Source organism: Antechinus flavipes, chromosome 3 (assembly GCF_016432865.1).
Source record: "Antechinus flavipes isolate AdamAnt ecotype Samford, QLD, Australia chromosome 3, AdamAnt_v2, whole genome shotgun sequence".
In the NCBI taxonomy this organism is placed as follows: domain Eukaryota; kingdom Metazoa; phylum Chordata; class Mammalia; order Dasyuromorphia; family Dasyuridae; genus Antechinus; species Antechinus flavipes.
Genome location: NC_067400.1, coordinates 568,744,344 through 568,888,522, shown reverse-complemented (window position 1 = coordinate 568,888,522; position 144,179 = coordinate 568,744,344). Strand labels below are relative to the sequence as shown.

Below are 144,179 nucleotides of genomic sequence, written 5' to 3'. Positions count from 1 at the left end.
TAAATGATGGCTGTTTGGTGTTTAAAGTCCTTCATGATTCATGCTTCAACCTGTCTCCAAATTTGTTTCCCATCACTTCCCCTCACACTGAACTTTCAAAGAAAATGAGCTTATTTGTTGGTCTTCATACATGTCACTGCTTCTCCATACCTTCAGTGGCTTTGCACAGCTATTCCTCATGCCTGGAATACTTATTTCCACTCTTCCTTCAGATTAGAAGTCCTAATTCCATCAAAGATTCAACTCAAGCACTATCAACTCCATTTTTTATATTTTTATATTCTACTCTGTGGTAGAATACAAATTTCTTGAGGGGAGAGTCATTTTCCTTCCATTCTTCCCTTCTTCCCTTCCTCTCTTTCTTCCTCTCTCCCTCTCTCCCTCCCTTCCTTCCATTTTTTTTTTACCATTTCTTTTTCCTCTTCCTCTCTTTCTTTGCATGCCATATGGTAGACATTTAATAAGTTCTTATTTGATTGAATCTAGATGAACTCTCCCTTTAGACCAGAAAAGGGACATGACACTAAGTTTCAAACCCAGATCCTTTAATTCTAAAACTAGTGCTCTTTCCCATTGTGCCACTGCTCCAAGCCTCCCTTATCCATTTAATGATAATAATAACTCATATTTATATGGTGCTTTAAGGTTTGTGATATTATTGTTGTTCAGTCATTTCACTCATGTCTGATCTTTTATGACTTCATTTGGAGTTTTCTTAGCAAAGATACTGGTGTAGTTTGACATTTCTTTCTCAGCTCATTTTACAAATGAGGAAACTAAGGCACATGAGATCACACAGCTAGGAAGTATTTGAGGCTGGATTTGAAGTTAGGAAATGAATCTGTCCTGACTTTAGGCTCAGCACTCTTGCCGAGCCATTTAACTGTCCCTAAGGTCTGTGATGCGCTTTACAAATATTATCTCATTTAATCCCCATAGGATAAGTGATATTATTAGCCCCATTTTGCAGAGAACACTCAGATCAGTCACTCTCTAATAGCAGCTCTTTATTCACTGCATCATCTAGCTAGCTGTCTTCATAGCTTAACTTATGTTACAATTTTCTGATTCAGTTTCTTATTCTTCTTTTTAGATTGTCATCTCCTTGAAGACAGGAAATCATTATTCAGCAAGCCCAGAGTTGTGTCCATGGTAGGTACTCTGTAAATGTCTGCTGCATGATCTATAGGATGATGTACTGGAAGTCCAGGATTCCAAGTCAGAGGACTTGGATGTGAACCCAAGTTTAGTTATGTAGTTTCTGTGGAATCTTGGGAAATTCCCTTAAGGTCCTTCAGTTTTCTCATATGCATAATAGCATGGCTGGAAGTCACTAGAGCTGAGGTTTCTAACCAGTTTTGGGTCATGAAAACCTTTGGCGTGAAGCCCTTAATACCATCAGGTACTTCATTATTCTTCTCTACCTTTCAGCTCTCTTTTTCATGTTGTATTTCCCCATTGGAAAGAAAGCTCTTTGAGGGCTGAGACTGGCTTCCTTTTTGCTTATTTTGATTCCAAGGGATTGGTACACAATAAGCATTTAATAAATGCTTGCTTCCTTTTTTCTTTCTTCCTCAAGATAAATATAAGCAAATTAAATTTAAAAATAAAATGGAATTAAAATGAAATACAAGAGATTATGAAAGAAACCAATTATTTTGAAATGGTTATTTTTAAAAGTTTTTTTTTTTTAACCCAGGTTCACAGATCCCAGATTAAGAACCTCTAGGGTAAGTATTCTCAAAGGACCCTTCTGGCTCCAAATCCCATGATTCCCTAGAAATGACGTGATTGATTCTTCCCTTACACTATTCTATCTGAGTAGGTTCAAGGTCAGGGATTCTGACTTTTTTTTTCAAAGGACAGTTTTTTAAAAAATAAATATTTGTATTTTTTATTTTCACATTGCCTAAAATTTCTCCTCCATCTCTTTCTCTCCTTTCTTCCCTCAAAGAGAGCCTTTTAAATGATATTCTGAAAAAGCTCAAACAGGTTAAAGAAATCTTTGGGTTCCCCACATTTCTCCCTTTATTCTTTCTTAGGCTGCAGGTTGCCACTTTTCCTAGTTATATACACCTCCTCCCCCCCTCCATTCAGCCCTTCCTAGAAGCATAGGGTCTGAATGTCATTGGCTTCAAACACCTAATTTTTCCATTTGGTGAAACTGAGATTCATAGAAGCAAAGAGACAGCTCAAAGGTCCTATGGAAATAAGTGGCAGAATTAGGGAAAAACCCTAGGTTTCCTGGCTCCAAGACTACTCTTTGTGTTAAACTAAAGAATAAATTAGTAAATGCTTTGATATGGGTCATTGATTTACTAGTCCTGAAGATCAAGATTTTATCCAGAGTCCTTTCAGCCAGCATGATTCTATGGTAGAGTCAAAAATCTTAGGGATTCTTGAGACATGAAATAGTGAGACCTGGGTTTTTGACTTTACAAATCATATAGCGTTGGAAGTTAATACACTTTATGACAGAATCAGAATTCAAAAGGATCTCAACAGGATATAACTTGGGATTAAACCTAAAAGATGAAATTCAATAGAAATAAAAGTCAGGATATAAATGTAAAGTCCTGTACTTGGATTCAAAGATTCAATTGCACATGTATAGCATGGGGGAGGAAGCAATGTAGTAGAAAAAACATTTGACTTGGCTTCTGAGGTCTGAGACAGAAATCTGTCTCTGAGATCACTTTCCCCAGTGGGTCTTAGTTTTTTCTTCAGTAAAATGAAGATCAGGATATCTGAATTCCAATCCACAGTGCCTTATAAATATTTTATAAACCATAAAGCCTTGTAGACGTATCAGCTGTTTATCACTGACATCTTCTTGGTAATGGTATATAACAGTGTTCTTAGGTTAGCAATTTAAGGTTTGCCAACCACTTTAAATATAGTATCACTTTTTATCCTTACAACAACACTACAAGATAAGTGCTATTATCCTTATTTTCTGGGCTGAGGGAAGTTAATACCACCTAGGATGATACACTTATTAAGTATCCAAGGCAAGATTTGAATTCTAATTTTCTTGACTGGCCAAGTTCAATACCCTATCTACTAAACCACCTAGAAATCTATGGCAAACAATCATGGAAAACCACAATCTCCCAAGAATCATGATTGCTGATGATCTGAAGGGCAGTTGGAAGAGTCCTCATGCAAGTCAGTAGGTGGTAGTCCATTTTCAGAGGGGATCTATGCATGAGAAGTGATATAAAAAGACACTGTCAAAGACCTTTATGGGTGGAAAAAGAGGTGAGCTGATTATATAGAAAGAATGGGAATAACATAAGGACAGTTGGGCTGTTGCACAGAATATTTCAGGAACCAGAAGTCCTCCATGCATTGGGTAAGCCCATTAATGGATAAGAACTGTACATTCAGCTTGAAATGGCATGGAGGAGCTGGGATGGGCAGTAAAGAAGGAAGGACCCCATTGATGACACCTCCAATACACTAACATAGCAAGGGACAAATTTGGATGTCATGAAAACCCAACTAAAGCATTGCCTACATGATGTCATCACTACTGCCTTCTCAGTCTTGTCAATTTATAGCAAAAAAGTTTACAGAATCCTAGAATGGGAAGGAACTCAGAAGTCATCTATTTCTTTTTTTGCTGAGGCAATTGGGGTTAAGTGACATGCCCAGGGTCACACAGCTAGGGAGTCTAAGTGTCTGAGATCAGATTTGAACTCAGGTCCTCCTGACTTCAGTGCTGGTGCTCTATCCACTGTGACACTTAGCTGCCCAGAAGTCATCTATTTCTATGATATCTGACTGAGAATTCCCTTTTTAATCTACTTGACAAAGAGTTTCCAACCTCTGTGTGAAAGCAAGGAGCAATCCTCTGCCTCCACAACCAACTCATGCCAATTTTGCATGCTAACTAGGAAAATATTTTTCACTCATTGAACCTAAGCTCTGCAACTTCTACTCACCAAAAGTTCAGCCATAGTTCTATCTTCTGCAGACAAGGAGAATAAATCTGGTCTAAAACGCCATGGTGAGAGAGATTTGCACAGTCACTTAGGGAATTAGTGAATGCCTTGGGAAGACTAAAGAGATACAGTCAATGGGACTGAGCAGAATGATTGGTGGGCTGTTGTAGTCCCACATAATTTTCTGCCTTAATGAGACCACAAATAGCATATAATATATAGTCCTGGGCACCATATTTGTAGCCTATAAACAAGTTGAAGCATGCCCCAAAGAAGGAGAGTCAGATGGTGAGAAGCCCTGAAGATCCTATCACAAGAGGACAAACTAAAGGAACGAAGTTTCTTAGCATGGAGAAGAGAAGGTTTAAGAGAGAATGTTTAAAGAACTATCATGTAGAATAAAGATTAGACTCATGTCCCCTGACCCTAGAGGACAGAACAGAATATTTGGTGGATGCTGCAGAGAGGCAGATGTTATCTAGATGTAAGGAGAAACTATTTGACAATTGAAGGTGGCTAAAAGAGGGATGGGCTTCCTCTAGGTTCCATGTCCACATTGAAGACTAACTTATTACTTGTTGGGGACATCACAAAGAATATTCTCATTCAGGCATATATTGAACTGGAGGATTGCCATATTTTGAGTTTCAGTGATTTTGGAATTCTATGATCATCTGATCTCTGAGATCCTAAAGGGAGAAGGCACATTTATGGAGAGAATACAGGCCAATGACTGTTATGTATTATAATACACCTAATTTTTTGTTAATCCTGAATAATGGGATTATTGGAATAGAAGTTAATGAGAGGTTTGGGACTCCAGCATATTCATCTCTTCAGTTACCTCCTTCTACTCCCAGAAGCATAGATTGTCTGAGCTGGAAAGGTCCTTAATTCTCTTGAGGTTATAGACTTCAGAGCTGGAAGGACTCAAAGGGTATCCAGTTTGAGCCTTCCACTTTGCAGAAGAGGAAATAGAAGTCTAAAGAAGGAAAATTTCCTGGGAGTCATTTGAATGTATCTTGACTCCTGGTACAATACATTTCCACTGTATCATACTCCATGGAAGGAGGGGACTGAATTGATCACTTTGCCCTTTCAAAAGAGGGTCATCTTGAAATCCATTCCCCATGGTGCAATGGAAGACAGGAGCTGAGAGAGGACAAGGGACCTTTCACAGGAGGAGCCCTATCTGATCAACTCCAACATCATTGCTTTCTTCTTCAATATAGAGCCCTTGGAGCAGTCAGTCTGGCCTTGCATGGATATATCCTACCCTCAGAATTTCAGTGAAACATTTGCCCCATGCAGAAAGCCTTAACCAATCCCTCCTCTTGGACTAACTCTTACCTTTACATCAAGCTGGACACTTCTTAGAAACCTCTGTTATGTCCAAGATATACCAATCTCTTTCTTTTTCAGGTTCTATAGTTGTCTAGATTCGATGATTCTAATGATGCTTTTCTCACAGTCTTATTGCAAGAATCATGTTTTTCCAATAAAAATGCCCTGAAGACTGGAAGTCAAGACACTTGGATTCTAGTCTTGGTTCACAGTGGAACCTCTGCTGGCCTCAGTTTCTCCTTTTGACAAATAAAGGGGTTAGACTAGAAATGGAGAAGGAATTGGCAAATCACGCCAGCATTTTTGCTGCAAAAACTGCAAATGAGTTGGAAGAGTTGAACAGAACTGATAAAAAGGAACAACATAGGTCCCTCCTGGTTCCTAACCCAAGAAAAATAATGTGAAGAATCCTTCACCTGTAAGGGGCAACATCTACACTTGTTAAGGTGTTCTGTCCACTGACACTATTAAGAGCTTACTGTGAGCCGGGCCTTGTACTTAGCATTTAAGGAGATGCAGATCCTAAATAAAGACACCATTTCTGACTTCAGGTCCAAACTCAGATAACTACGGCCCATGGTATTACAGGAAAAATGCATCAGAAAGACACAAACAGAATGAGGTTCAAGGAAGGAAGGGTTGTCACTTTTGGTGAGAATTAGAGAAGGCTTCCTATGAGTAATAGAAAATCAATGAAAATCTTTGAGCAAATGAGGGACATGAGTAGATCTGTGCTTGAGGAAGAAGAAAATGGCAGCATGTGAAGAATGATTTGGAGAGAGGAGAGAATGGAGATAGACAGAGCTATTAGAGGATTCTGGCAATTCCCAAAGGGGGAGCAATGAGGGCTTCCAGCAGAGTGATATCAGTAGTAGTCAAAGACAATCATAAAGTCTAAACCTACACTAGAAAAGGTCTCAGAGACCATCAAGTCCAATCTCTCATTCTCAGATGAGTACACTGAGGACCAGAGAGGTAAAGTCTCAGGAAGCTCCATAGGAGACTAATCTCTTCTGCTTAGACAGCCACTGAAATACTTGAAGATGGTTATCATGTCTTCCTCTCCGCCCTATCTAAAGTCTTCACTTCTCCTGGACCAACTTCTCAGCTTCCTTGATTGGTCCTCATATGGCAGGAGCTCAAGGCTTTGCACCTCTGAGTTGTCCTCATCTGGATGTTCTCTGGCTATGTTCTTTCAAAAGGAGGAGCCAGATGGGAGGAATGTGACACAGAGAGCTCATAACTCTTTTTTTTTTTCCTGAGGCAATTGGGGTTAAGGGACTTGCCCAAGGTCACACAGCCAGGAAGTGTTGTGTCTGAGACCAGATTTGAACTCAGGTCCTCCTGACTTCAGAGCTGGTGCTCTATCCACTAAATTCTGATAACTCTGTTAAGAGAGGGAAGAGTCAAGGAAATTTCCAAATATGTGAGATGATCATAAAGGTGGTTCCATAGATAGAGATGCTGAAATGAGGCCGAGTAAGTGGGTTTGGGGGGAGATAACATGAAAACAAATGCCTCTTTACAATGTGAAACTGAAAATATAAGTGGTTGGAGAAAGGAAAAAAGGTAGCGTTTAGGTTCAGAAACAAAGCCTTCGTCCCAATCTTTGCTGGGCCCCATTGATCTGAGTAATTCTTTCATTATTTCCTGACTCTGAATTGTCTCTCTAATCAGACTGAGTCAAGAAGTCACTGTAGGGCCTGGCTCCCTGACCCCAGATTGTTTGGTGCTCAGCCTGAGGAAAGAGTGAAGTGGGAGGGGGAGGGAATAGGGTCATAAGGAGAAAGAGGCCTGGAATATCTCAGAGGCTGGAGATAGGTGCACTTTTGTTCTACCTACATTTAGGATCTGTTAGGAGGAGACACAGTGGGGCCTGGGAAGGGGAAAGGGCAGGAAGGGCCAAAGGTCACTTCACCCAGCCCAACTCTTGCTCCATCCCCTCCTCTCCCTTGCTGAAAGAGAAAGTAGGTTTAAGAGGAAGGAGAAAGAGGAAGGATAGCAGACCTTGCCAAACCCCAGGAAGGCTGCAAGGCTCAACACCGTCCTGGGACCATTAGAGTCTCTAGGATTGTGGGTAGAAGTTCCAGCCCACCTCTCAATCCCTTCCCCTCTTTCCCTCCTTCCTTCCTTCCTTTCCTCCCTCCCCTATGTTTTGACAGATTTGATGTGTGTGGCTTGCAAGTTTTGGGCATCTTTCGGGGTGAGGGGAGGAGACAGGCCCACCCTTGACCTTAAGGATGGGGAGCTAAGGGCTGACTGTGTGTATGATATCAGCCCAGAAGCCACTGTGTCTTCCATATATTTGTTGCCTTCCCCAGTCACTGCGGAGTCTGCTCTGCCTCTAAGTTTAATTTATTTAATTCATTCTGCAGGGTTCTCTGTGGGTTGCTTATGTTGGTACTTGTGTGGGTACTTGCTGTTGCGCTCCTTCCCTAACCACCGGAAGGGTCAGGAGGACCTGACCCTAACTCTGTCCCATTAGCTCATTATCCAATTGTCCATTGCCACCCTGGAGAGCACAGAGAGCCAGGGGAAAAGAGAAATGAGACAGTTCTAATCTTCTATTCTTTAGGGGCAAAACATAGTTAAGTTCAGGTCTAGAACAGGTCAGTAATCATCCCAGCAGCTAGACCTACTGGGGTTTGAGTATTGGACATGGGTAAGTGTGAAGCTGGCTACCAGCCATTGAATGAACGATGGTACATTTTTATAGCTGGATAACCCCAACCTTAAGAATCCCCATCCTGTAGATCACTGGATTTTTTTTTCCAGAAATGAAACCTTATCACAAAATTTCAACAGAAACCACAAAACACTGAGCAAAGAGCAAATTTGCTCAAAAACAGCAAAACACTGAGCAAATTTTTTCAGCTACATAATACATTGCTTTCAATCTCTAATGGGTTGACAAACTGGAGCTCCTTGAAAGGAAACAGACTAGAATGTTCAAAGAACTGGAGACCAGATAGCCTGAAAGAACCTCTTGAAGGACCTTGGAGATGTTTAGCATGGTCAAGAAAAGAGACAAGGGATAGATGATGGCTTTCATATGGTAGATTGATCAGACATATTCTCCTTGACTCCAAAGGGCAGAACCAGGACTGGTGGGTGAAGTTACCAAGGGGCAAGTTTAGAAAAACTTCCTAATAGCTACAGCTGTCCAAAGTAATGTTAATAATAAGTGGCATTTTTATACATATTAGGCCCATAAAGTGTTTTATAGATATGATCTTATTTGATCCTCACAATAATCCTGGGAGGTAGGTGCTATGAATTGCTTTTTACAGGTGAGATAACTGAGGTAAATAGAGGCTAAGTTACTTGCTCATGATGACTAGATGGCAAAGAAGAAATAGGCATGTTTGGAAAAGAGAAGACTTAGATGGGACACAAAGACTATCTCCAAATACTTGAAAAACTGTCCTGTGGAAAAAGTATCAGAAGTTTTTTGAGGATAGGACTAAGTGACAGATATCATAGAAATACATTATCCTAAATGTGTGTATAAATCCTAAATAAATTCTATGAAAAAAACTTTTTAAACAATTAGAGTTATTCCTCAGTGAAATAGTCTGTTTGGGGAAATAGTGGCTTCCCCTTTATTGTAGGTGCTCATTTTTCCAAATAGTATTTTTTCCAACTACAGGTAAAGACAATTTTAAAAAACATATTTCCAAATTTGTCATGTTGTACAAGAAAATCAGATCAAAAGGGGAAAAACCATGATTCTTTACTATCTTTTTTTTCCTTAAAAAAAAAAAAAGTAAATAAATAACAAAAAAATCTCCATAGTTCTCTCTTTGGATGTGGATGGCATTTTTCATCCCAAGGAAAGACAATTTTTTAAGCATTTATTTTATATAAAATTTTAAGTTCCAAATTTTCCCTCCCATTTTCCCTGACAGTAAGCATTTTGTTATATGCTTCAATCTGCATTTAGACTCCATAGTTCTGTTTTTGGACTGCATTTTGCATCCTTTGTCTTTTGGAATTGTCTTGGATTATTGTGTTATTAAGAACTAAGTCATTCTTAGATGATCATTACACAATGTTGCTGTTACTGTGTACAGTGTTCTCCTGACTACTCATTTCACTTTGCATCAGTTCATGTAAGCCTTTCCATATTTCTCTGAAATATGTCTGCTCATCATTTCTTATTGAACAATAGTATTCCATACATTCATATAGCATAACTTCCTCAACCATTCTCCAATTAATGAGCATCCCCTCAATTTCTAATTCTCTGACACCACAAAAGAAGCTGCTATAAATATTTTTGTGTATGTACCTCTCTCCCCACCTTTTTAAAATGATCTCTTTGGGATTTCTGTATCAAATTGTATGAACCATTTGATTGCCCTTTGGGCATAGTTCCAAATGGTTCTCCAGAATTGTTGCATATGTTCACAACTCCAACAGTGCATTAATATCCCAATTTTTCCACATCCCCTGAAAAATTTATCATTTTCCTTTTCTCTCATTTCAGCTAATCTGATAGGTGTAGGTTGCTTTAATGTGCATTTCTCTAAGCAATAATAATTTAGAGCACTTTTATGTGGCTATAAATAGTTTTGATCTCTTTATCAGAAAACTTCCTGTTCATATCCTTTGTCCATTTGTGAATTGGGGAATGACTTGATTTATAAATTTGATTCAGTTCTCTTACATATTTGAGAAATGAAGTCTTTATCAGACACTTGGTGTGTTTCCCAGCTTTTTTTTTCCTTCTAATTTTAGTTGCATTGATTTTGTTTGTACAAATCTTTTTTAATTTAATATAACCAAAATTGTCATTTAATTTCTTGTAATGCTCTCATCTCATTTGATTATGAATTTCTTCTCTTCTCTACATATCTGACAGATAACCTATTCCTTGCTCTCCCAAGTGTGGACAATCCTCAAAACAACATCTCCTAATTTGTAGTGTTTGCTGATTTCTAAGGTGTAACCTCTCACACTGAAAATTTAACAATCAGCATTCACAAGCTAGTTTGAGTTGGTTCCAACACCCCAGTGTGTATGTGGGTAGAAGCCCATCTACATAAATAAACCTGTTACCTGTCGTAGATCCTCTATCTGGCTCTTTTCCTCATACTATGTGAGGGAGCAGGTGGCAAAAGCTTTCATTAGAGAAGCAGCAAGATGCCTCTGAATATAGTTTCCTGTGGATTCAAGATGATCCCTGTGGTTGAACCAGCCATTTTATTCCCAGATGTCCCTTCTGTTTCTAATTCCCAATTTAAAAAAAATCTCACTTGTCAACCAAAGCATAAACTGTCAATCCAGTCTTTAGCTTTAGCTGTTAACACATAAACACATTAATTTGTATGTTAACTATCAACTAAGACATTAATGGAAAAATCTTAAACATGGTCCTATGGTACTTAGATTTTAATTGGGACCCCCCCAAGAACAAAAAACCTCCAGGACAAAACTCTAATAAGTGAAATAACATGCAACAAGATGAGTATATGGGATCCTTGAACTCCATCCCATGCTCTTGCATTCTCTAGTCCTATCTTCATCTTCCTCTTTGTAATGAATGACTCAGACTTTCTAAGTGTCAGAGAAAACTCATTAGACTCTAATTCTTTTTTTTAAGTAACTGCTTAATCATTTGTGGTCAGCCTCCTTTTGCCTAGACTCCTGACGTATTTAGACCTTTAATGTGGTGACCCAGGTTTGGTTTTTGAAAATAACTCCAAATTTCACAGTTATTGTTCATCCTTCATTTTAGAAGAGGACAAATGATGTCATGAGTTTCAGATAGGATAGATGATCTTGCCTCCTGTCTTAGTGAGGAGGCTGAAACATCTGATGTGAATTCCTCCTTCTCCTTTTCATTTATTAGCCACATTTCCCCTACAAACTATCTCATATTTTTCTGTGTCCTTGTGGTATAATATGCCCAGTAGAATGTAAGCTCCTTGAAAGAACTGTTTGCTTTTGTGTCTGTAGCCCCAGTGGTTGATATAATGCCTGAACCTGCTAGCACTAAGTAAATGTAATTTTAAGTTAAACTCCTTCCTACCTTGTACCATCATCTTTGTATTTTTACTGCTCCTCCCCACGCTACTTGGATTTATCTGTCATACCTCAATCCTCTTCTCATTCCTTCCATGCTCAGAGAATGAGGTGGCTTTCCTCATGGCCTAGGCAAATACACTGAAGGCATTCCCACACCTTTATACCTCTTCCAGTACCTTTCTCTATCCCTCTTTCTCATGCATCTCCATTTTCTCTCTGCCAATTAATTTCTTTCAGTATATCAAACTATTGAAGCATCTCCTTTGATCCATTATCTCTACTGGGCCTGTATCCCAAAGAGATCATAAAAAAGGGGAAAGGACCCACATGTGCAAGAATGTTTGTGGCAGCCCTCTTTGTAGTGGCAAGGACCTGGAAACTGAGTGGAAGTCCATCAATTGGAGAATGGCTGAATAAAATGTGGTATATGAATGTTAGGGAATATTGTTGTTTTATAAGAAACGATCAGCAGAATGATTTCAGAGAGGCCTGGAGAGACTTACATGAACTGATGCTAAGTAAAGTGAATAGAACCAGGAGAACATTGTACACAGAAACAGCAAGATTATATGATGATCAGTTCTGATAGATGTGGCTCTTTTCAACAGTTAGGTGATTTAGACCAGTTCCAATAGTCTTGTGATGAAGAAAGCCATCTGTATCCAGAGAGAGGACTATGGGGACTGAGTGTAGATCACAACGTAGTATTTTTACTACGTTTGCATTATTTTCTTTCTCATATTTTTCCTTTTTGATCTGATTTTTCTTGTGCAGCATTATAAATGAGGAAATATGTATAAAAGAATTGCATATTTAGCATATTGGATTACTCTTTGTATAGGGAAGGGGGTGAGGAGAAGGGAAGGAAAAAATTGGAACACAAGTTTTGCAAAGGTGAATGTTGAAAATTATCTATGCATATGTTTTAAAAATGAAAAACTTTAATCAAAAACATTTCTTACAGCCTGCACACATGGTCAGGTCTCTCCAATTAAAAAAACAAGTCTCCCTTCAACAGTCCATCAACAAGGGACTTTCCAGTTTGACAGGACCCATTAGAGCTTGGCATATTTGGGTTGGGCTAGATGGACTGTGAAGTTCTATTTAATGGCAATTCTATGATCCCATAATTCTAAGAAGCTGAGGGAACTCTGAGGTATTAGAGCAAGACTTTATAATTGGAGACTGAGCCTAGGGATGATTTAGTGGAAACATAATGATTGTTTTCAACTATTTGAAGAGTTAACTTGTGGAAAAGGGATTCTATTTGGCTACAAGGAGGAGACTCAGCAACAATGGTTGGAGATCCATAGTAATGGAGATTTATAGCTGGAAGAGACCTAATTCAATTCCCTCCTTCAATTGACAGATGAGGAAACTAAAGTCCAGGGATGGAAAGTGACCTGACCAACTTAATAGGAGAACAATAAGTAATACAAGTAGGGTTTGAATTTAGTTCATGATTATTACTTCAAAGCCATTGATTTTTCCATTATAATATCCTATCTCTTCACTAATGTTCACTACACCCACAGTATTGGACCCAGAGGGTTTTGAGGAAGAACAATCTTCTCCTGCTTCCCACTACCACTTCTGGACTCTTTCTTTATTGTCATTTCTCAATGACATCTTCTCTTTCCACCCTCATATGCCATCCTCTCCCTCTCCCTATTATTGTTATCTATTGACATTCAGGTAATTGTCACAATATATATTTTTCCCCAGGGAGCTCAGGAAGAATCATTATCTTCCTGTAAACTCCTCCTTTTTAGGGGAACAAAATATTTATGCTGCTACCAGTGACCTGATCTCTGAATTCCTCAGCCTCTACTCTGATGACTCCTCATCTACTAGGTTTCAATTACATGCTAATGAATTTTAGACGGTATAATCTTTTAGGATGGCACCTTCCTTCCATCTGCTTTTGTGAAAGTCAATGTGGCCCCGAGACAGGGGGCTGGATAAATTGAAGGATGGCCACATCCAATATCTGAACCTTTAACTTTCTACTTCCCATCTATGCTTCTAATGCTTTTCTTTTTTACTAAATCTGCTTTTTAAAATAGTCATCAGTTCCATTGTTCATTCCTATTCTCCTAGTTTACTGCTTTCCACTCAATTATATTTAAGAAGCATTGATTAACCACCTACTCTGTGTCTAGTCACTGTGGATATTAAAAAAAACAGTTCTTGTTTCTTAAGAATTTATATTTTATGAAGGGAATGGTATACTCACATACATGAATCAATATAAAAGGTAAACAAAGAAATTTTGGGAGAAGGGAAGCAGGAGGGCACTATTAATACTGGGGATAAGGAAAGGCCTCTTTGTCTTGGTCTCTGTTTCTCTCTCTCTCCTCTTCTTTCTTTTCTTTCCTTCCTTCCTTCCTTTCTTCTTTCTTTCCTTCCTTCCTTCTTTTCTTCTTTCCTCCCTTTCTTCCTTCCTTCCTTCCTTCCTTCCTTGGTTTTATTTATTCATTCATGTATTCATTTATTTGCTTGCTTTATTCCTCTATCTCTCTCCTTGTCCTTTGATTTTATCCATGTAGAAAGCTCCTGTCTTGGGAAATCCCTCTACTAATGTTGATCTGAACTTTATCTACAATTTAGTATTACAGAGCCATCCAACATACTGAGTGATTAAGTGATTTGGGATCATAGATTAATAACTGGAAGAAACTTGAAAATTCATTTGATCCAACCTCATTTTTCAGATCAGGAAAGTGAGATTTAGATAAGTTAAGAGACTTGTCTGGGGTCACACAGCTAGGAAATATCTTATTGGAATCCAAGTATTCCCTATTCCAATGCCAATTCATGTTGTCCAATGCCATAATACATTACATATAATGTTATAGTATATGTTAGTATACATATATGTACACATATATAAGATCCCATCCAAGTGTCGGGCATTGTTCTGGCTAAAATAATTCTTGGCTTCACGTCACAGCCTCTAGAGAGCTTTTACATCCATTTGCAAATGATTCCCAAGTCTCCCTGTTCAATCCCACTCTCTCTCCTACACGTCAGTTCCACATTCCTATGCTATTTCAAGTTCTTCTTTCTTCCTCATATTCATCCAGCTGCTCACTCTTGCTCGTTCCCTTACACCATCTCTCTGGCATCTGTCTACCTGCTCTTTATTATTCTATCTAAGTTTTCATTACCATCAAGAAAATATTGGCAAATATTTAACAATCAGCTCTTGGGGCGGGTGGGGAAAGTAGTGCAGAATACTCTTTTAAGTTTAATCTACATTATTCAAATATTTTCCATCACTTTATTAAGTCCAGACAGTCATTTGCTTAATATTTTATTTTTCTCAGTTACATATAAAACAATTTTGAACATTTGTTTTTAAAACTTTTAAGTTCCAAATTTTTTCTCTCCCTACTCCCCACCACCACAGAAAAGGCACATGTGAAGTTATGTAAAACAGAATCTAAACAATCAAACCAATAAATCAAGCCCTGGTTTGTAGAATTTATCAATTTCCAAGGTGTAAATGTTCACAGAAAATTTAACAATCAGTTCTCCTAGATAAACTGGCTGCAGCACACCCCTGATATGCCCAGTTGGATTAAGGGAGTATTTTTCTTTCACTCTTTCTTCCACTTTTTATTATGTTACAAATAGATCCAATCATATCATTCTGCTGCTCAGCATGTCAGTGAGTCCCTTATTGACTCTTGTGTAAATTGTATGTGGCCTTTTGGAAGGAGTTCTGGACTTGTATTCAGGAGACTGCAAATCCTACATATGACAGTTTCGATTATGTAACTTTGGATAAGTCACTTAATCTCTGAACCTTAGTTTTTTCATCTGTAGATGATGCTAAAATACCTGCATTAATAACCATTCCTCTATTTTTCTCACCATTGCAACCTTCATCTCTGTTGTCCTGTGTCTACGCCTTGTTCAAGCTGTTCCTTAGGTCTAGAATGTCCTCTCTTCCCTTCTTGGCCTGGTGGATTCCCTTAAATGTCTTTTAAAACCTGACCCGGTGTGACCTCCTCCAGGGAGCCTCCCCTGATCTTCCCAATCAGAAAGTATCTCCCTTTGGCCCCCACATGAAGCTTTACTTGTAGTTCTCTAGTGGGCTTACATGATAGTATACATCCAATTATCTGTATTTGGATCTTATCACCTTCCTAGATTCTTCTCTGTAGCACCGAACATAGATCTCTGCATACAGTAGGCACTCATTATGATTCTGTTTAATCAATAAATCAGATTCTTGTCTGGATGGGTCAAAGGGCCCCAGTGGGTAAAACTGCATTCTGTAGCTTTGCTCATTGTTTCTTCTTGCATCTTCTAAGTCAAGGTGGAGAGTCCCAGCCTGCCTCCACCTTTGGAGGTGATGGTGAGACCTGAAGACATTTTAGGGAAACTATCACTTCCTCCTCAGCATCTTTGGGAACTTCCAAGGATACTGGAAGCTTGAGCTAGGGGGTGGAGGGGCCTAGTCATCCACCGGGTATTGTGTCTGCTTTTTCCTGAACTAGAAGGGAGGAGGTTGGGTCTGGCTGAAAGGTTTGGATTAGGGCCTGGGAGGCTTGGCTCAGGTGAGGGATTGACTGGAGCCCTGAGCCCAGCTGAGCTCTGGAGAAGTTACATAACTAGCAAGGGGCAGAGCAATGGGGTGCTCCAATGTGTACATGGCACAGGGAGGAGAGAAGAGTTTGAAATTGGGAAGTGAGGTCAGCACTTGGATTTCTCTGACCTGAAGCTGAGCTTCGGAACCCAGCCAACCACACCCTCCTGCTCTGGGAAACTGGAGGGTAGAGAACTCCACCCACCCCTATGTTTCCAGGATTCTTGCTTGAGTAACTTTGCCATGAAGGGCTAGGTGTCTGGGCAGTGCTGCAGGGGCTGAGTCACAGCAGGTATACAACCCTTGCTAAGGCCCTTGATAGGAAGGGAAGCCGAGTACAAAAAGTCCTTCCAAGACTAGAAGATGAACTACAAACAATTTAACAGGGATAAATGGAAAGCCCTGCTCTTGGGTTAAAATAAAAACAAAACTCAGCCCCTGAGTTTAATTCATAAGTTTAATTCAGTTCAATAAATATTTATGAAGCATCTACTTTGTGACAGGCACTGTGCTCTGAGCTGGGAGGTATAAATAAGAAAGGTTTTGAAAGATAGTCCCTACCCTCAAGAAATTTAAAATCTTTTTTTTTAAATAGGTTTTTTTTTCTGGTTTTATATATATACATATATATATACACACATTAATTTTAAATACACATTTTAACTTTAGTTTTTTAATAATAGCCTTCTATTTTCAAAATACATGCAAAGTTAGTTTTTAACATTTACTCATGCAAAACCTTGTGTTGTAAAATTTTCTCCCTCCCTTCTTCATATTCCCTTCTAGACAACAAGTAATCCAGTATATGTTAAATTTGTGCAATTCTTCTGCACATATTTCCACATTTATCATTCTGCACAAGAAAAATCAAATCAAAAAGGAAAAAAATTGTGAAAAAAAAGTTGATATAGTTGATTATGACACAATCTTGGTAGTACTGTATGCAATATATTCCTGGTTCTGCTTATTTCATTCAGCATCACCTCACGTAATTCTTCCCAGACCTTTCTAAAATCAGCTTGGTACTTAAAATATACAAAAAAGAAGTTGAAAAGGGGATGGGACTTAAAGTTTTCATGATGAGCATTGGCTCTCTATCTCAAGAATATTGAAATTGGTCTGAATCATCTCATTGCTGAAAAAAGTCAAGTTCATCAGAGCTGATCATCACATAATCTTGCTGTTGCTGAGTCATGTTGGGAGAGAAATATCAAAACAAAAGGGGAAAAGCAGAAGAGAAAAAAAACAGAAGAAAAAGGGGGAAAAAGTGAACATAACATGTTGATTTACATTCAGTCTCCTTAATCTCTCCAGATGCGGGTAGTATTTTCTACCTAAAGTTTATTTGGATGCTGAACTGTTGAGAAGAACCAAGTCTTTCATAAGTGATCATGGCACAATCTTGCTAGTTCTGTGTACGATATATTCCTGGTTCTGCTTATTTCATTCAGCATCAGCTCATGTAAGTCTTCCTAGGCCTTTCTAAAATCAGCTTGGGATTTACACAGAAAAGGAAGTTGGAAAGAGAATGGGTACTTAAAAGTTTTCATGATACAGTGGAAAGATCACTGGCTCTCCAGAGTTACAGCAGCACCTGGGTTCAAATCTCACCCTGCGATACATTCTGTGACTTTGAGAAGAAAAGGAATGAATATTTATTAAGCACCTACTGTATATGAACATTTTGCTAAACTAGTATTTTATAAATATCTCACTTAATCCTCAACAGTAATAAAGAAATTTAAAAGGGAGGGAAAGAAAGATGATGAATTCTGTTTTAATCATGCCGAAATTGAGAGCTTATGGGATATCCAGTTTGAAGATCCATGAAGCAATTTGAAAATTGTGCCTGGAGTTCAGCAGAGAGAATATAGTTGATTGGATAAATCTGGGAATCATCTGTGTAGAGATGATCATTGAACTTAGAAGAGCTGATGAGCACTCTTCTTCTTTGAGTGAAAAGAGAAGGAACACACTATGATTAGTGGACATGATGTGCATGAAAGAATCAGAAAAATAGGCTGAGAAGAATAGACAGTCAGGAGGAGAATCAAAAGGGAGATGTGTCATGCAAGCCTGGAGAGGAGAGAAAATCTAAGAAGGTGATCCAGTGAGAACTGCTGCAGAGAGGTCAAGGCGGCTTGAGATGGAGAAGATGCCATTAGCTTTAGCAAGCCAGAGATCATGGATAACTTTAGAGAGGGCAGTTTTACTTTAATATTGAGCTCAGAAATCAGTTTGTAAGAAATCAGATTAGAAAGAGTGAGAAAAGAAAGGAAATGGAGGTACTGAATATTAATGAATTTTTCAAGGAGAGGAGATACACAGGTCAGTTGCCAGGGAAATCATAGGATCTAGTGAAAGTTTTTAAGGACAGGGAAGACATGGACATGTCTGTAAGCAGAAGGGAAGTAGCGAGGAATAAGGGATACATTGACTATAGTAGAAAGGAGAAGGGATGCTAGAGGGACAATTTGCTAGAGAAGTAAGGAAGGGATGGGATCAAGAGCTTGTCAAGAGCCATCTCTTTCTTTCTCTGAGGCTAGAATGGAAGAGATAATGGAAAGATGTTGAACTGATGTGAGATAAGGAAGAGGGAAGAAAAGGGGCCTCTTGGCAAATGACCTCAATTTTTTGATCAAGCATAAGGTCCTTGGCTGAGAGGGGGAGGGGAATGACCTTTAGGAAGTAACCTCTGACCTTTTCTTAGTCTGTAGTAAATAAAGATTGTTTTTCAAGAACTTCTCCTATTCCAAGGTGCTGGGTGTCTATGAAACTACCAGCTCCAGCTTAAGTCCTCTGTATCTTCCTCTCTTTTTTCCTCTTTACACTTAGAGGTTTCTGGGGGCTTCACTTTATGAAAGGGATTCAGTAATCTGCCTCAGGAGTCTGCCTTGGAGGGAGGTCTGTCTCAGAGGAGAGTAGGGGTGGCACCTCAGAATAAGAAGAGCAAGTCTTGAAATGTATGGCAGACCCTGAAAGATGCCTCACTCAGCATTTCCCCTGTTCTTTTGCCCTGCCCTGTGCCCAGCGCCAGGCTTGGAAAACTAAAGCATGACACAACTCATTCCCATGTCCCAGATAACTGGTGAGTCAGTATTGCCATGAGACTCAGGGCAGTAGAAGTGAGTCTTCTAGATCTCCCAACCCTCACTTGGGGATTGGGGCCCAGGACGTCCCCTAGGAACCCTGACTTAGTCTGTGTGACCCTCTTAGAAAGTGGGTCTGGGGATGTTTCCAGTCCCCTAGGAGACTACCCCCCTTTCCTCAAAGAGGCAACAAGGTGCAATGCAAGGAACCCAAGATTTAAATCAAAAGACCTGAGTTCAAATGTCGGCAATGACAGAGCTAGGTGGCTCAGTGAGTAAAGCAGTGAGTCTAGAGTCAGGAATATCTTAGTTCAAATCCAGCCTCAGATAATTACAAACTGTGTGAGTAAAGTCAAATCATTTAAACTCCCTCTGCCTCAGTTTTTTCAATTTTAAAATAATAGCATCTATCTCTTAGATTGTTGTGAAAATCAAATGAGATAACAGTTATAAAATACTTTGAAAACTTTAAAACATTACATAAAAGCTCAATTATTGTGGTTCGGTCATTTTTCAGTCGTGTCCAATTCTTTGTGACCCCATTTAGGGTTTTCTTGGCAAAACTACTTTGAGTGATTTGCTATTTCTTTCTCCAGCTCATTTTACAAATGAGGAAACTGAGGCAAACAGGATTAAATGACTTGCCCAGGGCCATACATACTCATTATTGGCTTCTAACTAGGAGAGAGAGTAACAAGCAATTTCCTTATTTTATAGAGGATTTCCTCAAGATTCAGGTTAAAAAATGTGTCTTTCCTAAGATCACACAATAAGGCAGAGCCATAGCTCTAATGTAGGTCTCTTAATATTAAAGACTAGGGTTCTAGGGCAGCATTTGGGGTGGAATTGAGATGCTGCTGCATGACTTTGAGGTTCTAGCCCCTTGTTGTAAAGAACCCACTGAGGATGCCTCCAACTCCATAAATTGGCTTCCTGTTTGCCAGCCATTTGTCTTGCTGTTCTCCAGCACAGAGTAGGCTTAGACCATCTTTCTTTTCTTTTCTTTTTTTTTAGGAATACATTTTAGCATATCTTTTTTTTTATTTAAAATAAAATTAATTAATTGATTGATTTTTTAAAATTATAGCTTTTTATTTACAAGACATATACATGGGTAATTTTTCAGCATTGACAAGTGCAAAACCTTTTGTTCCAACTTTTCCCCTCCTTCCCCCCACCCCTTCCCCCAGATGGCAGGTTGACCAATACATGTTAAATATGTTAAAGTATAAATTAAATACAATATATGTATACATTTAGACCATCTTTCCATCCCAGCTCATTCTCATAATCATTGGTTCCCAGAAGTGGTGTGCTAGATCTAACGCAAGCAATCTCCTAAGGGCCTCTTTCCTAATCTCAAAGGGGTCATTCACCCTCTAAGGGACATTGGCAGTCAGAAGATGCTCCCTCTCTCCCAAAATAGTTTTCATTTTTTTTCTCCCTTTGTTTTTCAGAAAGAAAGAAAGAGGGAGGGAGGAAGAAAGGGAGGAAGGAAGGGAGGGAGGGAGGAAAAAAGGGAGGAAGGGAAAAAGAGGAGGAGAGAGGGAGAGGAGAAGGAGGAAGGAAGGAAAGAAAAGGATAGCTCCTATAACTAATATTTGCTTATTTGGGTACAATAATGTGCTCAAATTTATAGAATATCAGAGCAAGGAGGGAGACTTAACTACTTAATTACTTTAACTCTCAGTTTATATATGGAGACCCTGAAGCACCTGAGAGTGGAAGGAACTTTGCTCCAGATCACAGTCAGGACTAGACCCTAGAGTAAAACTCAAATGTCCCAGTTCCCAGAGCAGGGTTCTTCTTGTAGGAACCATGGGCTTTTCCCCTCTTCTTAGGGTTCCCCTAGGCCCTGACTTTTCAGGAAGGGGCCTAGAAACTCAGGTCTTTCTAAGAAATATGAAAACAGCAGGCAGGCTCATGTGCTTAGCCAGGACTAGAAGCTGCTGGCATCCCTCTCCTCAGTGTTCTGAACTCCTTTGGAGAGGACATCCTCAGGCCCTTGTCATTGGATGCCACATTTTCCTAGTTCTGTGTATTATTACATGGTGTTCAAGAGCCTAGGATCTGGAATAAGAAAATCTAGATTTGAATCCGGGCTTTAACATTGATTATCCATATAGCCATGATTTTTCTCTTAGTATTATCTCAGTCTCAGACATTGTAGAATGGGCCACAATAATAGTACACAAGCTATATCATGTTAAACTTTATTTTATCATAAATTGTAAAGTATTATAGAAGTATGAGCTCTCTCAAGGATTTGGAGTTTAATTAGTTTTGGATGCCTGATTCCAAATACCACAATATACTAAACAAAGATTTGAAAAATCAAAACAAATTTTAAAACACCAAAAGTGAGATTTAAAGTCTGAGGAGCTGATTTTTGAATTTCTTCCTTCCACTTATTACTTGCGTGACTTTGGCCTCTTTACATCTCTGGACTTCAATTTCCCCCTTGGTGAGAGAGGAGGAAGATTGGATTGGATAATTTCTGAGATTCCTTTAATCCCTAATTTTGTGCTTTCATAATACAGGATGACAGAGTGAGGAGAAATTGATGAGTTCGAGAATTCTGCCAACCAATTAGGGAAATGTGGATTATAGTACCAATACCTCATGAAACTCACGGTGAGAATTTGAGCAAGTCCCTTCCCTTCTCAGAGACTCAGTTTACTTGTCTGTAAAATGGAGACAGTGTAGATTGGAGGGCAACAGACTAGATGATATTGAACAGCTTTCTCAGCTGTGACATTCTATCTGGGATTTCCAATGACAGCTAAGGACTTGGAATTCCTGGGATCTCAGCCCCACCCCAGGATCGTGGGAATTTGCCCAAGTTATTTGGCCAGTTGTTTTCTGATCAGGAATTGAGGCTAAAGACCTTGAAGCCCAGCCTCACCCAGGTGTGGGACTTAATGAGTTAATGGGAGCCTGGTGCTTGGAGATCACCAGATGAAAGGCTCATCACTATAATTATTCTCTAGTCAGACTGCCTGCTCAGGTATGTGTGAATATATGAGAGTTAGTCCAGGTCAGGAGGGAGCCAATTATCAGCCTATCACACCCCTTCTTTGGTAGGAGTGCAGGAGGGTGACTGGTTTGGTCCTAACATGGCATTGGGCACTGCCCCCAGGCTGTGGGCACTTGGGTTCTCACGGTTGCTCACCAGACCATGGCATTCCCAGAACAGAACAACAAGCTCTTGCTATAGGGCTATAATTATGCTCATCACTGCTCATCTTAGGAATGGCCCAAGCAGCTTCCTTCCTTCCCAAGGAAATCTCCAGAATCCAGGAATCCTCTGATACTCCCCTTCACCAAGGCAACCAAATATTGTCCTCGGATAACTGGAACCTGAAGCTTGCAAGAAGTTCAGTAGGAGTGGATTTGTCCCAGGGATGATACAAAGATCCGAGATTCAACTGGTTTTGGAAAAAAGATATGTCTAGTGCCCCAGCTGTAAAATCTTTCTTAGCACTAATGCTAACTCTGACTCCAGCTTGAACCATGACTGTGTTCTAGCGGAAAGAGCACCAAAGTCTGAAAATCTATGTTCAAATACTAACCCTCTCACTTCCTTGGGAGAATTCTCCTACTTCTCTGGGCCTCAGTTTACTCTTCTGCAAAGTGGGTGAAGTAGATTACATGGAGTCTAAGATCCCTTCCAGCTCTGATGTTCTGTTATTCTCACTTTACAATTTTTACAGATAAGCTTGGAAAAAAATTATCTCCATCTAATACCTCTCTTTTCTCAGTTCTCAAGCTTTACAACTGAAAGTAAGAAAATATAGGAAGTAAGTCCAGTGGTCTTTTGCATGTCGTCATTCTTCTTGACTTTGTTGAAATATTTTACATAATAGCCCATTTTCCCAGGATATTTCTCTTAAGAAGCACTGTACTCAAGTGATTGTCCTTCTACCTCTCTAACTGCTCCTCCCTTTTCATTTATTCTTCATCCTTCTCCCAGCTCTTTGTGTTGATTTGCCCTCAGCACCTAACTCTCTCCACTTTTCTATCTTTGGCAAATCTCATTCATTCTCAGGAGTTCTTATCTCCCACTTCTTTGGAGATGCCTCCTGAATCTTTAATCCCTTTCTCTCTTCTGAGCATCAGATTTATATTTCCTTGTCTATAGGATGTCTATGTCAGTAAGAGAGACAATATGGCACAATGATTGGAGAGCTGGATTTTTAGACCTATATTCTCTGGGATAGAGATCTGACCCAAGAATCCAGAATACCAAGGAACAAGTCTGGTCCACTGATACACAGTGTTTGGGTGATTGGGAGCAAGACACAATCTCCCAGCTCTCTAGGCAATTCCTTAAGACTATCAGTTGGAGAGAAGGGACCAACCTGCATTGACAGAGGGATTTTCCTCAGCCTGGAATTTTCTAAACTAAATGAAATCACAGATCTATCCACAGTAGCCTATTGGTGAGACCGCAAACAGTGTGTTTCTAAATGAATTTAAATGATTTCCTATTCCCTTCTGTCAAGTTCAATCTCCTCTGGTTGGCTATCAAGGTCAAAAATTTGGTGCTATCCTGCTCTTCTATTCTTATCTCAGACTATTGCCTTCTACACACTCCATACTCAAACTATGCTCTCCCACTTCTGTGCTTTTGATTAAACTGCTTCCCCCACCTATTTTTTTTTTTCATTTGTGAAAGATCACAGGACCCCAGATTTAGAATCTGGAAATGCCCCGGTCCAACCTTCTTATTTTACAGCTAGATAACTGAAGAGACAGGAAGTAATATGTCCAAGATCACATAGTTAGCAAATGACAGGACCAAAATTTAAATCAGGCCATCTGACTCAGTATCTAGCATCATAATAACTCCTTGATTTGTCCAACTTCCATTCCCATGTCACCTTTTCTGGGAAACCTGCCCTTAAATGCCCCTGTCAGTAATGTGTCAGGCCTGGAGTCAGGAAGATCTGAATTCAAAGGTGACCTTAAACACTTACTAGCTGTATGATCCTGGGCAAGTCACCTTCCTGTCTTTTATTTGCCTGGGTTTCCTCAACTGTAAAATTAGGGATAATGACATTTATCTCCCAGGGAATCAAATATTTATAAATATTTTTATTTGTAGGGGAAGCGAGGTGGTGCAGTGACCCTGGGCGAGTCACTTAATCCCAATTCCCTCAGCAAACGATATATGTATATATTTGTATTTGTAATATTTACACTTGTAATATTTGTAAAGTGCTTAGCATAATACCTGGCACATAATAAACACTATATAAAGTGCTACTTTTATTACTACTGCTACAATTATTATTATTAATTCAACAAACATTTATTAAGTTTCCAATATGTGCAACAATTTTGTGATAGGTGTGGACCAGAAAGACAGAATTTAAAATAAAAACAGTCCCTGGCCTCATGAAGGAGGGTGGGGAAGAGAAAAGGAGAGAGGTGGGAGGGAAGGAGGGATGGAGGGACAGAAAGAGACAGAGACACAGAGATAGAGAGGAAAACAGAGACAAAGACACACAGATGAAGGGAGGGAGGAGAAGAAGAAGGCGTGAGAGAGAAAGGGACAAAGAAGAAAGGAGAGAGCATTCATATCTATTCAGAGAAAGAGAAGGAATCAGAAAAAGAATTCTTCGAAGAAGTGGCTTTTGAACTGGCCCTTGAAAGATGAATAGGATTTCGACAGGCAAAGATGGCAAAGAGGCCATTCTAGGAGGGCAGTAAAGCACAATGGAAGGTGCACTGACTCTGGATTCAAATTCTGCCTCTGATTCATAGTACTTATATGTTTTTGAGAACGTAATTTAATCTTCTTGGTCTTAGTTTCTTCATTTGTAAAATGAGAGTGCTGGGTTAGATGATCTCTGAGGATCCTCTCAGCTCTGTTTTCATGAGTCTATCCCTTGTGCCTCCTAGGTAGTGGTGACTTTATGATACAAGGTGTGGAGTCAGGAAGATTCAAAATAATTGGGGGACACTAAGTTGTCTGGAGGAAGAGGGGCAATATGGAGAACAATCAATCAACAATCAATAAACAAATATTAAGTGCCTCTTATGGACTCTATGCAGAGTAAAACAAAATTGCAGTACCTTTACGGAAACATGAGATGCACAAATTTAAAGACATCTCCACCCCACATGTTCACACAAACTATTTGTGTCTGATTTGTGGTAGACTCTTCTCTTCATATTGGTCTGATCAGCCATCATTGGACATTCTGTATTTGACCTCAACATTGTTATTTTGGTCTTCTTTGAGAGTGAAGGGCAACATCTATTAAGTGCCTACTATGTGCAGGTTTCTGTGTCAAGCCCTGAGGATGCAATTATAAAGAATGGAATAATCCTACTTTCAGGGAGTTGATTCTAATAAGAGTTGAGCCTGCAAAGGTTGGCTGGGGCCAAAGGAATGAAAGGCCTTGAAAACTATAATGAGGAAGATGGACTTCCTCATCTAGGCCAGTGTTTCCCAGATTGTCTTATGAAGCCCCTTGTGTCCCATTTAATGTGAGTAGATTTTTTGAAAATCTTAGTGCAAGTGATAATTTTCCTTAAAACTATCAAATATAAAAATTGACAATTTCTTTCCATATTGAAATAGGTTTAATTTTATTGTGGTCCTTAAAGTTCATCAATTTCAATTTTCTCGTTTGTTTCATGAGGAAACTGAGGCCCAGAGAGGTTTCCCATTAAGATAGCATATCTACTAAGTGTCTGAAGTAAGATTTATATCCAGATTTACTCTTTAATTTTAGAATGTCAAATTAACTGGATAGCCTATACCCATGGACCCCCCCATCCCCTGAGATTCAGCCTTCTGTGGTATCAGACACTGTACCAAAATTAGAGATACAAAGAGAAAATAAGATCTACTGTCCCTGAGCTTATAAACTCATGAAGAATAGAGAAAGGAGGGAGAAAAAGCACATGAGAAAATATGATATAAGGCAGAATTTCTTAAACTATGGGTTGCAACCCCATATGGGGTTGAGTAACTGAATGTCGGGGGTGACAAAAAATTGGGAACAGTAAAAGGCACAATTTAATTCTTTACGTAAAAATAAAGAAGCACATCCATCTCATTAGTATGTAAATTTGCTTTTATCTTTAGTAAATGGCAACATCATATGTATATCAAAAAGTTAATTTTTTATTGAAGCTTTTGTTTTTCAAAACATATACAAAGATAATTTTTCACCATTGACCCTTGCAAAACTTTGTCTTCCAATTTCCCCTCCTTTCCCCCAACCCTCCTAGATAGCAAAATAATCCAATATATGTAAAACATTGTAAAAATATATGTAAATCCAATATAGGCAATTTATACAATTATCTTGCTGCACTAGAAGAATCAGATCAAAAAGGAAGAAAAACTAAGAAAGAAAATAAAATTCAAGCAAACAACAACAAAAGAAGTGAAATGCTATGTTATGGTCCACACTTAGTTTCCAGTCCTCATTCTAGGTGTAAATGATTCTCTCCATCACAAGATCATTGCAATCAGCCTAAATCATCTCATTGTTGAGAAGAGCCACATTCATCAGAATTGATCATATAATCTTGCCATTTTTCCCGTATATCCTTCAATATTCTTCATTATCTTTTCCTGTCATCGTAGACCATCTGACAGGTGTGTAGTGGTTTCTCAGAGTTGTCTTAATTTGCATTTCTCTGATCAATAGTGATTTAGGGCACCTTTTCATATGACTAGAAATGGTTTCAATTTCTCCATCTGAAAATTGACTGTTCATATCTGTTAACCATTTATCAATTGGAGTATGGCTTAAATGCTTATAAATTTGAATCTATTCTCTATATATTTTAGAAATGAGGCCTTTATCATAACCTTTAAATGTAAATATGTTTTCCCAATTTATTGCTTCCCTTCTAATCTTGTCTGTATTAGTTTTGTTTGTGCCAAAACTTTTTAACTTAATATAATCAAAATGATCTATTTGGTGTTCAATAATGAGTTCTAGTTTTTCTTTCCAAAGGATTCTTTTAAAGTAAATTTCTTTATGATTTATTACCAGTAAATGTTTGATTTGTGTATCTATTTTTCATACTTATATATCCAGTACCATGTAAAAACTTCTCAGAAAAAATTCAAGCCTTGATATAAGGTTAAATAAAATAAACTCTGATAAAGTTCTACATATTCTGTGCCTCCATCTTCCATTTCTCCTCAACCTTGAAATGTCCTCTCTCCTTCTTTTCTAGCTGAATTTTTCTCCATCTTGTAAAAGTCCAGCTCAAATGCTACTTCCTCCAGGGTGCCTTCTTTGATCTTTATCAGCAACAACCTTATCTTCAGACCTCATTTAGCACTCTGTCAATCTGATTTGTATTTCACCAAATATCACAGCTGCAAGGGGCCTGAGAGATCTTGCAGTCCTGCACTCTCATTTTCATAAATCACGGAAATTGACACCCCAGAAGTCAAGTAACCTACCTGATATCAAAGTGGAGAAGCAGAGCAGGCCTGGATTTTGCCTATACATTCAATCCAACCTTGTTCCTTCCATTATTTCTGTCTTTTTCAACTTCCCACTTCTATCACCAAGATTTTTATGCATCTCTTACCATATCCCCTCCTGTTCCCCATCTCTTTTTGTAGCTAGTTTTTCCCCCCATTTCCTTTCTTCCATCTCTTCTCTCTGCCTATCTTCATCCTACCAGTAGGATTATAAATTATATTTACTACTCTTCTAAGTGACTTGACACTGATGGATGAAAAAGTTGCTAATCCCTGAAACAGTTAATCCAGTAGGATTGGGAGAAAGTTAACTTGTTTCTTGGAATAAAGAACTAGTTGATCCTAGAATGTCTCAATTTGTATCACTGTGGTCCTAGGATGTCTCAATTTGTATCACAATATTATTATTATCCTTCACTAGGTTTATGTCTTAACCCCTTACAAGACAAGTGAACTCCTTGGGCACACTTTGCTCATATGTATGGTCTATAAATCAGGAAAGTATGATTTTTTTGTTTTGTTGGGAAAACTACTCCCACCAAAGCAAGTACAGCTGTTTGTAATGTAGTAGCCAAGTCTTAGGACAGTTTCCTGAGAGTCAGAAGTTAACTGACTTGGAGGGATTTGGAGTCAAGAAGACTCCAAATCCAATAATACTATCCACTGTACCATACTGCCTCTCATTTTGTCCATAATGGATGCTTAATAAATATTTGTTGAGTTATTGGATTGAATCCTTATATTCCCTATGTAGCCCTAATAGCTAGTGCTTTAAGGTCTGCCAAAGAGTTATCTCATTTGATAAAGCAGGTGTTCAGTAAATGCCCATTAAATGAATGAATCATTTTAGAGCTTATGAAGCTGAGTGATGCTAAGTGCAGGGCAGAGCTGAGACTAGAACTCAGGGCTCCTAACTAATTCTGGGGCTGCTTTAAGGGATCAGGAGGACAAATACAGAAGTCCAGCTAACCCTAGTTACTGTTACTGAATGTATTGGGTCTCAAACTAGCTAGGAAGCCATTAGCTAGTGACTAGAGGGAAGGTCTTTTTGCTCCAGAGAAAGGAGAAGATTCATTGAAGAGGGATAAAGGAAAAGAATGAGAATAAACTCAATTACTTCCAGGGTTCAAGGGGAAAAAAAATCACTTATTGAATGCATGATCTTAGCTAAACTTCTCTGGAGTTCATTTTCCTCATTTGTAATAAAAGGGGAAGGGAACAGTCTAGAGCTGTAAATTGACAAAAGATATCAGAATTAAGACTGATGTCAGCTGGAAGGTATCAGAGTTAGAGAAAGGGAGTTCTAGAAGAGATTTTCAAGGTCATTTAGCCCAATCTCTCCATTTTACAGATGGGAAAACTGAGGTCCTGAGAGGAGGAAGGATTTGCTTGGGATCATACAACCAGCAGATGCTGCAGGTCGTGTCTGAACCTCAAGTTCAGTCTCTGGACTACCATATGGGTTTCTTTCTGTCAAAATCAGACCTAACCTTTTACTCAATTGTAGACATGAAGTTTGTGGGGCAGATCTTTATGTCACCACACACAGCTTCATCAGAGACACATGCAAATTTTTATAGAGAAGAGGTTCTTAATTTTTTATTTTTGAGTCATGGTCCTCTTTAGTAGTTTAGAAAAGTTTAAGGTCCCTTTCTTGCATTAATGTTTTAAAATGCTTACCACAAAATATGGACAGTTATGAAGAAAACTGTTTATATTGAAATGTGGTTATCAAAATATTTTTTAAAATAAAATCAAGTTCATAGACCCCAGCTCACAAATCCCTGATAAAAAATGAGTTGGGTAACTGTCCAACTAAGAGATTCCATGGTAGCACTGGACAAGAAATCGTGAAAACTTGGACTCTAGTCTAGTCTGTGTGATCCTGAACAAATCATTTAATTTCTCTGGTCCTCAGTTTCCTCATCTGCAAAAAGGAGACAATATCTACCTACCCACAAAGTTGTTACAGCTCAGGCTGTAAGACTACATAGCTTTGCAGCAAGGGACTTTTGCCCTCAAAGGGAGGCTATCTTGCAGCATACTAGAGGGGAATTTGAACATAGACTAAAAGAAGGTATTGAAAGTTTCCTCTCTGACTGTAGGAACTGAATGTGGATCACAACATAACATTCTCACTCTTTTTGCTGTTTGCTTATATTTTGTTTTCTTACTCATTTACTTTATTTTTTTGATGTGATTTCTCTTATGCAGCAAAAGATATTATAAATGTTTATAAATGTTGGATTTAACATATATTTTAATATGTTTAACATATATTGGATTTCTTGCCATCTAGGGAAGGGGGTGGAGGAAAGGAAGAGAAAATCTGAAACACAAGGGTCAATGTTGTCAAATAATCCGTGCATATGTTTTGAAAATAAAAAGCTTTTTAAAAAAAGAAAGTAATGTTTCCTCACTGAAAGTCTTTAGGTTTAAAACAGACCCATTCCCTTGCAGCCATTTTGATCTCACAGTTGCCCAAAGCGGGTAAGAGTAGCTTGGAATTAAAGAATTTAGTACTGGGTGGGACTTTAGAAACCAGCTAGAGCAATCCCCCATTTTATAAATACGGGAAATTGAGTCCTAGAAAAGGACTTGACTTGCACACCAAGGTCATGCACCCGATTTTCTGGGACACTTCCTCACGCCTGCGACTCCGTAAAGCTCGCGTAAAACCAACCTGCGTGGGAGAACTGAGAGAGGAATCGCAGACGGGGAGGCGGACCCTTTCTCCCCTAGGTCGGCCTAGTCCAGGCCCAAAGGTCCAATGAGCGTGTGAATGGGCGGGGCGACCCCGCCTCGCTATATAAAAGAACAGTCGCGGACTTCTTGAGGATGAGGGAGGGTGGTTTGTCTCAGCTCCGGTTGTCTCGGCCTCGGCTCTTTTACTGACCTGCACCGCGAGCAAAAGAGCTTTTCGGAACTGCAGCTACAGGAGACTGCTCCGGTTGCGTCCTGCGGGGTGACGGACGGGACGGCACGGGCTTCCTTTGTCCTGGCTGGGGCCCCGCGGAGAAGTTAGGTGAAGGCAGCAGTCCCGGGGTCCAGTTCACGGACTGGGACAAAGTCCTCGCCCAGAACAGAGAACGGGGCTCTCCCTGAAGCCGGGGCTGACTCTCCAGCTATCGTTGCAGGGTCCTCTATTTCCCTCTCCCCCGCCTCTCTCTCTCGTCCCTGCGCCCATGACGGATCCCCTGATGCTCCCCCTGAGCCACGGAGTTCCGGGGCTGCAGGCTCACCGCGTGGGGGTGGCAAATCTGCCCACCGGCCCCCATGTATTCCGGAGTCTACCCCCAGCTGCCGACGGCTTCCCGCACCCTTATTCTGGGGCCGGCCTTGAGAACGGGGACCTGCGCCTCCGGGCCAGCTCAGCTGTCCAATTGGGACCCCAGCCGTCAGGACCCGGGACCCTGATGTACCCGGGTCAGCCCGGACCCTTCTCGGGGCCCCCGCGGCAGCCGCAGCTCACAGCCAGCCTGCATAGGCAGAAACTCCACCCGTTCTACCAGGGCCACCCTGCCGGGTGTGCCCTGGGTCCGAGCACCCCGCGGTGCTGGCCAGGCCCTATGGGTCCAGACCTGGCTCCCCCCGCGCTGACCTTGAGCTGCGTGGACGCCGAGCTCATCGACGAGGAGACGCTGACTTCTCTGGAACAGGAGCTGGGGCTAGACCGCGTGCAAGAGTTGCCCGAGCTCTTCCTGGGACAGAATGAGTTCGATTGCCTCTGGGACTTTGGGGGCAAACAGCAGGCCGGAGCCGTGAGCTGCTGAGGGCCCCAGGACTTTGGTCTTTTTGAGGATTTCCCTTGCCTTTTCCCTTGGCCAATCTAGCAGGCAATCAGGTCTAGCCTAATTCCAGTCTCTTATCAGTTTATCAGCCCCTGGATCCCTTTTGGCTAATTTCTGGAGTAAAAATCCAAAGGCTTGGAGGGAGGGAGTCATGTTTGGAAAGGAGCCCCTGCCAGTATTAATTGTCTGTGTCCTTGGGGTTTAAAAAGGTCTGGGTTCATGATTTGGGAAGAGACTCCTTGGCATTTCCGAATGCCTGTGTGGCTCTCCAGCTTATTTTTATTAGATAGGTGGTAGGATTTGAATCCAGACCTTCTGCCTCTTAAACTCTTTCCCACTATACCAGACTTATTGACTGTGGGGCGGGAGGAGAATGACAGATGCCTGCCTTTGTATCCTCCCCTGCTGAGCCATTTTAGGCCAAGGGTCTCTCCCAGATCTTTCCTTTGCTGCTTTCCAAGACTCCCTCCCATCTGACTGAAAGGATATGGAGCCCTTGGCAAGGTGGATCCCTATACTTATTTTAGGGGCACTGGCAGGGTGTTCCTGGGTCACTGCCATAGTTGGATTTTTTCTGCAAGCCACTGGCCCTATGCTGGGACTATTTGGGGGAGGGGAGGTTCCCCAATTCATGGGTGACAGACTGGCTTAAAGTCACTGCCCTCTTTCTCTGCCTTGCAAGCCAAAATAAATGTTTCCTTTTGGATTTAGAGTCTGCTGACCTGATTTTGGGGGGACCTGCTGTGAGAGCATTTGCCAGTGTACCAGTTCGTTTGATTTTGAGGGGATGTGGGTGAATGGGGAAGAGAAGAAGCCTAAGCAGAAACCAGAGCTGAGGGTGGCTGTGGGAGGATAGGGTGTGGGGTGGGCAGAATTGGGGCATCAATAGACCACTGGGGACTGCAGATGTCACCTTCTTTTGAAACTGCCCTCCAGTCTTTCAGTTGAAATGGTGCAATCTCACCCAGCTTCCTTCTTGGAGAGAATGGCAGTTGTTCTGAGCTTGTTCTTGAAAGGTTGAGGCCCCTGAGCGTCCTGGGTTGGTCTGGCTTGGGGTGGAGTTCTGGAGAACTGCACGGACTGCTTGCTGGTGGCTGCTGCCCCCATCTGCCCACTGTTGGTGATGCTGTTGAAGAAGGAGCAGGGGAGGGAGCAGGCGGTCAGAGCTGTGCTATCCCACAACCCTGCCCTATAAGGTCTGTTATTTTCTTCCTTTTCCTTCTTCTGCATCTCCTTCCTCATACAAATCAACAGGCTAAATTTCTGTGCCCCCTTTTAATTTGAACTTCTTATTGCACTGGGGATAGGAACTATCTGGTGAGAAAACTCCCTCCACCATAGCTGATTCACATCTGCTCTGAAACATTTAGTCTAAGATCTCCTTGACTGGGCCAGGGCAATAATGAGTTCCTTAGAGGTGGGAAGAAAAGTTGTCCTGCCTTGAATTCATTATACAACTCTGCCATTGGGCAAAACCAAACCCAAATCCCAATGTAATGGGCTACAAATCTTTTTCTTCACAATGCCCTTGGAGGCAGATGGTCCAAGTCACGGTTTCATTTCACAAATGAGGAAACTGAGGCTCTGTGGAGCCAATCACTTAAACATTAAGGAATAGAGCTGGACCTCAGTGGGATCTCCTGATACCAAGGAGCTCACTCCCCCTATCTACTCTTTTCACCTGTGATCAGTCCTATTCTCCTTCAAGAAGGAAGGAGAGCTGGAATAAGAATGAGATGTCAGTTCTTTTTGGATAGGGTCTCACAGAGGGATAAATGAAGAGGACCTTGGGTTCCCTCCTGCTGGATACAGTAGATTCCTGGGTGGCCAGTCTTCAATGTGGTGGAATTGCAAAACAATATGCAATTGAGGCAAGATGGTTGTAAGAGAAGGAACAATGGATTTGAAGTAAAAAATTGTGACTTTAAAAATTAATTCTGACACTTATTACCTTTGGAATCCTATTCAAATCACTTTGTGTTTTTTAAGCCTTGGTCTTCCCATCCAAAAAATGGGGATAACAGTTGTATTCTCTTTAACAGTTTTTGAGTAAAAGAGAGACATGAACCCAGGCATTCATAAAATGTTGTCTGGAATCAAGCAATTGAGAAGCATTAATTAAGCATCTTATTATTTGTAAGATAGGGCAGCTAGGTCAATGAAGTGGACCATCAAGCCTGGAGGCATGAAAGACCTGAATTCTATTTACTAGTTATATGATTCTGGGTAAGTCACTTAATTTTGATTGCCTCAATTTCCTCATCTGTAAAGTGGACTGGAGAAGAAAAGGGCACAGCACTTCAGTATTTTTGCTAAATAGGGTCATAAAGAATCAGACATAACCAAAAATCTACTAAACTACAACATGCACCCAATACATTTGTGATCACTGTGCTCTAGATATGATCTGTCCAGGGCAAAAGACAATGCTTTCTCCCCATTTTGGATAGAACTCCTCTCAACACACCATAGGATTGCATTAACTTTTTGGCTGTCATATTATATTACAGACATCCATTGAGCTTCAGGTCCCCTAAGGCACCCAGATCTTTTTCCTTATGAATTATTGTCTAGTCATACCTCTTCCCAATGATTAGGAGGTCACTTAAGATTTTAGAGCGTAAGAGGAGGGGAAATGAAACTCAGGACTCCATGGGTTGAGGAATGAGTAGGGAGTAAGGCAGTAGGCTCATTGATTGTAGATGATTTTTTAAAAAAAAGTTTAGCAGTAAATATGAAATGGTGACACTAGTTTGAGGGATTTGATGTATGAGAGTATTATGTAAAGAAAAGGGCATTGGAGTTGGGCTCAGGCCCCAGCTTTGTCAAGATTTAGCTATGTGACTTTCAACAAATTCAATTGAATTTTCTGAGTATATTTTCCCTCTCTGTAAAATGGGGATAATTTGATGTGAAGAGCAAATGAGATAATTGCTACAAAGTGCTCTGTAACTATAAAACATAGCAAAAATGTAAGTTTATAGGAGTTTGGGAGGGTCTGTAGCCCTTTTCTACCCATCCCCCTTCATCTAATTTTACAGAGAGGTGGTTGGTGACTTTCCTCAAGGTCACACAGTAAGTCCCAAATCAATATTCTTTTCTTTACATCATGCTGGCATCCTCATTGGGAATATTATATTATGTCACCATGAGCAAGTCTTTTCTCTCTGGGTCTGTTGTCCCATCTGTAAAATGGGAGGATTAGGCTAGAAAACCTTTAAGTTCATTCACAGCTCTGATCTTGTGTGAGATATAATAGCAACTGTGATTGCATTATCTGTTGGCTCACAAGGTCTTGATGACCGTTGAAACAGGATGGAGAGGGATGGCTGCTGTCAACTGATGATGCAACTCTGAAGCAATAGGTCTGCTGGGGTTTCTGCTTGGGGAAACTAACACATCTACTTAGTACTGGCTCAGGAAACATTATCAATCCATAATGCTTGATGGTAGAGTGAAAATGAGCCCTCTCTCCTCCAGGATTGTGACTTGGCCAAGTGTGCCTGGAGGGGATATACTTTGTCCTTCACAGGCCCCTTCCTAAATGGCCCATCACCCAAGGACTTTCTTCCCTAAACTGCTTTACCCTAGGGGCCTCTACTTTTTCAAGATTATTCCACCTCTGGACCAAATCCCATTTTTTCCTAGGGTCTAAAGAATCATACCTAGTGTAGCAAGTGTCGCCCTCAAGGTGAGGGGAGTCATTATGAGAGAAATAATGATTTTCAGAGTTAGAAAGGACCTCAGAGGCCAAGAAACTCAACCCTTATCTGTGTAAATATCCCCTTATAACATTTCTTTTTTTTCTGAATAGTTTTTATTTTTCCAAATACATATATAGTTTTCAAAATTGATTTTTGTAAGATTTTGTGTCCTAAATTTTTCTCTCTTTTTCCCTTACCTCTTCCCTTCCCAAGACAGCAAGCAATCTGACATAGGTTAAACATATGCAATCCTTTTAAACATATTTCCATATTTTTCATAGTGTGCAAGAAAAATCTGACCAAAATAAAAAAAAAAACACAAGAAAACACAAACAGACAAAAGATGAAAATATTATGCCTCTATCCAAATTGTCTCCATAGTTCTCTCTCTGGATGCAGATGGCATTTTCATGCCAAATCTATTGGGATTGCCTTGAATTACCTTATTGTTGAGAAGAGCCAAATCCATCACAGTTGATGATCACATAATCTTGTTATTATTGTGTACAATATTCTCCTCTCTTCATTCAGCATCTTTCTTGTAAGTCTTTCCAGGCTTTTCTGAAATCAGCCTGGTTGTCATTTCTTATAGAACAATAGTATTCACATACTATTCATATTCATATATCATAATTTTTTCAGCCATTTCCCAACTAATAAGCATCTACTCAATTTCTAGTTCTTTGCTACTACCAAAATTCTGCACATGTAGATCCTTTTCTCTCTTTTATGATCTCTTTGGGATACAGACTTAGTAGAGGCACTGCTGGATCAAAGGGTGTCAGTTGTTTTTCCAATGAGATATTTCACATGGTCTATTTTTTTTGTTCTTTTGCTTTTGCTTTACTCTTTTTTGATTTCTCATAAAGTCATTAGTTTTCATTGCTTCTTGATTCCTCACTTTTAACCCCACATATCTAATCCATTACCAACAATAGAAATCCTGTAAATTGTATCTCCATACCACCTTTCACATTTGTTCCTTCCTCTTTACTCACATTATCTGGTCTATTCCAATAGCCTTCTAATTGTTCTCTCGGATTCATCTTTCCATTGTCCATTATCTTCTGTTCAACTGTGTAAAATTATTTTCCTACATTGTAGTTTTTAGCATTCCACCATTTCCTACTCAGTAAACTCCAGTGGCTCCTCATTATCTTCAAGATCAACTATAAAGTCTTCTGTTTGACATTTAAAATTCTTCATCATCTGTACCCTTCTTAACCTTCTAGTCTATTCATTTTTTCTTCATCTCCACAAACTATGATTCAATGGCAAAAAATGGCTTATTTGTTGTTACTCTCCTAGGTCACTCCATTCCCATCTCCATCCCCATTCTCCATCTCCACCTCCATCTCCTTACCCCTTCCCAACTTCATCTATATCTTCCTCTCCATCTCCATCTTCATCCTCATCCCTATCTCCATCCCCATTCCCATCCCTATCCCTATCTCCATCTCCATCCCCATCCTCATCTTCATCTTTATCTCCATCTCCATCCTCGCCCTCCGTTCACATTTCCATTCCAACCTACATCCTTATCCCCATCTCCATTTTCACCTGCATTCGTACCTTCATTTATATCTCCATCTCCATCCCTATTTCCATCCTGCCTTTGCACAAGTTTGCCCATGCAATCTCAGTTCATCTCTGCCTCTTAGAATTCTTTTTCTTCAAGAACATTTAACTCAACTGTCATTTTTTGCAAAAGATCTTTCCCAGTTCCTCAGACACTTGAGATTAAAATTATATTCTTCTCTTACATTTTGTATATGCTTACATATGATCATGTTCTTGTTTGCTCCATTATAGCATGAACTTCTTGGAGCAGTTAGGTGGCACAGTGTATAGCATATTGGATATGGAGTCAGCAAGAATTGAGTTCAGATCTGCCTTCAGACACTTAGTTTGGGTAAGTCATCTAACATCCACTTACCTCAGTTTCCTTCATGTAAAATGGGAATAATAATAATATCCACTTCCCAGAGTTGTTATAAGGATTAAATGAGATAATATTTGTAAAACATTTAGCACAGTTTCTGGCACACAGTAAAAACTTAATAAATACTTGTTTCCTTCCTTCCTTGAGGGCAGAATCTATTTTTGTCTTTCCTTGTATCCACAATGCTTAGCACAGTGCCTAGAATAAATGAAGTGTTTAACAATTGCTTGTGGAGAGATTACTTGATTGAGACAGCCTACTCCACCTTTGAAACACTTGGAAGTGTTCCATTTCCAAAGAGCCCAAATCCACAAAATCTTCTCTGTACCTTCTGTATATCCCTCTCAGTTCTTTCTTTGAGGTCAAACCCTTCTACATGGCAACCAACCCTTTCAAGTTTCTTGCTAAGTCTTCCATTTCCCAGAATAAATATTCCCCGCTCCTTCAACAAATCCTCAGTGCTTATTCCCTCCCCATTCAATGACATTCATCACTTCAGATGTGATTTGATCCAGACAGGAAACAGAAGGACAATTGCTTTTTTCACTTTAAGCAACACGCCTCTCTCAAGGCAGCCCAAGATTACTTTGCCCTTTCTGGCTCTGCTAACTTGTACCATGTTTTTGTTGCTGTTGTTTGTTGGTTGGTTGCCTAGCCATGCCTTCCATACCCCAGTAGAACAGAAGAATTTGTGACAGAATTTGGGGGCTTCCTTGACTTTTGCTTTATAATCCAGACTATTCAAGGGAGAAAAGGACTGACTTTAGGCAAGAGTTATTATTGATTACAGGATAACTGGCATTTTTCTTAGGGCTTCTGATGTCATGGTCTTCCTGCCTCCTCAACCTTCCTTCAACATCACCTCAGCCAATTGTAGCCCAGTATCACTATACTACTGCAACTGCCTTCGCTGATGTGGCAGGGACTCATGCCACATAGGAAGCCTGAGGTTAGATGGGATGATGGTACATGATGGCCTCAGAGCATCATGGGTTATCCCAAGTTTTTTTGCTCACTTTCCAAATTGAATTGGCTGCAAATGCCAAAATTTTGGTTGTGGTTCTGCTTAGAATATAGAACATCAGAGCTGGGAGGGGTTTTAGAAATCATCTAGTATTACCTCCTAAGCCCTCCCCACTTATGCCTTGGTAGCATCATCCTCCCAGTCCCTCAGACTCATTACCTAGGAGTCATCCTGGATTCCTCACTCCCTGTTCCCCCGGCCTCTCTCAAATATGCCCCCATCTCTCCTCTAGCACTGCTGTCACTTTGGTGCAGATTCTCATTCTCTGAACATCTGACCTATTGCAGTAGCTACTGAGGGATCAGCCTGTCCCAAGTCTCTTTCCACTCCCATCCAACCTCTATTCACCCACTAAGTGATTTTTCCCAAAATGCAAGGGTGATCTTGTTAACTTACCACCCTTCAGATTGCTGGAGCTTTTTATCACTTTTTACTATCTTTTTAAAAAAATCATCTTTATCACCTCCAGGAGTAATATAAAATATTGTGTTTGACATTCAAAGTCCTTCAGAATTTAATCCTCTCCTACTTTTCCAGTTTTCTTACTCCTTACTCCTCATCTCATACTCTTCAATTTCCTGACACTGGCCTCTTATATGTTTCACAAACAAGACACTCTATTTCTCAGTTCTGGGCATTTTCTCTGACTGTTCCCTATACCTGGAACACTGTCCATCTTCTGTTCTGACCTATTGGTCCCCCTGGTTTCCTTTAAGTCCCAACTAAAATCTCACCTTTTATAGGAAGCTTTTCCCAACCCTTTTTAATTCCAGCACCTTCCATCTGTTAATGATTTCCCATTTATCCTTTATATAACTTGCTTTTGTACATATTTGTTTGCTTTCTCCCCTTTTAGAATGTCAGCTCCTTGAGGCCAAGGAACTGTCTTTTCCCTCTTTTTTGTATCCCCAGTGCTTAGTACAGGGCTTGATACATGTTTATTGAATGGAATTGAATTACATGTGGGGAAAGTGAGACCCAAAGAGAGAAGATAATTTGCCCATAACAACCTAAAGGTGGGCTTTCATCTCCTAGTTTGTATAGACCTAAATAACAACACATAAAAAACCAGGTCACTCTTTTGGCTCTGCTGAATCCACAATTTGTTTGAGTTTCAGAAAGCGATCACAGGCTAGAAGGCCAGTCTCCTCAGCAAGCAGAGGCCACAGAATCAAATAAGAGGGGATGATGAACGTTTATTGAGCACTCACTGTACTCTGGGAGAAGGAAAGGCAGAAAAATCTCTATCTCTGGGATTCTCTGAACTGGAGGTAGAGTGAAAATCGACATAAAAATGATGGCATCAAGCAAAGGCAAGAGTATGAGCCCTGACCATAGTTTTAGAAGGCCTGGTCTCAATCTAGTCTGACATTGACTGACTGTGGTGATGAGGTCTAGGGCACCTAGGTGGGATTGGCAGAGAAAGCCTGAAGTACTGGTAAGATTACTCCCTGAAGCAATCAGTGATTCCACTCTGTGGAAGGATACACTTCTGTATCCAGTCAGAAATTCAGGTAATGTCAAATCCCTGAGGGTAAATTTCCTTTTTACAAATCTGGCTATGGCCTATATCATCTTTGTTGAATTCCTTTTGGGATTAGTCTATCATGGTGTTTTGACTCATGGTATCTTTCTCCTCACCCCTCCCCCAAGTCTCATGGTGTCTTTCCCCTTCTCATAGCTAATTAACTTTTAGGGTGCTAAGTCCCTCTGTGGATTTAGCCTGCCAGTCAAGGGAGTATTACCTCCTGGCATATGAATTCTTTTCAAACTCTTTTCCTTGGTAAGCCTATTGCTCTCCCAAATCTATTTCATAGTTACCATGCCTGGTGTCTATTAAATCTCTTTGTCTGTAAATTCTTCCCATTTTTCTTTTCCCTTTAATAAAGCTTTTCATCTTCAAAACACATGCATGGATAATCCTAAACACTCACCTCTGCAAAAACCCCGTACTCCAAAACTTCCTTTCTCCCTTCCTCCCATCCTCTCCCCTAGACTTCAAGCAATCCAGTACATGCCCAACATGTGCAAGTCTTCTCTACATATTTCTACAATCATCATGCTGCACAAAAAAAAAAAAATCAACTCAAAAAGAAAAAAATGAGAAAGAAAACAAAATGTAAGCAAACAGCAAAAGTGAAAATCCTATGTTGTGGTCCACATTCAGTTCCCTTTCTCTAGGCACAGAAGGCTCTCTCCAGCATAGGTCTATTGGAATTGGCCTAAATCACCTCATTGGTGATCAGAACCAATCACCATATAATCTTTTGTTGCTGTGTATAATGATCTCCTGGTTCCACTCACTACACTTACCATCAGTTCCTGTAAGTCTCTCCAAGCATCTCTGTATTCATCCTGCTGATCATTTCTTATAGGACAATAATATTCCATAACATCCATATACCATAATTTACTCAGCTATTCTCCATCTGATGGGCATCCACTCAGTTTCTAGTCCCTTGCACTATGAACAGGGCTGTCACAAATATTCTTGCTCATGTGGGTCCTTTTCCTTTTTTTATGATCTCTTTGTTAGTCAAACTCTGTAGAGACACTGCTGGCTCAAAGGGTAGGTTTGATAGCTCTTTGGGCATATTCCAAAGTGATTGATGGATCAATCAATTCACAACTCCACCAACAATGTATTAGTGTCCCAGTTTTACCACATCTGCTCCAACATTCATCATAATCTTTTCCTGTCATCTTAGCCATTCTGAGAGGTGTGCAGTGTGTGTAACCTCTTCTCACAAATAAACCCACCTTTTACCAAAGACAATGGCCATTGTGAATTCATGTGGCCAATCCCCAACATTTGTTTCCAAACACCAATATTTGGTGTGCCTTCATCAATCTCATCATTTAATGCTGAACCTCAAACACATCAATGAGACCTTAGGCAAATCATTTTATTTTTCTGAGATTCAGTTTTTTCATTTGCTTAGTACCTGCCCCATTTCTCCTTACTTGATTCAAGGCAATATGTGGATCAGCATTCTCAAAACTAGTTCATAGGTCCCCATTTCTGTGTTTACATTCAGCTGTCAGTCAGAAGACACATCAGTTCAAAGCAAATGACACTTACCAAATGTCAAAGCAAATAAAGTAATGAGAAAAAGATATCCCCTTTTACACTTATAGAAAATTCTCTCAATTTACCACATTTCAGGTAGGAAGAACATATATACAGATGTAACATTGCTTTGAGAGATTTTCTTGCAGGTATGTGGGCTCCTCGAAATGTCTGCAAGAGATTTTTCCTTTTTCTCCTCCCTGAAGTTGGTTCTAAAGAGAGCCTAGAACCATGAATGTCTCTACCCTATGATAGCACAAAGAATGTTTCTTCTTTCCAAAACTCTTGCATCAATTCTGCCTCTCCAAAAGATATTCCGTTGAGCCAGCATTTTCTCCAGCTGTTAAGAGAGTCACATGCAAAATGCTCCAGGCTTGACTGGAAGCCCTACATGAAGATTTAGAATCTAGGACAGAAGATACCACTCCAAAGGCAATATAACAGGATAAAGGACAGCGGGACTATCATCTGACCCTTTTAATATAGTCTAAGATCATATTAGCTTTGGGGGGAGTGGGGAGAGAGTTATCATCCATCACTCAATTATTAACCATTTATTAAAGCATCTACTATATAGCAGACATTCTACTAGGTACTAAGAATACAAATCCAAATAATAAAACAATCTCCAATTAAAAGAATTTACATTCTAATGGTGGAGACAATATGAATATTTGGGATTATTATTCCCATTTGGTGCTTAAGAAAAATTCAAGGCAGAGAGAACTGAATTTACAAATGAAATCTTTGTCTACATATATATGTATATATATATTCAGAATGATTATAAGGACAATAAATACAAAGAAATACAAAATTATAAAATACAAAGTACCTTGGGAGGAAAGTTATTAGCACTTGAGGCACAACCATAAGCTTCATATAAAAGGTAGAGCTTGAAGGAAGAGAGCGATTCTGGGATGTTGAGGTTAGGAGAGGTCTCTGGATCCCAGAGAGCAGGAAGGGAAGCAATGTTCAGTACAGTTGGAAGTTAACTGTGTTGATTCATAATAAATTTCAGTCTACTAAAATGACTATTTTTTCCTACATAAACTATTATCTGGTTTCACTTCTGCCATCCTGTTCTTTTAAAAGTTGGCTTTAAAAAATCTTAAGTGAAAATCCTTAGATTTATTCCTATTATATTACATTTTGGCCACAGTTCCAGTTTGTTTAATTTTTTTTGGATCTTGATTTTGTCATCCATTTGGTTACCTAGCCTTTCCAGGATTGTATCATCTTCAAATTGGACAGTCGTGTTTTCCAGGTTTTCATTCATATCTTTGATTTAATTTTTTAAAAAAGGTATTACCAAATCTAGATCCCTGGAGTCTTCCACTAGACACCTTCCTACTAGCTCTGGATATATAATCTATTGCTTGGGTACAGTGACTCAGTCAGTTCTCCATCTGTTTCACTATACCATCATTTAATCCACATCTCTCTATTTTGTCCAGAAGGATAGTAGAAAATACTGAATTTTAGAGATTCTTATAGATGTCAGGGCATCTGTGAACTTGGATGAGAAAAATTACCTTTATTTTTACTGACTTTTCACTGCAATTTGGAACAGCTACGTGGCACAGTGGATAGAGGGCCAGGTCTGATGACAGGAAGATTCATCTTTATGAATCCAAATCTGACCTCTGACACCGGTTGTGTGATTCTGGGCAAGCACTTAACCTTGTTTCAGTTCTTCATCTGTCAAATGGGCTGCAGAAGGAAATGGCAAACCACTCCAGTATCTCTGCCAAGAAAACCCAAATGGGGTCACAAAGAGTCAGACACAACTGAAATACAACAACAAAAACTTCAATTTAGTATTTCCTTTCATTATTTTTAAAGCATAATTTTGAGAAGGAACCCACAGCTTTCACTAGCCTGCCTAAAGAGTCTAGGACACAAAAGAGGTGAAGAATCTGTGATTTGAAACATTCCCTTCAACTACAAGCTTGTCAACCTGATTAGAAAGGAAGCCAGATTAATCTAATGTGAAAGTGACCTTGGGGTTTTATGCATCTTAGGTCAGAGAGAATTAGTTAAGACTCTCACTCCAAACCTGGGGTTTCTTTTCCCCTCACCAGTTAATATTATCTGTCTCTCTGTCTCTCTGTCTCTCTCTCTCTCTCTCTCTCTCTCTCTCTCTCTCTCTCTCTCTCTCTCTCTCTCTGTTTCTTTGCCTCTGTTTTTGTCTCTCTCCCCTTCCTCTATCTCTCCTTCTCCTTCCCTTCCTTCCTCCTTTTCACCTTCTCCTTCCCTCCCTTTTTCTCTTTCTATCTCTCCCTTCCCTCTCTGTCTCTTTATGTCTCTGTTTTCTTTCCCCCTCTCATCTCTCTCTCTGTTCTCTTTGTTTTTTTTTTTCAGTCTCTTTTTGTCTCCGTCTTTGTCTCTCTTGGTATTTCTGTCTGTCCCTTGTTCCTTTCTCTCTGTCTTTCTCTATCTCATCTCTCATCCATCTTTGGGTATCTGTCTCTATATTTTTATCAGTCTTAAGTGGTTTCTCTTTCTCCAACCTCAGTTTGACTTCCCTGGCCATCAATACAGACTGTGGAATTTTGACGTCCTCTTCTTACCTCAGTTTCCTCTTCTGTAAAAAATTAGATTTGCTAAGTGGTGTCTAATCTACTTCCCAACTCTGACTTTCTATGTTTTAAGGTTTCTCCCAGTTCTGATCTTATTCTGTGCCACACAATCTGAATTATGAAGCCCAACTCTGTGGCACAATGGATAGAACACTAGATTTGGAGTTGGGAAGCCTTGAATTTAAGTAGCATCTTCTTTATTGTGTGATATGGGAATATCGTGTAACCTCTCTGAACCTCAGTTTCCTCATCTATAAAATGAGGAGTTTGAACTCTGGGATCCCTTCCTATTCTAAATTTATAATCCTATAAATATTTCCAAAATTAAAAAATATATATTTTATGAACATTTAAAAATCTAAGATCTTTCCAACTCTGACATTCTATGTTAATAATAACACATTTGCATATTTGAAATAAGTGTTTTACTCTGAACAGTCCTTCAAGGTACAGAAAGGCTCAGAAAGCTAAATTTACAACCCCAAATGTCACATAAAACTAGTAAAATGTCAGAGCTTTGGATTCAGGCCTTTTCTTATTTGAAGTCCAACATGTTTTCTATTAGACTATCCTTCCTTCCACTTCACTATGGCCTATGTTTTAGGGCCCCTTCCAGCCCTAACATTCCACATTCTAAGGTTCCTTCCAGATCTAGCATTCTGTGTCTCATCTTACATTCTGTAGATATAGGATCCAAAGTCTAGAGCTCAAAAGCATCTCAGAGATTCTGTATATCTCTAGCCCAATGACTTCATTTTATAAATGAAGAAACTGAGAATGAGGATGTTAAGTGATTTTCAAGGCCCCCCAAGCAGTGTCAAAAGCAGCATCTGAACTTCAATATACAATACTTTCCCCACTGTATTTTTTCCCCTTTTGATCAGATTTTTCTTGTGCAGCATAGTGAATATGGAAATATGTTTAAAAGAATTTTATTTGTTTAACCCATACCAGATTGCTTACTGTCTTGGGAAGGGGGAGGGAGGAGAGAGAAAGAAAAATTTGAAACACAAGATATTTCAAAGGGGAATGTTAAAACTCTTTTTGCATGCATTTGAAAAAAATAAAATATTATTAATTTTAAAAAAGGAAAAGAAAAATCAATAAGCATTTTAAGCACCCATTATGTGTCATACTATGACAGGCACTAGAGATACAAATACAGAAATGGAACAGTCTCTGCCCAGAGGGAGCTAACTTTTTTTTTTTACTTTTTTAAATTATAGCTTTTTATATAGAAAACATATGCATGGGTAATGTTTCAACATTGACCCTTGCAAAAACTTCTGTTTCAACTTTTCCCCTCCTTCCCTCTATCCCCTCCCCTAGATGGAAGGTAGTCCTATTTATGTTAAAGTATATGTTAAATACAACATATATATATATATATACATATTTATACAGTTATCTTGCTGCACAAGAAACATCAGATTTAGAAAGAAGGTAAAAATAACCTGAGAAGAAAAAAAATGCAAGCAATCAATAACAGAAAGAGTAGAAATGTTATGTTGTGGTCCATACTCATTTCCCAGTGTTCCTTCTCTTGGTGTAGCTGATTCTATCCATCATTGATCAATTGAAACTCAGTTAGATCTCTTTGTCAAAGAGATCCCCTTCCATCAGAATACATCCTCATATAGTATTATTGTTGAAGTATATAATGATCTCCTGGTTCTGCTCATTTCACTTAGCATCAGTTCATGTAAGTCTCACCAGGTCTTGCTGAAATCATCCTGCTGTTCATTTCTTACAGAACAATAATATTCCATAACATTCATATACCACAATTTATTCAACCATTCTCCAATTGATGGACATCCTTTCATTTTCCAGTCTCTGGCCACTACAAAGAGGGCTGCCACAAATATTTTGGCACAAACAGGTCCCTTTCCCTTCTTTAGTATCTCTTTGGGGTATAAGCCCAGTAGAAACACTGCTGGATCAAAGGGTATGCACAGTTTGATAACTTTTTGACCATAGTTCCAAATTGCTCTCCAGAATGGTTGAATCCCTTCACAATTCCATTAACAATGTATCAGTGTCCCAGTTTCCCCGCATCCCCTCCAACATTGGTCACTATCTTTTCCTGTCATCTTAGCCAATGTGATAGGTGTTTAATAGTATCTCAGAGTTGTCTTAATTTGTATTTCTCTAATCAACAATGATTTAGAGCACCTTTTCATATGACTAAAAATAGTTTCAATTTCTTCATCCAAAAAGTGTCTGTTCATATCCTTTGACCATTTATCAATTGGAGAATGGCTTGAATTCTTATAGAATTGAGTCAATTCTCTATATATTTTGGAGATGAGGCCTTTACCAGAACCTTTAGCTGTAAAAATGTTTTCCCAGTTTATGGCTTCCCTTCTAATCCTGTCCGCAGTAGTTTTGTTTGTACAAGAGCTTTTTAACTTAATGTAATAAAAATTTTCTATTTTGTGATCAATAATGATCTCTAGTTCTTTGGTCACAAATTTCTTCCAGGGAGCTAACTTTTCATCTTCTGCCCCTGATGTCTTGTTTTCTCTGTCCTAAAAGTTCCTTTCAATTTTGATGCTGTGGGATTCTATAAATAGATCTCTTCCACGAATAAAGCACAGAGAACATTGTGTGAAGAAGACATTGAGGGGTTGCCTTCCTTTGCAGGATGTTGGGCTGGAGTTCACAGTCACAGTGTCCATTCATTCCCCATAGATTCCTGGACTCTCCCATTGCTTCCTTCCTCCATAATGCTAGCTTACAATGCAATGAGATGGCCTTGGTTTTGTTTTGTTTTTACATTTGACAAAACACTGGAATGAGATAGTATAAGTATTATAACTTTCATTTTACAGACCATATCAGCATTATGGCATAATGTATTGAAGGGTAGTTGGAGTTAGAAAAAAGTGGGTTTTCTGATTGGCTGCATTAGGCAAGTTGTTAGGCAGTCAGTGGCCCAGGCAACTCTCTAAGACTCTGTTAGAGATGGATAATCTCTTTTCATTGGTTGAGGATATTTTCCATGCCGAGAATGGAAATGCTATTTCCATTCAATGAAATCTTAGATCTGAGCTCCTTTCCCCCTTTAGCCCATAGTTGTTGCTGTTCAGTTTTTTCATTTTTGTGTGGCTCTTTATGACCCCTTTTGGGATTTTCTTGACAAATATATGGAGTGGTTTGCCATTTCCTTCTTACTTTACAAATGAGGAAACTGAGGTAAACAGTTAAGTGACTTGCTCAAGGTCACACAGCTAATAAGTATCTGAGGCTTATTTAAACTCAGGTCTTCCTGATTTTAAACCCAATGATCTATTCACTGAGCCATCTAGAACCTTCAGATTCTCACTTGAAAGTTAAAATGAAAAAATTTAAAAATTTTTTATATTAAAGTTTTTTATTTTCAAAACATATGCATGGATAATTTTTCAACATTAATCCTTGCAAAACCTCATATTCCAAATTTTTTCCCCCTTCCCTCCACCCCCTTCTCTAGATGGCAAGTAACCCAATATGTGTTAAACATGTTAAAAATAGATATGTTACGTTCAATATATGTATACATATTTATACAGTTATGTGCTGCACAAGAAAAATCATATCAAAAAGAAAAAATAAGAAAACAAAATGCAAGCAAACAACAACAAAAAGAGTGAAAATGCTATATTCTGATCTACACTCAGTTCCCACAATCCTCTTTGGATATAGATGGCTGCCTTCATTGCAATATCATTGGAACTGCCTTAATCATTTCATTGTTGAAAAGAGCCATGTCCATCAGAATTGATCTACATATAATTTTCTTGTTGCCATGCACAGTGATCTCCTGGTTCTGCTCATAAAATGATAAATTTTAAAAAGCCATATAAATGAATTTTAAAATGAGGAAAGAATAGTTGGCTAAAGGCCACACAACCAGTAATGGGGCAACTTTGGAATATAAATCTTGGTCATTTGACGCTAAGATAACAATCTTTCTCCTCTAAATCTCCTTTGAGTGCTTAAAATAGCTATAATACTAAATATTTCCAGAAGGTGGCAGCAAAGTCTATTTCATTTTAGGCTATCCTATCCTTTGGCAATTTGCAGAATCATATAATCTCAAAAGATGAAAAAATCAGCAAATGCAATTGCTGAATCTCTCTATCTTAAAGTGTATTTTAAAGGTCCCCGAGAATGGGAGAAGTACCACAGGGTGAAAAGGAATAATGTTCCAATTTATAAATAAGGAGGGGGGGGATTGTTTGCAGACTATGGACCAGTGAGCTTGATTTGAAAAAATTCTAAAACAGATCTTTAAATGGAAGATTAGTGGGGATCTAGAAAAGGAACCCCTTTTAGTATCTTCTTGGCAAAGACACTATTTTCCTTCTCCAATTCATTTTCCAGATGAGGAAACTGAAGTAAATAGGTTAAGTGACTCGCCCAGAGTCATACATCTAGCAGTATCTGAGGTAGGATTTGCACCCATGAAGACAAGTCTTCCTGATTCCAAGATCAATTACTATTCTATCCACTGTGCCACCTACTTGCCCCCATGTGTCTTATATACTGTTAACAAAACTGTGTCTGCTTCTCTAACCATTGATTTTTATCAAAATACTTTCCAGCCATGTTTCTCCTTTTTAGAGCAATTCTTCACTTGAATACACATTTTTAAATATATAATACTACCCAAACCCACCATCTTTTACTTCTCCTTTTTCTAGAATCAGCTAGGTGGCACAGTGTTCAAAGCCTATCTCAGATACTTAATGGCTCTGTGACTCTAGGTAGCTCATTTAGCGTGTCTCACTTTCACTTTCTTCATCTGTAAAATGGGGATAATAATAGCTCCAACTTCCCATGATTGTTGTAAAGATCAAATGAGAGAACAAAGGAAGTCCTTTGCTAACCTTAAAAGACCAAATAAATAGTAGCTCTTATTATTTGCCATTCTCCCAAACATTGTTCCAGTTGTAGATTCATCTCACTGCTTGTGTTTCAGATTTTTATCTCTTGAGAATTTCTGGGTATCCCAACTGCCACTCTCCTTCACATCTGTGCTCTATGATACCTAGCTTGGAGGAAATTAGATAGGCAATTTTTGTTTCTCCCTTCCATTTCTTTAATAATTTTAAAACCCTTCTATTTAGATTTCCGAGATACCAAGCAATACATTTAAAATGACTAATTCATGTATTTATTTATTTTACAAGCATTATCTCCCACTTTTATTGTTTGTTGTTGTTCAGTCATATTCAGTTCTTCATTTCTTAGCAAAGATATTGGATCAGTTTGCTATTTCCTTCACCAGTGGATCAAGGCAAACCAGTGGATCAAGGGGATAAGTGATTTGCTCAGGATCCCACAGCTAGGAAGTGTCTGCAGCTGGATTTGAACTCAGTTTTTCCTGGCTCCAGGCCCAGCTCTCAATCCTAGGAGCCATTTAGATACCTGATACCTCTCTCACTACTCTGGGTCAAATGAACAATTGCAAAAAAATTAAAACAATAAAAGTTTATAGTCCAGCAAAATGAATTCCCTTGTTCGAATATATATATATGTATATATATATCATTCTGCACATTAAGTTTCTTGGAGACTTGAAAATGAGAAGCATGTTTCAAATATAGTCTTCTAGATTTGTAGTTTACTATCACATTGACTAAAGTTGTAAAGTCTTTCAGAGGTATTTTTCCTCATAGCAGTGTCTAAGTTGTTCTCGTTCACCTGATTCTGCATCAGCTTATAAAAATCTTCTGAGTTGTTTTTTTTTTTTTTGAAATTTTCCATTTCATTATTTATTCTTCTAGGAACCCTTGGATTCCATCTTAGTCCTTGGGATCTTTACCCACTTAGAATCCTCTCAACCCCTGGATGTTCTACAGTCTCCCTGATGCTCCCAGAGCTCCCACTATCCTATGATGTTTTCACACTTGGCAAAAGTCCCCTTTGGCAATGATTGTTCAAAAGATGATGCTGCTTCAGATGAAAGTAAACTTTTTTGGAGAAGAAAGATTAGAAATGAGATTGGGCAACTCCAGGGAAAACAAGCAATGATAAGTGATGGGATAAAGAGAAAAGAAATAAGAAATATTAGACTCCAAATCAGCTCCACTTCTCAATTGCTCTATCCCTTGGCTTAACCCTTCTCCTACCATCCTAACCCTACTTCCAGACAGGAACAGATTCCCCAAACAAGAGTCACTATTTAAAGATCTATGAACTCCAGATGAAAATAAGACCAGAACAGTGATATAGTCACACTTTTTTTAAATTAAAGCTTTTTATTTGCAAAAACATATGCATGGGTAATTTTTCAACATTGACTTTTGCAAAGCCTTCTGTTCCAAATTATGCCCTCCTACTCACAAATCCCCTCCCTTAGATGACTGGTAGTCTAATACATGTTAAACATGTTAAAATATACCACACATTTTTTTTTCTGAACATAAATAAATCACAGGATAGTGAGGTGAGAATAGGTCAGAGGTGGGAGGGAGACCACCTCAGGCAACTCTTGCATTATGCAATAAAGGAAAGTGAGAGTCAGAGATATTAAAAGACTTGTGAAAGGACACATAGCAAAAATTGTATAAACTTAGAATTTGGGATAGATAACATATAATAGATGCCATAACTCTTCTTGGGACCTAGTATTTCTATAGCTCAGCTTCTTAAATTGTGGTTTGTGACCCCATATGGTCTTCATAGCTGAATGTGAAGGTTGAAAAATTATGATTTATTATTAGAAATGTTTGATTTGTATATCTATTTTATATACCTATACACCGGGGTCATGTAGATATTTTTCAGGTGAAATAGGGCTGTGAGTGGAATAAGTTTAAGAAGTTCTCTTCTGTAGTATTTTCTTTTAAAATAATTTTTGTCTTTTTTTAAATATCATCATTCATTTTCTCAGTATTTCCTCCCTTCCCATCCTATCCAAGACATTACCATTCCCATCCAAGATAAAAAAGAAGTAAACAGTAAAAATGATCAGTATATTAAAAAGTTTGAAAATATGTACACTAAGCATCACATGTGAATCTCCTACTTCAGGAGAGTTGAAAGTATCTTCTCTTTCCTTTTTTCAAGCCATGCTTGCAAGCTCTTTACAATTTTGCAATATTCCATTTGATTTTGTGGGTATGTGGCTATTCTTAGTATTTATATTCCTGTATCATGCATATCATTGTCTCGGTTCTATTTATTCCATTTTACATGCAGGCACTTTCCATGCTTCTCTATAGTATTTTCAATGTAACCTACTTAAACATTTATAATAGACTGTCTGCTGTACTTAATCTAGCTTGTTATTTTTTCAGTTGTTTTCAGCCATGTTCCACTCTTTGTGATCCCATCTATAGTTTTGTTGGCAAAAATACTAGAGCAGTTTGCCATTTGTTTCTTAAGCTCCTTTTTACAGATGAAGGAACTGAGGTAGAGCTAAGTGACTTGCCCAGAGTCACACTGCTAGTAAGTATCTGAGGCCAGTTTTGAATTCAGGTTTTCCTGACTCAGGCATTCTGTCCACTGTGCCATTTACCTGCCTCATCTAGCTTGTACACCCATCTATATTTCAATCCTTCAAAGGATTTAGGATGTCATTTATATGGATTCTCCAGGGTTACAAATAAATCTTATCTGACTCTTAATTGTGTCCTCTCATAAATCATTTCTTGCAGCACAGTAGTATTCCTTCATGGTAATAACTCTCACAAAAACAATAGGAGAGAACCAGGAAAGGATACTTAGAAGAAAAAGAATTTTGAAGTGAGCCTTGAATTGTTGATTCTAAGAATCAGAAATAAAGAGCAAGTTTTAGAATTGGATCACGACCTATGGAAAGGTGTGGAGATGGGAGATAGAACGTTCTGTAAGACTTAAGCAGGTTTGACTGGAATATAGAATACATTGCATGACATGAAAAATCCCACAATGTCAGTTGGAGTCGAAGTGTGATGCACTTCAAAAGCCAAAAAAAAGCAGTTTTAATTTTATTCTAGACTTCAGACCTGTTCTCCAATTGCCTTATTTTTGCTGCTCATGTGTCTATTTTCCCAATCACCCATGCTCAGAACCTATCATTTATTTTTCTCACTCTCATCTACTAAATCTTGGCAGACTTCATTATTTCTGCCTGCACATTGTTTTATGATCATTTCCTCCTTTTCTATTCCCACAACCATTACCCTAGCTGAAGTCCTCACCGCTGCTCCCTTGGACTGATATCATAACTCGATAAGTCCTTCTGCATCTAATCTCTTCCCTCTCCAGGCTACCCTGCAAATACTACTCAAATAAGTTCCTTATAGCACATGTTTTATTTCATTACTTCTTAACTCAAAAACTTTCAGTAGTTCCCTTGTTATTATTGAGTCATTTCAATCTTGTTCAACTGCTTGTGACCCCAAAATCCCCTGCCTCTCCAAAAGAAGAATATTCAAGTTCTCATCTTGAGATTTGTTATTATAATTATTTTTGTTTTTCATTCTTGTTTGTATTGTAGCCATGATGAATATTGTTGTTTTTCCTTTTCAGCTTATTTCATTCTATAGCATTTTCATACAAATCTTCCTAGATTCTCTAAATTTTTTACATCTGCTGCTTATGCTATATGAAGGTTTTATCATGTTCCTATACCACATTTTTTTTTAGCCATTCAACAATCAATGGGCACCTATTTGTATTTTTGTATAACCAATTTCACTTTTTGGCTGAAATATTTTTATTTTAGTCTTATATTCATTTCCAAATATAGTTCTCCCTTCTCTAGACCATGATCCATTCCTTGTAATAAAGAATTTTTAAAAAAAGAAAGGAAAATTAGTTCTGCCAAACTGGTCAGCACATCAACTAGGTGTGGCATTATGGATAATGTTCCATACCCAGAATCCTCCACCTCTGCAAAGAAAAGAAAAGGTACATTTTCTCTTCTATCTCTGGGATCATGCTTTTTTTCATTATGTGCAGTTTCACTTTTGTTATTTCCACTTATATTGTTGTGCTACTTATGTATATTTTCTCCTAGTCATGCTATACTTCACACTATGAATTTATATGTCTCTCCATGCTTCTCCTGAACTCTTCTATTCTACTAGTTCAGAAACACTTCATTACATTCATGTGACATAATTTGTTTATCCATTTCCTAGTCAATGGAAGTCTACTTTAACAACCAATTTTAAAGTGATTTTCCCCCCCAAAGAATAAATGAACTCATGGTTTAACCCTGGTCATTTTGTTCTTTAATTCATATTTACTTATTGAGAATGGATTTAGAAATTCCTTAGGATAGGGATTTCTCAGTGACGAATTCGGTCTACTATACAGATCTTTATGACTCTGAAATTTTCTGGGCTAGAGTTGTCTGAGAGCAAATGTTTCACTTATCTAGTATGTATCAGAAGTATGACTGGAATCCATATTTTCTGACTATGAGACCAGCTCTTTATTCACCATGCCACACTACATTTATTTGGGATTAAAAAAAAAAAACTATAACAATACAACAAAGAGAGTGATCTAAGTTTCGAACAGAAAGAGATTGTAGAAATCATCTAGTTCAAACTTCTCATTTTACATATGAGAAAACTGAGGCCCACAGAAGTTAAGTGATCTGCCCATTGTCACTTAATTGGTTTTGTAATGTCAGTGATCCCTTGGAAAATCACTTGGAAAACAGTCATCTTGGACTTTAGTTATCCTATATATGGAGGCAATTAGTTTCAGATTATTTGAATTTCAAAACAAGGCATTTCACAGATTAATAGATTCATAGGGCCAATTTGGAATTTAATTCTTACAGTCTTCCTGGAAGCTATCCATTCAGTGATCATATCTGCCAACTGCCAAATCTATATTTTCCCCTAATCTCTCTCCTGAGCCCCACTTCTTTATTTCCAACAGCTTTTTGGTGCTCTTTATCCAAATATACATGGACACCTCAAACTCAACAGTTCCAAAAATGATTTCAGTCCCCTGTAGTTCTCCCTCTCCTCACAACTTTTCTATTTTTTTTGATGACACTGACATACTTACTTTCACTGAACCTGAAACATCTGTTACCATCCCTATCTCTCCATCACCACCTCCACCATCAAATCAGTTACCAAATCATGATGATTCTATCGCCGTGATCTTTCTCATCTTTCCACTCCTATTGGAAACACTAGTCTAATCTTTCAACTCTTTTATCCTACCCTACTGTAATAATCTCTTACTTGGCTTTCCCATTTCCAGGCTCTCCCCTTTCCAGTCCACATTACACACCACCAAAATAATGCCCCTGAGACACTGATCTGGCTATGTTATTCCTCTGCACAAAAGCCTGCAGTGGTTTCTCATTCTCATTAATCCACAGATTAAAGTGAATAGTTCTGATTCTTGTGTCCACTCCCTTTTAAATATGGCCGCATCCCACACTCCTTCACATTCTCCACTTTCTAGCCAAATTGACCTACTTGCCACTCCATCCCTGTTCTTACCTTGCCCTCTCACTTTCAGTTCTATTGCCCACAATAATTAGAAGGGATCATTTGATCCCTTCTACCTTTTCCCACATGTGCTTCATCTTCACTTCAAGGCTCAACTCAGTTACCACTCCCTCTCTGAAGGATTCCCTGCCCTTTGACTTCCAGTGAAAATGCTTTCTGATTTGTATCACTTGACAGAGTCTCTTCTTCATGATTATCTTTTATTGCTTTTGTGATGGTTATTTATGTGTCCTATGTAATTGGGAGAAGTTGTCATAACTATCTTTGCATTTAGGTTTCAAATCTATGGTTTTCCATTTTGTTGATGCTTTATAAACATTTGTTGGTTTGCAGGATCACCAACTCCTAGAACCCCAAATTCATTGTGTAAACTGAGTCATGTCATTAAAAATCTCTCTTAGTCTCAGTTTCTTTATCTGTAAAATAAGGATAATATATTCTTCTGGGTCACATATGTGACAAAATGGAGGACAAAACACTTTCTCTAATCCTTATAACCTTTCAATTTTTTTCAAAATAGAAATCATGCATAGTGAGCAACTAATTAGCACAATGATAGAACACTGGCCTGAATCAAGAAGACCTGAGTTTAAATTTGGCCTCAAACACTTACAAACGGTGTGACCCTGAGCAAAGTCATTTAATTCCATGTTTGCCTCAATTTCCTTATCTGCAAAGTGAGCTGGAGAAGCTTTGGAAATGGAAACCATTGGAAAATCCCAAATGAGGTCATGAAGAGAGTAGACACAACTGAAATGACTGAACAATAAAATAGTAGTAATTTTGTCTTCATAATCTTTCTTTCTTTCTTTTTTTGCTGAGGCAATTGGGGTTAAGTGACTTGCCCAAGGTCACATAGCTAAGAAGTGTTAAGTATTTGAGTCCAGATTTGAACTCAGATCATCCTGAGTTCAGGGCTGGTTCTCTATCCACTGCATCACCTAGCTGCCCCCTGTCTTCCTAATCTTAAGGCAAGAAGAACACTAATGAGGTAAAAACTCAATGATGAAAGACAGCTAATTGCAGTCCCAGCTCCTTCACTCAACACCTCTTCCCCACTATAATGCTTTGGTTGCATGAATTGATTCATGGGTTTGCAAGAGAAATTCTTCCCCTCTTGACTGTATCTTAGAAATCCAAAAGGGAAAAGATTACTCTGTGATTGCAACAATACTCAACCAGTGTAATAGCAGAGGGAGCTGGCAAAGTATAATAATGTGTGGGATGATCCGTTAAGTTAGAGAAAAAGAAGTCTGCCATCCAGCAGGGGCCAGTTCTGTCCCCCCTAGAAATCACATGGGGCAAAGGCCAGTGAAATGTGAATTTCCCAGCATGGAAAGAGCCTAAGAGATCTAGTCTTTATGAAAATACAAAGGGGAAGGAATCAAAAAGTGAGCACCAAGAAAATTTAAGGGAAAAAAGACTAAAATTACCAAAGATTTCAAAAGAAAAATAGAATTTATGGCCTATGTAGTTGGAGTCAGAATAGAAATCTTGATCTACTTTCAGAATAGAAATACTTGAATCCATGATGGCAAGTCTCTTTAAAGAAATAAAAGAGAGAATAACTTATTGGGAATGCAAATACATAAAAGTGACAGACAGTCTGGAAGAATAGAAGTAAAAAGCATCAATGTCAAAAGAAAATATGATCTTTATTATAAATGGGACAATGTATGCTTTCATACAATCAAAATATTGATCTCAAAAACGGAATTGGAAGAAACAATTTATGGATTATAAATTGTCCAAAAGACAAGTAAAGTAAACAAATTAAAAAAAAAAAACATGAATGCAACGATGTAAGAAATAATATGAGAAAACTGCCCAGAACTTCAGAAAACAAAGTTAATTAAAAGAAATAGAAGATTTTCTACTCTCAGTAAATCTTATGTTGCAAATTCCAAGACACATAGTGGTTAAATTGAGAAATCCCGATGACAAACTACAAATTCTTCAAAGAATCAGAAGGAAACCATTAAAATATAAAGGAAAAGAAATTTGAAATGCACAAAACAATCCCCCACTCCCACCAGATACTTCAGGAGGAAATGAAGTGTGTGTTCTGAAGAGCACTGGAAATGAAGATGACATACTCAAGGTGATATAACCTGCAAACCTGAGCCTATCTATCAATAAAAAAAGATTGTCACTCAATAAAAAAGAGACATTGTTACTAAAAAAAATCATATTTGAATAAATTATTTGCTTTTCAAAAAAAACCTTAAGTGACAGGATAAATAAGATATATAAACAAATCCAGGAACTTTCAGGATAACTCTCTCTGCTTTTCCACTCTGTAAACTGGAAAGCTTATCGGCAAAGGAGCAAATATTTATTGACATATGTCATGGGGCTCAGAAATAGAATTGGAATGCAATGGTCAAATGGTAAATGAGACACAAAAATTTCCTGATAAAAAAATCCTTAAAAAGTAGAATTGATCAAATAGAAAAGGAGGTACAAAAGCTCATTGAAATGATAATTCCTTAAAAATTAGAATTGAGCAAATGGGAACTAATCACTTTATGAGAAATTATGAAATAATAAAGCAAAACCAAAAGAACAAAATAAAAGAAGACAATATGAAATAACTCATTGGAAAAACAGCTGACACCCTTTGATCCAGCAGAGTCTCTACTGGTTTCATATCCCAAAGAGATCATAAAAAAGGGAAATGATCACATAATCAAAAAACTGGAAATTGTGTGGATGCTCCTCAGTTGGGGAATAGATGAATAAATTATGGTATTTGAATGTAATGGAATATTATTATATTTACAATTATAATTTATCAGGCTTTATAATTTATATTTTATGAATATAATATATATTTACAAATCAATGTATATATATTATGAGTTATAATTTATCATTATATTTATAATTAATAATATTAAGAAATAATGAGCAGACTGATTTTAGAAAAGCCTGGAAAACTGATACTGAGTGATCAGAACCTTGTACACAGTATCAAAGCAATAATAACTATGTAAACGGTAACAGCAAGATTATGTGATCAACTGTGATGGACTTTGCTCTTCTTAGTAATGTGGTGATTCAAAACAATTCCAATAGACTTATGATGGAAAGTGTCATTCACACCTAGAGAGAGAATTATGGAGACTGAATGGGCATCAAAGCCCAATATTTCCACCTTTTTGTTATTGCTGCTATTTATTTTCTTGGTTTTTTTTCCTTCCTCATTTTTTTCCTTTTGATCTGATTTTTTTTTTTTGCACATCATGATGAATATGGAAATATGTTTAGAAGAATTGCACACATTTAACCTATATCAGATTGTTTGTTGCCTTGGAGAGAGGATGGGGGGGTGGGGGGAGTGAAGAGGAAGAAAAATTTGGGACACAAGATTTTGCAAAGGTGAATGTTAAAAATTTATTTTTGCATTTATTTGGAGAAACAAAATATTCTTTTAAAATTTTTTTAAAAGAAGAAACAACTGACATGAAAAATATATCAAGAAAAGAATCTTTTTCAAGTTTTAGAGCACTTTGAATGCCAAAGGAGTTTTATTTGATCCTACAAGCAATAGGGAATCACTAGTGTTTATTGAGAAGGGAACAACATGGTAAACTTTCACTTTATTTTTAAAAAAATTTTATTTAATTTGATTTTTAGGTTATATGTTTACATTCATTTTCTTTCTTTTTTTTTTTAAATAACTTTTTATTGACAGAACCCATGCCAGGGTAATTTTTTACAGCATTATCCCTTGCACTCACTTCTGTTCCAATTTTTCCCCTCCCTCCCTCTACCCCCTCCCCCAGATGGCAAGCAGTCCTTTACATGTTAAATAGGTTACAGTATATCCTAGATACAATATATGTGTGCAGAACCGAACAGTTTTCTTGTTGCACAGGGGGAATTGGATTCAGAAGGTATAAATAACCAGGAAGAAAAACAAAAATGCAAGCAGTTTATATTCATTTCCCATTGTCCTTTCTTTGGGTGTAGCTGCTTCTGTCTATCCTTGATCAATTGAAACTGAATTATCGAAGAGATCCACTTCCATCAGAATACATCCTCAAACAGTATTGTTGTTGAGGTATATATTGATCTCTTGGTTCTGCTCATTTCACTTAGCATCAGTTCATGTAAGTCTCGCCAGTCCTCTCTGTATTCATCCTGCTGGTCATTCCTTACAGAACAATAATATTCCATAACGTTCATATACCACAATTTACTCAACCATTCTCCAATTGATGGGCATCCATTCATTTTCCAGCTTCTAGCCACTAAAAACAGGGCTGCCACAAACATTTTGGCACATACAAGTCCCTTTCCATTCTTTAGTATCTCTTTGGGGTATAAGCCCAGTAGAAACACTGCTGGATCAAAGGGTATGCACAGTTTGATAACTTTTTGAGCATAGTTGCTCTCCAGAATGGTTGGATGTGTTCACAATTCCACCAACAATGTATCAGTGTCCCCGTTTTCCCACACCCCCTCTAACATTCCGCATTATCTTTCCCTGTCATTCTAGCCAACCTGACAGGTGTGTAATGGTTACATTCATTTTCAATGTATTTCTATATGAATCATGTTGGGAAAGAAAAACCAGCACAAAAGGAGAAAACTATGAGAAAGAAAAAACAAAACAAAAGGAACAAAAGGTAAAAATAATATGCTTTAATCTGCATCCAGTCTCCATAATTCTCACTCTGGATGCAGATGGCATTTTCTATTCAAAGTTTTTTTGGAATTGTCATAGATAACTGAATTGCTGAGAAGAGGTAAGTCTATCAGTTGATAGTCATACAATTTTATTGCTGTGTGCAATCTTTTCCTGGTTGTTTGCTTCATTCCACATTGGCTCATGTATCCTTCTGGGATTTATTGAAATCAGCTTGTTCATCATTTCTTATAAAACAATATTCCATTATATTCATATATCAAAACTTGTTCAGCCATTCCCCAGTTGGTGGGCATCCATTCATTTTCTAATTTTTTGTCACCACAAAAAAGAGCAGCTATAAACATTTTTGCACATGTGGTTCTTTTTCCCTCTTTTATGATCTCTTTGGGATACAGACCAAATTAGTGATACTGTTGGAGCAAAGGATATTCAAGTTTTATAGTCCATTGGGCATACTTCCAAAGTGCTCTCCAGAATGTCTGTATTAGTTCACAACTCCAACAATGAATTAGTGAGCCAGCTTTCCCACATTCTCTCCAACATTTATCATTATCTTTTTCCAGGAGAGAAAATAGAAATTGAAAGAACCCACCTGTCAGCTTCTAAAAAAGATCCCAAAATGAAAACTCCCCAAAATATTATATCCAAATTTTAGAGCTCCCAGGTCAAGGAGAAACTATGGCAAGCAGTCAAAAAGAAACAATTCAAGTTATCATGGAGCCTCAGTCAAGATAACACAAAATGTAGCAACTTCTGTATCAAAGGATTGGAGGGCTTAGAATATGATATTCCAGAAAGCAAAGGAGTTAGTATTATCATAAATCATCTACTCAGAAAAACTGAGTATAATGTTTCAGAGGAAAAAAGCAGATATTCAATGAAATAGAGAACTTTCAAGCATTGCTGAGTAAAACACCAGAATTAAGAAAAAATTGACTTTCAAATATAAGACTTAAGGAAAACATAAAAAGATAAATAGGAAAAAGAAACCATAAGAGACTTCATAAAGTTAAACTGTTTACATTCCTACACGAGAAGATAGTACTTGTAACTTCTAAGAACTTTCTCATTATTAGGGCATTATTAGAAACACACACACACACACACACCACACACACACACATATACACACGGCACAAGTGTGCATTGACTATAAAGGAATGATATCTCTTGAGTCCTGTGTTTGTTAAGAGGTGAGAGAATAATGTACTGGGAGAAAGGGAAAAGAAGTGATAGAATGGGGTAAATTATCTCACAAAGAGACAAGAAAAAGCTATTACAATGGAGGAGAAGATGGAATGCTTGAGGGGAAGGGAGCAAACCTTACCCTCATCAGAACTGGCTCAAAGAAGGAATAATATAGCTGCTAAATTGGGTATAGAAATCTGTCTTACCCTACAAAAAAGTAGGAGGGGAAGGGTTATAGAAGGAAAGGAAGATTGGGGAAGGGGTAGTAAAAAGCAAAGCTCTTTTGAGGAGGGATAGGGTGAAGGAGAGAGAATAGAATAAAGAAGAGGGTGAAAATAAGATGGAGGGAAATACAGTTAGCAATAGTAAGAGAAAAAATTTCTTTAGCAAATTTCTCTGATAAAAGCCTCACTCCCAAATATATAGAGAACTGAGCCAAATTTAGAAAAATAAGATCCATTCCCTAACCGATAAATGATCAAAAGATGCAAACAACTTTCAGATGAAGTAATCAAAGCTATCCATAGCCATATGGGGAAAATGCTCTAAGTTACTATTAATTGAAGAAATGCAAATCAAAACAATTCTGAGGTTCTTTCTCATAACTATTAGATTGACTCATGGGACAGAAAAGGAAAATGACAATTGGTGGAGGGAATGTGGGGAAAATGATATATTCATGCATTGTTGATAGAGTTGTAGAACTGATTCAACCATTTTGTAGAAGTTTGGAACTATGCCCCAAAGGATATACCCTTTGAGGTAACAATACTTCTACTAGGTCTGTATCCCCGAAGAGATAAAAAGATAAAGAAAAAGAAACTATTTGTACAAAAATATTTTTTCTTATCTCTTTTAATGATTTGTTTTTATTTTTGTTTTATCTGAGATCAGAATTGCTACCCCTGCTTTTTTTTTATTTCACCTGAAGCATAAGCATAATAAATTCTGTTTTAGCTTTTTACTTTTCTCTGTATGTGTCTCTCTGTATCAAGTGTATTTCTTGTAAATGACATTTTGTAGGATTCTTTTTTAATCCACTCTGTTATTTGAGTCTTTTTTTATGGGTGAGTTCATCCCAATCAATTAACAGTTATGATTACCAGTTCTGTATTTTCCTCAATCCTATTTTCTCCTTTGTATATACTTTGGTTCTCTCTTTTCACCCTGTCCTTAGTTATATATATATTTTTAACTCATCCCACTTACTACTTTATCTCCTATCACCCTTCTCCCTTCTCTTACTAGTGTTTTTTTTTAAACTCACTTCACTTATTACCTTATCTTCTATCTATCCTTCCTCCCTTTTCTCACTCCCCCGCCTCATGTTTCTGCACTCCCTTCTCTCCTATCCCTCCCTTTTCTTTTCCTCTTTCTCCTCCTACTTCTTTATAGGGTTAGATAAATTTCCATACCCAACTGAACGAATAAGTTATTCCCTCTTAAAGCTAAAACTGATGAAATGAAGCTTCAGACAATGCTCATCCCTTTTCCTTCTTTCCCTCGATTGCAATAGGTCTTTTGTACCTCTTCATATGAACTAATTGTCCCATTATACCTCCCCTTTCTTCTTTTTCCAGTACATGCTGTTTCCCATCCCTTAATGTCTTTTTCTTTGATGTCATCACATCTGATTCCATTCACAACCACACCCTCCGTCCACGTGATGCCTCCCGTTGTCTGCCCCAGTGTCAGATACAGTTTGTAAGAGTTACAGATATTGTTTTCCTAGCTAGAGATGTAAGCAGTTTAACCTTTAATAATATATATTAATATGTAATTAATATATATTCCTCTGTTTACCTTTCTATGGTTCTCTTGAGTCCTGTGTTTGTGGATTAAATTTCCTGTTTAATTCTGGTTTTTTTCAATAGAAAGGTTTGAAAGTCATTGAAAATCCATCTTCTTCCCTGAAAGATGATGCTGAGTCTCTCTAGATAGTTAATTCTTGGTTGTAATTTCAGATCCTTAATCATCATATAATCTTGCTGTTGCCATGTATAATAATCTCCTAATTCTGCTAATTTCACTCAGCATCAGTTCATGTATGTCTCTCTAGGCCTCTCTGAAATCATCCTGCTGGTCATTTCTTACAGAACAATTATATTTCACAACATTCAGATACCATAATTTATTCAGCCATTCTCCAACTGATGGGCAAACACTCAATTTCCAGTTTCTTGCCATTACAAAAAGGGCTGCCGCAAACATTTTTGCACATGTGGGTTCTTTTCCCTCCTTTAAGAGCTCTTTGGGATGTAAGCTCAGTAGAAACACTGCTGGAGCAAAGAGTATGCACAGTCTGATAATTTTTTGAGCATAGTTCCAAATTGCTCTCCAGAATGGCTAGATCCATTTACAGTTCCACCAACAATGTATTAGTGTCCCAGTTTTCCTACATCCCCTCCAACATTCGTCATTATCCTTTCCTGTCATTTTAGCAAATCTGAGCGGTGTGTAGGGGTAGCTGAGTTTTCTTAATTTGTGTTACTCTGATCAATACTGATTTATTGATGGATTATTTCAATGAGTATTTTCTCCTCTGTTTCTAGAATATCAGGGCAGTTTTCCTAAATTACTTCTTGCACAATGTTATCCAGGCTCTTTTTTTGGTCATGGCCTTCTGGTAAGCCAATAATTTTTAATTTGTCTCTTCTGGATCTATTTTTCAGGTCGGCTATTTTGCCAATGAGGTATTTCACATTTTGTTCCAGTATTTCATTCTTTTTGGTTTGTTTAATTGATTCTTGCTGTCCCACAAAGTCATTAGCTTTCATTTGTTCTGATTTTCTTTAGTTATTTTTTGTATTTCTTTTTCCATTTGGTTTATTCTATTTTTTAAGGGGTTGTTTTCTTCAGACAACCTTTTTTCCTTCCTTTTCCAAACTATGGACTCCCTCATCATTTTTTCTTCCACTTCTCTCATTTGCCTTTTGAGATCTTTTATCTTATCCCACTTATTTATCCCACTCTTTGAGATTTCTTCTGTGGACATTCTGACCTCCTCTGAATTTGTGTTTTGATCTGTCCTGTCACCATAGTACCTTTTTGTGGTCAAGATTCATCTTTGTTTCTTGTTCATTTTCTTTCCTTTTCTTTGGGTATTTTCTCTTTTTTACTTTTAAGGTGAAGCTTTGTTCCTGAGGTAAAGGTGGTGCTACCCCAAGCTTCTTGTGCAACTCTGACCCTTGGCTTTGAACACAAGGGCCCTTTGTGTTTGGAGGGAATAGTTTTGCCTGTTCTTTTCAGAAAATAGCCTGGATTCCCAGAGTTTACCTTCTGAGCTGTCTTTCCCCCCCCCCCCGATTTTCTCCTCTACTAAGCCAAGACTGGGAATCTTAGTTGCTGATTTACTGCGATTAAAACCCTCTCACTGACTTTCTCAGAGTGTATCCGATCTTGGCTGAACATTCTTTTCATCTCAGTGAGACTGATCTTTCTTGAAGTATTTTCAGTCTATTTTGAACTAGAAAGTGGTTTCATTTCATCAGATTATGTTCAGAGGCTCAGTTTCAGGTGATTTTAGAGGGAAACTGGGAGAGCTCAACCAGCTTCCTGACTTTGCTCTGCCATCCTGGCTCTACCCCCAGAAATCCTGTACAAAAATATTTATATAGCTGTTTTCCAGGGGCAAAGAATTGGAAATTGAGAGGATGTCCATCAACTGGGAAATTAATGAACAAATTGAGGTATTTGAATATGATGGGATATTGTTGTGCTGTAAGAAATGATGAGCAGGATGCTCTTAGGAAAGCCTGGAAGTCCCTACATGAACTAAGACAAAGCAAAAATCTACTGTGTAAGTAAGTAACAGCAGAATTATAAAATGATTATCTGTGAACAATCATCAGACTCTGTTCAGAGGTTTGGTTTCATGTGGCTTTCGAGAGAAACTGGGAGAGTTTGAGCAACTTTCTGGCTTCACTCCACCATCTTGGCTCCATCCTGACTTAGGACTGAAGAAACAATTCTTATAGGACCATATCATCCTTTTGTATTACCATAGTTTGTCTTTCTAGGCAATATCTCCTTGCTTCTGGCCTCCATGTATGTATTACATAAATCTGATTTGGTCTATCCACATCACATGTATCCACATCACTGCTTTTGACAACTCCCAATTTTTTTCTCTTGCCAGAATTGTTTCTATTTGTGTGTTCATAATTTTATCTTTAAAGAACCTCCCATTCTTTCTGGACTGACTTTTTTTGGGGGGGCATTTATTACAATTTGAAAGCATTTGCTTTTTTTGGTCAGTTTTCATATTTAAACCCTATTCATTTCTGGCAATTTTCCCCCTAAAACTTTATATTTTCAAAACATATGCACAGATAATTTGACAACATTGACCCTTGCATAGCCGTGTGTTTCAGATTTTCTCCTTCCCCTCATGCCCTCCCCTAGATGGCAAGCAATTCAATACATGTTAAATGCAATATGTATAAACATATTTGTACAATTCTCTTGCTGCACAAGAGAAATCAGATCAAGAAAAGAAATTAATAAGAAAACAAAATGCAAGTGAACAACAACAAAAAAGAGTGAGAATGTTATATTGTGATCCACATTCAGTTCCTATGGCCCTCTCTCTGGGTGTAGATGGTCTCTTCATCACCAGATCATTGGGATTGGAATCAATCATTTCATTGTTGGAAAGAGTCACATTCATCAGAATTGGTTGTCATATAATATTCATGTTGTCGTGTACAGTAATCTCCTGGTTGTGCTCATTTCACTTAGTATTAGTTCATTTAAGTCTCTTCAGGCAATTATAAAATCATCCTCCTGATCATTTTTTATAAAACAATAACATTACATAACATTCATATATCATAACTTATTCAACCATTCTCCAACTGATGAGTATCCACTCAGTTTCCAGTTTCTTGCCATTATGGAAAGGGCTGCCACAAAAATTTTTGCACATGTGGGTCCTTTTCCTTCCTTTAAGATCTCTTTGGAATATAGGCCCAATAGAAACCCTGCTAGGTCAAAGGGTATGCACAGTTTGATAACTTTTTGAATATAGTTCCAAATTCATCTCCAGAGTGGCTGGATCCATTTACAACTCCACCAACAGTGTATTAGTGTCCCAGTTTTCTCACATCCCCTCCAACATTTATCGTTGTCTTTTCCTGTAGACTGACTTTTCTAATAGAATTTTGGTCCATGTGATTCTATCTACATGAACCTTTTGAAATCTTTTTTCTAAAATCTATGGTCTAAAGCAGACAATTTCTGCTCTTTTACACAACGGTATCATCATTTCTGTACCTGCAAGCTGTTACTGTCTTTTAGTGGGAATCACCTTCAGAATACAATTTCCTCTTGTTCCTCAATGTTTTGAAGGACAAAATTATCATTAAATTTTGAAAATGCCCTTTAAAAATAAGACTTCTGAGTTCTTAGTCAAAGATATAGTATATCTAATAAGAGTTTTTTATAATATATACATATGAAATGTAAACATATACTTAAGTATAATCTGAAATTTAATCCAGACTTTTAATGACTAGAATATATGTGTAAAAGTCCACATTTATGGTTTTTTTCTAAAAGTGGTTTGGAGTCTGTGTGAGTGTGTATGTGTATGAATGCACATGTACACAAAACTAGATTCTATTTTAAATAGCTGCAATATAGAAAAAAGAGCACATAAGAAGCTCAATAATACATGAGAGATAAAATCAGAGAAAAAAGTTGATGGTTAAAACCCATGTCTCTAGCTTTCTATATAAAATCAGCTAATAGATTCTTCACTTACCTTTATTGTAATTTCATCATTCAAAGCGGGAAGCAGGAAGGCAAACTGTTATTCTGTTCTTGATTCTATCAAGGAACATTTGGCTACTGAAATAAAAATGATGGTAACCTTGATGGATGGTGACAAATCCTTTTTAAAATTCACATTAGAATAGAGAAAAGCTGGACAGTACCCGACATGTAATCTGGATTTTAGAAATTAGATTTGGAATAGTTCACAGAAGGGATAGATATGATTCTGGGATCTAAATTTTATTAAAACAAATCTTCCCAGAAGGAATGGAAAGTTCTCCATTATGAAGAGAATTACGAAGGCATAAAAAATATATTTCTGATGGAGAATGGAGTTGTGACCATGAGATTGATATAAATATACATGGAAGTCATTAACTAATTTAGACTTAGGAAAAAAAAACATGCAAGCAAGGACAAGCAATGGAAGATGAATGCAGAAACATGAGAGAATTCTATAAAGATAAGTGTTAAATGGTTTAAGGTAGATAGGAAAGTTAAGGACAAAAAAATGAAGTTTAAAAAGTCTTAGTAGGAAAGAGGAAGTTCAAAGAAAAAATAAGATCATTGCTACAATAGGATGGTATACTAAGAATGATTGAATGAGAAAAGGCAGAACATTTCTAATTTTTGTTTTGTATCTGTATTTTTTTCCTTTTAAGGAGTATTATCTTTAAACTGATGCTATGATGAAATAGCTAACTAAGGAATCAACATTCAAGATAGTTAAAAAGATAGGAGAGCTTCTGAATACTTCTAATTAGTTCTTTATTAGCTAAAAGGTGTAGTGAAAAAAGCACTGGACTTGGATTCAGAAAGAATTGAATTCAAATCCTGTCTCAAGTACTTAACATGTTTATGGTGCTAAGCAAGTTCCTTAACCCATCTGCCTTAATTTTATCTCTTCTGAAATGGGGATCATAATAGCACCTACCTTTCAGGGTTATTGTGAAGAGTAAATTAGTTATTTATAATGTGCTTTGAAGTGTTCTAGAAATTCTTTTATTAATAGAGAGAAAGAACATAAATTTATTAAGCTCCTGCTATGTAGCAGGCATAATGTTAAATGCTATTATCTCAGATGTTCTACAAAACAACCCTGGGAGATGGGTGCAATTATGATTCTCATTTTACAGTTGAGGAAAATGAAGCTGACAGAGACAGCAACCAGTATCAGACAACAAATGGCTGAGAGTGAATTTGAACTCAGGTCTATCCTGACCTCCGATCCAGTATTCTATTTACTGTACCACAATAGCTACTTCTATTTATTATTATTATTATTAAAACAAATAATAGATGTAATGGCTGAACTCAGATCTATTACATTTCATAAATTATATGGGGAAGCAGAGATAGCCTACTATTTGGCATGTTGCCAAGTCCTACCCATTGGTTTACCCCAGTTATCAAATTTACTTTTAGTATTCATTCTGATGTGGAATCTCAGAATACAAGTTATAACAAGAGCAGTTTAAGAAATCACTGATAAACCTTCCAAGCACAGTCTTTACCAAGTATAATGTCATCTTTATACCCAAGAATAGAACCATATTCTCCCACAAGATTCTCAGATGCTAGAAAAATGTGTACATGAGCACACACAAACTCTTCCATATTTTTCCTTATGGATTAGTAGAGAAGAGAATGCATAGCTCTCCCACCTGTTAATGAATTAATTAATTGTTGATTAGGGGAAATTCTATTTAGGAAATTCAGAGAATGTTGTAGCATCCTTCTCATATTCCAGAAACTCTTCAAAGCATTTTTTTGGTTTGATCAACAATTCAAAGCATTTAAATTCACAAAAGTCAGACAATCTAATTAAGTACCTTGGCTTAGTAACTGCATTTTCTTGTCTTTATATACCTAGAGATCTTATCTGAAACACATAAACCAAGCAGCTAAGCTCAGTTGCAAGACTCAGCTGTTATTCATAACCTCAGTGTTGAATCAGCCTCTGCTCTTAGAAGCTCACTTGAGCTGACCATGGTGCTGGTAACTCGTAAAACAGTAACAGTAGCTGCTGTCTTTGTCTTTGTCTCTCCTCTCCTCTCTCTCCTCTCTACTTTTGTCTTCTCTTTCCATTTCTTTCCCTCCCTTTCTCTCCCCTCCTCTGCCTTCCTCTCTTTTATACACACACACACACACACACACACACATATACATATACTCACACACAACATGTCTCAATCTCTTTCTGTCTCTGTCTCTCATTTTCTCTGTCTCTCCCTCATTCCTTCTTCCCTCCTTACTTTTTTATCCCCGGGAAGAAGATAGTAATTTGGCTTTCTTACATAATCTAGATTTATAATTTCATTGTTATTAGATCAGATCAGATTCTTCTACCATGTGAGTTTGCATGTTGGGAACTATTCCATAAGTCAACCTTAGAGATTGGAGTAGAGGGCAAGTGTTTGGGGAACATGGGACTATAAGGCTAATGTTTTGCTCAGAGATATGTCAATGTGAATTTTGAATAAACAAGTCATTATAATATAAGAGAGGTCTTTAGTCAGGCAAGTGAATTGCAGCTCATGATGCCAAACAGCAAGTGCTGAGATACCCAAAGAGTGTATATGTTTATATAGGGCACCAAACTAGAGAGAATGACTAGGCTATAGGTAAGAGGAATTAGCCATCTCACCGTTTCACAAGGTAAGTTGTTTTACATAACAAGCAAAAGCCCATAAAGAAAGTTTCTGGGAATTCCTGGAGGGGAGAGTTTAAAAGATCTACAAAATCATCAGAGACTGGAAATAATGTTGTCTGCTTAGTCCCAAGCCATCCATTGACTTAAAATAGAGACCAGGGCAGCTTCAATCAATTCTTATTCAACGATGTTTATCACTTACAAAACTAATATATTATCAGAGTTAGACCTGCTAGACCTAACTGTAAAACTGGCTTTTTAAAAGTCAATATGAGAAATAATATATATTTAGCTCCTACTATGTGTCAGGCAATATGACAAATGCTTTTTACAAATGCTATTTCATTTGATTCCCCAGAACAACCTAGGAGGTAAATGATATTATGATACTCAATTAACAGTTGTGGGAACTGAAACAAAGATTTAGTTTCTGAGTTTCTGAGGAGTCTCAGTTTTCCTGAACCCAGGCCCAGCATTCTAACCACTTTACTATCAGCTTGTTTTTTTGTTATGTTTGAAATTGAGATAAACTAAGGCACAAAGTTCTGAACATTATCTCTTTACTAAGAAAGCATAAATTTATTAATAAATACAGCCAAAGGATACCTAAGTTAATCCAGAGATATTAAATGAAGGTTGATAGTCTTTTTTTTATAACAATAAGATAATCTCAATCAACATAGGTATCATTTTCTGACTGGTTATCAATGTCATAGTCAGAATGGAGATTAAATCATTTGGACCTCCATTTCAGAACCCCTCTTAAGCAAGACATGATTCAAATCACAAGCAAAAGTTACCAGGAAATAATCTTCAAATGATGAAGAGTTGCTACAATTGTTTAAATTGATGAGATTTGACCTTTAGGTTAACTGAGTTTTTCTAAAAAGTGAGTGATGGGTGGAATTATAAAATTGGAGATAATTACAAGACAAAAACGTGATTTTCAGTAAAGTTTCTTTGGGATTGAATGGTATGTGAAGTTTACACAGAGAAGGAACTATGAAAGAGAATATTAAATCCAGTTTGACTAAGCCTCAAAATAGTATTAAAATCAAATTTCAACTTTGCATTCCTCTATACCATGCTATTGCATAGGTTAAGTCACACTTCCTCTCCTCACATGATCCAGGGGGAAATTGACTAGTTCCAGCAAGAGTTTTACAGGTTGTTCTATTAATAAATCATTATTCTAATGTGGTTGCCTATGTATTTATAATCTCTGATTATTGATCATTTTTCTCTTTTATTATTGGCTGCGCTACACAACTATGTACTCAAATGACATGGCTCATTGAATTAAAGGGCATCATTTAGTTTCCCATGAGTTTTCTTTCTCTTCCCTTGAAAAATTGTGGAGTGCTAATACCCAGTTCAGTTGTTCCCTCTACTCCCATTTATTCTTTCTAATTTATCCCAGGAGATGAAAATGAATGTTATATTTTCCCTTCTTGATGCTTGTCATTCTATGGCACAAGCTTAGGTTAAATGTATTTTCTTTTGGGGAGGTTTCTTCATCTTTGTCAAGAGGGTCCCCTGTATTTCCATGTTCAAAGAATAGCAGCATTATGAGGATCAACTTTTCTTCCAGTGTCACCTTGATTCAAAGCTCTGACTGTTTCAGTAGAGGTCAGTTAGTTTAGAAGTTCAATTTTCACAGAATTTAGAGCTTGGATCCTTATGAATAATCTAATTAAATTTCATGTTTTACAGACACAATCCAGAAAAGTTGTAAGTCTCAGAAGCTGTTAATTTAATAGTTAGGACAGAAAAAAGACACTGAAGTTAGCTAACTGTCACCCAGAGCCTTCTGGGGACTGCAAACTGTAATGAATCCTACTAAGAGATTGGATTCAGTGACCTTCTTTACCTGCCACTAAAGAATTCTATGAAAGTCCCTTCTGTCCTCAATACTCTATCAGCTCTGCACCCGCACCATAAATACCACTTTCAATGGTTTTACACGACCTGTGATGACTATCACTATTCCTTCTGAGCTGTGAGGGAGATAAAGATTTCCTAGCAGAGATAATTGGGTAGGGAAAAAGAAAAAGAATGAAAGAAGTAGAAATGTTTCTATCAGCTTGAGTGGCTATAGTCATGTGAGCATAGGACAATGTGACTGATTACTCTCACTTCAAAGTCACATATATTAATGTTACAGTAAGCTATGTTACTTATCTCAGTCATTGGGTCCAAGAGAGAGAAATTAAAAGAGCAAATTGATCTGAAGGATGGGAGTACTAATTGTAGCAATTACTGTTACAAGAGTTGTTTATTCATCCTTAAGACCTTAGGAAACCACACATTTCACAAAAATAAACTTGCTTTCCTATAAAAAAGTGAAAAGATAAGAAGTGGCTAATCTTCATAGATGGTGGGAAATGAAATTAGGAGGCAAGGAATTGGGACTGGGAGATGGGTGTGAGGAATGAGGAAGATTGAAGGAACTGATTGAAATCGTTGGAGTTTTGAGTGCCATCTAGTGGCCAGAGTGGAAGACTTCAGGCTGCTGAAAGGACAATGTTGAGCCAGTCCCTATAAGGAGGGAACAGTTTGAGTATATTTATAGGTATTACATCCTGAATGCCACTAGAGAGCTCAGTGGATAGAGTGCTAGGCCTGGAATTAGGAAGACCTGAGTTCAGATTTAACCTCAGGCACTCTTTAGCTGTGAGACAATAAACAAGTCACTTAACCCTTTTTGCCTCAGTTTCCTCATCTGTAAAATGAGCTGCAGAAGGAGATGACAAACCACTCCAGTAACTTTGAAAAAGGAAACTTCAAGTTATATCAGAAAGAGTTGGATACCACTGAAAAATGACTAAATAATTAGACTCCAAATCCTTTTAATGGATTTTAACCTATGTGACAACTGTCACATTGTATGTATAAAGGAGACAGCATGAATTGAACCAACCAACAAACATGGACTAGTTAATACATATTTATTATGTCAAATGCAATTAGGTGAAGCACTGTTATCATGGGAGAAAATAAATATTAGTATTTGAGGCATCTTTTTTTTAGAGAAGAGAGCAGAAATTTGAGGATATGAATATATTATCATTTATTTTTTTCTTAGAGGCCTGAATGTATCTTAGAAAATAAAAATTGAAAGGCACCTTTGAGATCACCTCTTCCCTTGAGTTTAGTGCTGAGGATCTGAAGCCCAGAAAAAAGTCTGTAGTCATATAGTTAACAAGTCATAGTTCTGGGAAGGATACACATTTTTCTGAATGCAAATTCACTGCTCTATGCAGTCATCAAAAATGGGTTAAATTTATTCCAACCTGGTCACCCCTTCTCTTTTCCAGCTCAGCTCCAATTTTTAACTATCAGAGATTACTTTTTGTCATGATATATGACTGGACAGGCATCTTGCTATGACTTAGGAAGCAGCAAAAATTCCCAGCATTTTCTGTTCCCCATCTTCCCTCCCTAAATAGTTCCTTTACTGTCTTGTCCAGCTGCCTGAAAGTTCCATTGAGAAAATCTCTTCCTGGAGTTTAATGCACTGGGTCCAGAAGGTGTCTGTGAAAATAAATCTTGAGTTACATAGAAGTAAAAAGACATTTACCCAGCCATCTTCAATATATATATATATTTTACAATATTTGGATTTTAAATCAGTTTGCTGTTACCCAATAAGGCATAAGGCTCTAAGGGGCAGGGGATTGGGGCTAGGAGAAGTTTATGGGAAGAACATGGGAATTAGTTGCAGGGAAAGTGAGGGAAAGGTCTCATGAGAGCTCTGGAAGTCAAGCCAGAGTAATTTTTTACTCTATCTCTACAGGAACTCCTTGTGACCCCCAACCTCTAGCAGTGTGGATATATGTGGGAACAGGCAGATTACTAGGTTAAAGACTTTGCCTAGAGACCCAGGAGGAAGGAATAGCTTTTGGTCAAAGCTCCAGGAATAGCTCCTTCCCATCTTCACCACAACTGTTTGAGGAAGTTTGGACAGACTCAACTTTCCCTTTTGGAAGGCCTCAAAGCCCAGGGAAGGGGTAGCTAGAAAGCCCTCTATTAGATTCCCATTCTCTGATGCACTTCTACTCACTGTAGCTCAGAAGGAATGGTGATAGTCATCACAGGTCGTGTAAAACCATTGAAAGTGGTATTTATGGTGCGGGTATAGGCCCCCATGTCTTCAAAGACCAACCAGTCACCCACGTGAAGTTCAGGCAGCATGATTTCTGTTGGACCCAGACGGTCAAAGGCATCACACGTGGGACCCCACAGTGTGGAAGGATAAAGACATGGTTTGCAATTGAACTTCTGTATCAGATGGGAAGTAAAGAATTTGCATTCAGCTAAATAAAATCTCTCCTGTCTCATACCATCCCCATTTCTTATTCCCTAGCATTCTTTTAGTCTTAGATCTTGCACATCTCTATAAAATGTCTTCCCTCTCTTTTCCCTGATGAATTCCTTCTCACTTTCTCTGTTGGATTTTCACTTTAAAACTCTCCTCAAAGACCACCCCCACTAGCATCTCTGCTTTAATTTCCAACACACTACAACACTAATCTCCTCATAAATTTATCAGGTAATATTGCCTAGTCTAATTATTTTTTAAAAACTTACCACCATATCAAAGTTTGAGTTTCATAGCAGCAGTGTCTTTGTTCTTACTGAAATTTTACTTCTCCCTTGATATAATGAGCATACTTTAATCCTGAACAGGGCATGCTTACTGAAGGTTCAACAAATGAATGAATCAGAAGTGGGGGTATGCCAATTCAAAAGCACTATAGCTGGGTAAATTGGAGCTAGGTACATTGTGAATGCCACAATGCATTCCATATTATATGGTTTATATTTCCTATACTTCTTTTAATAATTTGTATTAAGTTTATACTCATTGTTTAGAATTTCATAACTGTAAAAATTTGTAAATATTTTGCTCTATGTTCCTAAATTGCTAAGATCTCTACTTCAAAAACTATCCTATATCTATGGTTAAAGCATTTGATTTAGAGTCAGAAAGACCCAGTTTTAATTTTGTCTCAGGCATTTACCAGTTGTTTAACACCGGGCAAGCTATTTGGTCTCTGTGAGCTTCAATTTGTAAAGCATAACCTTTGATAAATATCAGTACTTAATAAATAATCTCTGCCAGAGAACTTTATTTTTCCTCAGGTGTCTCAGTTAACTAACTAAAAAATCACTCTTTTGTAGGGCAATTGCTGCTAAATGCACATAAAAAATAATAAGCAGGTAAATTTGATCCATTCCCTTGTTTCAAATATTTCAATGGCCTCTCCCAAGAAAACTTAATTGGCAGTGACTAAGCAAGGTTGGCAGCAAGGATCTAGAGGTACCAGCTATATTCAGGTCATCTTGGAAGCCATTAGATAATTGTTACACTTTCCTTCATCCCCAATTCAGGGGTGAGTTGTGAGTAGAAGATAGGGGAAGATGATCAAAATTATATCTGAGGATCCACACTGATCTGGAAATCTTATGGAACTTACTCTTTAATGACCAAATTCTTTAGGAAATATAGCCTCTACTGACTTGCTCTGTTCCAAGAAGTTCCATGTAGCTTAACCTATTTTATCTCCAGAACTGTCAAAATCAGCTCTTGCTTCCTTGCCTCTCTTACCTTCACTACACGAGGTATCCTTGTTTCTTTCTCCCTCAGCATAAGGGCAAAAGAGTTGTAAAAACCATCGTTGACATAGTACATCAGTTTCCTGCCACCTTCTAAGAAAAGAAAAAAACTTAGTCAGGAGGATGTTTGAAGCTGGTGAGGCTTGCGATTCTCTGTTATGATTGCCTCAAGGTTCTCTTTCCTTCTAGACTTTTTTCATTTTCCAGATAGATTGTGGGTTCTCTAACAGTGGAGTTCTGCAAGTAAAGGCTGCGGAAATGTGCATAAAACAAACACTGAGAACCTTCCTTATACAGAGCTTGGTGCTAGACACTGGGGGAATACAACATTTGCATAAGACAATCCTTTCTATCATATGTAATCAGCCTGGAAAGATGACTGAATTAAGATTGGAAAGGATTTTAAATCCTACACAGGAGAGTTTGTACTTTATCCTGAAGATAGTGAGAAACCACTGGAGATTCTTGAGCAAGGAGGGACATCATTTCATAGATGACATTTTAGTCCTTCCTCCATGTCTTTGCATGAGTTGGCTACAATGTAATAACTATCATTCAAATCACTTCTACAACTTGGAATCCCTAGCTTCCTCCAAAGCATAACTCAGATACCATCTACTCCATGTAGTCTTTCAGGATCCATGAAGTTGGTAGTATTCTATCCATCTTGCAACTACTTTATGCAACTTTTTATATATTTTGTTTTTATTTATCTGCATGAAGTCCCTTCCCTACTCCTAACCCCAATAGAATATCAACTTCTTGAGGTGAGGGACTGTTTTGTTTCTGTCTTTGTATTATATGAGATACAATTTGCCTGGATGACAGGATAGATTAATTAGAAAGCAGTTATATGAAATAGACCTGGAAAAGTAAGGTAACATCTGCTTGGGAAGGTCGAGTACCAAGCATAGGAGTGTGAACTTCACTTGGAAGACAGGAGTGAATCGCTGAAAATGCTTGAGCAGAGCAGTAGCATGTTAAGATCTATGCTTAATTAAGCTGATTCTGGCATCCTACAAAGGACCAATTAGAAGAGGTAACAATATATTTGTATGGGATAAACATTGGTTCTATGATCAGAAGAACTAGGATTAAATCCCACTTTTAACATGTAACATGTAACAATGTAACTATGGGCAAAGCTTCCATGGCCCTCAGCATCCTCATCTGTAAAATGAAAGGGTTGAAATAGATGTCTTCAGGTCAATTCCAGTTCTATCTATGAACTGATATGCTTAGCTGGGAAAGAGTGAAGAGTGAACTGAAATATTTGGGCAGATGATAGTGAGAGTCTATGTCAAGAAGGTGGTCACAGGAAATAAAAGGAGTATTCAAAGATGGACTTGGCAGGACTTAAATAACTGCATGCGAGAAAAGAGGAAGGATCAGAGAAAAATCAAGCATCCTAAAATCAAAAATTTTTTTTTGAAAAATCAAAATCCTAAAAAAATGATCCTGAGCTATCATGGCAACTGTGCTAAACAGAAATTGGGATGCGAGAAGGAAAAGGAGGTGTTTTACTCAGATAGGGGCTAGATTATCCAACTAGGAGTTCTATTCCTCTGAAATTAATTGTATGATGCTATGACTGGAGCCTCCAAAGACCATGAGTTGGTTGGGGAAGTTTTTCCAGTCTAATGTGACCTGCACAATAGTCTGGCACACCTTTTCCCATCACATTCTTCTTGCCAATGATATTGAGGACAGCAGTGCACATTTTACTGGCATAATAGCGACCAGGTTCAGCTATGATCTTCACTCCACTGCTTTCTGGAAAATATTGATCCAAGGCTCTATTGATCACAACTGCTAACTGTAAGAAAAAGAATGTTCTCTGTCAGTATAGACCTCGTACCTGGTCCGTAAGCCTCCATTCCCTTCCAGCCAAGCCAAGCCAATCATCCTGGAGCCACGTATATAATGACCCTCAGCATATTCCAGGAAAGTCTTATGCCTCATGCTCACTTGTCCCATGGGGATGCTCCTTGTGGCTTTGGATCTTGGCTGCTCACCTCTTCAAATGTAGGTACAAAATTGTTCTGGCCTGGGAAGCCTCCTCCAATATCCAGGAATCCCATTGGGTGCCCCATCTGGAGGCCCAGGTCAAACACACGTCGGGCATTTGCAATGGCCTGGTGGAAGCTCTCTGGTGTCTGGCAGCCAGAACCCACATGGAAACTGAGTGGAGTCAAGCATTGTTAGCACTGAGCAAATGCACAGGTGCACTCATGAAGGCACATGGGTACATGTGTTCTTGTTCACTCATAAACACAGAAAGGTTCTCACATAGACACAGATACATATATATGGGGAAACACTCAGAGACATAAACATAAACTTTAGAGATGGTTTTCTGTTTGCAAAGCCCTTTATGGTTTACAAATCCTCACTAAACCTCCCTGAGGAAAACAAGGCAGAGATCGTTGCCTATCATTGAGAGAGTAGAAACTGAGACCCAGAGAAAGGAAGAGGTTTTCCCAGTGTGAAAGGTCAAGATCACTGACACCATAAGTCAATAGTACAGTCCACGTTTGAACCCAGATCTCCTGGCTCCTTGTCTAGGCCTTTTCCCTTTCCAGCAGCCAGGGTGAAGTAGGAGTCCCTAAAGTCAGACTCACGCGCTTCCAACCACAGTCACTCCCAAGTCCTTGGCAATGCTCAGCAGATGGCCACACTTGTCCAGGGGAGCCCCAAACTTGGCACTCAAGGGGAACATGCTCTCACTGTCCTCGGTCCAGATTCTGAGAACCATCCTGCCAAGGATAACAGCCCACATTTCTCTCATGCCTTAATAAGGTTCACTAAGATAAGTAGTGCAGATATTGTCATCCCTACCTTTCTGTGTCCATAGGGGTGAAGTCATGTAACCCAAAGTCACATAACTGGTGTGAAAGACCCAATTTGAACTCAGGTCTGACTCCAATATTTGTGCTCTAATGCCTTGCTCTGCTTCGATAGCATTGGTAAGCCAATTCTGCCAAAGGGAGACCTGTGACTCCAAGAGTCTTGCCTAGACACTTAGATAGCAGATCTCTGCCTGTTCTCTATGTCTGTTCTGCCCTGGTGCTGTGGTTTTGTGAGTGATCTGAGAGATCCATCTGTCACTTGCTCCTGGATCTCTTTGATGTCCTGTGATCAGGCACTTATACTTTCTAATCTGAATATCATCTATAAATTTTATTCATTTATTTTTCCATTTATTATTACTTTTAATAATACCTATCATTAATATATAAATCCTAATGTTTGCAAAACACTATTCATATGTTATGTTGCTTGATCTTTACAACAATACCCGTAAGGTAAATGCTTTTATTATTCCCATTTTACACACAAACAAGCTGAAATTACTTAGGAAGCTCTTTCTCTGCCTTGTTAGCTCTCTCCTGTTTTTTAGGCCTATCTGGACTCATGGTTCAGGTCATCTCTGTCCACCCTATGATACCACTAACCTATGATGCTAGTGTCTCCCAGATTTCTTCTGCCACCCTTACCTGGCAGTGGGATGAAACTTGGCAACTTTGGCAAGCTCTTCTTCACAGTCAAAAGTCATCAGCTGGACCCCATGGCTGGCAGCATATTGGAGATAAGAGATCTGCTTACAGGTATTGGCGTAGATGATGCGGGAGGGATTAATTCCCATCTTCAGAACCTGCTCCAGCTCCCCCTATGGCCGTACAGCAGAGGTTATCTCTCTAGGGGTTATGCCTTTCTCACATTCTCTATCTGGGGGGTTTCATTAGAACTCACTGGAGCCCATCCCTATCCCAAGATCCCAAGAGCCCTCGAAAGCCCAGAGGAAAAGAACTGGGGACAGCGACAAGCTTCTAGATATTTCCACTCTATTCAAAAACCACTAATCCTTTTGAAGAAATTTTGAAGTCTTAGAGGAAGGGGATAGATAGATATAATGTCCCCTGGATGAGAGCTCCCAAGAAGTTTTTGATGGAGTCAGGAGAAGGAAAGGAGAAGTGGCCAAAATGTTCTCAGTTACTACACACACACACACACACACACACACACACACACACACACACGTATACTCCTTCTCTTGTGGCCTCCTCTTTAAGTTTTTCAATCTTTCCTATACTGTACCCTGGAGAGAGTTACTGGCGATGTTACCAAAGGGAAAAAAGAAGGAAAGATGTGTTCTCCTTGATCTGTAAGCATGTTGCTCATCTTCTGGTTTCCTTTCAACCCCATGGACCCACAGCCTCAATTCTTTTATAGTTGTCCTTTGCCCCTAACTACTTTATGCAATCCAGAAAAGCTCAGTCTTTCAAAGAAACTTTTCCTTCTGGCCCTCCTGAATCTTCTACCTTCCCATCATTCACTCCTCCCCCCTTCAGACCTATATGGATATGGGGCCTCCTTGAAGCTCACCCGACTTGCACAGTCAAAGCCAACGCCCAGATTGGCCAGCACCTGCAACACACTGGGGCTATTGTTGCACTTCACAGCAAAGAAGGGGATCACACGGGGCAAGGTCTTTAGGAATATCTGGTGTTGCTCAGCCAGAACGCCCAGGTCAGCCACCATGAAGGCATCTCTCTCATCCTGTGGGGGAAAAGGTAAGGGAGGATCATCTCTGAGAGGACAAGGAAGACCTTTCCTGATTCTAGTTATTGTGTAATCTGTATTCTGCTTACTCCAAATCTTAACTAATTAAAGTTGTTCCATGAAGTTGTGGAAAAGGAACCATTGACACTCAAATATGGTATGACTAAAGGAGACCTGGCCAGGGAATCAGGATATTGTACTTCAAATTGAAGTTCTGACTCTTTTTAACTATATGAACTTCATTAAGTTATTTAATTTCTCAGAGCTTCACTTTCTTCATCTTGCAAATTAAATATAGTACCACTTGTACTTCCAAAGTGGAAGACACTTATGGCCATTAAATTTTATCCTATTTGATTAATCCCAGTATTTTAGTGTATAAATATCCTTTTGAATCCTGAATTTGTCCTCTAATGGTTTTAGCTATCCCTTTTAGCTTATTGCTATCTGCAAATTTGTTATACCTAACATCAAGCCTTTATCCCATCATTGATAAAAATCATAAACAGCACAGGTTCATGAACATGTCTTTAAAGCACTGAACTGATGGCTAGCCAAGAAAAAATCTCTTGGACCCTGTTCATTAGTATTCTTTGGATCCAGCCATTCAAACATTTTTTGAATCCATCTAATTGTACAATCATCTATGTTGTATCTCCTAATTTTTTCCACCAAAAATAGTATGAGATTTTTGATCCAATGCTTCACTAAAATTTGGGTAAGCAATATCTTCATAATTTCTCTGATTTACTAATCTATTACTTATCTAAAAAAGAAATTAAGTTAGCATGACAAACCTAAGATCATTCTTGTGTACAGAAATGAAATGAATGGATTAGCTCTGAATTCAAACCTTCAAATAACATCACCATTGCATCTACCTGGACTAGTCATTCTATCTCTCCTTCAATCCCTCTTTTTCTTCCAACATAATTTCAAAATCATCCCAAAATAATTTTTGTTCTTCTTTCTTTACCACTCTCAGCTCATCATGAGTTTTATCAGAATTCCTGCTCATTTTTACAGAACCAAGTCATTTCTTTGTATTCCTCTGCTAATCCTTGCCCTCTCTTTCAGTTAGTTGATGCAGAGAATAGAGTTTTGGATCTGTATCAGGATGATCTGGGTACAAATCCAGTCTCAGATACTAGGTGCATGACCTTGAGAGTATTACTTAGTCATTTCTGCCTTAATTTCTTCATCTTGTAAAACAGGGCTAACAATAGCACCTACCTAATAGGACTGTGAGAATCAAATGAAATAGTATTTGGAAAGTTCTTTGCATACATTAAAATGTTATATAAATGCTGTTATTATTAATATTGTCATCTTTATCTATCAGCTTCTGGGAATTTTAGTGTACTCTCCTCAGGCCATGAGGACTTTGAATTCTCTAATCAGCTCTTGAGAACCCTTGTATCTTTTTCTTCTAAGAATATTAGGTTATCCCATCAAATTCTGGGAGCTCTGAGGTCTCCCCCTATACTCACACAAGCATCATTATCCGATGTTTTCCTCACCTCTTGTTCAATATTCCTCTCTGTCAGCACTAATCCCTTTGGACTAGGCAGTGGGAAAACTACCAGGTAAGTAAGGACATAGCCAAAGATAGTTATTTTTTTTCTTGACTACACATGTTTGTGAGTCAAGAAAAAAAAATAACTATCTTTGGCTATGTCCTTGTTTTGGCTTTGGCTTGTTTACTTGTTTGTTTACTTTCTCAATGTGGGATTATAGATGAGATGAAAGGGAGAGAAGCTGGATTTTCATTTGAAAATAGAATAGAATTTTTAAAAAAGAAAATAGAATTTCTTAGCAGAGTGGGATCTTAAAATAGAATGTTGGATTTGGGAAAGATAGACAATGTTAGAGCTGAAAGTGCCCTTAGAAGACAGAATATGAGAACTCAGGGGCATTTTGAACATAAAACATAGAATGTCTATGCTTGGAGGGATACTAGAAAGTAGAATATAAGAGGTCTTCAGGAAATAACCCTTGAAACACAGACTTTCAAAGCTGCAAGGTACCTTATAATATAGAACATTACAGATAAGAGAGAACTTAACACAACACTATTAGAAGAAACATCTTAGAACACAATGTCAGCTGGTAGGATTCATAGAATTTTCATCAACCCCTTTATTTGATCACTTTAGAAACTAAGCTAATTTGTCCAATGTTACATAAAGACTCATCGAGGGAGAAAGACTCTAGTTATCATCTTTCTTCTCCATTATCAGATGACAAATAGCTTCAATCCTTCCAGAACTGAGTCCCTCTTTCCCTGACTTCCTAACATCCTCAGAACCAGTGCATCAATTTCTCTTACCGAGTCTGATAGTTCCTGGATTTTTTCCTGGATAAGCTTCCAAGCAGAGGCTCCTGGTTCAAGGCAGATCACCTGATCTTGTAGTTTTCTAGGTTTCCAATTCCATCACAACTTTGAATGCATGATTCTGATCCCTCAGAGGGGATTTGAAGACAGGTTCTGGAAAGAGATAACTGTGAATTGTCTGTTTTCTGGCTCATCCTAATACCCCATCTCACTTCATGCTCCTGTAAACTGGCACTCAAGTTCAGTTTGTTCCCTTTTTTTGGAAACAATCTTCTCCAATGGACTATAGAATTTAGAGATGAGAAAAACTTCATGAAACATCTACTCTGATCTCTTATTTGGCCAACGAGGAGCCAAGACAAAGAATGCTGAAGATTTGGGCACTTTCTTTGTCCTCCCTGGCAATGGGACAGCCCTTTTTTTTTCAAAGACCCTTTTATATACATGGAAGTAAACTAGAAGAATCCCACAATCCCATCTTCTGAGTCACCTCATGTCTCCCTTTGGTCCTAGGGAATCAAAATACTGCCTTCAATCCTAGAGGACCTGGACCTTTTTAGATTCTGGGAATTGAGAGATCACTATCTCTCAACCCCTACGAGTTTTAGTATACTCTCCCTGACTCCTAAGGACTTTGACTTCTCTACCATTAGCTCTCAAAAACCCTTCTGTATCTTCTGAGAGCACTAGGGTTACCCCATCATCCTTTAGAAGTCACACAGTCACCCCAGACCCATGCAAATATTGTTATCCCATGCTGTCCTCACCTCTTAGCCAACATTCCTCTGTAGAAGTGCTGGTCCCTTCGGACGAGAAAGTGATGAAATTGCTTCAGGTGGAAGAAAGTGTTTTCAGAAGGAAAGAATAAAATCCAGACAAGGCTAGTGCTTCCAGGCTGTGAATGAGCAGTGAGAGGAGACTATATATAAGGAACCATGCTTCAAACCTGCCCCACCTAGCAGTAATCTGTCTTTCCCTCTTGTCTTTTACATCTCAACACCCTTCCTCCCCCCTCCCCAACATCAATCACACACCTTCCTAGATTCCCCAAAGGAGAGTCACTCTGTAAAGGTCTCTTCTACTCCAATCCAGGGTGAGGCCTGAGTGTGACACCTTCACACACTTCTTTGAAGACAAATCCCAGAATGGCAGGCAATGATAGGGCAGATCAAAGGGTCTTGGTTGCTGATCTGTGCTGTGGCTGAGACCCTCCATCTGGCTTACCTGGACATAGTCTACATTGGGCTGCACCTTTCACCCAAGTGAGACTGATCTTTCCTGAAGTCCTTCCAAGCTTTCTAAAGCTGGAAAATCGTTTCATTCCATCTTTTAATAGATTCTACCAATCTAGAATCTGTTCAAAGGGTTGATTTAAAGTTGTTTCCAAAGGAAACAAGGGAAAGCTTAATCAACTTCCTGGCTTCTCTATAGTGTTCTCCACTAAATTATATGTTCTCTGAGAGCAGATTTCTTGGGGAGCTTCTGGAGGCAGCCTTGGTTTCAGTTCTGTTTAATCATCACCTCAAATGCAGCCAGGAGTTAAAGTCCAAATCCTTTATTGTTTCTTCCAAAATCTTTTCTCCTTCACTTGGGACTCGGCTAGTTTTCTGGAGGCCTTCTGGATGTTGGTTTCAGTGTTCTCCACAGGACAGTCTGCCACTTTCTCTGTCTTCCTTCATTCTGCCCGACTTGTGAATCTCCTCAACTTGTGAATCTCCCAACTGAATCCTGGCTCTGAATCTCCCGAAGTGCCCACCCGGCACAAAGGTGGAAGTTGGAATGAATCTGACTCGGTCTCCGAGAGAGTGGGCTTATGGGCTTCTCTGACTTGTGAATCTCCTGGATTAAATCTTGACTTGTGAATTTCCCAGAGCCTATCCTGGTTGAGGCTCCTAGCTTATATATGCTCTCTTAAAGGTGTGAAAGATGTGAACTCTAATAAGTTCTAAGTATATTAGTGAACTAGAGAACTATTAAGTACCATGCTAAATTAGATAATTATTGTCTCTATCAATTCCAGTGACTTAGCACCTTGTAAGAATCATAACACTTCTCTCTGCCATTTCTGCTCTGCACCATTACTGATATTTCAGTTTGCATTGTTGTATTAGTGAGATATCATTTTCCTAGTTTTTCCTTACTTTAATTTGCTTCAGTTCATTTAAGTCTTCCTATATTCCTCTATATTCATCATATTTATTAGTTCTCACAGCATAGTACAATTCCATTACATTCATGTACCACAATTGTTTATTTATCTACACTGTATGTAGTCATTGCATATATTGTTTTTGTGGTACTGATTATTTGTGTGTCAATTTATGCAGATTTCCTATGTTTCTCTCAATTTCTCATCTGCCATTTATTTCTGCATAATAATATTCCACAATTTACAGATCTTTTGTCTGGTTCCTTTTCTTCTATCCTACTGCCAAAATCCTAGCTGAATCTCTCAACTCTTCTAGCCTACACTTTTATATAACTTCTTAATTGACCTCCCTGCTTCCAGCTTCCTCCAATGCACACACTCTCCCCATGTTGTCAAAACAATCTTCCTAAGTATGCAGTTCCAGTTCTTTTTCAATCACCATTTTCCATAAAGTAGAAATTTTAAAGAAATGGAAAATTGTATTCGCTGTCTTCTATAATTTGTAAGGTATATTGGCTAGAGGATAGGGAACAAATAAAGATATACATAACTCAGTCCCAGTTCCTCAGGGTTTTCACATTCTAGTAGGGAAATGGGACATACACACATACTTCTCAAATAGAAATATTCATTTACTCTGATGATCAAATTCCAGGAAAATAGGACTTCAAGTAAGAAGTTATAAGGAGCAATTTTTTTCTTAGCAACAAAATGACACATAAGAGATAGATCTAAGAAGTTAAAATTTGGACTATAAAAGCTTAAAATTAGAATTTACAAAGACCAGAGTTTTTAACAGGAATTCTTGAAAAGTGCACAGCCCCAGGCTGGACAGGACTGATTTGTATTGATAATTGCTATATTGAGAGGGGTTGGGCTATGCTGGGCTAGTTGTGATCTTGTCAGTTCAAATTATGTGGTGGTGGGTGAGGCTGCTTGGAAACATTAAAAATATTAGGTGCGGAAAGTTGTTAGTTCAAGATATTGACTCACCAAGAAGGAGGGGCATTTTACAGCTTCTTGTCCTACCTATATTTCAAAGGAACACTCTCTACAATATTTCAGATAATTGCTATCTAGTCTTCTCTTGAAACTTCCAGTGAGAGAAAGCCATGTATCCTAAAGTTTCTCATTTTGCCTTTGGACAACTCAGATTGTCAGACAGTTTTATTTATATCTTGCTAACATCAGCTTCTCTATAAATCTTCCCCTAATCCTACCTTTTGGTACCAAGTAGTGCAAGAATAATCCTTCCACTTGGGATCTTTTCATATTCCTGAAGACAGCTATCATTTATCAAGAAAGCCTTCTTTTCCCTGGATTTATTATTCCCAGGTTCTTTTTTTTTTTAATTTGCATGCAGTATTTTTATTTTGGACATGACAAGAAAGCTATTTTAGAATAAAGTCATTTAAAGCAAGCAGCTGTATTCAAAGAATAGGAGAAGTTGTATAACATATTGATACAACTCAGCACACAGCATTTTGGGCCAATTGACATGGTAAAGTGCATATTAACATTATATTAAATACAATATTACTATAAGAAATACTTTCTTGGGGAAAATACTGTAACTAGGTCTAAAATATAACATATTTCCAATCTGATTAATCTTTTTGTGATTATACAAGCATTACTTTTTAATTTTTATTTTCCTAAGTTACATGTAAAACAACATTTTTGGCTATAAATTTACATTCATATTTTACACATTTCCTTATGAATCATGTTAGGAGAAAAAAATCAGAAGAAAAGGAAAAAAAGTGAGACAAGAAAAAAAAGTGAACATAGTATATGTTGATATACATTCAGTCTCCATAGTTCACTCTCTGGGTGCAGATGGCATTTTCCATCCAAAGTTTATTTAGATTGCCTTGGATCATTGAAACATTGAGAAGAACCTAGTTTATCATAGTTGATCACTACATAATCTTGCTATTGCTGTATATAAGGTTTCCTTATTTCTGCTTGTTTCACTCAGCATCAGTTCATGTAAATCTTTCCAGGCCTTTCTAAAATCAGCTTGTTAATCATTTTTAAATAGAATTATAATGTTCCATTATTTTCATATACCATAACTTATTCAGCCATTCACCAATTGATGGGCATTTACTCATTTTTCCAATTCTTTATCACCACAAAAAGAGCTGCTACAAACATTTTTACATGAGCCCTTTTTCCTTTTTTATGATTTCTTTGGGATATAGAGCCTGTAGTGGGCTGCTGGATTATAGAGTATGCACACCATTATAATCTTTTGGATATAGTTCTAAATTGCTCTCCAGAATGGCTGGGTTATTTCGCAACCCCACCAACAATGCATTAATGTCTCAGTTTTCCCACATCCCTTCCAACATTTATCATTTTATTTTCCTGAATTCTTAGCCAATCTGAGAGGTGTCGTACCTCTGGTACCTCAGAGTTTGTTTTAATTTTCATTTCTCTAATCAATAGTGATTTAGAACATTTTTTTTTCATATGACTAGATAGATTTAATTTCTTTATCTGAAAATTGTTCATATCCTTTCAGCAGTTATCATTTGGGGAATGACTTGTATTCTTTTAAGTTTCACTCAGTTCTTTATATATTTTAGAAATGAGGCCTTTAGCAGAAACACTGACTATTTAAAAATTTCCCCAGATTTCAGCTTCCCTTTCCCAATTTCTGCATAGGTTTTGCTTGTGCAAAATCTTTTAAATTTAATACAGTTTTCCATTTTGCTTTTCTTAATGTTCTCTAGTTCTTCTTTGACTATAAATTTCTCCCTTCTCCAAAGATCTTATATTCCTTGCTCTCCTAATTTCGTATAATATCACCCTTTATGCCTAAATATGTACCCATTTTGTCCCTATTTTGGTATGGGGCTATGAAATGTAGTTCTATGCTGAGTTTCTGACATATTATTTTATCATTTTCCCAGAAATTTTTGTGAAATAGTGAGTTCTTATCCCAGAAGCTGGAGTTTGAGGATTTATCAAACAATAGATTTCTATAGTCATTAATTATTATGTCATGTGTATCTAACTTATCACATGGATCCACCACTCTATTTCTTAGCCAATAGCAGATGATTTGATGATTTCTGCTTTATAATAGAGATTTGGTAATAATAATAGGTCTGGTACTGCTAAGCCATGGTTCTTTGCATTTTTTTCATTAATTACCTTGATATTCTTGAACTTTTATTTTTCCAGATGAATTTTATTATTATTTTTCTAGTTCTGAAAAAAAAATTTTTGGCAGTTTAGTATGGCACTGAATAAGTAGACTAATTTAGGCAGAATTGCTATTTTTATTACATTAGTTTAGGCCTTCCATGAGCAACTGATAGTTTTCCAGTTATTTAAATCTGACTGTACTTGTGGGAAAAGAATTTTATAATTGTGTTCATATAGTTCCTGGGTTTGTCTTGGCATGTAGACACCCAAATATTTTATTTTAGTTACAGTTATTTAAATGGAATTTCTCTTTCTATCTATTCCTCCTGGACTTTGTTAGCAACATATAGAAATGCTAGTGATTTGTGTGGGTTTATTTTATATCTTACAACTTTACTAAAGTTGTTAATTGTTTCTAATAATTTTTTGTTGAGTCTGCAGGATTCTCTAAGTATACCATCATATCATCTGCAAAAGTGAAAGTTTTATCTTCCCATAGCCTATTCTAATTCCTTTAATTTCTTTTTCTTTTCTTATTGCTAAAGCTAAGCTGTGATGTTCTCTTCTTTTTCTATAATATATGATTGTTCTCTGGGAGCAGATTTCTTGGGGAGGTTTTCTGGAGGCAGCCTTAGTTTCAGTTCAGATCAATAATCATCTCAAATACAGCAGGAGTTAAAACCCAATCTTTTATTGTCTCTTCCAAAATAGCCTAGTAAGCTTTCCTTGGTTCCGACACTAGTCTGCCAGCTTTTGCCTCCAGCTCTCTCTGAATCTTGATTCTACTCCTCCGAATCCTTCATTCTGTCCAACTGCAATCTCTAGTTCAACTCCACCTCCTGGCAATCTTCCAAACTGACTGACTGAAGCTCTAATTGCTTCTTATATATGATCTCTTAAAAGTATGAACCCAAAAGTTGACTCCTCTTCTGAGAGTGGGATTATGGGAAGTGTGAAGTCACAAAGTTACAGTACATGTGAATTCTCAAAGGTGTAAACTCAAGCATTGTTTCTATCAATTCCAGTGAGTTATCACTAGAATTCTAACACTAACCCTTCTAGTACAATATTGAATAATACTACTGATAATAGGCATTCTTGTTTCACTCCTGCTCTTATTGAGAATGCATCTAACTTTTCCCCATTACAAATAATGCTTGCTAATGATTTTAAATACATGTTGCTTATCATTTTAAGGAAAAATCCACATATTCCCATGCTCTCTAGTGTTTTTTAGTAGAAATAGTTGCTGTATTTTTCAAAAGCTCTTTCTACATCTATTGAGATTATCATTTGATTTTTGTTAGTTTTGTTATTGGTATGGTCGATTATGCTCATAGTTTTCCTCATATTTAATAGTTCTGTATTCCTGGTATAAATCTCACTTGGTCATAGTGTGTTATCCTGCTGATAAGTTGTTATAATCTTTTTGCTAATATTTAAAATTTTTTTCATCAGTATTCATTAGAACGATTAATCTATAATTGTTGTTGTCTATTTTGGCTTTTTCCAGTTCAAGTATAAGCACCATATTTGTGTCATACAAGGAATTTGACAAGATTCCTCCTTTGGCTATTTTTCTAAATAGTTTGCATAATGTTGGAATTAATTGTTCTTTAAATGTTTGGTAAAATTCACTTATAAATTTAGCTGGCAAAGTAGATTTTTTTCTTAAAGAATTCATTGATGGCGTGTTCAATTTCTTCTTCTAAAATGGGGTTACTTAAATAATTTGTTTCCTCTTTCATCAATCTGGGCACTTAATATTAAAAAAAATTCATCCATTTTACTTAAATTATCATATTTATTGGCATACAATTGTTATTCCCTCTTTGAACCAAAACTGATGAGATTAAACTTCAGACAATGCTCTTCTCCTTCTCTTCTTTTTCTTTATTGTAATAGGTCTTTTATGCCTCTTCATATAATCTAATTTATCACATTTTGCTTCCCTTTTCCTCTTCTCCCAGTACACTGCTTTTTCCATTTCTTAATGTCTTTTTCTTTAGTATCATCACATCATATTCAATTTATACCCACATTCTCAGCCTATATATGCTCTCTCTAACTGCCCTAATAAAACTTGCAATTCTCAAGAGTTACAAGTATAATTTTCTCATCAGAGGGATATAAACAGTTTAACCTTTAGATAATTTTTTTTTCTTCCCTGTTTATCTTTCTGGGGCAGCTAGATGGTGCAGTGAATAGATCAGCAGCCCTAAAGTCAGGAGAACATGAATTCAAATCTGGCTTCAAACACTTATCATGTCCTAGTTGTGTGACCTTGTGTAAATCACTTAACCCCAACTGCCTGGCATAAAAAGAAATTCTTGTTTACCTTTCTATGTTTCTTTTTAGTCCTGTGTCTGTAAAGATCACATTTTAGGTTTAGTTCTGTTTTTTTTTTTTCAATAGAAATGATTGAAAGTCCCCTAATTCATCAAAGATCCATCTTCTCCCCAAAAAGATCATGCTCAGTCTCTCTGGGTAGTTGATTCTTGGTTGTAATCCCAGGCCCTTTGCCTTCCAGAATATGGTATTTTAAGCTCCCCAATCCTTTATTGTAGAAGATGCCAAATCCTGGGTAATCCTGGCAGTGGCTCCTCAATATCAATACTTAAATTTTTTTTTCTGGCAGTCTGCAGTACTTTTTACTTGAGATTATAGTTCTGGAGTTATACTATATATACTGGTATATCTGGAGATATACTGGAATCAGTATATCAGGGTAGTTTTCCTTGATGATCTCTTGAAGAATGCTATCCAGACCCTTGTTTTTGGTCATGGCTTTCAGGTAGACCAATAATTTTTACATTGTCTCTCTTGGATTGACTTTTCAGATCAGCTACTTGTCCAATGAAGTATTTTATATTGTCTTCCTTTTTTCATTCTTTTTAGTTTCTTTGACTGATTCTTGATACCTCAATAAATTGTTTCCATCTATCCAGTGCTAGTTTTTAATGTATGATTTTCTTCAGTTAATTTTTGTATCTTTTCCCCCATTTGATTAATTCTACTTTTCATGTTGTTTTCTTCATTAGATTCTTTTTACATTTGGCAAGTTTTTAAAAGGTATTTATTTTCTTTAGTCAATTATTGTCTTTTCTTTTCCAAGCTGTTAACTCTCTCTTGCACACCTCTCCTTTATTTTCCCATTTTTTCTCCTAACTCTCTTATTTGACTTTTAAAATCCTTTATGAGAGCACTTCCAAGAAGTTCTTTGGGCTTGAAACCAATTCATATCACCTTTTGAGGTCTCACATATGACCATTTTATCCTCTTCTGAGTTGATGTTTTGGTCTTCCCTGTTACCATAGTAGCTTTCTATAGTTAAGGTTCTTTTCTGTTTCTTGTTCATTTTCTTTTTTCTTATTTTGTGATTTTTTTTTTAAAGTTTTGCTTAGGGATATAGGAGGCTTTGTCCCAAGCTTCTTGTACAGTTTTGAGCCTTATCTTTGAGTACAGGAGCCCCTTGTGTTTGTTATATTGCTCATAGCAGAGGATAGCCTGACCTAGTTGCAACAACAGGTGGGTTTCCTGTTTCCCAGCCTGGCGATTTGCCTTCTGTAAAGGGACTGGAGACTGCCCCACTGGTCTGCTTTATTACTAAGCCAGGACTGAGAGCCTTGGTTGCTGTTCTGCTGTGAACACTGGCTTTCCCAGACATTGTCTGAGCTGGGTTGAATTCACCCTAGTGAAACTAACTTTTCTTGAAGTCTTTCCAACCTAGCTTGATCTGGAGAATAGTTCCATTCCTTTTCTTCATAGGCTTTGTCATTCCAGACTCTAGTTAGAGGCTTGGTTTAATGTAGTTTTCTTTTTTTTTTTTAATTGTAAGTTTAACGCATTTCAAATATATAAAATAAGTATATCAAAATGTACATTTGTAAACTTTTCATCTAAAGGTATTATCCATATAAATATAGACAGTAGTAAAAGTTTCAAAAGAATCATTATTGTTTAATAATAGCTAGTATCCAATGCAAAAAGATGATTCTTTAATTAAATCATTTAGTAAATGCAGAATCCGACACTTCAGCATACCAGTTTTATTAAAAATAACAAATCATTTTATGTGTTAATCACTATGCTACAATATGCCGTGAATTTACAATTTATGATTTTCCTTTGTTACTTCTACATGTACTGAAGTATACAGTTACAGGAGATACTTTTCATGCAATTTGAGGTTATCATTTTGAAAAACAAACAACTACTATTCTATATACTAATACTGCTAGTTTGGTTTAGCTTTGGTGGGCCATATGTTACTATGCTACTTATTTTGGCCATACAGTTGGTTAATAACAAGTATGTGCTTAATATGAAAATTTTACTCAAAACATATATATGTCATATACTTCATGAAAAATTAACTAGATATTGACAGGAACAAACTACATCAGTGTGACATGAGGAAAAACAATGTAAATATGGGGGTATAAACAGGAAAGACAAAGAAAAATCATAAAATGGTTATGACATTTTATGTTCAATATGATTTGTTTTATTATCATAAAATACTATCATACTGTAGTACATTTACTTATGATTAGATTACTTAGAGCTGATTTACTTGTGATAGTATATAATATATGATAGTATGATATATACTATCATAAGTAAATCAGCTCTATTTCCTCTGTGAAATTCTGGATACTTGATTAGTGATATCATTTAGTACACACAGACATTAAAGTATTCATGGCATGGCAATGGTTTTAAGTATATTTTTCTTGGATGTTTCCTGAACTCCTCCCTGAAGAAATTCAGCTAGAATAGAATACACGTTCTCATAATTAAAGATAATATCAAGTTCACATACATTGCCAAAATATGTATCAGTAGTTCAAGGTAACAGTGAATTATTTCCAGGGTAATTAGGTCATTGTCCTGATCTTCAATAGCACAGTAGAAATGTGGATTAGCATATCTTTTGTAGACAATCTCCAGATCTTTCCATTCTAAAAATCTGCACATTTGGGGTTTATGTGCTAAAATTCTTTGAACAAAGTCTCTTGTGATTTTCTTTTCTTTGTCTGATAGTGAGATATATCATTTCTGTGGGGTTTCCGCTATTAAAAAGCAACGTAAAATGCATTGTAACAACCAACTGGAGGAGAATGCCATTGCCATCCACACAACCTCCAAATGGAAGGCCCCTTCTGAGAGTCTCCCCAGTTTCTTTAACTAGTCATGTTATGGAGTGATCTCTTTTTCCCTAATCATCATCAAAACCCTCTTCCAGACTTGTTCTAATTTGTCACTAATCTTCCTAAGATGTGGTGCCTAATATTGATCATACTATTTCAGGTATAATCTGATCAGAACAGATTGACCAAGGAAAGACTCACACACAAGTTTCTATTTCAGATTAATATAATGTTTGATTTTTTTCTGCTTTATGATACTGTGAGTGGAATAATTAATAGAGAGCCAGCATGGGAATCAGGAAGACTGAGATTCAAGTCCAGCCTCAGACACATGATGGCTATTTGTCCCTAAGCAAGTTATTTGATTTCTCAATATTCCACATCACTCTTTAAGTCTATGAGTTTTAGAGAAAGTACTAACTTTCATTGTTAGAGGGAATTCTTCATTTTAATATTGATGAAATATTAATGAAATCAGATCCATTTGCTATCATATCATTGAGTCATGCTAAACTTCATGTGTACAATTATCAACTAATTCACTAGGATCAAATGAGATAATATTTTTAAAGTCTTTAGCATAACATTTGGTATCTAGGAGGTGCTTAGTAAATGCTTGTTGCCTTCCTTTCTCTACAGGTACCCCTCAGTTTTTCTTCACAAGAACTATTTCCCTTATTGAATAATTATGCAGTTTATTCTTGAACTCTAGTGTCAAATGTGGCTGTTACTTCCATTAAATTTCTTATCATCAATTTTTGTCATCTTTTGAACCCATTAAGGTAATTTTTCACATTGCTCCTCCTTGGGTGGTGCCAACATAAGTAAAATTAAGAACCAAAATTGACTCACAGATTTAGTACTGTCTGACAAATTATTGAAGAAACACTTTCATAAATTGGAAAAGGTAATGGAGATTATTTTGAAAAACTAAATGGCTAGAATATCAAGGGAAATTATGGGGAAAGTTTTTGAATAAAAGGAGACAGAATATTACTAGAGTTCAAATCATACCCTTTTTCTATACTGACAGGTTTTTTTCTTAATAGTATTTTATTTTTACAAATTTGTGTGAAGATAGTTTTCAACATTCATTTAAAAAAATAATTAAAACTTTTTATTTACAGAACCCATGAGTGGATAAATTTTTTAATAATATTATCCCTTGCACTCACTTCTGTTTCGACTTTTCCCCTTTCTCCCTCCACCCCTTTTCCGAGATGGCAAGCAGTCCTATACTTGTTAAATATGTCACAGTATATCCTAGATACAATATATGTGTGCAGAGCCGATCAGTTCTCTTGTTGCACAGGAAGAGTTGGATTCAGAAGGTAAAAATAACCTGGGAATAGAAACAAAAATGCAAACAGTTTGCATTTATTTCCCAGTGTTCTTTCTTTAGTGTAGCTGCTTCTGTCCATCATTGATTAATTGAAACTGAATTAGTTCTTCTCTTTGTCAAAGAAATCCACTTCCATCAGAATACATCCTCATACAGTATCATTTCACTCAGCATCAGTTCATGTAAGTCTCTCCAAGCCTCTCTGTATTCATCCTGTTGGTCATTTCTTACAGAACAATAATATTCCATAACATTCACATACCACAATTTACTCAACCATTCTCCAATTGATGGGCATCCACTCAGTTTCCAGTTTCTGGCCACTACAAACAGGGCTGCCACAAACATTTTGGCACGTACAGGTCCCTTTCCCTTCTTTAGTATCTCTCTGGGATATAAGCCCAGTAGTAACACTGCTGGATCAAAGGGTATGCACAGTTTGATAACTTTTTGGGCATAATTCCAGATTGCTCTCCTGAATGGTTGGATTCTCAACATTCATTTTTGCAAGACTTTGTGTTCCAAATGTTTCTCCCTCTCTCCTTTACCTCTCCCCTCCCCAAGACAGCAAGCAATTTAATATATGGTATACATTTGCAATCCTTTTAAATACATTTCATATTTGTCATGTTGTGCAAGAAAAATCAGACCAAAAGGGAAAAAAAACGCAAGAAAGAAAAAGCAAACAAACAAAAGTAAAAATACTATGTTTTGATCCACATTCAATCTCCATACTTCTCTTTCTGGATTCACATAGCATTTTCCATCCCAAGTTTATTGGATTTGTCTTAGATCATTGCATTGCTAAGAAGAACCATCCCAGTTGATCATCACATAATCTTGTTGTTACTACATACAATGTTCTCTTGGTTATGCTCATTAGTTCATGGAGGTCTTTCCAGGCTTTTCTGAAATCAACCTGCTCATCATTTCTTTTCAAACAATAACATTCCATTACCTTCATGTACCATAATGTATTCAGTCATTCCCAACTGATGAAAATCACTCGATTTCCAAATCCTTGCCTCTACAAAAAGAGCTGCTACAAACATTTTTTTTTGGCACATAAGAGTCTTTTCCCCTTGTTTATGATCTCTTTGATTGATTTTATGTTTTTTATTATTGATTTTATGATCTCTTTGATTATTTTAACCTTATTTTGGTATGTGTGAGATGTAGTTCTATGCTGAGTTTTTGACATATTATTTTTAATTTTCCCAATTTTTTTTTGTCAAAGAGTGACTTCTTATCCCAGAAGCTGGAGTCTTTGAGTTTGTCAAATGTTATATTACTATAGTCTTTGACTATTGTGTCTTATGAATGACTATTCCACTGATCGATTACTCTTATTTCTTAGGCAGTACTAAATGGTTTTAGTGATTGCCATTTTATAAGTTTTAGGTCTAGTATGTCACCTTTCATTTGTATTTTTTCATTAATCCCTTGAAATTCTTGACCTTTTGTTCTTCCAGATGAATTTTGTTATTATACATATATATGTATATACATATATACATATATATGAATATAAATATTTATAGCTCTATAAAGTATTTTTTGGTAACTTGATTAATAAGACACTGAATAAGTAATTAATTTAGATAGAATTGTCATTTTTATTTTTTATTTATTTATTTTTTAAAATAATTTTTTATTGATAGAATCCATGCCAGGGTAATTTTTTACAGCATTATCCCTTGCATTCACTTCTGTTCTGATTTTTTCCCTCCCTCCCTCCACCCTCTCCCCCAGATGGCAAACAGTCCTTTACATGTAAAATAGGTTACAGTATATCCTAGATACAATATATGCGTGCAGAACCGAACAGTTTTCTTGTTGCACAGGGAGAATTGAATTCAGAAAGTATAAATAACCCAGGAAGAAAAACAAAAATGCAAGCAGTTTATAGAATTGTCATTTTTTAATGCTCAAAGTATATAAACAGATGATTTTCAGATGAAATTGAAACTGTTTCTTGTCATATGAAAAGATGCTCTAAACCATTATTGATTTGAGAAATGCAAATTAAGACAACTCTGAGATACCATTTACATTCTCACTTTACTCACCTGTTTACTACTCTCACACTACTCGCCGCTCAGATTGGCTAAGATGACAGGAAAAGATAATGACAAATGTTGGAGGGGATGTAGGAAAATTGGGACACTAATACATTGTTGGTGGAATTGTGAATGGATCCAACCATTCTGGAGAGCAATTTGGAACTATGCCCAAAGAATTATCAAACTGTGCATACTCTTTGATCCAGCAGTGTTTCTACTGGGCTTATGTACCGGAGACATCTTAAAGGAGGGAAAGGGACCCACATATGCAAAAATGTTTGTAGCAGCCCTTTTTGTAATGACAAGAAACTGGAAATTGAATGGATGCCCATCAGTTGGAGAATGGCTGAATAAGTTATGGTATATGGATTTTTTTTTTTTTCTGAGGCAATTGGGGTTAAGTGACTTGCCTAGAGTCATAAACTAGGAAGTGTTGAATGTCTGAGATCAGACTTTTCTTATTGTTGTTTGCTTGTATTTTATTATCTTTCTATTTTTTTTCCTGTTTGATTTGATTTTTCTTGTGCAGCAAGGTAATTGTATAAATATGTATGCATATATTGGATTTAACAAAAAAGTGATATTCCAACCAAGGAAAAAAAGAATTGTCATTTTTATTATATTAGCTCAGCCAACCCATGCATAATTGATATTTTTCCATTTGTTTAGGTATAATTTTATTTGAGCAAAAAGGATTTTGTATTTGTGGTCATACAGTTCCTGGATTTGTGTTGCAGGTAGACTTCCAAGTATTTTATATTGTGTAGTTTTTTTTTATTGGGATTTCTCTTTCTATCTCTTGCTGCTGGGCTTTGTTGGTAACATATAGAAATACTAATAATTTATATGGGTTTATTATATATCCTACAGCTTTGCTAAAGTTGTTAATTGTTTCTAGTAGTTTTTTAATTGATTCTCTAAGATTCTCCAAATATACCATCATATCATCGCAAAGAATGACAGTTTTGTTTCCTTATTGTCTACTCTTATTTATTCAATGCCTTTTTTCTTCTTTTATTGTTGAAGCTAAGATTTCTAGTTCAAAATTGAGTTAATAGTGGTGATAATGGACATCTTTGTTTCACCATGATCTTATTGAAAAAGCTTTTGTTTTACCTCTATTACCTATAATAGTTGCTGATGATTTTAGATAGATACTACCTATTATTTTAAGGAAAACTCCATTTATTTTCCAAGCTCTCTAGTGTTTTTTGGGAATGAGTGCTGTATTTTTCTGAATCTATTGAGATAATCATGTTATTTCTGTTAGTTTTCTTATTGACATGGTCAATTATGTTGATGGTTTTCCTTATATTGAACCAGCCCTGTATTCCAGGTATAAGAGTTATTTGGTCATAGTATATTATCCTAGTGTTAAGTTTCTATAATCGCTTTGCTAATATTTTGTTTAAGAATTCTGCATCGACATTCATTAGGGTAATTGGTTAACAATTTATGTATAAGCATCATATCTATGCCATAAAAGGAATTTTCCACATAGTTTACATGGTATTAATTACAATATTAGTAGTTTTATTTATCATTTCAATAGTTTTCTTACTTTCAAATTTACTCATTTTATTCTCCTCTGATTTTCAGAGTTTTTAATTTGTCATTTAATTGGGAATTTTAAATTTGTTCTTTTTCTAGTTTTTTAGTTGCATGCCTAATTGATTGATCTCCTCTTTCTCTATTTTATTCATGTAAGCATCTAAAGATATAAAAATTTTCATAAGAAGTGCTTTGCTGTATGCCATAAGTTTTAGTATGTTGTTTCATTATTGTCATTTCTTGAGTGAAATTATTGATTTTTTCTAATTTGTTCTTTAACCCACTCATTCTTTAGGATTAGATTTAGTTTCCAATATCTTTCCATGGTCCTTTATTGCATCTGGTTTTTATTACATCATGATCTCAAAAAGGATGCATTTAGTATTTCTGCCTTTCTGCATTTGATTGGGAAGTTATTATGCCCAGGTATCTAATCAATTTTTGTGTAAGTGCTATATACTGCTGAGAAAAGGGAATATTCCTTCCTATTCCCATTCAATTTTATCCAAAGGTCTATCACATCTAACTTTTCTAAAATTCTATTCAAGTTCTTAACTTCTTTTTAATTTATTTTGTGGTTAGATTTATCTAGTTCTGGGAGGAGAAGGTTATGGTCTCCTATTAATAGAAGTTAGTGGTATATTTTTTCCTGTAACTCATTTAACTTCTCCTCTAAGAATTTGGATGCTATACCACTTGATGCATTTATGTTTAGTATTAATATTACTTTACTGTCTATGAGACCATTCAGCAAATACTTTCCTTTATCTCTTCTATTTAGGCCTAGTTTTTTTTTTTTTTTTGCTTTGTCTTAGATCAGAATTGCTACCCATAATTTTTTTTTCTTCAGTTGAAGCATAATATATTTGTTCTAGCCTTTTACCTTTATTATATGTGTATCTCTCTTCTTCTAATGTGTTTCTTGTAAGTAGTATATTGTAGGATTCTGGTTTTTAATCTACTCTACTATTTGTTTCCATTTTAACGAGAGTTCATCTGATTCACACAGATATGATTACTGTGTATTTCCCTCCATTCTATTTTCCCCTTGTTTATACTTTTCTTTCTTCTTTTATCCTGTCCCTGCTCACCAGTATTTTGTTTCTGACTCCTACTTCCTTCAGTTTGTCCTCCCTTCTATCAGCCCCACCTTTCTTTTCCTCCTTCCCCTTTTACTTACCCATAGGGCAAAATATTTCCTATACCCAAATAGATGTGTAATTCCCTCTTTAAGTTAAATCCAATGAGAGTAAGATTCAGATAATGCTCAGTTCCTTTCTTATTTCCCCTAATGTAATAGGTCTTTTGCAGCTCTCCGTGAGATAGAATTTACCCTTTTTTTTGCCACTCTCTACTTTTCTTCTAGTCCTATCCTTTTTTATCTTTAAATCTTTTTTATATCATTACATCAACTTATAGTTACACCCTCTATTTATTCATATTCTTTCTAACTGCCCTAACAGGGATATACTTCTCAAGACTTACAAGTATCTTCTTCCCATATAGGGATGTAAACACTTTAATTTTAATGAATACCATGGGTTTTTTTCTCTTTTTTTTTTTGTCAAAATATTTTGGAGATATCTTGTTTCCCAGAACTAAGACCCAGCAAGCACACTGTGTCTTGGGCTTGGCATAATAATAATTTTTCACGCTCAGGATGATTTCACCCTCTTGCAAAGTGTATTGCTTACATCAGCACCAGGTGTTCACTGAGGGATTTAGCTCCCTTTATTTCCCAGGGCTATTGATCACATGCTCATAATCCTTGTTTCTTGTCACTGACAGGTACTGTACTCCTGTGTTCTGTGCTCCACAGGAAAGCCATGACCCCTTAAAACTTGAGACAATGACTCTTCTAATGAAACTTTAGAACACTTATGTTTTTTCAAGAAATGCTAACCACAAAAACTCTCTCAAGGTCTAAGAATGATTGTGTTGTGAGCCAAACTCTTTTATGTATATAAGTAGCCCCAGCATTTGCAATCTTAAGCCCTCCTTCTTAGGAGGAGAATTCCCATTTTCCATATGTCATTTTCCTCACCCTGAAATTAATTAAACTTCTGTTTGTGTACTGATTTTCCTATCCTGACCTGCTTTGTACAAGTCTGGACACCTATGGGTTAGAGGCTGATGTCAATGACCAGTTGACATGTGTTTACTTTTTTATACTTCTCTTAAGCCTTGCATTTCAAGATTGAAATTTCGGTTCAGCTTGGGTCTTTTTACAAGGAAAGTTTGAAATTTGCTAATTCACAGAGTAGCCATCTTTCTCCCTGAAAGATTATGCTGGGTAATTGATTTTTGATTGTAACTCAAGCTCCTTTTTCTTCCAGAATATCATATTCCAAGCCCTCCAATCTTTTCATGTAGAAGTTGCAAAGTTTTGTGTAATACTGACTGTGATCTTTGATATTTGAATTTCTTTCTTTCTGGTTAGCTATGGTACTTTCTCCTTGACCCAATAATGCTGAAATTGGCTGCAATATTCCTTGTAGTTTTCATTTTGGAAACTTTCAGGAGGGGATTGGTAGCTCTTTTCAATTACTATTTTACCCTATGGTTCTAAGCTATAAGAGCAGTTTTCCTTTGAAAATTTCTTGAAAGATGTTGTCTAGCTTCTTTTTTTTGATCATGTCTTTCAGGTAGCCCAATAATTCTTAAATTCTCTTCTGGATATAATTTCCAGGTCCATGGTTTTTTCAATGAGTCATTTTGCACTTGTTGCATTTTTTGGTTCTGATTTTGTTTGGATGATTCCTTTTTTTCCTGAGGCAATTGAGGTTAAGTGACTTGCCCAGGGCCACACAGCTAGGAAGTGTTAAGTGTCTGATGTCAGAAGTAATCTCAGGTCCTGCTGACTTCAGGGCTGATGCTCTAGCCACTGTACCACCTAGCTGCCCTTGTTTGGATGATTCTTGATGTCTCATAGTCATTAGCTTCCACTTGCTCAATTCTAATTTTTAAGGAATTACATTCTTCAGGTAGCTTCTGTACCTCCTTTTCCATTTGACCAATTCCTCTTTTAAGGGAATTGTTCAGTGGGTTTTTTTTTTCCATTTGGCAAATCCTATTTTTAGGGAGTTGGTTTTTTCAGTCAGTTTTTGTGAAAAGTTCATGACATACTTCTCTCAATTCCTATCAATTACACTTCTCCAACATGTCTCTCAAGTCCAAAAATTTGTCATTAACAAATCTTATCCTAGAAGATTAAATCTGCCTCAGTACTCTCTCACATCTTATCGGTACTCAGTGTTTCTCTGGCTGGACGCTTGACTAGAGAACAAAGTCTGTATGTAAAAAAGGCACTCAGCATAATCTTCTCCCTGTTTCTCAGCAGCTACACAGCTTTTGGATTCTCTTGCACATCATCATCATGCCCCTGCACTAAGTACCTTCTCCATGCCTTCATTCTACTACCAACCTATCAGACTTTTAGCTCCTTGAGATCAGGGACTATCTTCATTTTCATGTCATTTCTCTGATTATAAATTCATCACATTGTAATAGTGATGATCTGTCTGTTTCCCCTCTCTTATATGCTATTACTTGTCCCTTGCCTTGTGGGAGCATAGGCTTAGCCCTTCTCATGAGTACTACTTTTCTTCCTCTTTAGTAATTCCCAGACTAGCATATTTTTGACAGAAGCCTCCAGATCCTATCTAGAATGGTTGATGCTCCATGGTTGAGACCATCTAGGTGCTTAGAGCTGCAGCTAGGTAATTGGCTAGTATTAAAGAACTTGAAGCTTACATCATGGATGTTCAGACCTTTTGAGGAGGACAACAAACTAATTGGACTATGTACATCATTCCTAGAGACAATTGATAAATAGAATTGTTAGAGCTAAGTTACAGCTAATGCAGAGGAAAGAATCCTGACAAGAGCATCAAGGGAAAAGAATTTCTGTCATAGAACCACAGAATTGGGAGGGATCCCAAAGGACAACTTGAACCTGAACAAGAATACTCTCTAAAACTTCTTCAATAAGCAGTTATTTGAAGATCTAGCATGAAGGGCAATACTAAATTATTAAAGCAGTTCATTCCACTCACTCTCTATGTGGTCATAGGGAAATCACTTAAATTCTCTGGATCTCAATTTCCTCCCCTATTTAAATTGAGCATATTGATTCAGAATGAATCTAAGGAGCCTTCTAGCTCTTTGTTGTATAGTCCAATAATCCCTGTTCTGGACACAAGGGAAACTTAAGTTTTGCTCCCAGAGAAAAAGAACGTCCCTGGATCTGGAAGACTTGCCAAATGGACTCACTTGATCTTGGGAGCAGAAAACTCTGTTAGCAAGGGTCCTCCATAGGATCCTGGTAACATGGCAAGTAGAACAAAACAAGTTCCCTACTCCCACCCCAAGCAAATAATGTAATTCAATTTAACAAAATATCTAAAATTTGATACATTTTTACAAATTGTAACCAAAATGCTTTTTGCAGAAGAGATGGAAAGATGTGAGCTAGAAAATAATTCTGGATATGTGGATTTCAAATTGGTTGGATATGTCCATTATTGATTTACTGCTTATTTGAAAGGCAGTCTTTCTTGGAGCAACCTAGGGATCTGTCTTTGGCCCTGTGATGTTTAACATTTTTATAAGTGGTTTGGATTAGGTCATAATTAGCAAGGTTATCAAATTTGCTGAAGACCACCAAGCAGAGAGGAATAAACAATATGCTGGAAGATGATGTTAGAAACCAAAAACACTGACAGTATAGAACATTGGATTAAGTTTTTTAAATGAAGTTCAATAGAAGCAAATGAATCTTAGGTCAAGGACATGAAGAATTTAAATATTTTTGTTATGTAATCCTTTTTTTCCCAGTCCCCTCATTTTTAAAATTTATTTTAAACTTAATACAAAATAGGAAAAGGGCGAAAACATTACCATGTGCACAGCAAAACATGAGAGAAGATTCAAAATATAAAGCAACAAATTTCCATTTCAAAAAAACCTATATGATAAATACTACACATTCTGGTCAGAGCTGTCCATTTTTTCTTTGGTTCCGTGTAGGGTTCTTTTGGTTCTCTGCTGTGCACTTTTATTTTATTCTTTTTCCTCCTTGTCCCCCACTTCCCTAGGAAAGATACAATTAAGCATGAAGAGATACAGATTTCGATATATGCACATACATACATACATATATACATATGTGTATATATACAAACATATACATACATATAAATATATAGATAGATATCTATAATAACACACACATATGCACATATACATTGATAGATATCTGTAAGACTATACTATGCTTGTTTGTCCTCTGTCTCTCTGAAAATAAATAACATCTTCCTTCATAATTCCAAGTCTTTCCATATTTTTTTAACTTCACCAACTAATCATTCCCTCTATCTCAGCAATATTGAGACCTTCTATTATCTAGTTATTTTAAATAGTCTGAAGTAATATTGATTAACATGACTGATATATAATGTAGTTTCCTTATTTTCTCTTTTGTTTAAATCTACGTTTAACTTTGGCTGAGATCATGATTCCAAAGGACTAGTGATGATTTATACTATCTACTTTCTACCAGAGTCAAATCAACAAACATTCAATAGTGCCTACTATTTCCCAAGCTTTAGGGTAAGAACTAGGAGTACAAAAAAAGGCAAAAAAAGACTCTTCCCTACAAGAGTTTATGTGCTAATGGGATGACTCTAAATGCAGAATGCAGCTTACATTTTGATCAATGCCAGGATTTCTTTTGCTTGACCATGTAATGTTGTTGATTTCTTTCCTTTTTCAAGGGGAAGAGTTTGGAGGGAGAGAAAATAAATTTATGTTAATTTTTAAAAAGTAAAATAAAATGGCTGTTGTTATCAGGATATTTTTTAAGACTCTAGCAGTAGTTCTCAAACTTTTGTTTTCAGTATTTTTATTCTATTGAAAATTATTGAGGATCTCTTCAAAGAGTTTTTGTTTATTTGGATTATATTTATAGACATTTACCATATTGGAAATAAAAACTATTTTTTAATTTGTAGACTCTCTAAAAGGGTTTCAGACTCTAGACCATACTTTGAGAACCACTGCATCTAAGGAGTCTAAGCTGCAGAGTTTTTTTACATAATAATTTTTATTCTTAATCTTTATTTTATGTTTCTGTGTATCTCTTATGTCCTATCCCTCCTGATTCCTCTGCTTTATTTTTACCCACTATCTTGCTATCTTATTACTTAACCACCCTGCCTCCAAGGATCCATCTCATATCTTCTCCTCCTATCCTTACCCCTAACCCTCTTATTTTTACCTGAATTTGGAAAACTTTTTTAGCCTTCCAAATATGTATATATTCCTTCTTTATCCCATTCCCATTGATCTTCACACTTTATCTCATTCCCATTAATCTACACACCATTCTATATCACCCCATCTTATTCTCCTGCCCTTTCTTATAGTCTTTGATGTTTACTTTATATTTCCCTTAGATTCTGTGTGTCAGATTTTCTTTTAACTTCATATTTTTTGCAACAGAATCCTGAAAGTCTAGCAATTCATTGAATAATGATCTTTTTTCATTCAGGATTAGTATTAATTTTGCTAGGTAGGTTATTTTCAGCCATAAATTCAATTCTTTCTTATATAATGATATCCATGATCTGCAGTCTTTTGATGTAGTCACTGCTAGGTCTTGCATTATTATAATTGTAGCTCCATCATATTTGACTTTTTTTTTTTTTTGCTGAGGCAGTTGGGGTTAAGTGATTTGCCCAGGGTCACACAGGTAGGAAATATTAAGTGTCTAAGACCATATTTGAACTCAGGTCCTCCTGACTTCAGGGCTAGTACTCTATCCACTGCACTCACCTAGCTGCCTGCGAATATGTTTTTTTTTTTTTTTTGGTTGTTGTTCCTCATAATATCTTCTCTTTTATTTGGAAGTTGTGGGATTTGGTCATGATATTCCAATAAATTTTCCTCATAGGATCTCTTTCAGGTGGTAATTGGTGGATTTTTTCTATTTCTATTTCCCCTCTTGTTCTAACACTTAAGGACAATTTTCTTTAATTATTTTTTATATTATCATATCACTATTTTTATTTTGATCAGGTAGGCCAATAATTCTTATGTTTTTTTCTTCTTGACCTGTTCTCTATCATTTGTTTTTCTCATTCTTTTTTCTCTTGTTTTTTCATTCTTTATTTTTTTTAAATCTCTTATAACTTCACTAACATCTCTTTGCCCAATTTTAATTTTCAAGGAGTCATATGCTTCCTTAAGATTCTGGATCTCCTTTTCCAGTTGCCTTTCTTTTCATGATCTTTTTTGAATTCTTTTTTTTTAATTCCTCAATCTCTCTCACTTGACTTTTAAATTTTTAAAAAAGTTTTTCTATTAATTCTTTTTGGACAAGGTGACCACTTGATGTTACTCTTTGGGGTAGAAGAGACTTTTTTTTGGTTCAATATCCTCCTCTGAAGATGAGCCTTGGTCTTCTTTATTCTCAGAATAACTTTGTATGGTTGGGCTCTTTCTCCTTTGCCTGCTCATTTAAAACTATTATAAAAGCTTGTTACTGTATTTTTATATAATCCTGGGATGTGGAGGATGGTGGGTATAGCTTCAGGTCCTTTTTCAGCTATTTTACCTGAAAATGAAACCAAAAACTCTGCCCTCTTGTAAGTGTCCACAACCAGTAGCATCCCTGCCCCAAAGCTTCTGTACTCACCAGATATGTGCTGGTTTCTTCTTGCTTAGGGCTGCATCTGAGCAAGAGAGGTGGGACACCAGAGTGTCCCTTATCAGCAAAGATTTCCTCAATCTTCCCCTTTTCAAATGCTCGATTCCCTAAACTGTCTGGGAGATGAAAATTCCTGTGTCTGGGTTAGAAGCTGCCTCCCAATTCAGCTAGCTCCAGGACTTAACACTTACTATTTCAGTGGAGCTAGCATGAGCCAAACCTCCATTCTCCTACCTTTCTTTGAATCTTCTCCTGGTTGTCTCAGGAGGACCAGTGAATTGTCCCAACTCTTATTTATTTTCATCACTCTATGTTCACCATAAGGTGCTATTTTGTTTGTGAGGGAAATCTGGAGAGCTTAAAGTTTTCTAACATAATATGAATGTTTTGGAATATTATTGTTCTATAAGAAACAATCAGCAGAATGATTTCATAAAGGTCTGGAGAGACTTACGTGAACATATGATAAGTGAAGTGAGCAGAAACAAGAGAACATTATACACAGCAACAGCAAGAGTGTAAGATGACCAGTTCTGATGGATGTGGCTCTTTTCAACAAGTGATTCAGGCCAGTCCCAATGGTCTTGGGATGGAGAGAGCCATCTGCACCCAAAGAGAGGATTGTGGGGACTGAGTGTGAATCACAACATAGTGTTTTCATTTTTTTGTTATTATTTACTTGCTTTTGTTTTCTTTCTCATTTTTCTCTTTTGATCTGATTTTTTGTGTGTGCAGTATTATAAATGTGGAAATATGTATAGAAGAATTGCATATGTTTAACATATATTGGATTACTTATCATCTAGGGAAGGGGTGGGGGAAAGGAAGGAGAAAAAAATTTGGAACACTAGATTTTGCAAGGATGAATGTTGAAAATGATCTATGCAATGTTTTTGTTTTTGGTTTTTTGCAATTCGGCAATTAGGATTAAGTGACTTGTCCAGGGTCACACAGCTAGGAAATGTTAAGTGTCTGAGACCAGATTTGAACTCAGGTCCTCCTGATTTCAGGGTTGGTGCTCTATCCATTGCTATGCATATGTTTTAAAAATTAAAAAAGTTGAAAAAGAAATTTTCTGACCTACTTGACCATCTTCTCAGAATCTCTTGTTATTAATTTCAATTGTTATCCATAGCTCTTGTTCCAATTCACAGCTCCACTAATGTGCCTATCTTCCTACAATCAAGTGGGATTGAACAAGATTAAAATTATAATTGGGAAATATTTAGCAAAATACATAAACATACAATACAACATAGAAAGTGTTCATTTGTGATTTTCTAAGTTAATATGTGACTTTCAGGGATTCATTTCTATTTCAGTATTATGCCATTGGTGTAGGATGTTGTTTTAAGATTACTTTCTTCCATATAGCTTTCTAATTTCTTTAGAAATTTTTTGTCAAGTAGGGAGTTCTTTCTTATCAAATCTGGGTTTTTGAATTTGATTATTTCTGAGTCTGTTCCATTGATCTGTCTTTCTATTTTATAATAAAAGCCAAATGGTTTCAATGATTACTACTTTATAATATAATTTGGGGGTTTGAAGTTATTCTTCAATTATCCCTATCTCTTTTCATTATGTCCCTTGGTATTCTAGAACTACTACTTTTCTAAATTAATTTTGTTATGATTTAATTAAATTCTTTAAAGTCTTCAATAATGTTATTGGTATAGTATTGAAACTGCACATAAATTTTAGCATATTATCATTTGTATTCTCATAGATTATACTGCCTCTTTCTCTACAGAAAATACTGGTGCTGTCACCTGGGGAGAGGAATAGGTGCTGCAGAGAATTTACAAAAAACAATAGTGAAGAACTTCTGAATAACAGCATAAATGTCAGCCTATTGAGGAATTCTTTGAAGAAGTGATAGGTACCATTTGTTGGGATTTGGTGGGGTTGGGGAGTACATAGGTGGCATGGCAACCATACTGAAAAACTATTGGGTTGCTATGGTTTGCTGCAGAGAGCTGTAAGAGTACAAAGATGATTCTGGTTGGTTGCTGTAAAAAGCTGCAAAAGACTGCACACTCAAAGAAGCTACAAAACAGAGCACCACCAAGCATCCAACATGTGCCTGGTTAGAAGTGATTAAAGTTTTCCATGTCTTTTGAACATTTGGAATTAAGGACTGTTTGTGGTAGGTGCTGCTATCCATGAGCTCTGTACAAACTTTTTATTCCTTGAGCTTTTGTGAATTTTGTTTAGGTCAACACATTTGATATAATAACTTGATATTTCAAAATTTTTCTGGGTAGGAGACAGGAGGAAGAGATTGCATAAATCTACCCAAAATATATCCAAACCTGTAGGCCAGTCTTTGATAAATGAGTTTCATCCCTTTAAAAGGAGCGCATAAATAATTGAGAGTAAAAGGGATATTGGGGGGCAGGAGAATATGTGACCCTGATCCCATCCCTCCCTTTCTATTGCAATTCCTTCCAGATATTCACTTAGAGGATGGTTGATATAATGATATCAGTTTTTCTACTTGCTCTTTGGTGTTGTTCATTCCTTTCTTACTTACTGTCACTTGAAGACAGATGCTTCAGTTAACTGCCTTGCCTGATCAAGATGTCTATACATGTGCTTAAACAAGGTGTCTTGCAGCCTTAAGTTTTCATAATTCATAGATACTTAAGGAGTCAGTCTCTATTACAAGAATTATCTTGCTCCAAGACTCAATTCTTATCAGATCTATGAAATGAAACAGAACAAAACAACAGAACAGAATAGAATGGAGTGGAATGATCTGGAACAGAAAGGAGGGAAAAGGAATGGAATGGGATAATGACAGAAATAGGAAGGATATCTATGTCTCCAGCAACATATTGCTGGACATATAACCATTGCCAAATCACTTTGTATCTCTGAGCTTCATTGTCTTTATTCATAAAATAGTGGCAACAGTTACTCGACCTATCTCACAGTGATCTTCATTAATAAGTCATTTGCCTTATCTTGGATCATTACATTGCTGAGAATAGATAAGTCTTTTTTAAGTGATGTTGTACAATATCGTGGTTAAATGGGAACAATGTTCTCTTGGTTCTGTTAATTTCACTTCGCACAAGTGGTAGAGTTTCAGTAACAAGAAGAGATGAGAAAAGGGACTTGTACTCAGCCCCCTTTATAGCAAAGCACTATTGTCTTCCTGTCTAGCTTCCCTCTACCCACTCCAAGAATCATTATCTTCACAAAATCTCTAACACTAACAGAAGAAGTTCCCAGAAGGGCCAGTCTGGGAAGTATGCTATCTCACCATTCACTTGGAAATCTCTTGCTTCTTTTGTAATGCCAAAGAAACTGAGCAAGACAGAGGTTAGAGACCAATTCAATAGTTTATTAAATGGAGAGAGATACTGGGACCAGATGGATCTTGGTCCCAGGGCTGGAGAGACTATCATCTCAAAGAATCCAGCCTCGAGTTCTGGGACAGCAAGCTTTTTTATAGGATAACAAGAACAGTGACATAATGGGGGAGGTACCTAGGTGGGGATAACCTAATGGTGGGGGAGGCCCCTAGGATGACACAGTGGAGGGAGGTTACTAATATTCTAATGACATCTAAAATGGATAAATTATCCTGTCAAACATTAAGAAAAAATGTCTATAACCTAAAGATATAAAACCTTCATCTCATCAACCATTTAAGAGGGAATGATTATAGCCTGGGGTTTTGGGGCAGAGCAACTGAGGTAGGCCTTTATCTCATCAAACATTAAGAGGGAAAGGTTATAATGTGAGGCAGAGTAACTAAACAATGGGGAAACTAGGTCAGGACATCAAAAGGGAACTGGCACAACAACCATCCTTAAGAGAAAAGGGCAGTTGCCACAACTGCCAGTTGAAGGCCAAGAAATTTTAGAGGCAAACCAGAAAATGCTTGCATTGATCTGAAGGTGCTGGAATGAAATCACCAAGAATCTGCTTGAGAGAGATTGTGAGGAAGCAGAGGTGGGCCCATAATTACCAGAGACCAAAGTGTTGTACCAAAGTTCCCTTTTAATGTTGTGACCCAGTTTCTTTTAATGTCATGACTCAGTTTCTCTAATTGTCCTATTTAGTTATTCTGTCTGAGGTTATAATCTTTCCCTCTTAATGTTTGATGAGATAAAGGTCTACCTCAGTTGTTCTGCCCCAAAACCCCAGGTTATAATCATTCCCTCTTAAATGGTTGATGAGATGAAGGTTTTATATCTTTAGGTTATAGACATTCTTTCTTAATGTTTGACAGGATAAAGGTTTATCAGTTTTAGATATCATTAGAATGTCAGTAACCTCTCCAGTACCTCCCTCCATTGTGTCATCCTAGGTGCCTCCCCCCGATTAGGTTATCCCCATCCAGGTATCTCCCCCATTATGTCACTGTTCTTGTTATCCTATAAAAAAGCTTGCTCTCTGATACTTAGGACTGGATTCTTTGAGATGATAGTCTCGTCCAGCATGGATCCATTTGGTCCCAGTATATCTCTCCATTTAATAAACTATTGAATTGGTCTATAATCTCTGTCTTGTTCAGTTTCTCCAGCGTTACATGGTCTTCCATCAAAGCCTCTTACCTTAGGATTATTCTTGCATACATTCCCAGGACCATTTCTAGTAAGCAAGGATGAAAGGAAAAAAGCAACTCATTTGGAAATGTTATTTTAAAAGAAGATCCAATTGATATAGATTGTAAAGGAAAGAATATGGAAATCACAAGAATCCTATTCCCCACTAATTTCCCTATCTACATCTCTTCAGATGTAGGTTCAGATTCACAGGGAAGTGAAGAAATGGGTGAAACCATTCAGGTGATATACAAGTAAGATCAGCAACAATGCTGCAGCTTAGAATCCTTAGAATTTTAAAAAAAAATCCTGATCATAACAACTATTTTATTTTATTTTTTAAAAATTAATAGGCATTTATTTTCTCTCCCTCCAAACTCCTTCCCTTGAAAAAAAGAAAGAAATCAACAACAATGAATGGTCAAGCAAAAGAAATCCTGGCATTGGGCAAAATGTATACTGCATTCTGCATCTGGAGTCACCCCATTAGGACATAAACCCCTATAGGAAAGAATCTTTTTTTTTTTTTTTGCCTTTCTTTGTACTCCTAGTGCTTATCCTAAAGCTTGGAAAACAGTAGGAGTTATTGAATACTTGTTGATTTGACTGATAGAGAGTGGATAATGTGAATCATTATTGGTCCTCTGGAATTTTTATTAATTATTGCATTGATCAGAATTCTTAAATTTATTTGCTGTACAAATTATTCTTCTAGCAAAATAAGAATTAAGCAACTCATTCAATTTTCATTGTCCTATCCACCCGTAATCAATCTAATTGCTTTATTCCTTCTCTGATTTTTATCCCTTCTTTAACTTCTTCTTTTCCACAGTAGGACTTAAACATAGAGCATTTGTTCTTTTGGATTTTATTGCTAGCTTCAGCTATCTCTGAACTTATAATTCTTAAAGGAATTCTTAAGAAAATTCTTAAAGGAGCATTATATCCTTTTGTATCAGTTTGGCTTGTCTTTCTAGGGATTTCCTCTCCTTGTTTCTGACCTCTGTATGTCTTTTATGAATCTAAGTTGGTTGGCAAATTGTCTATGTATTCATATCACCCTGTTTCGATAGCTTCCTTTTTTCCCTTTCCCGAATTGTTTTTGTTTGTGTCTTCATAATTTCATCCTTAAGAACTTCACATTCATTTAAAAAAAAAAAAAAAGAACTTCACATTCTTCCTGGATTGACTTTTCTAATAAAATTTTAGTCAATTTAATTTTTTTTGCCTTAATCTGTTGAAATTTGCTTTCCTAAAATCTAGGGACTATAACAATTTCTACTCTATCTCATGATTTCTGCATTAGCAACCTGTTTCTACCTTTTAGTGAGAATCAACTCTAGAATAAAATTTATTTATTCTTATAAGAATAAGTTCCTCAGTGTTTTGAAAGACAAAATTATCACCAAATATTGAAACTACCCCTTAAAAATAGAGTTGCTGAGTTCTTGGTCAGTGATGTAATGTATCTAATGAAAGATAATAATAAATACAAATGTATGTGAGCATACATAGACATGCATGTACATATATATGCTACATATATTCTGCATATGTATTTCTTGAAATGTAATAAAATGGATTTAAATGAATACATATATGTATATGTATATATTTAGCTTTTCTTCTAAAATGAATTGTATATGTATGTATGTATGTGTGCATACACATGCACAAATTTAAAATAGCTGCAATGGAGGAAGAGCAAGTGAGATGCTCAATAATACACAAGAGATAAAAGCAGATGAAGAAGCCAATGATAAGATCCATATCCTCAGCTGACTATCCATAATCAGCTAATAGATTCTTGGCTTGCCTTCCTTGTATTTTCATCCTTCAACAATTTCATTCTTGCAAAGGAAAGCAAAATGTTATTCTGGACTTGATTTTATGAGGGAAAATTTGGCTACTGAAATAGAAACATTGTCAATCTTGGTGATAGTTCACCAATTCACTTAAAAATTCATAATAGGGGAGAGGAAACTTGGACAAAACCTGACATGTAACATGGATTTTAGAAAGCAGATATCAGATAGTTCACAAAAGGGATAGATATAACTCTAGTGTCTAAGTTTTAATAAAGCAAATCTCAGAAGCAACAGAAATTTCTCCACTATGAAATTCTAAAGGCATAAGCAGATACAATTCTGATAAAGAAGAGAATGGAATGGTAACCAAAAAGACTGATATAAATGTATAGGGAAGTCATTAACCAATTTAGATTTGGAAAAATATAGAAGCAAGGGCAGGTAATGGAAAATGAATGCAAAAAATGAGAAAGTCCTATAAAGATAAGTTTTAAATGGTTTAAGGCTGATAAGAAAGTTAAGGAAAACAAAAGGTGGATTTTAAAAAGCCTTAATAAGGAAGAAGAAGCTTCAAAAAAGGATAAGGTCAATGCTACAGGTGGATTTGTGTAACAGAAATGGTTGAATGAGAAAAAGCAGATTCTTTCTAGTTTTTGCTTTGTTTCTGCATTTTTTCTTTCAAGGAGGGTGATCCTTGAACATGTTGAATGATGAAATGACTACTTGGGTTGTAAACCAAGATAGTTTAAATTATAGGGAAGCCCCTGGGTGCTTCTGATTAATTCATCATTAGCTAAGTGGCACAGTGAATAGAGCACTGGAACTGGGATTCAGAAAGAACTGAATTCAAATCCAGGATCCATCATGTAAAAGGTTTAGGGCACTGGAAAAAATTTCTTAACTTATATGCCTTAATTTTCTCTGCTCTAAAAGGGAGATCAGAATAGCATCTGCCATCCAGGTTTATTGTGAGGATCAAATGAGATAGTTGTAATAGTTTTTTGTTTTTTTTTGCAAAATTTGAGGTGCTCTATAAGTTTTTTTAATTATTATTAGGGGAAGGGGGACAGGAATTAATTAGCCCCTGTTATTTGCCAGGCACTGTTAAATGCTATTATGTCAGATAATCCACAAAACAACCCAGGGAGCAAGTGCTATTATGATTCCCATTTTACAGTTGAGGAAAATGAAGCTAACAGAGATTGTGTGACTTAACTAATGTTGCACAGTAAATGATTAAGAGTGGATTTAAACTCAGATCTAGCCTGACTATAAACATAGTACTCCCATTCATTGTGCCATCTAGCTGCTTCTGTTGTTATTATTATTAAAACAATTAATAGATGTGATGGTTGAGCTCTGATTTATTGCATTAGAAAAATTATATGAAGAAGTAGGGATAACCTACCATTTGGCACGTTGCTAAATCCTACCCATTGCTACATCTCAGTTATCAAATTCACCTTAGCATTCATTCTGATTTAGAATCTCAGAATCCAAGAAATAACAAAAGAATAATTTAAACATCATTGATAGATCTTGTGGTCACAGTCTTTATAAAGTGTAATGTCTCCTTTACACCCAAGAATAGAACCAAATCTGTCTACAAGATCACAGATGCTAACAGAAGGGACACAGCACACACAAGTTCCTCTATGTTTCTTTGTGGTTTAGTAGAGAAGAGATAACATGATCTTTCCATTATATGGTAGTTAATTTATTAATTGATTTAGGGAAATTTCTCTTTAGAAAATTTAGAGAATGCCATAGCATCTCTCTCCAGACTTTTCCAAATTAATTTTTTTTGTTCTATGAACAATCCAAACCACTTAAATTCACAAAAGTAAGCAAATATAATTAAATATCTTGACTTAGTAACTGGATGTTCTTGTTTTTATATGCCCAGCGAGCAATGCTGAGTCACTTAAACCAAGCTGCTAAGGTCAGTTGTAAGTCTCAGTTGCTATTCATAACTTCAGGGCTTCATCAAGCCTTGAATCAGCTACATTAGCGCTGATCATGGTGCTGATATCTCCTATAATAATAATTACAGTGTCTTTGTCTCTGTTTGTGTCTGTTTCCTTCCTCTCTCCCTGTCCCTGTACCCCTCTCTCTCCTTTTTCCTCTTCTCTTCTCTCCTCTCTTTTCTCCTCCCTCCCCCCCCTCCTTCCTTATTTCTTTCCCTTTGTCTCTTCCTTTCCCTTCCTCCTCCTTCCCTCTCCATTCTTCTGTCATTTTTTTCTCCTTTGGAAGAAGATTGTAATTTGACCTTCTTACATGGTGTAGACTTGTAATGAGGACTATCCCCCTACCAATGCAAGTTCACATATTGGTAACTACCAGTGAAAAGGAAAAGTCCATTTAAAAAAAAAAAGATTTTGAGAATCTCTGGAGTGGAGAGTTTGGGATCAGAGATTGGAAGTAATATTTTCTCTCAGGCAATTCATTGGCCTGGAAACAAAGACCAGAGCAGTTTCAGTCAGTTCTTTGTCAGCTGTGTTTGTCAAATACAAAACTTCTATATATCAGAAATGGAATCTAAATATCTAATAGACTTAAGTCTATTATTAGCTTTGTAGTTCAATATTGGGAATAAGTATTTATATAGTTCCTACTTGGTGTCAGGCACTGTGGTAAAAGCTTTTTATAAAATATCTTTCATTTGATCCTTCCAACAATGTTAGGGGGTAAGGGCTATTATGATACTCATTTTACAATTGTAGAACCTGAGGCAGAGTATTTAATTGACTTGCCCAGAGTCACATAGCTTATTTTAGGGATAGGATTTGAAATAAGGTTTTCCTGAATCCAGGCCCAGAATTCTATCCACTATACTGTCAGCTGCCTTATTGTTTCCCATTATGTTTCAAATTAAGATAAACTAAGACACAAAGTTCTGAACATTAACTTTATTAATTATTAAATGTTAATTTATTAATAAAAACAGCAAAAAGTTACCTAAGCTAATCCATAGATATTAAATGAAAGCTGATAGATTCTTTTTTTAAAATAACAGTAAAATGAGAGAGCAAAATCTCAATCAACATAGGTGTCTTTTTCTGTCTAATTATCAATGACATAGAATGGAGATTAAATCATTTGGACCTCTATTTCTGAACTTCTCTTAAGCAAAACAGATGATTCAAATCACAAGCAAAGGTTACCAGGAAATAATCTTCAGGTGATGGAGAGTTGCTACACTGGTTTAAATTGATGAGATTTGACCTTTAGGTTAACTGAGTTTCTCTAAAAAGTTGGTGATGGGTGGAATTATAAAATTGGAGATAATTACAAAACAAAAAATTTAATCTTTAATCAAGTTTCTCTGGAATATAAATGATGTGTGAAGTTTACATAGAAAAGGAACTATGAAAGAGGATATTAAATCCAGCTTGACTAAGCCTCAAAAATAGTATTAAAATCAAATTTCAATTTTTCATTTATTCATCCTTAAGATCATATCTTCAGGAAATTACGTACTTCACAAAAGCAAACCAGCTTTCCTAAAGCTACCAAGGTGGCTAGTCACCCTAGGTGATGGGCAAATGAAATTAGGAGGCAAGAGACTGGGGCTGGGAGATGAGTGTGATGAGGGAGGGAGGGTTGGGGGAGGGGTTAAACAGCTAGAATTTTGAATGCCATCTAGGGGCCAGAATGGGAGATTGTTAGCTGCTGAAAGCTTGACAATATTGCTTAGCCCCTACAGGAAGAAAACAGGTTGAGTATATTTATAGGTATTATACTTTGAGTGTCACTAAGGGGTTTGGTGGATAGAGTGCTAGGCCTGGAATCAGAAAGACCTGAGTTCAAATTTTACCTCAGAAATTCGCTATCTATGAAGTTGCTGGCAAATCACTTAACCTTCAGTTCCTTCATTTATAAAATGAGTTGTAGAAGAAAATGATGAACCACTCCAATAACTTTGCAAAGAAAACTCCAAATAAGGTCACAGAGTTGGACCCTACTGAAAAATGACTAAACAACTTCATTGAGAGGTCCTCCAAATTCTTTCAATAGATTTTAATCTATGGAACAACTGTCACCTTGAATGTACAAAGAAGGCACCATGAATTGAACCAACAAATAAACATGAATGATTTAATACATATTTATTATGTTATATGCAAGGCATTAGGTGAGGCACTGTCATCATGGGAGAAAAGAAATATTAGGATTTGGGTTATAGTTCTATGGGAGGAGGAGGAAGGCAGAAATCAGGAAAGATGAATATATTATCATTTACTTTTCTTAATGCCCTGAACATGCCCTAGAAAATGCAATTTCAGTCAACAGCTTTTTTTTTTCAAATATCAGAGATTACTTTTTATATCATGTTGTATGATTGGACAGACATCTTAATGTGACTCAAAAAGCAGCAATAGTTATCAGCATTTCCCATTCCCCATTTTCCCATCCTATTTAAATAGTTCCTTCTATGGCTTGTCAGGTTGTCTGAAAGCTCTGTTATGAACATCTCTTCCTGGAGATTCAGTCACTGGGTCCAGAAGGTTTCTAAGAAAATAAATCTCAGAGTTAATTTGATCTTACTCATAAGGCATAAGGCTCTAAGGGGCAGGGAAATAGGGCTAGAAGTTCATGAGAAACCATAGGGATTAATTGGATGGGAGAAGAAGGGGAAATCTTATAAAAGTTCTGGGAGTTAGTCCAGAGTAGTTTCTTACTCTAGCTCTAAAGGAACTCCTTCTGACTCCCATCTCCTAGCAGTGTATATATCTGTCAAAAAAAGTAGATTACTAGGTCAAAGACTCTGCCTAATGACCCAGAGGAAGGAATATCTTCTGGTCAGAGTTCCAGGGATAGCCTCTTCCCATCTTCACCACAACTCAGTGGCATGAGGGAGTTTGACCAGGCCCATCTCTTTCTCTTAGAAGAACTCAAAGCCCAGGGAAGGGGTAGCTGGAAGACCATCTTTTGGATCCCCATTCCCAGTCTGCACTCCTACTCACTGTAGATCAGAAGGGATGGTGAAAATCATCTCAGGACTCTTAAAACCATTGAAACTGGAACTTGAGGTATGGGTGTAGGCCCCCATGTCGTCAAAGATCAGCCAGTCACCTACATGAAGTTCAGGCAGCAAGATGTCTGTTGGACCCAGGCGGTCAAAGGCATCACATGTGGGACCCCACAGTGTGGAAGGATAAAGACGTGGCTTGCAACTGAACTTCTATACCAGATGGGAAGTAGAAGGTAAGGATTTAACTAAATAAAGTCACTCTTGGCTCAAACCACTTGTACCTCCTATTCCCTAACATTCTTTTAGTCTTAGATCTTGCTGATCTCTGTTTATAAAATGTCTTCCCTCTCCTTCTTTCCCTGCTGAATTCCTGCTCTCTTTCCCTATTGATTTTTCACTTTAAAACTCAACTCCATCAGAATTTCTGCTTTAATTTCCAGTACACCACAATCCTACTCTATTCATGAAATTATCAGATAAATTGCATAGTAAAGTTATTTTTTAAAACTTACCTCCTTACCAGATTTTGAGTTTCAAGACAGCAGAATTTTTGTCTTCCTGAAATTTTACATCTTCTTCAATATACTGAGTTTATAGAATCTTGAGCAGAGCATGCTTATTTAATGTTTGTTAATGAATGAATGAACAAATCAGGAAGGGGAGAGATGCAAGTTCAAAGAAACCACAGCTGGATGTATTAGAGCCAGGTACATTGTGAATTCCACAATGCATTCAATAATATATGATTTATATTTGCTATATTTCTTTTCATAATTTATATTAAGTATATGTTCATTATTTAGAGTTTTTATAACTGTAAAATTTGTAAATATTTTGTTCTATGTTGCTATACAGTTAATATCTCTTTTAAAAGATACACTTTCAAAGGTCATCCCATAACAATATTTAAGCATTTCAGTTAGAATCAGAAAGATATCAGTTTCTCATCTTGCCTTAATTATGTATAAGTTGGTTAACGCTGGGCAAAGCATTTAATTTCTTTAAGCCTCAGTTTGTAAAGCATATCCTTCAATAGATCGCACTACTAATATGTCATTCCTGAGCAGAGACTGTTTTTTTTCTGATGTCTCAACCAACTTGGTTAAACCACTTGGTTAGAGGACAATTGCTTCTAGAATTAGGAAAAATATAGGCAGATAAATTTGATCCATTCTTTTTTTTTTTCTAATATGTCAACAGTCTCTCCTTAGCAACCCTAATTCACAGTGTCTGAGCTAGGTTGGTAGCAAAGTTACAGAGGTACTAGCAATATTCTGGTCACTTTGGAAGTCACTAGGTAGTTATTATTCTCTTCCCCATCCCGAAGTTCAGAGCAGAGAAATTCAGAGTAAGTAGAGCCTAGGAAAGGACTGTCAAGATTATGTCTGAAGGCCCACACTAACTTGGAAATCTTATGGAACTTGATCTTCAATGGTTGAATTCCTTAGGAAATACTGACTTAATCTATTTCAGGAAGTTCATACAGCTTTCTTTGTCCTACCTTCAGAGCTGTCAAAATTAACTTTTACCCCCCTGCTCTTCTTACCTTCACCACTTGAGGAATTCTTGTTTCTTTCTCTCTCCGAAGAATTGCAAAAGAAGTATAAAATCCATCGTTGATGTAATACATCAGTCTTTGGCCACCTTCAGAGAAAAGAAAAGAGCTTCATCAGGAGGACATTTAGGACTAGCTAGGCTTGTGCTGTGATCATAATTGCCCCAAGGCTCTCTTCCCTTTTAGGCTTCTCCATTCTCTAGGGAGGCTGTGAGTTCTCCAACACTGTAATTCTGCAAGAGATGACTGGGAAAGTTTATAAAGCAAATACTGAGAGCCCTCCTTATACAGTACTTGGTGCTAGGCACCAGAGAAATACAAAATTTACACAAGACAGTCTCTCCTCTGATATGTAATCAGCCTGAAAAAATGATTGGATGAAGATCGTAAAGGGTTTTATATCCTACACAGGAGAATTTGTATTTTATCCTAAAGACAATGGACAGCTACTGAAGATTATTGAGCAAAGGAGTGATATAATAATCTCATAGATGATATTTCAATCCTTTCTCCATATCTTTACATGAGTAGTCTCCACTAACTTCAATGCCATCACTATTATTCTCATTACATCTATCTCTTAGAATCTAACTTCCTTCAAAACACAACTCAAATATCACCTACTACACGAGTTCTTCCTTGCAGTTTTTGGTATTCTCTCTTTTACAATTACTTTATACAACTTTTAATATATTTTGTTTTAGTTTGTTCACACTAAGTCCATTCCTCTTCCAATCCTAACCCCAGTAGAATGTTAGCTCCTTAAGAAAAGGGACGATTTGTTTTTGTCTTTGTATCATATTAGACATGATTTGTCTGGATGATAAAGAAGATTATTTGGAAAGGAGTAATATGAAAGAGCTGAAAAGGTAATGTGATATCTGTTTGAAGTGAACTGTGTTTAAAAGGCAGAAATGAGCCACTGAAAATTTTTAACCACAGCAGTAACAAGGTAATATCTGTGTTTAATGAAGCTGATCCTGGCAGACTGCAAAAGATCCTTCAGAATGCGCAGCAGCAGAGTTGGGAGGAGAATGGGCTCAGAGCCTGCCTCTAGCTCTGTAACCTAGGACAAAACTTCTGTGGATCTCACCTCCCTAAGGTGTAAAATGAAGGACTTGAACCTGATGGTCTCAGGTCTATTCCAGATCTTTCTGTGAGCTGATGTGGTTAGTTGAAAAAGAGTGACAGGTGACAGAGATAGATACTGAAGTAGTTGGATAGATCGTAGTAAAAGGTGGTCACAGAAACAAGAGGAGTATTCAGAGGCAGATTTTGTAGGACTTAATTATTAGCTGCATTCAGGGAAAGTTAAGCATAACCCTAAGGCAGTGATCCTGAGCTATCATGTCGATGGTAGTATTAAACAGAAATTGGGATTTGAGAAAGTAAAGGAGGTAGTGTACTCAGATAGGTGTTGGACTAATTAAGTAGGAATTGAATTCCTCTGAGATTAATTGTATGATGCAATGACCAGGCTGTGCTTTGACCCTTGACCACACAGTGGACCAAATCCAAAGACCATGAGCTGGGGAAATGGTTCAGTCCAAAGTGCCCTGCACAATAGTATGGCACACCTTCTTCCATCACGTTCTTCTTGCCATTTATGTTGAAGGCAACAGTGCACACTTTAGCAGCATAGAAGTGGCCAGGTTCAGCTATGATCTCCACTCCACTGCCTTCTGGGAAATATTGGTCCAGGGCTCTATTGATTGCAAGTGCCATCTGTAGGAAAGAGAAAGGTCTCCATCAGTGCAGACCTCCTTAAGCTGGTCCCCAAGCCTCTTTCAGCCAAGCCAAGCCAATCATCCTGGACCCACTTATACAATGACCCTCAGCCTGTGCCTATTTTTATCACCCGCCTGATTCTCTCTTGTCCCATGAATATATTACTGGGGCTGGAAATGGCGTGCCATTCAGATGTCTCACAGCTCTCAGCACTTGTCATTTTTCTCCTTAAATATTAGAACTGCTTCCTGTAGATCAGCGCTAGGGCCCAGTATTCCTACCCTTCAGTTTACCCCCAGACACCCCACCAACACATGACCATACACCAAGTGTTTAATTATGTCCAAGATTTTGCTTCTGCTGGGTTCTTCCCCTGTCCCTCTATCCTAAATACATGAGGAAGTTTTTTTCCTCATCACATCTATTTTCAAGGCCTAGCTTACATAGCACCAAGCAATCTTCTTTAGGTCAGAGAAACACAGTCCACCCTTAGAACCTTCTCTGTGTATAGGAGGCTGGTTACCCTACTAATCATATGCACTTCTCAAGAGCCAGGCCTGGGTCTGCTCCTTTTCTGAGGTCAGAGACTGGGTCTATTCTTCCTTTCTCTGTCTCTCTAGCACAGTACAGTGTAAGGTTCCAAATGGCAGAGATAGGATTTTCCCCTCAGATATTTCCCCCCCAAGTTAAAGTTTGGATTTATTCTTCCTCTTCCTTCTCCAGATCCTGCTCTCCCTTGAAATCAGGAACAAGATTTCTTCATCTTTTTTTTTTCTCACTCCCATCTCAAGCATTAGCTAAGTTCAGGGATGAGCACATAGTATCTGGGTTCATTGTGCCAGTGATAGAGAAAGTGTTCAATGGGTTGACTCTTGTGAGTGACTTTTCAAAGCTATTCCATTTGGAAGATAATGATATATTCCATTCATTATAGACCATAAAAGCCTTATCCAATGCCATAAATTGTGAAGATGATCTTGAGGTCTAAAAGGCTCTGGCAGTAGAGAAAACAACTGCCACATCCTAGCTGTCTGGGAAATGTAAAACATAGGATCATTGGTGAACTATACATTTGTTGCCCAAGAAACAGCCTGGCTAAATTCAGAGAAGCCCATTATCAGTACCTTTTGTATTCAAGAATTTTAATTGTTGAGAGGGATAGAAAGTGAATAATAAAAGGTAAAGGAAAAAAGCCCTGAAAGACAACAGCATTCCCACAGTTACAATGATCACAAGGAATCTCAGAGAACTGATAAATGATACTCCTGTCTCTTGATAGAATGCAAGGGAAAGGGAAATTTTAGGTGCAGAATGAAGCAAAATGAAGCAGCAATTGCTGAATATGATAAATTTCTTTCTTTCTTTCTTTTTTGCTTATAGAGATTTTTTATTGTGAAGTCTACCTAGTCTGGTACTTCATACAGCATTTCTTTTCTGTTTTTTTAATTGAAGTTTTTATTTTCAAAAACACATGCAAGAATAATTTTTCACTATTGACCCTTACAAAATCTTGTGTTCCAATTCCCCCCCTCTTCTCCCTGCCCCCTCCCCCTAGATGGCAAGTAATTCAATATATGTTAAATATGGTAAACATATATATGTAAATACATTATAGGCATACATATTTATACAGTTGTCTTGCTACACAAGAAAAATCAGATTGAAGCAGGTTGTGATCCCTTTAAGAAATTGTATTTCCTATTGATTTGTGATTCCTTTCAGATTACTCCCAGCCCCTCCTGGCTGATGCATTATCAGTTCAGGAAGCCAGGACCTTTGATTCACAAATCCTGGTCAAAATCATCCCTTTGAATTCCAAAAGGAGATCTGGGCTCCCATCTGATCTGAGCCAACTTGGGACTCCACCCACGGGCCCCCTTTGGCTAAATCTCTCATTATAAAAAGAGCCAAACTAAAATCCTCTCTTTGCAGAGATTCCAAACATGCTAGCTCTGCCATGCTTGGCATTCCAAGGAGCCTCTGCCCACTGGAGTACTCTTTTCCAGTGTCATCCTCTTTTTATCCTCACCTATTTCCCTAACCAGACTTTAACCTTACTGCCAATCCCCCTAATAAACCTCCTTTATCAATCTAGGTTTTTGGGTCTGCAAATTCCTTTACAGGGAATTTCTTATGCCACCATAAGGGAGTCCCCAAAACTCCCTACACTTGCATCAAAACCTACCCTGAACCCCAAACCTGCCACTAGAACTCATTTAACTCTCTGACCACCAGAAACTCTAATTTCATTTGGGTTCCCCAAATCTAAACCTCATCAAGATCAAAAAGGAAAAAATGAGAAAGAAAACAAAATGCAAGCAAACAATAACAAAAAGAGAGAAAATGCTATATTGTAGTCCACACTCAGTTCCCACAGTCCTCTCTCTGGGTGTAGATGGCTTTTTTCATCACAAAATCTCAATGTCTTTTTCTTAACTGTACTTATAAATAAGACTTCTTTCTAGATAGGAAAAGTATCATTGAAAAATAGAGAGGGATTTTTAAAAAGAGAGTTTTTTTTTTAAGAGATAATCAATGGACTTATAAAAAACAAAGTTCTAGGATTGAAACCTCCCACCCCCATCAATTGAGCCAATTCTCTTGCCATAAACTGTGCTTTCCTTTCTTCTCCATCCAGCCTTGGTTCTTGGCTGCTCACCTCTTCAAATGTAGGTACAAAATTGTTCTGGCCTGGGAAGCCTCCTCCAATATCCAGGAATCCCATTGGGTGCCCCATCTGGAGGCCCAGGTCAAACACACGCCGGGCATTTGCAATGGCCTGGTGGAAGCTCTCTGGTGTTTGGCAGCCAGAACCCACATGGAAACTGAGTGGAGTCAAGCATTGTTAGTACTGAGCAAATGCACAGGTGCACTCATGAAGGCACATGGGTACATGTGTTCTTGTTCACTCTTAAACATAGAAAGGTTCCCACATAGACATAGATGCATACATATAGGGAGAAACAGAGAGACATAAACAGATACTTTAGAGATGGTTTTCTGTTTGCAAAGCCCTTTATGGTTTGCAAATCCTCACAAAACCTCCCTGAGGAAAACAAGGCAGAGATTGTTGCCTATCATTGAGAGAGTAGAAACTGAGACCCAGAGAAAGGAAGAGGTTTCCCAGTGTGAAAGGTCAAGATCACTGACACCATAAGTCAATAGTACAGTCCACGTTTGAACCCAGACCTCCTGACTCCTCATCTAGGCCTTTTCCCTTTCCAGCAGCCAGGGTGAAGTAGGAGTCCCTAAAGTCAGACTCACGCGCTTCCAACCACAGTCACTCCCAAGTCCTTGGCAATGCTCAGCAGATGGCCACACTTGTCCAGGGGAGCCCCAAACTTGGCACTCAAGGGGAACATGCTCTCACTGTCCTCGGTCCAGATTCTGAGAACCATCCTGCCAAGGATAACAGCCCACATTTCTCTCATGCCTTAATAAGGTTCACTAAGATAAGTAGTGCAGATATTGTCATCCCTACCTTTCTGTGTCCATAGGGGTGAAGTCATGTAACCCAAAATCACATAACTGGTGTGAAAGACCCAATTTGAACTCAGGTCTGACTCCAATATTCGTGCAATAATGCGTTGCTCTGCTTCTATAGCATTGGTAAGCCAATTCTGCCAAAGGGAGACCTGTGACTCCAAGAGTCTTGCCTAGACACCTGTATTGCTCACTCCCACGCCCATTTCATGTTCATTTTTCCTCATTTCTCAGATATTCCTAAGTCAGTCTAGCTACTGATTCTGCCTAGACCTTATGTCCTCTTTCTAAGAACTACTGTCTTCTTCCCATACTACTGAGCCTCCACCTCATTTCCCAATATTTAAGTAATTGTTTTCTCTTCCCCTGTCCCCATCCTGCCTTCTCCTCTGCCTCTTTGCTCTAAGATCTTTGCCCCTTCCCAATATGCCTCACTGTCCATGGGCAGCAGACACCTCCTTGTGTTATCTTTATTAATTAGGACTCCATGGTCTAGCCATGACAACCATAGCAGATCTCTGCCTGTTCTCTATGTCTGCTCTGCCCTGGTGCTGTGGTTTTATGAATGATCTGAGAGATCCATCTGTCACTTGCTTCTGGATCTCTTTGATGTCCAGTGATCAGGCACTTATACTTTCTAAACTGATTATCATCTATAAATTTTGTTCATTTATTTTCCCACTTATTATTATTTTTAATAATACCTATCATTAATATATAAATCCTAATGTTTGCAAAACACTGTTCATATGTTATGTTGTTTGATCTTTACAACAATACCCGTAAGGTAAATGCTTTTATTATTCCCATTTTACACACAAACAAGCTGAAATTACTTAGGAAGCTCTTTCTCTGCCTTGTTATTTCTCTCCTGTTTTTTAGGCCTATCTGGACTCATGGTTCAGGTCATCTCTGTCCACCCTATGATACCACTGACCTATGATGCTAATAATAGTGTCTCCCAGATTTCTTCTGCCACCCTTACCTGGCAGTGGGATGAAACTTGGCAACTTTGGCAAGCTCTTCCTCACAGTCAAAAGTCATCAGCTGGACCCCATGGCTGGCAGCATATTGGAGATAAGAGATCTGCTTACAGGTATTGGCGTAGATGATGCGGGAGGGATTAATTCCCATCTTCAGAACCTGCTCCAGCTCCCCCTATGGCCGTACAGCAGAGGTTATCTCTCTAGAGGTTATGCCTTTCTCACATTCTCAATCTGGGGGGTTTCATTAGAACTCAGTGGAGCCCATCCCTATCCCAAGCTCCCAAGAGCCCTAGAAAGCCCAGAGGAAAAGAACTGGAGACAGCAATGAGCTTCTGGATATTTAGGTCCTATTGCACCACCATCCCCATTCCTTTCCACTCCATTCCTTTTAAAGAAATTTTGAAGTCTTACAGGAAGGGGATAGACAGATATAATGCCCCCTGGATGAGAGCTCCCAAGAAGTTCTTGATGGAGTTAGGAGAAGGAAAGGAGAAGTGGCCAAAATGTTCTTAGTTCCTCCCTACACACACACACACACACACACAAATGTATACTCCCTTCTCTGGTGGCCTCCTGTTTATATTTTTCAATCTTTCCTATACTGTACCCCTGGAGAGAGTTATTGGAGATGTTGCCAAAGGGAAAAGAGAAGGAAAGATGTGTCCTCCTTGATCTGTAAGCATGTTCTGATTTCCTTTCAATCCCATGGACCCACAGCCTGAGTTCTTTTATAGTTGTCCTTTGCCCCTAACTGCTTTGTGCAATCCAGAAAAGCTCAGTCTTTCAAAGAACCTTTTCCTTCTGGCTCTCCTGAAGTTTCTACTTTCCCATCATTCACCTCCCTCTTCACACTTATATAGCTATGGGGCCTTCTTGAAGCTCACCCGACTTGCACAGTCAAAGCCAGCGCCCAGATTGGCCAGCACCTGCAACACACTGGGGCTATTATTGCACTTCACAGCAAAGAAGGGGGTTACACGGGGCAAGGTCTTCAGGAATATCTGGTGTTGCTCAGCCAGAATCCCCAAGTCAGCCACTATGAAGGCATCTCTCTCATCCTGTAGGGGAAAGGGTAGGCAAGGATCATCTCTGAGAGGACAAGGAAGAACTTTCCTGATTCTGGTTATTGTGTAATCTGCATTCTGCTTACTCCAAATCTCAAATAAATGAGGCTATCCCTTGACATTGTGGAGAAGGAACTGTTGGCACTCAGACATAGTATGACTGCCAGAGAGCAAGCCAGAGAATTAGGAAGTCTCAATTCAAATTGAAATTCTGATACTTTCTAACTCTATGACTTTCATTAAATCACTCAGTTCCTCCCAGCCTAAATTTCCTCATCTTGCAAATTAAATAATAGTACCACTTATATTATCTAAGTGGAAAACTTTATACTTCTGCCCACTAAATTTTGTTCTTTTTGACTCATTCTAATATTTTAGTTTATAAATATCTTTTTGAATTCTCAATCTGTCTTCCACTGTTTTTATCTATCCCTCTTAGCTTTCTGCACATTTTTATGCCTGCCACCAATACTTTGACCCAATAATTCGTAAAAATTTTGAAAGCCCAGGACCAATTATATATCTCCAGAGCACTAAACTGAAGCTGAACTGAAGACCTTAAAAGTAAACATATCTTTGACTTTTTTTTTTATTAAAGCTTTTTATTTACAAAACATATGCATGGGTAATTTTTCAACATTGACCCTTGCAAAATCTTGTGTTCCAAATTCTCCCCTCCTTCCTCCGACCCCTTCCCCTAGATGGCAGGTAATCCAATACATGTTAAAAATATGTTAAAATATATTTTAAATCCCATATATGTTAAATCCAACATATGTATATATATTTATACAGTTATCTTGCTGCATAAGAAAAATCAGATCAAGAAGGAAAAAATGATAAAGAAAACAAAATGCAAGCAAACAACAACAAAAAAAGTGAAAATACTATGTTGTAACCCACATTCAGTCCCCACAGTCCTCTTTCTTGGTGTTGGTGGCTCTCTTCATCACAAGATTATTGGAACTGATCTGAATCATCTCATTGTTGGAAAGAGCCATATCCATCAGAATTGATCATTGTATATTCTTGCTGTTGCCATGTACAATGATCTTCTGGGACTGCTCATTTCACTTAGCATCAGTTCATGAAAGTCTCTCCAGGCCTTTCTCAACTGGCCGTTTCTTACAGAACAATAATATCCCATAACATTCATGTACCATAACTTGTTCAGCCATTCTCCAATTGATGGACATACACTCAGTTTCCAGTTTCTCACCATTATAAAAAGGGCTGACACAAACATTTTTGTATATGTGGGTCCCTTTCCTTTCTTTAAAATCTCTTTGGGATATAAGTCCAGTAGAAACACTGCTGGATCAAAGGGTTTTCATAGTTTGATAACTTTTTGAGCATAGTTCCAAATTGTTCTCCAGAATGCTGGAACCATTCACAATTCCACCAACAATGCATCAGTGTCCCAGTTTTCCCACATCCCCTCCAACATTTGTCATTATCTCATTATTTATTTATTTATTTTTTGCTGAGGCGATTGGGGTTAAGTGACTGTCCAGAGTCACATAGCTAGGAGGTGGTAAGTGTCTGAGACCAGATTTGAACTCAGGTCCTCCTGACTTCAGGGCTGGTAATCTATCCACTGTGCCACCTAGCCTCCCCTGTCATTATCTTTTCCTCCCATCTTAGCCAGTCTGACAGGTGTGTAGTGGTATCTCAGAGTTTGCATTTCTCTAATCAGTAGTGATTTAGAGCACCTTTTCAAATGACTAGAAATGGTTTTAATTTCTTCATCTGAAAATTTTCTGTTTATTTCCTTTGACCATTTATCAGTTGGAGAATGGCTTGAGTTCTTATAAATTTGAATCAATTCTCTATATATTTTAGAAATGAGGTCTTTATCAGAACCCTTAAATGTAAAAATGTTTTGCCAGTTTGTTGTTTCCCTTCTAATATTGTCTGCATTAGCTTTCTTGATACAAAAACTTTTCAACTTAATATAATCAAAATTATCTATTTGGTGATCATTAATGAATTCTAGTTCTTCTTTGATCACAAATTCTTTCCTTCTCCATAGATCTGAGAAACAAACTATCCTATTTTCTTCTAATTTGCTTATAATATTACTCTTTATTCTTTGACCCTGTTTATGACTATTCTTTGGGTCCAGCCATTAAATCATTTTTGAATTCATGTAATTGTACAATCATCTATATCACATCTCTCAATTTTTCCCACAAAATACCATATTTTTATCAATTACTTCACTAAAGTCTGGGTAAGCTATATCTTCATAATTTTCTTGGTTTACTAATCTACAACCTATCAAAAAATGAAATGAAGTTACCCTTGCAAGCCCAAGATCATTCTCTTCCACAGAGAATATAGGAGTGAAATCAATGAATTAGTTCTGAGTTCAAAACTTCATATATTATCCCCATCCTATCTACTACAGCGAGTTCTATCCCTCTTTTTTTTCCTCAAACATGACTTTTAAAACATCCTAAAATAATTTTGTTCTTCTTTCCTTATGATACTCAAATTATTGTGAATTTTATCAGAACTCTTACTCATTCTTACAGAAGCAAGTCATACATTTGTATTCCTCTGCTATTACTTGCCCTTTCTCAAATACAGTCTCAGATACTTGTTAGCCATGTGATCCTGGGCAAGTTACTTAGTTTCTGTCTGACTCAATCTCCTCATCTAAAAAATAGGGTTAATAGGATATTTTGAAGATCAAAGGAGATAGTATTTGTAAAGTTCTTTGCAATATTAGAATGTTATATAAATGTTACTATTATATTTTTTTCTTATCTTGAGTTTTTATTTTTTAAAAATTTGGTTTAGTTAATAAATTCCCTGAAGATCTACATTGTTCTCCCCACATATGTGCCATGGCCTTGGAGGGTCAAAAGGCATTTTTCACTCTTGGAGAGCATGGAAACCTATTGTAGCCCTGGGAGTTGAGGGATCTTTATTTATCAGCTCCTGGGAATTTTTGTGCGCTCAATACAGCCCCTGTGGACTTTGAACTCTCTAATCAGCTCTTGAAAACCCTTATGTTTTCATCTTATAAGAGCATTAGACTTATCCCCATCAGACTCCAGGAGCTTTCTATACCCACAAAAGCATCATTATCCAAAGCCACTCTCACCTCTTGTCCAATATCCTTTTCTGACAGCATTGATTTCTTTGGACAAGTCAGTGGGAAAACCAAGGGGGAAGTGGAGACATGGCCAAATTGGAATCCATTTTTCTTGATCACACATAGAAGTTTTGTAATTCTTTCTTTCTCAATGTGGGGAATAGGGGAGATGGAAGGGAGAGAAGCTGGATTTTAATTTAAAAATAAAATAGAATTCATTAGCAGAAGTGACCTCAAGACAGTTGAGTTGGCAAAGGCAAAGAATGTTAGACCTGAACAGGCCCTTAGAAAATAGAGTTATGAAAACCCAAGGGATTTTGGAATATAAAACAGAATTTCTGGGCTAGGAAAGACACTTGAAAATAAACTATAAAGGGTTTTAGTGAAAAAAATGTCTTGAAATATAGATTATCAAAGCTAGAAGATATATTTATAGCACAGAATATTATGGAAGAGAGGGATCTTAAAACTTAACACTATTAGAACTAATAAGACTCTTAGAACACAGGAAGTAGGAAAGATTCATGGAATTTCATCAACCCCTTACTCACTTTGGAAACTAAGCCTTAGAGTGGGCAAGTAATTTGTTCAATATTATATAGAGAGTTATAGAACACACCCAGACACTCTGGCTCTCATCTTTATTTTCTATTGTCAGATGACAAATAGCTTCAATCCTTCAAGGACTGAGTCCCTCTTTCCCTGACTTCCCAACATTCTCAGAACCAGTGCATCGGCTTCTCTTACCGAGTCTGATAGTTCCTGGATTTTTTCCTGGATAAGTTTCCAAGCAGAGGCTCCTGGTTCAAGGCAGATCACCTGCTCTTGTAGTTTGCTAGGGTTTCCAACTCCATCACAACTTTGAATGCATGATTCTGACCCATCAGAGGGGATTTGAAGACAGGTTCTGGAAAGAAATAGCCGTGAGTTGTCTGTCTTCTGGCTCATACTAACATCTCATCTCAATTCATACCCATCTCAATTCATAAAGTGGCATTCAAGTTCAACTCTTTCCTTTTTTGGAAACAATCTTCTCCAATGGATTATAGGATTTAGAGATGAGAAGAACTTCATGAATCATCTAATCTGATCTTTGATTTTGCCAATGAGGAGCCAAGAGAAAGAAAGCTGAAGATTTGGGCACTTTCTTAGATTTGTCCTCCCTGGCAATGGGACAGCCCTTTTACATTCAAAGAAATGTATAAAACATTTATATACATGAAAGTAAACTAGAAGAGTCCCACCGTCCCATCTTCTGAGTCACCTGATGTCTCCCTTTAGTCCTAGAGAGTCAAAATGTCCTTCAATCCTAGAGAGCCTGAGGACTCTCTTTTAGATTCTTGAAGTTCAGGGATCACAACTCCTTAGCCTCTAGGCGTTTTAGTATACTTTTCTCCCACCCCTGAGGACTTTAACTTCTCTACCATTAGCCCTTGAGAACTCATGTGTCTGTATCTTCTGAGAGCACTAGGGTTACCCCATCAACCTTTAGAAGTCACACAGTCACCCCAGACCCATGCAAATATTGTTATCCCATGCTGCCCTCACCTCTTAGCCAGCATTCCTCTGTAGAAGTGCTGATCCCTTTGGACTAGGAAGTGATGAAATTGCTTCAGGTGGAAGAAAGTGTTTTCAGAAGGAAAGAATAGAATCCAGACAAGGCTAGTGTTTCCAGGCTGTGAATGAGCAGTAAGAGGAGAATATATATAAGTAACCATGCTTCAAACCTGCCCCACCTAGCAGTAATCTGTCTTTCCCTTTTGTCTTTTAGATCTCAACACCCTTCCTCCCCCCTTCCCAACATCAATCACACACCTTCCTAGATTCCCCAAAGGAGAGTCACCATGTAAAGGTCTCTTTTGCTCCAATCCAGGGTGAGGCCTGAGTGGTGACACTTTTACCTGCTTTTCTAAATAAAAATAAGTTCAAGAATAATGGCAGACAATGGCAAGGCAGACTTCAAGAGCTCAGAATTAGTCTTAGGCAGCATTTCACAGGTTTATAGAGATTATTTTATAGATACTATTATAGAGATTAAGAATCTTGTCCAAGAACATACAGCAAATTGATGAATGGAACTTGACCAGTGAAATAAGGAATGGTTTTTACCCAAAAGTGAGAGGGGAGCCAGGGAGCCCACTTTCAATGTTCTTTATGAATGTAGTATGACTTGAGAGCCTGAGGTCATGACTTTAGAGCTGGAAATAACATTTGACATCATCTATTACCACTTCTCCATTTCAAAGCTGGGGAACTGGGACCTAGAGAATAAATTAATTTGCCCAAGATCACAATCCAATAATGGATGAAGCCAGATTTCAAATGTAGGTCCTTTGCCTCCAAATCCACTATGTATGCATATATATATATATATATACATATATAGATATGTGTGTGTGTGTGTGTGTGTGTACACACACACACACACACACACACACATAAATGCACCTTTAAGATCTCTCTGAGATATAAGCCCAGTAAAACACTGCTGGATCACAGGGTATGCTCAATTTGATAACTTTTTGAATATAGTTCCAAATTGTTCTCCAGAATGGCTGGATCTGTTCACAATTCCACCAACAATGTATTAGTGTCCTGGTTTTCCCACATCCCTTCCAACATTTGTCTTAGCCAATCTGAGAGGTGTGTAGTGATATCTCAGAATTGTCTTAATTTGCATTTCTCTTATCAATAGTGATTTAGAGCACCTTTTCATGTGACTAAAAGTGGTTTAAATTTCTTCACCTGAAAATTGTCTGTTCATATCCTTTGACCATATATCAATTGGAGAAAGGCTTGAATTCTTACAAATTTGAATCAATTCTCTATATATTTTAGAAATGAGGCTTTTATCAGAACCCTTAAATGTAAATTTTTTTTCCCAGTTTATTGCTTCTCTTCTAATTTTGTCTACATTGGTTTTGTTTGTACAAAACCTTTTTAACTTAATATAATCAAAATTTTCTATTTTGTGATCAATGATATTCTCCAGTTTTTTGGCCACAAAGTCCTTTTTCTCTACAAATCCGAGAGGTAAACTATCCTTTGTTCTTCTAATTTGATCATAATATCACTCTTTAGGTCTAAATCATGAACCCATTCTGACCTTTTCATGATAAGAGGGTGTTAGGTATGGGTCAATGCTTAGTTTTTGCCATACTAACTTTTAATTTTCTCAGCAATTTTTGTCAAATAGTGAATTCTTATCCCAAAAGCTGGGGTCTTTGGATTTGTCAAACACTAAATTACTATGGTCATTGACTATTTTGTCCTGTGAACCTAACCTATTCCACTGATTGACTATTCTGTTTCTTAGTCAGTACCAAATGAATTATAATATATATAATATTGTTTATAAAATAGTTTTGAGTCTGGTACAGCTAAGCCATCTTCATTTGTATTTTTTCATTAATTTCCTTGAAATTCTTGACTTTTTTTTCCAGATGAACTTTGTTATTATTTTTTCTGGATCTGTAAAATAATTTTTGGAGAGTTTGATTGGTATGACAATACTACCTAAATTAAATATGTAGATTACTTTAGGTAGTATTATCCTTTTTGTTATATTCACTCGGCTTACCCATGAGCACTTGATAATTTTCCAATTGATTAAATCTGATTTTATTTGTGTGGAAAGTGTTTTGTAATTGTGTTCATATAGTTCCTAACTGTGACTTGACAGGTAGACTCCCAAATATTTTATATTATTTACTTTTATTTTAAATAGAATTTCTCTTTGTATCTTTTGCTGCTGGACTTTGTTGGGAATATATAAAAATGCTGATAGTTTATGTGGATTTATTTTGTATCCTGCAACTTTGCTAAAGTTGTGAATTGTTTCTAGTAATTTTTAGTTGAATCTCTGTGATTTTCTAAGTATACCATCATATTATCTGTAAGGAGTAGTAATTTGGCCTCCTCATTATCTACTCTAATTCCTTTAATCTCTTTTTCTTCTCTTATTGCCAAAGCTAACATTTCTAATACAATACTAAATAGTAATGGTGATAGTGGGCAACCTCATTTCACTACTGATCTTATGGGAAATGATTCTGGTTTATCTCATTACTTATGTAACTTGCTGATGGTTTTAAATAGATGTTACTGATTGTTTTAAGGAAAAATCCATTTATTCTTATACTCTTTAAAGAGTGTTTTTAATAGGAATGGATGTTGTATTTTGTCAAATGTTTTTTATGCATCTATTAAGATAATTATATGATTTTTGTTTGTTGGTTATTGATATAGTCAGTTATGCTAATAGTTTTACTAATATTTACTCAGCCCTGCATTTCTGGTATAAATCCTACTTGGTCATGGTGTATTATCCTAGGGATGACTTGCTGTAATCTCTTTGTTAATATTTTATTTAAGATGTTTGCATTAATATTCATTAGGTAAATTGATCAATAACTTTCTTTCTCTATTTTGACCCATCCTGGTTTTGGTATCAACACCCTATCTGTGTCATAAAAGGAATTTGGTAGGACTCCTTCTTTCCCTATTTTTTCAAATAGTTTGCATAATAATAGGATTAATCATTCTTTAAATGTTTGGCAAAATTCACATGTAAATCCATCTGGCTCTGGAGATACTTTTCTTAGGGAATTGATTAATAATTTGTTCAATTTCTCTTTCTAAAATGGGACTGTTTAAGTAATTTATTTCTTCTGTTAATGTGGGCAATCTATATTTTTGTAAGTATTCCTCCATTTTGCTTATATTATCAGATTTATTGACATATAGTTGGACAAAATAACTCTTAATTATGCTCTAATTTCCTCTTCATTGGTGGAAAGTTCTTCCTTTTCATTTTTGATACTAACAATTACGTCTTTCCTTTTTTAAAAAAAATTAGCTAAAGGTTTATCTATTTTATTTGGTTTTTAAAAAAAAAAACTCTAAGTTTTGTTTATTAATTCAATTGTTTTCTTACTTTCAATTTTATTAATCTCCCCTTTTACTTTCAGAATTTCAAATTTGGTATTTAATCGGGGGGTTTTAATTTGTTCTTTTTCTACCTTTTTTAGTTGCAAGCCCAATTCATTGATCTTCTCTTTCTCTATTTTATGCAAGTAAGCATCTAGAGATATAAAATTTTCCCTAAGAACTGCTTTAGCTGCAGTCCATAAATTTTGGTATATTGTCTCATTGTTGCCATTCTCTTGGATGAAATTATCAGTTGTGTCCATGATTTGTTGTTTTACCCACTCATTCTGGCCTTTTATTGTAAGGAATTTTGACTGCACCATGATCTAAAAAATGCATTTACTCTTTCTGCCTTTCTGCTTTTGATTTTGAGATTTTTATGCCCTAATACATGATCAATTTTGTATATATATATATATATATATATATATGTATATATATATATATATATATATATGTATATATATATATATATATATATACATATATATATATATATATATATATATATATATTCTGCCGAGAAAAATGTATATTCCTTTTTGTCTCCATTCAATTTTATCCAAAAGTCTATCATACCTAACTTTTTTTTAGAGTTCTATTTATTCCCTTAACCTTTTTCTTATTTTTTGTGGTTCAATTTATCTAATTCTGAGAGAGAATGGTTGAGATTCCCACAAATATTGTTTTGCTGTCTAATTCTTTTTGCAGCTCTCTTTTTTTTTTCTTGCAGCTCTCTTAACTTCTTTAGGAATTTGAATGCTATACCATTTGATGCATATATGTTTAGTACTGATATTACTTCATTATCTTTAGTATCTTTTAGTAGGATGTAGTTTCTTCCTTATCTCTTAATTAGATTAATTTTTACTTTTGCTTGATCTGAAATCAGGATCATTGCCCTGCTTTTTATTTTTTTTTTACTTCAGCTGAAGCATAATAGATTCTGCTCCAGCTTTTTACCTTTACTCTGAATGTATCATTCTGCTTTAAATGTATTTCTTGTAAACAACAAATTGTAGGATTCTGGCTTTTAATCCAGCTTGCTATCTGCTTCTATATTATGGGAAAATTCCCCTCATTCACATTCACAGTTAAAATTACTAACTGTATTTTCTGCTATCTTGTTCTCCCCCAGTCATTCTTTTCTTTTTCATTACTCCTCCCCAGTATTTTGCTTCTGACCACTCCCTCCCATAAACAGTCCTCTCCTTTGACAAGTCTTCCCCTCTTTTATACCTTTCCCCTTCTACTTCTGTTCTCCCTTCTATTAGCCTCCCCCTTTCTTTTTTCCTTTCTCCTTCTACTTCCCTACAAAGTGAGGCAGGTTTCTCTGTGGACCTAAATGTCTGATATTCTTTCTTTGAGCCAAATCTAATGAGAGTAAGATTCAAACACTTATCCCTCTCCTTTTTTCCCTCAATTGTAATAGGTCTTTTTTGCCTCTTCATGAGATATAATTTAACCTATTTTAGGTTGCCCTGGGATTGATGTTGCTGACTGACTTCTGGTGCTGGGTAGGTGTGGCCAGGTCCCACTTTATTTTGGAGTTCAGAGGCTCACTATTTGCTTTTTGTATTTGCATTGTATGTATCACAGCTAATCTGCTGATCCACTGGTTTGTAAGCAGGACAGAGTAGCCAATGCTGTTTTATTTTGGCTAAAATCCTCCCAGAAGATATCCCGCACTGCCTTGGCTCACTACACTGTATCTGAACCCAGCCATCTCTTCCCCTGCCCATTTGAAACAGACCTTTTCTGAAGTTCTTCCAAAATATCTTCTGCTGGAAATTTGTTACACTCCAAATATTTGTGGGTTCTCTCACTCCAAAACCAGTTCAGAGGCTTGATCTGGTGTTGATCTGAGGGACACGAGAAGGAACTCAGATAAAGATGTGTCTATTCTCTAGCATCTTGGTTCCGCCCCCTCAAAAACCAATATATTTAAAGCACATTAAAGCAAAGTATGACAACTAAATAAGGTTTAGGATGCTGATCATATCTTCCTATAGAAGAGTGTGAACATGTGAATTGCACATCTCATTGCTTTTTTAAGGTACTTGTCACCTCATTCTCATTTCCTGAGGATATGTAATTAAATTAGGGATATATTCATTGATCCTGGCTATTGTAGGTCAAAACCACCTTTCACAAACTAATAGAACATTGGTAATCTTGCCAGATTGATTCAGAGAGAACTGATCATGGACCATAAGACAGACTCCTAAGATGAGATAGGGGATCAGGAGGGGGAAAGCCTGTATAGCTGCAAAGTCATTCATTGGGCACTTTGTCACAAGGCAAATTAATAACCACCTTGGGACAATGACATTTCTCAGTTCCACATAGCCTTAACCACATGGTCCATGTGATGCTAATGACAGGCAATGACCTCTGCAGGAGATTTCCTGAATCAAGAAGCAGCAACAAAATCTCTCAGCCCAAGAGACAGCAAATTTAAGATGTCAGCTTCATGATTGAGTGGTTGAAATAGGATTTCAGGTTTCTAAAGGCATTGGAAGTCTCTGAGCAATAGCCTTACAGAGGAATCTAAAGGATCATATTCAGGACTTCAGAGCTCAGGGAGCTACAAGAGAAGGAGATTTGATATGAATGAGCGAAAACCCTGAACTTCCTACTCTACTACTAATGTGTTTGCATTATGTATGAGGGAAAGTGGATGCTATCTCCAACATCCTTATAGTCATTTCTTTTCAGGAGAGTATAATTCCTTATGATAGTACCATAAAGTTGGAAGTCTTAGAAATAGATGTGATTCATCAGAATGTCAAGAAGTTGCTTCCAACTGTGTTTCCTTCCAGAGCCTTAATACTCCTCTAATGGAGTGATATTGTATAAGTTCCAAAGATAAAGATGGTCTCATCAGAAAGGGGAAGAGGATTATAACAGCTATTTCTTGAATATTGGGAATCTTTTCTATTATTTCTCATATCTACAGAAGTAAGGGGGATCATAAAGCTTGACCTCTACTTGATATGTAATTAACCTGAATGCTCTCATAGGAACTGGGCAACTTGTATACTAATATAAATAAAAGACCTACATTCAAGCTATATTCTGAAGTTCCTAGAGAAAACTCTTGGTTTGGGCAAAATGAGCCATAGATATAATAATAATAATAATAATGATAATAATGGCAGCTAAGATTTATATAGCACCTACTATGTGCCAAGTATTATGCTAAACATTTTATAAATATTATCTTATTTGATCCTTATAACAACCCTGCGGAAGTAAGTGCTACTATTATCTTCATTTTACAGATAGAACTTGAGGGATTTGTCCAAGGTCAGAGGCATGATGATGAGTCATTACTATGATGAGTCTTTGTTTCAAGGAATAGCTTGTGATTTATAAGGTCTTAGTCTTAGAATAAAAAAGCACCAAGTGGATATATGGCTTAGATGTAGTGAGTGACATCAAGCAAATTAGAGGAGGAAGAAAGAAATTACCTTTCACATTTATGGATGAGGAAGATTTCATGACCAAAGTATACAAAGGATGACAGAAGATAAAATGTAAAATTTTGATTGTATGAAATTAAAAAAATTTTTCTTAAACAAAACCAATGCTGTTAAAATGAGAAGACTAGAAGTAAATTGAGCAAAATAGTTATCTTCCTTTCTTCCTTCCAGCTACTAGTCCTGCCTGAAGTTAGCAGAGAAATAATCAGGAGAAGAATTAATAGATCAAAAGGGAGACTATTGTCTTAGGCTTAATAGCCTAAACTGTTCCTGATATCCTGATACAATACTAAGATCCAAACAAAATACCATCAGTACCAGCCCACTGGAATTGCACACCCCTAACATCAAGTATAAAGTCAGAAATTAGTCACAAGGATGAATGAACAGGGGCAGCTAGGTGGTGCAATGGATAGACATCAGCCCTGAAGTCAAGAGGATCTGAGTTCAAATTTGGCTTCAGGCACTTAACACTTCCTATATGTGTGACTCAGGGCAAGTCACTTAATTCCAATTGCCTCAGCAAAAAAAAAAAAAAAAAAATCAAAACCCAAGAATGAATAAACAATAAAAGAATACTAAAGTCTGGGGAAGTGAACAAACAGCAGAAAAAATTCAGATCATAGGTGACAAGGAAGGTCAAAATACACACTCAGAAGATAACAACATTAAAGTTCCTACATCCCAAGTCTCCAAGAAAATTATGAATTGGTTTCAGGCCATTGAGAAGTTTGAAAAAGGATTTTTAAAATCTAGTAAGAGAGATAGAGGAAAAATTGGGAAGAGTAATGAGAGCAGTGCAAGAAATTCATGAAAAAAAAAAAAGAGTCAACAGTTTGGTAAAAGAGACAAAAAATCCTGAAGAAAATACCATCTTAAAAAGAGACTAGGTCAAATGGTAAAAGACATTCAAAAATCCAATGGGGAGAAGAGTGCTTTAAAATGCAGAATTTTCCAAATGGGAAAAGAGTAACAAAATTTCATTTTAGGAAAAAAACACACTTTTTCAATAGTAGAATTGGTCAAATGGAAAAGGAGCTACAAAATCGCACAAATGGAATCTAATGACTTTATTAAAAATCAGGAAACAACACAAATAAAACCAAAAGAATGAAAAAAATAGAAAGCAATGTGAAATATCACATGGGTAAAACAACTGACTTGGAAAATAGATTCAGGAGAGATAATTTTAAAATTATCAGACTACCTGAACGCCATGATCAAAAAAAGAGCCACATCATATTTCAAAAAACAGTCATTGAAAAAAGCCTAGGTAAGTCTAGAATGAGAGAGTAAAAATAAAAATTGAAAGAATCCACCTAACATTTCCTGAAAGAGATCCCAAAATGAAAACTCCAGGTCAAGGAGAAATTATTGGAAAAATTACTGTAAAGGAATAATTCAAATATAATGGCACCACACTCAGGAGAATGCAAAATTTAAAAGCTTCTACATGTGAGAAATAAATCTCTTAGACTGAGAAAGGCAGGAAGTTAAAAGTCTGTTTTATTACACATCTGCAGAAGTATGTGTCCCATTATAGAACAGACACACACATGCCAGAAGAGTGGAGAATCAAAAATTATATCTCTATTCCTGACCCCAAGGTATCTCCCATTTTCCTATTTGTTGAGTATTCCAAAAGGCACAGGTTCCCACTCTGCCCTAGATATGTTACTCTTCCCACCACATACATTGCATAGTCATTAAAAAGCCTAAGCTCCTGTTGGAGGAGGCAAGTTAATACTCATAAAACAATTAAGCATATATAACTCAGCTAAGCCACAAACTTTACTCTACTTTGCTGTCTTCACAATCCTCAGTTAGTTTAGTCTGGTTTTAACTATAAATTCAAGATGAATTACACTACATATTATAATTATATTATAATTATATCTCATATTACTTGTCTTCTCAATGGGGGAAGGATACAGAAGGAGGAAGAGAAAGAATTTGTTTAAAATGAATGTTAAATATTATTTTTACATTTAACTGGGGGAAAATAAATTACTAACTACTTTTAAAAAATAATCCTACCAGAAAAAGCTATTGGTTACAGGATCAAGAAAGAATGATTCCAAAACATTTATTGAAACAAAGCTTCAAAGAAAAAACCAAAACACAAATTCAACTGGAATTCCTGGAAGAGATGAAGCAAGAATTAAAGAGCTAAAAAAAATTTTTTTAATGAAATCAGAGTGCTAGAGTGCAAAAAAAGGAAAAAGAATGAAGTTCTATGAAGGAAAGAATTTGAAAAAGAATTAACAGGGGACAGCTAATTGCTGCAGTGGAGAGAGCACCAGCCTTAAAGTCAAGAGGACCCGAGTTCAATCTAACCTCAGACACTTAATGCTTCCTGGCTATGTAACCCTGGGCAAGTCACTTAACCCCTCCATTTGCCTCAGCATAAAAAGAAAGAAAGAAAGAAAAAGAATGAACATATTGGCACAAGAGGAATAAAACTTTGCCCAAGTGACAAAATCCTTAAAAATTAAAATGAATCCAATATAAGATGATGACTATGAAACACCAAGAAATACTACAACAAACTCAAAAGACTGAAAAAAAAAGAAAACTTAAGGCATATCATAGAAAAAATAGCTAATTTGAAAAACTAATTAAGGGAAAAAATTAAGAATCACTGGATTACCTGAAAGACATGATCAAAAAATGAGCTTAATGTTCAATTTCCAGAAATCTTAAAAGAAAACTGCCCAAATATTTTATAATCATAGGACTATGTGGAAATAGAATCTCCCAGTTATCTCCTGGAAAAAATCCTAAAATGAAAATTCCCAGAATTATGATAATCAAAATCCAGAGCTTCCAAGTAAATAATAATAATAATCCTGCAAACAAGGAGATAGAAAAAAATTAAGTCCTAGAAAGTCAGTTGTATCATTCATGATTTAGCAAACATCACTAAAAAGGAACCAAGAGCTTGGAATATAATATCTAGATAGGGTTGCAGCCAATAATAACTTACTCAGAAAATTTAATTAACCCCCCTCCCCCAAGGAAGGGAGGTGGACCTTTAAGTGAAATAGAGGGTTTCCAAGTACTCCTGATGAAAGGATGGGTAGAAATTTTGCAGTTCAAACAAGAGTTAAGAGGAACATTAAAAAGTATATGTGAATAAACACTCACAAGGAACTAAACACATATAAATTACTGACATTCAAATATGGAGAGGTGATACATGTGTCCCCTCTGAACTTTATCATCATCAGGTGTCCTAGAAGGAGGCTAATTAAATAAGGCCTGGGAGGGTTTCTCTTATGTCCTGATGATCTTAAGGGAAGAATGGAAAAAGAGACGAGGAATACATTGAAGAGAAAGAAAGCTTAGAACTTACAGAAAACTATTTCAAATAATCAAATGTGCAAGTAATCATCTATACAAACAAGGAAGAAGGATTGGGGATAGAGTAATAAATTCAAAACTCACTCTCATCTGAACCAATCAAAAGAGGAAGAACACAGACATACACATTTGGATACAGAAATACATTTTACTTAAGAGGAAAACAGAAAAGAAAGAGAAATGAGAAAGGATGAATTAGAGAAAAGTAACTTGAGGAAGGGAATTAGTTTTATAGCAAAACAATTTCTGAGGATGTACAAGAATATTTATAATTCTTTTTGAGGTGATAAAGAATTGAAATCTGAGTGGATGCCCATCAATTGGAGAATGACTAAACTAGTTGTGGCATGTGAATATGATGCAATAATATTGTGTTGTAAGAAATTATGAAAATGGTTTCAGACAAACCTGGAAAAACTTGAACTAATATAGAGTAACTAAGAAGAATCAAGAGGATAGTGCATATAACAACAATAGGATAAATAACAAAAAAAAATTTAGAAATTCTGATCATATAATGATGAATGTTGGAAGGGATGTGGGAAAACTGGGACACTGGTTCATTGTTGGTGGAGTTGTGAATGGATCCAACCATTCTGGAGAACAATTTGAAACTATACTCAAAAAGTTATCAAACTGTACATACCCTTTGTTACTACTGGGCTTATATCCCAAAGAGATATTAAAGAAGGGAAAGGGACCTGTATGTGCAAAAATGTTTGTGGCAGCCCTTTTCTTAGTGGCTAGAAACTGGAAATTGAAGGGATGCTCACCAATTGGAGAATGGCTAAATAAATTGTGGCATATTAATATTATGGAATATTATTGTTTTATAAGAAACAACCAGTAGGATGAATACAGAGAGGCTTGGAGAGACTTACATGAACTGATGCTGAGTGAAATGAGCAGAACCAGGAGATTATTATGCACTTCAACAACAGTACTACATGATGATCAATTCTGATGAACATGGCTCTCTTCAACAATGAGAGGATCCAAAATAGTTCCAATTGATCTGTAATGAAATAGAACCAGTTATACCCAGAGAAAGAACACTGGGAAATGAGTATGGACCACAACATAACATTTCTATTCTTTCTGTTATTGTTTGCTTGTATTTTTGTATTTTCTTCTCAGGTTATTTTTACCTTCTTTCTAAATTCAATCTTTCTTGTGCATCAAGATAACTGTATAAATATGTATACATATATTGCATTTAACATATACTTTAACATATTTAAAATGTATTGGACTACTTGCCATCTAAGGAAGGGGGTGAAAGGAAGGAGGGGAAAAGTTGAAACAGAAGTTTTTGCAAGGATCAATGTTGAAAAATTATGTTTTGTATATAAAAAGCTATAATAAAAAAGAAATTCTGATCATAGTAATGAGCAACCACAATTACAGAATAGTGATGAGAAAACATGCTATCCACCTTGTGACAAAGAAGTCAAAGATTCAGAATGAAGAATGAGATAATTTTTGAAGATATGGCTGATTTGAAAGCTTGTTTTGCTTGACTATACATGCTTGCAACAGTTTTTTTTTAAATTCTCATTGTGTGGGAGTGTTGGAATGGGCAAAATAAAATATCACTTTAAAGTTGATTTATGAAAATTCAGGAGCACAATGGATAGATCTGAGTTCTGAAGTCAAAAAAAAAAAAAAAACAGTTTACATCAGGCCCCAGGCATTTAAGTAGATCTGTGAGCCCAGGCAAATCACTTAACCTTTGTCTACTTCAGTTTCCTCATCTGTAAAATGGAGATTAATAATAGAACCTACCTACTATCAAATTTTTGTGAGGATAAAATAAAAAATTAATTGTAATTAATTACAAATTAATGTAAATACTAGCTATTATTAATAAGAGCCCATTTTGAACTGATAAATGGTCAAAGCAGATTAACAGGAAGTTTTTAAAAGAAAAAAATCTAAACTATCAATATTTAGTTGGCATTTATTAAAATGCTTTTTTAAGTGCTGACTGTGCTGACCTCTAAGGATATAAAAGCAGGCAGTCTCTGCCTTCAAAAAGCTCACAATCTAATGGGGAAGACAAGAAGCAAAGAAATGTGTTCGAATAAGTTAATTACAGGACAAATGAGAAATGATTAACATAAATAATGTACTAGACTGCGGTGAGCTTTTTTCTTCTCAAAACGCAGCCAGGTGATAAAAGTTCAGATCTTTTATTATCTCCAATATAGCCCGGTTAGCTTAGAGGGCTATCTCTCTGCTTGGTTCCAAGAGCTCTCTCCGAATGTTGCCAAATCCAAAGGTCTGGTCCTTCAGCCTCTGCCTCTGCTTTCTTCAGCCTCCAGCCAGCTCCAACTCTTCATGTCATTCCGGTGAAATCTCGACTTGTAGCTTCTTCACTCTGAAGAACTTCCTCGACTGGCCCATTGAAGCTCTATTTATGCTCAAGAGAGGGATTGTGGGTTTTCTCCCATAGTGCTCTCTGGCCCAAAGAGCTTCAAGGGAGGTATGAACTCATTGAACTCCAATGAGTAAAGGTGCGAACACAAGCCTTGTATTAATTAGTTCTACTTAGTACCTTATTTCAGGTTCTGCCCAAAACATCTTCTTGTAAGATTAGATCAACTCTAATTAGTTAGCAGTTAGTAAGGATTCCAACACTAGACAATTACTAGAATTAAGAGTGATTAAGAAAGCTTTCCTGGATATAAGAACTTATTTGGAACTTGACGGAAGCCAGGGAAGGGTAAGACTGGTAACATCTTAGGAAAGATTCCTCCAAATTTTGATATTGAGACAGCAATGAGGAAATATTTGACAAGTTGCACATAAAGTATGAACATTGCTTGTTCAAAAAATGAGGCAGTTTAATAAATTAGGACATACAATAAAAAAATCATGTGTTAACATCCAGAAAGTCATTAAGAGACTTCTTGTAGTGTCTACAGAACTAAAAGAGGAAGCAAAAAACATTCTGACAGGGTAAATTCCAGGATTGTAGATGGAAAATCCTATTCATACTTCAAATACATGGAAGCTATGTGAATGATTTCCTTCACAGGTTAAATTCTTAGAGATATAGTGTCAAACTTGAACACTATCAGTCTTCTGACTTTCAGGTTTTTTTCTTCACTCAAGATTTCATAATGGAAGCACAACACAACTTTGCAAGGAAATAGATTATCTCAAATCAACTGCTCAGTTTTGGCTATGAAGTTAGGGACGATCAAAAAATACTTCTGAAGATGGTGCCTAAATTTTTGGATTGTTTCTAGATAGAATGTCCTGGAATTGAAAGACCCAGAAACTCAGAGAATTTGAATCCCAAAATTCATTATGATAGAGTTCTTGAAATTGTAAGCAATCAGATATATCTCACAATGACCAGTTACATTGCTTCAGTGTGTCATACAAGTATACAGAGATAAACATTATCAACTACTGATTATTCTACTAATCTTATGATTCCTATGATCCTCCTATCAGGTTAACCCCTAAAAAACATTGAATTGGAATTGTTATGTCATCTTAGTTCATATTTATAAAGTGCCATTTCCCTGAATGGTCTGTTCAAATCATGATTGGGGTCTCTGGCATAAATGGAAGCAAACCATCGCTCCATTTATGTATACAGTATGCTTCTACTTTGCTCATTAGGTTAAGAAAAGACAGAGTTACTTTTGGAAACTAGTCTTTAAATTTTTAAAAATAATCTTGATCAGATTTACATGATTGTGATTTTTATGTAATTATTAATCAAATATAAAATATTTAAGTCTATAGTACAGTTTTATATATATATGAAAATATTTGAAATAAAAGATGATAGAAACCAAAACAAACAAACCTAGGTTCTTTCTCCTTATTCTTCTCTGTATTCACCAGGATGGAGTTACTTAAAAATGACACTGTATCTACTCAATAAATCAATATCGATCAATAAGAATTTATTGATGATTATTTTCAATTGTTTTTCAGTTGTATCTGACTTTTTGTGATTCCATTTGAGTTTTGGGTTTTGGAATAATTTTTGGCAAAGATAGTGGTCTGCCATTCCCATCTCCAGTTAATTTTATTAACAAGGAAACTGAGGCAAAGAGTATTAAATGACTTGTCCAGAGTCACATGATTCATAAGTATCTGAGACAAGATTTGAATTCATGGAAATGAATCTTCCTGACTCCAGATCCAACACTTTTCCCACTGCACCATCTAGTTGCTCCAGTTATTAAACACCTACTATGTATCTAAAACTGTAATAAGTACTGGGGATTGTCTGTATTCTGTCTCCATGCTTGTAATGCTCTGCCCCACGATGTTCACTTCTTAGTCTTTTCTTTTTTCAAAATTCAGCTCAAATCTCATCTTTTCTGGTATTCCTCATCCAGTGATCTCAACTGCTGCTTTCTTCTTTTTTCAAATTGCCTTCCATCTTCATATACATCTTTTATATCCCTAGGTATTTATATGTTGTCTCCTCCATTATAACCCTTGAAAATAGGAACTATTTTTGTGTGATGATTGCGTATTTAAAATCAGCCGGAGTCAGGAATTCAGGTTAAGGAAAAAAATCTTCAATCTTTATTCTCAGTAGAGGTGAAGAAGGATTGCAATAGCAATATGGGCAGCTGCCACGGGAAGCCAGCTAGCAGGGGGATCAGAGGTGAAGAGCAGTTGAGATAGTAATGTGAGCAGCTGTGACAAGACATCAGACAGCAGTCTCTCTTTCCGCTTCTCTTTTCCACTCCCCTGCCTCCACCCACCAAAAATGTCATTTCCTATACAACACATCAGGACTTGCACAAAGAGTGGGCAGGGGCCATTCTTTCTCCAAGCATATATATTAATAGAGTATGGTCCAATTACTATTTAGCCTCACGTGCTTGGGACCTCAGTGCATCAACTCGAGCCTCAGCCCATTACATTTTTGCTATTTTCCAGTGCTTAGTACTGTGATTAAGCACATCATAGCACTTCATGAATTTTCTTTGACAAAAGTAACTGGCAAGGAAGAGAATTCTTAACTAAACAAAAGTTGAAAAAAAATTGACAATTTTGATTACATAAAGCTAAAAAAACTTTTTCCACAAATAAAATAAATCAGTGAGGGACAGAATTATAAGAGAAACATTAACTAAAATATAGACTGATGTAATGAGAATTCTGATTTCCTTTTATTCTTCATCTTTTGAAAATCCAC

The 144,179-nt window shown here is 36.9% G+C and overlaps 3 protein-coding genes across 3 annotated transcripts; 1 reads left to right on the top strand and 2 right to left on the bottom strand.

Moving 5' to 3' along the window:
• Positions 1 to 30,309: 30,309 nt before the first annotated feature.
• On the top strand, positions 30,310 to 31,977 carry CITED4 (Cbp/p300 interacting transactivator with Glu/Asp rich carboxy-terminal domain 4). The gene has a single exon (XM_051991372.1). The coding sequence runs from the start codon at positions 30,660 to 30,662 to the stop codon at positions 31,245 to 31,247; it is 588 nt and encodes a 195-aa protein (XP_051847332.1). The 5' UTR covers positions 30,310 to 30,659; the 3' UTR covers positions 31,248 to 31,977.
• Positions 31,978 to 32,225: 248 nt separating this feature from the next.
• On the bottom strand, positions 32,226 to 82,069 carry LOC127557505 (antizyme inhibitor 2-like). The gene is made up of 10 exons (XM_051990819.1): positions 82,062 to 82,069; positions 80,832 to 80,919; positions 78,326 to 78,499; positions 77,437 to 77,609; positions 76,561 to 76,695; positions 75,955 to 76,120; positions 75,608 to 75,755; positions 73,932 to 74,032; positions 72,384 to 72,601; positions 32,226 to 32,391 (listed from the first exon to the last, which is right to left on the bottom strand). Exons 1-10 carry the CDS (start codon positions 82,067 to 82,069, stop codon positions 32,226 to 32,228), a joined length of 1,377 nt encoding a protein of 458 aa, XP_051846779.1.
• A 33,223-nt stretch (positions 82,070 to 115,292) lies between these two features.
• On the bottom strand, positions 115,293 to 128,171 carry LOC127557504 (antizyme inhibitor 2-like). The gene is made up of 8 exons (XM_051990818.1): positions 127,971 to 128,171; positions 123,941 to 124,114; positions 123,056 to 123,228; positions 121,852 to 121,986; positions 121,247 to 121,412; positions 118,437 to 118,584; positions 116,851 to 116,948; positions 115,293 to 115,514 (listed from the first exon to the last, which is right to left on the bottom strand). Exons 1-8 carry the CDS (start codon positions 128,169 to 128,171, stop codon positions 115,293 to 115,295), a joined length of 1,317 nt encoding a protein of 438 aa, XP_051846778.1.
• Positions 128,172 to 144,179: the final 16,008 nt, after the last annotated feature.

What these genes read in the sequence shown, in the direction of transcription:
- CITED4 (XM_051991372.1), top strand. Translation starts at nt 30,660, where the DNA reads ATGACGGATCCCCTGATGCTCCCCCTGAGCCACGGAGTTCCGGGGCTG.
- LOC127557504 (XM_051990818.1), bottom strand. Translation starts at nt 128,171, where the DNA reads ATGAGCCAGAAGACAGACAACTCACGGCTATTTCTTTCCAGAACCTGT. An exon ending in AAGTTTCATCCCACTGCCAG is followed by an intron (nt 121,987 to 123,055) that starts GTAAGGGTGGCA and finishes TATCCTTGGCAG; the next exon opens with GATGGTTCTCAGAATCTGGA. An exon ending in TTGTACCTACATTTGAAGAG is followed by an intron (nt 118,585 to 121,246) that starts GTGAGCAGCCAA and finishes TCTTTCCTACAG; the next exon opens with ATGGCACTTGCAATCAATAG.
- LOC127557505 (XM_051990819.1), bottom strand. An exon ending in TCCAGGAACTATCAGACTCG is followed by an intron (nt 78,500 to 80,831) that starts GTAAGAGAAATT and finishes TTTCCCCCACAG; the next exon opens with GATGAGAGAGATGCCTTCAT. An exon ending in GCTTTGACTGTGCAAGTCGG is followed by an intron (nt 77,610 to 78,325) that starts GTGAGCTTCAAG and finishes GTACGGCCATAG; the next exon opens with GGGGAGCTGGAGCAGGTTCT.